The 144,179-nt window shown below is 42.8% G+C and overlaps 3 protein-coding genes, 2 long non-coding RNA genes, 2 other non-coding genes and 1 pseudogene across 15 annotated transcripts in view; 4 read left to right on the top strand and 4 right to left on the bottom strand.

Annotated features, from left to right (window-relative positions):
- Positions 1-2,524, top strand: part of LOC129472195 (uncharacterized) — a 9,419-nt gene extending 6,895 nt beyond the window's left edge. Inside the window, exons 2-3 of the long non-coding RNA XR_008653849.2 lie at positions 1,814-1,951; positions 2,249-2,524. This is a non-coding gene — a long non-coding RNA (uncharacterized lncRNA). The remainder of the gene's footprint in view (positions 1-1,813; positions 1,952-2,248) is intronic.
- A 4,618-nt stretch (positions 2,525-7,142) lies between these two features.
- On the top strand, positions 7,143-7,867 carry LOC129472139 (glutathione S-transferase Mu 2-like; annotated as a pseudogene).
- Positions 7,868-33,429: 25,562 nt separating this feature from the next.
- Positions 33,430-76,463, bottom strand: RPF2 (ribosome production factor 2 homolog). 2 transcript variants are annotated; one of them, XM_055261504.2, is made up of 10 exons: positions 76,349-76,463; positions 73,328-73,460; positions 69,135-69,172; positions 66,431-66,470; positions 60,700-60,781; positions 58,090-58,166; positions 49,873-49,972; positions 42,094-42,196; positions 35,202-35,346; positions 33,430-34,136 (listed from the first exon to the last, which is right to left on the bottom strand). In XM_055261504.2, the coding sequence occupies exons 1-10, from the start codon at positions 76,369-76,371 to the stop codon at positions 33,957-33,959; spliced, it is 921 nt and encodes a 306-aa protein (XP_055117479.1). In that variant the 5' UTR covers positions 76,372-76,463; the 3' UTR covers positions 33,430-33,956. The 2 variants fall into 2 exon arrangements, with proteins under 2 accessions (XP_055117479.1, XP_055117498.1); XM_055261523.2 differs by lacking the exon at positions 76,349-76,463 and adding an exon at positions 75,414-75,432.
- Positions 49,636-49,742, top strand: LOC129477539 (U6 spliceosomal RNA). Its single transcript, XR_008655745.1, has one exon. It is a non-coding gene; the product is annotated as a U6 spliceosomal RNA (small nuclear RNA).
- Positions 76,464-76,484: 21 nt separating the features above from the next.
- On the top strand, positions 76,485-97,461 carry LOC129472182 (uncharacterized). 6 transcript variants are annotated; one of them, XR_010118794.1, is made up of 4 exons: positions 88,005-89,051; positions 91,822-91,941; positions 92,471-92,635; positions 97,258-97,461. It is a non-coding gene; the product is annotated as an uncharacterized lncRNA (long non-coding RNA). The 6 variants fall into 6 exon arrangements; XR_010118798.1 differs by lacking the exons at positions 91,822-91,941; positions 92,471-92,635 and adding an exon at positions 76,485-76,586 and having other exon boundaries at positions 88,831-89,051; XR_008653847.2 differs by lacking the exons at positions 91,822-91,941; positions 92,471-92,635 and adding an exon at positions 76,491-76,593 and having other exon boundaries at positions 88,831-89,051.
- Positions 89,946-99,448, bottom strand: GTF3C6 (general transcription factor IIIC subunit 6). The gene is made up of 6 exons (XM_055261550.2): positions 99,039-99,448; positions 98,613-98,693; positions 97,365-97,428; positions 97,226-97,270; positions 95,317-95,430; positions 89,946-90,308 (listed from the first exon to the last, which is right to left on the bottom strand). The coding sequence occupies exons 1-6, from the start codon at positions 99,090-99,092 to the stop codon at positions 90,028-90,030; spliced, it is 639 nt and encodes a 212-aa protein (XP_055117525.1). The 5' UTR covers positions 99,093-99,448; the 3' UTR covers positions 89,946-90,027.
- On the bottom strand, positions 94,250-94,353 carry LOC129478186 (small nucleolar RNA U13). Its single transcript, XR_008656340.1, has one exon. It is a non-coding gene; the product is annotated as a small nucleolar RNA U13 (small nucleolar RNA).
- A 33,279-nt stretch (positions 99,449-132,727) lies between the features above and the next one.
- AMD1 (adenosylmethionine decarboxylase 1) overlaps positions 132,728-144,179 on the bottom strand; it is a 21,269-nt gene continuing 9,817 nt past the window's right edge. The window contains exons 2-9 of one of the 3 annotated variants that reach the window (XM_055261474.2): positions 140,785-140,871; positions 139,366-139,492; positions 137,993-138,095; positions 136,142-136,184; positions 135,902-136,046; positions 135,584-135,676; positions 135,345-135,500; positions 132,728-134,941 (exon numbers count right to left, since the gene is read on the bottom strand). In XM_055261474.2, coding sequence (XP_055117449.1) covers positions 134,801-134,941; positions 135,345-135,500; positions 135,584-135,676; positions 135,902-136,046; positions 136,142-136,184; positions 137,993-138,095; positions 139,366-139,492; positions 140,785-140,871 — 895 coding nt within the window. In that variant the 3' untranslated portion in view covers positions 132,728-134,800. The remainder of the gene's footprint in view (positions 134,942-135,344; positions 135,501-135,583; positions 135,677-135,901; positions 136,047-136,141; positions 136,185-137,992; positions 138,096-139,365; positions 139,493-140,784; positions 140,872-144,179) is intronic. The other 2 variants (XM_055261482.2, XM_055261489.2) reach the window with 2 other exon arrangements.

Below are 144,179 nucleotides of genomic sequence, written 5' to 3'. Positions count from 1 at the left end.
GGTTGCAAGATGGCTACTGCACCTCTAGGCATTGTATGCTTTTCCCAGGCAGGAAAAATGAGAAAGGGTATAGGACAAAGGCACATACCTTTTATCAGTAAAACAATAGCCATCACTGAGACTACTAAAGTCCTCTCAGTAGATTTCCAATTATATCTCATTAGCCACTTGTACTATCACTTGGCCACCCCTGTGGCAAGGAAATAATTCAATTTGCATTTTTGGCTGAACACATTGCTGCCTTCAACAAAATCAGAGTTTTGTTAGTAAAGAATTGATATCTGTGCAGGGCATGGTGGCTCACACCTGTAATCCCAGCACTTTGGGAGGCCAAGGCAGATGGATTACCTGAGGTCAAGAGTTCAAGACCAGCCTGGGCAACATGCTGAAACTCCATCTCTGCTAAAAATACAAAAATTAGCTACGCGTGGTGGTGCAGCCCTGTAGTCCCAGCTATTCAGGAAGCTGAGGCAGGAGAATCACTTGAATTCAGGAGGCGGAGGTTGCATTGAGCTGAGATCATACCACTGACTCCAGCCTGGGCAACAGAGTGAGACTCAGTCTCAAAAAATTAAAAATTAAAATAAAATTTAAAAAAACAATTGATATCTGGAAGTGTCTGCCACATCCCCTTCAATACAGTCTCTGCTTCAAACCCTTCAATGGTTTTCCACTGCTTTTAAGAGTAAATCTGAAATATTTAAAGTTATCCTAAGTGAAATAACTCAGAAAAACGTTTTTTAAGTAAAAATAAAAATGTAAAAATAAAAAAAATAGACCAGGTGTAGTCGCTCATGCCTGTAATCCCAGCACTTTGGGAAGCTGAGATGGGAGGATCACTTGAGGCCAGGAGTTCAAGACCAGCCTGGGCAACATAGTGAGACTCTGTCTTTATTATAATAATAATAATAATAATGAAACCCTTAAAGTTACTCTATGGACTGAATTGTGTCCCCCAACCACACACAAAAAAATTCATATGTTGAAACCTTAACTCTTGGTACCTCAGAATGTGACTGTTATTGCATATAGGGCCTTCAATGAAGTAATTAAGCTAAATGGGAGTCTTTATGGTGGGCCCTAATCCAATCTGACTGGACCCCTATAAAAAGAGGAGATTAGGACATACAGAGAGATACTAGGAATGTGCAGGCACAGGGAAAAGACCATGTGGATGAGGCAGGAGAATAGGGTCTGGAGGCAGGGAAGCTAAGGCCAATTCACGCTGACTTTCTAGAACTAAATCAAAAGGAAGACCTCAACTTTCCACACCTAAGTAACAAACGGACTGGAAGCTACTCCCTTTGCAAACTGCCCCCCACTTTTTATGCGTGGCAGATGGAATATTGAAAGCACCTCTGATTGGTTGCTTTCTGCAACCAATCAGATGTTTGCATAGGAGTGTAACTTGTAACTTCACTTCAGCTTCTGATTGGTTGCTTACGGCAACCATTCAGATGGATTGCAGGCCTTGTCTTCCTTTGCATAGAAGCGTAACTTTGTAACTTCATTTTAGTCTCTGAATGGTTGCTTTCCACAACCAATCAGACATTTGCAAAGAGTGTAACCTTTGTAACTTCACTTCACTGATTGTGGGCCACTACTTCATTTGCATGGGGTATACACCAAGAGGCCAATGGAAAACCTCTAGAGGATATTTAAACCCCAGAAAATTCTGTAGCTGGGCTCTTGAGTCCCTGTGCTTGGCCTGCTCCCACTCTGTGGAGTGTACTTTTGTTTGCAATAAATCTCTGTTTTTATTGCTCATTCTTTCCTGGCTTTGTTTGTCCATTTTGTCCAATTCTTTGTTCAGAATGCCAAGAACCTGGACACCCTCTGACGGTTAACATGCAGACACTGAGAGAAGGTGGCCACCTGTAAGCCAAGGAGAGAGACCTTAGAAGAAACCAAACCTGCCAATACCTTGATCTTGGACCTCCAGCCTCCAGCCGTGAGAAAATAAATAAAATAAATTTCTATTGTTTAAGCCACCCAGCCTGTGGTATTTTGTTATGGTAGCCCCAGCCGACTAACACAGTTGCTTAAGAGAGCTGGGTGTGATCTGGATCCCTGCTAACCTAGGGTTCACCCTTTCACCATTCTCCTTTGCTCATGGCCCTCCAGCCACACTGGTCTTTTCTAGTTTCTAGAAGGTCAGCCCCGTTCCAGGCTCTGGAGCTTTGAATGCACTGTTCCTTCTAACTGTGCCCCCTGCTTTTTAAGTGACTGGCTCCTTCTTGTCTCACAGGTCTCAGCTGACATATCATTTCTTCAAAAGTGCCTTCCTGACCACCCCGTGGAACAGAAGTGTCTCCCTATCCCTGATATTCTGTATCCCTGGCCATGGTTTGTTCTTTATAAATTTTTATCGTATTTTGTGATAATTTTGTTTGTTTACTTTTGTCAAGTCTTTTGTTTGTCTTTCCAATAGTAGACCTTAAACTCCCATGAAGGCAGAAACGTGCCTGTCTTACTCATTGTTATATCCCAGTGGCCTAGCACATTCTAGACCTTCAATAAATAATTTCTGAGTGAATGCAATGTGTGTCATCTGGTATTTTCTGTTGCTTAAATGTATTATTTATTTATGTATTGAGACAGGGTCTCACTCTGTTGCCCAGGCTGAGTGTGGTGGTATACTCATGACTCACTGCAGCCTCGACCACCTAGGCTCAAGTGATCCTCCCAACTCAGCCCCCTGAGTAGGTGGGAGGGACTACAGGTGCACACCACCATGCCTGGCTAATTTTTTTTTTTTTTTGAGACTGAGTCTCGCTCTGTTGCTCAGGCTGGAGTGCAGTGGCACAATCTCGGCTCACTGCAGCCTCTACCTCCTGGGTTCAAGCAATTCTCCTGTCTCAGCCTCCCAAGTAGCTGGGATTACAGGTGCACACTACCACGCTCATCTAATTTTTGTATTTTTAGTAGAGATGGGGTTTCACCATGTTGGCAAGGCTGGTCTTGAACTCCTGACCTAGTGATCCACCCACCTCGGCCTCCCAAAGTGCTGGGATTACAGGCATGAGCCGCCGCACCCAGCCAATTTTTTTATTTTTCTGTAGACATGGAGTTTTACCATGTTGCCCAGGCTGCTCTCAAACTCCTGGACTCAAGGGATCCGCTTGCCTCAGCCTCTCAAAGTGCTGGTACTACAGGCATGAGCCTGGCCAAACCACACCTGGCCACTTAAACTTATTTTATTTTTATTTATTTATTTATTGAAACAGAATCTCACTCTGTCACCCAGGCTGTAGTGCAGTGGCACCATCTTGGCTCACTGCAACCTCTGCCTCCTGGGTTCAAGCCACTCTCCTGCCTCAGCCTCCTGAGTAGCTGGGATTATAGGCGCATGCCACCACACATGGCTAATTTTTGTATTTTTAGTAGAGACTGGGTTTTACCATGTTGGCCAGGCTGGTCTTGAATTCCTGACCTCAGTGATCTGCCTGCCTTGGCCTCCCAAAGCACTGGGATTATAGGCATAAGCCACTGCGCCCGGCCTAAAATCCACTTTAAAAGTTTTTTGTGGTTTCTTCCCCGAAAGTTTCTAGGCCTCTGAACATATTTAAGGGGAGCAAAAACACTATGTTTGCATGTTTCAAAGAAATGAATAAAATATAGACAGAATTGACTAACTGTCTCAAGAATTAGATCAGGACTTTTGCCTCTAAAATAAATCCAAATATTAGTTTTCCTGTTTTTCTCACTTTATTATCATAAATGGGCCTGATTTTATTTATTTATTTTTTTCTGCGTCTGCTTGCTAGGGAAATGTGTGCCTTATTTTAAAAGTCCATTGTGTTCCTCGAAGGCTGTCTGCAAACTATTTTTGGAAAGTGAATCATCTAATATCTAAAGATATCAACTATTTTAGAGATCCTTATACTGAATTTTGTTTGCAATAGTAGGAAATATGTTTGTAATGTAAATATTCACTTTCTAGTTTTTCTATCTTTGAAAATTCAGATTTGAAAGGCTCAGATTTATGTGTCTCATAGATTCTGAAAGTTTATCACTATTAAAATAGTAAATAGCTGACAAAATACAAATGGCGTGATATAAAGCACAGAAAGGAATTAAATCGGTGGGTGGAAATGTCTTAACTTTGTGCTGATCAAGAAGTAATATGTGAGAAAAACTGTTCTTTTCCTTTTTCAGCTTCCTCATCTCCCCTCTTATGTTTTCCTTCCCTCTCCCAATCCCCTACTTCAGCAAGTTCCCAAATTTTAAACATATCAGTCTCCTGTTTGGCAACTTTTCCTGACCATTCAGCAGTCAGAAAACAGGAAAGTTACTCTTCCCTTTGCCCTGTTTTTAAAACTTCTATTTCTACTAGGCAGCTTTTACCTATCACACTGGGCTTTAACAAAGTATCTGAGGAATTAACTCACACTAATGTAGAAAACACCGGTGGCAATTTTCCATGTCTTTTTTTTTTTTTCTTTGAGACGGAGTTTCACTCTTGTTGCCCAGGCTGGAGTACAATGGTGCAATCTCAGCTCACTGCAACCTCCGCCTCCCGGGTTCAAGCGATTCTTCTGCCTCAGCCTCCCAAGTAGCTGGGATTACTGGCGTGTGCCACCCTGCCTGGCTAATTTTTGTATTTTTACTAGAGATGGGGTTTCACCATATTGGCTAGGCTGGTCTTGAACTCCTGACCTCAGGTGATCCACCCGCCTCAGCCTCCCAAAGTGCTGGGATTACAGGTGTGAGCCACCGTGCCAGGCCTCCATATCATTTTTTTAAAGGTTACCCAGAGGCAACAATGTTTTGACTCAAAGGAACAGTTCATTAGTGAATGGATTCTCTAGAGGACTTGTTTTACATGCATTTATCTCTGCTCTCTGTCTAGTCCATCCTAACAAGAGTAAAGAAAAGAAGGCACACAGCCGAAAGGACAAAGAGACAAAGAAGAACAATCTAACCAAAGCAAGCAGAAGGAAGGAAACAATAAGGATTAGTGCAGATATTAATGAATAGAGAATAGAAAAACAGTAGAGAAAATCAATGAAAGCAAAAGTTGATTCTTTAAAAATACCAACAAAATGGACAAAACCTTAGCAAGACTGACCAAGAAAAAAAGTCTCAAATCCAGAATTGAAAGTGGGCTCATTACTACTAATCTCACAGAAATAAAAATTGTAAGGCAGCCAGGCATGGTGGCTCATGCCCGTAATCCCAGCACTTTGGGAGGCCGAGGTGGGTGGATGACCTGAGGTCAGTAGTTCAAAACCAGCCTGACCATCATGGTGAAACCCCGTCTCTACTAAAAATACAAAATCAGCCAGGCGTGGTGGTGCACACCTGTAATCCCAGCTGTTCGAGAGGCTGTTGGCAGGAGAATCACTTGAACCTGGGAGGCAGAAGTGGCAGTTAGCCAAGATTGCACCACTGCACTCCGGCCTGGGCAACAGAGAAAGACCCTGTCTCAATAATAATAATAATAATAATAATAATAATAATAAATTATAAGGGAATACTATGAACAACTGTATACCAACATAGTACATAATATAATTTAGATGAAATGAACGCATTCTTGGAAAGACACAAACAATCAAACCTGATTCAAGAAAGAACGGAAAATCTGAGTATACCTATAACAACTAAACAGGCTGAATTAATACTAAAATAAAAGAAAAGTCTGAGCTTCACTGGTGAATTATACCAAGCATTTAAAAAAGAAATAATACCACTATGGTGTTATTCTATGATAGTATTATGGCACGGCGATTCCTCAAAATTAAAAATAGAATTACCATATAATCTGGAAAATCTACTTCTGGATATGTATCCAAAAGAATGGAAAGCATGGTCTCAAAGATATATTATATTTCTTGTTCATAGCAGCAATATTCACAATAGTCAAAAGATGGAAGCAGCCAAAGTGTCCATCAAAAGATGAATGGATATACAAAATGTGACGTATACCTACAATGGAATATTACTCAGCCTTAAAAAGGAGGAAAATTCTGATGCATGGTATAACATGAATGATCCTTGAGGACATTATTATGCTAATGTGAAATAAACCAATCACACAAAGATAAATACTGTATGATTCCACTTATACGAGGTACGTAAGAGCAGTCAGAATCATAGGAACAAAGCCAGGTATGCATCTAAAGTCTCAGGTACTTGGGAGGCTAAGGCAGAAGGATTGCTTGAGCCCATGAATTTGAGGCTGTGGTGCACTATGATTGTGCCTGAGAATAACCACTGCACTCTAGATTGGCAACATAGTGAGATCTTGTCTCAAAAATTTTTTTAAATTATAGAAACAGAAAATAGAACATTGGTTACTAGGAGCTGGGAAAAGGGGAAATGGGAGGCTGTTTAATAGGTATAGAGTTTCCATTTTGCAAGATAAAAAAATTCTGAGCTGGGTGTGGTGGCTCATACTTGTAATCCCAGCACTTAGGGAGGCCGAGGCAGATGGACACCTGAGGTCAGGAGTTCAAGACCAGCCTGGCCAACATGGTGAAACCCCGTCTCTACTAAAAATACAAAATTAGCTGGGCGTGGTGGAGCATGCCTATAATCCCAGCTACTCTGGAGGCTGAGGCAGGAGAACTGCTAGAACCCGGGAGGCGGAGGTTGCAGTGAGCCAAGATTGTGCCATTGCACTCCAGCCTGGGTGACAACAGTGAGACTCCGCCTCAAAAAAAAAAAAAAGTTCTGAAAGCTGGTTGCACAACAATGTGAATATACTTATCACTACTTATCACTACTAAATTGTAAACTTAAAAATGGTTAAGATAGAAATTTTTATATTAGTGTATTTTACCACAATTTTTAAAAGATAAATGATATAAATTCTTCACAAACTCTTTCAAAATACAGAAGAGAAGGAAACATTTCCCACCTCATTCTATGAGGCTGGTATTACTCTGATACCCAAACCAAAGACACCACAAGAAAGCTACAGACTAATATCTCTTACACATAAGATGCAAAATCCTAAAAAAAAATTAGGAAGTAGAATTTGGCAATATGTAAAATGGATCATGGTGTATACCATGATCAAGTGGAATTTATCCCAGAAATGCAAGATTGTTTTAACATCCAAAAGTCAATTGACGTAACACACCACATCGATAGAGTAAATGGGCCTTTCTGCAGAGTCTGCACCGACCAGCACCATGCCCATGACACTGGGGTACTAAGACATATGAGGGCTGGCCCACGCCATCTGCCTGCTCTTGCAATACACAGACTCAAGCCATGAGGAAAAGAAGTACACGATGGGGGACGCTCCTGACTATGACAGAAGCCAGTGGCTGAATGAAAAATTCAAGCTGGTCCTGGACTTTCCCAATCTGCCCTACTTGATTGATGGGGCTCACAAGAGCACCTAGAGCAAGGCCATCCTGGGCTGCAATGCCTACAAGCACAACCTGTGTGGGGAGACAGAAGGGGAGAAGATTTGGGAAGACATTTTGGAGAACCAGCTTGTGGACAACCATGTGCAGCTGGCCAGACTCTACTACAACCCAGATTTTGAGAAACTGAAGCCAGGATACCTGGAGGCACTCCCTGCAATGCTGAAGCTCTACTCACAGTTTCTGGAGAAGCAGCCATGGTTTCCTGGGGACAAGATCACACTTGTGGATTTCATTGCTTATGGTGTCCTTGAGAAAAACCAAGTATTTGAGCCCAAGTGATTGGACACCTCCCCATACCTGAAGGACTTCATCTCCTGATTCGAGGGCTTGGAGATCTCTGCCTACATGAAATCCAGCTGCTTCCTCCCAAGACCTGTGTTCACAAAGATGGCTGTCTGGGCCAACAAGTAGTACCTTGAAGGCCAGGAGGTGGGAGTGAGTTGCCTATACTGAGCCTGTTGCCCAGGCTGTGGAGAGCAGCTGGACTCTACACCCCAGCACCTGCCTTCTTGTTCCTTTCTCCTGTTTATTCCCTTCTTTACCCCCAAGACTTTATTGGCCCTCTTCACTTCCCCTAAACCCCTGTCCCATCCAAGCCCTTTAAAGCCTCAGCTACCCATTTTCCTTCAGGAATGTCTCCCTCCCAACATTACCCTTCCCTGCACTAAAGCCAGCCTGACCTTCCTTCCTGTTAGTCATTGTGTCTGCTTTGAGGGGCCTAACTGGCCCCTCGCCTGTGGAGCTCAGCCCTGAGGTCCCAGGGCTGCATGAAAGAGCAGCATTGACTGGTTTACAGGCCCTTCTCCTGCAGCATGGCCTGCCTTAAGCCTACCTGATCCAAGTAAAGCCCAACACAAACACACACACACACACACACACACACACACACACACACACACAGAACAAATGTCAAAATCCACAGGATCATTTCAATAGATGGCAGAAAAAGCATTTGACAAAATTTAACACCCTTTCATGATGAAAAAAACACTCAACAAAGTAGGAATAGATGAGAATTTCTTCAACCTAATATAGGGCTTCTACAAAAAAAACCCACAGGTAACAGTATATTTAATGGTAAAAGAACTGATTCTTTTTCAGATGAAGCATCAAGACAAAATGAAGAACAGGACAAAGACGTCTGCTCTCGCGGCTTCTATTCAACATTGTGAAGGAGGTTCCAGCCAAGGCAATTAGGTAAGAATAAGAAATAAAAGGCACCCAGCTTGGAAAGGAAGAAATAAAAATATCCTATTAGTTGATGATGTGATTTTGCATATAGAAAATTCTAGGCCGGGCGCGGTGGCTCACACTTGTAATCCCAGCACTTTGGGAGGCCGAGGCGGGCAGATCACGAGGTCAGCAGATCGAGACCGCTGTGAAACCCCGTCTCTACTACAAATACAAAAAATTAGCCGGGCGTGGTGGCGGGCGCCTGTAGTCCCAGCTACTCGGAGAGGCTGAGGCAGGAGAATGGCGTGAACCCAGGAGGCGGAGCTTGCAGTGAGCCGAGATTGTGCCACTGCACTCCAGCCTGGGCGACAGAGCGAGACTCTGTCTCAAAAAAAAAAAAAAAAAAAAGAAAATTCTAATGAATCCACTAAGAAACTATTCGAACTAATAAACCAGTTCAGCAAGGTTTCAGAATACAAGATCAATATACAAACAGAAACTGTATTTCTTTATAGTAGCAATAAGCAAACAGAAAATGAAATAAAGAAAATTCTGTTTACAATAGCATCAAAAAGAAAAAACACACAGGAATAACTTTAACAAAAGAGGTACAAAGCTTGTACGCTGAAACCTACAAAACATCATTGAAAGAAATTGAAGATTTTAATAAATGGAAAGATATCCTATGTTCATAGATCGGAACAATTAACATTGTTAAGATGGAAAAACTCTTCAAATTGAACTAAGATTCAATACAATCCCCAACAAAAATCTCGGCTGATTTCTTTGCAAAAATTGGCAAGCTAATCCTAAAACTCATAGAAATTTAAGAAACTCAGAATGGTCAAAACAGTTTTTAAAAAGAACAAAGCCGTAGAATTTACATTTCCCAATTCTAAAACTCACTACAAACATATAGTAATCAAGATAGAGTGGTACTGGCATAAGGACAGACATATCAATCAACAGAACAGAATTGAAAGTCCAGAAATAAAGCCTCACATTTACTGTCAATCGATTTTTGACAAGAGCACACAACCATGCAATGAGGAAAGAACAGTCTTTTCAAAAAATGGTGCCAAGACACTGGATATCCACATGCAAGGGATGAAGATGGACCCTCTAACTCACACCAGATACAAAAATGAACTCAAAATGGATCAAAGAGTTAAATCTAAGAGCTAAAACTCTAAAACTCTTCAAAGAAAAGACAGAAGTAAGTCTTTATGACCTTGGACTAGGCAATAGTTTCTTAGATATGACACCAAAAGCACAAGCAAAAAAAAGAAAAAAATGCGTAAATTAGACTTTATTAAAACTAAAACTTTAGTCCTTCAAAGTACATCATCAAGAAAGTGAAAAGATTCCAATGCTCAACACCATTAATCATCTGATAAATGCAAATCAAAACCACAATGAGATACCACTTTACATCCATTAGGATAACTATAATAAAAATGGAAAATATGCGTAAGTGGACTTGTGTTATATGGGGAAAAAAATGGAAAACAGCAAGCATTGGTGATGATGTGGAGAAATTAGAACACTCAGCCAGGCATGGTGGCTCATGCCTATAATCCCAGCACTTTGGGAGGCCAAGGCCTGAGAATCGCTAGAACCCGGGAGGCGGAGGTTGCGGTGAACCAAGATCACGCCACTGTACTCCAGCCTGGGCGACAAAGCAAGACTCCATCTCAAAAACAAAAACAAAAACAAAAAAAAAAAAAGGAAAGAAAAGAAAAGAAATTGGTAATTAAAGATGTGGTTTGTTGAGTTAGTATGCCACAAAGGGGTGGGGGGAGGAGGGAGGGACAGCATTAGGAGATATACCTAATGCTAAATGACGAGTTAATGGGTGCAGCACAGCAACATGGCACATGGATACATATGTAACAAACCTGCACATTGTGCACATGTACCCTAAAACTTAAAGTATAATAATAATTTTTTAAAAAGTTACTAAAACCTCAAAAAAAATAAAAATAAAAATAAAAATATGCCTGTACTCTTACCTGGCAACTCCAGAACTGAGGGAGATCATGGGAGGATGAAAGCAACAGGTTTCTCATGGCAGTGAATATGATTTTCTCCTTCCATTTTTCCTTCTCCTTCTTGTTAAATAAAATTCTCCTGGTTGCAACTCTCTGGTGAGAGGATTGATGACAATTGAGTTCTTCTGGAAGATCCATCTTTAGGCAGATTCTGGTTGTATCACTGAAGCTGTGACTGGGATGTCATATATGAGAAGATATATAGAATGAATCTATAAGTACTGCAGGCTAAGTCTAAAGTATGCCTTGATTTGGCTTCCTAGCCTAAAGAAGTTTTAAAATGTCCATTCTTAGAGTTCTTATCAAAATTCCAGCAAAGCTTTGCAGCAGTTAATGCTATAGAAAAAGAGAAAAAAAATTCCAGCAGGCTGGGCACAGTGACTGCTCACGCCTGTAATCCCAGCACTTTGGGAGGCCAAGGCAGGAGGATCCCCTGAGGTCAGGAGTTCAACACAAGCCTGACCAACATGGACAAACCCCGTTTCTACTAAAAATACAAAATTAGCCGGGTGTGGTGGCGCACGCCTGAAATCCCAGCTACTTGGGAGACTGAGGCAGGAGAATTGCTTGAACCTGGGAGGCAGAGGTTGTGGTGAGCTGAGATTACACCATTGCACTCCAGCCTGGGCAGCAAGAGTGAAATTTCGTCTCAAGAAAAAAAGTTCCAGCAAAGCAAACTTAAAAACAGTCTGTGTGGTCATTCACTATTCCTGCTGCTCTTATGTAAATAATCAGGCCAAGTTTGATGAGACTAACCTTATTTTGTAAACACATTTGTCTTATTCTGATTATTTTTGGTAGAAATGGGAGTAACTGTAGAGAGAAAAACTGTTTCTGAAGAAAAGCTATAGTACACCTGCTATTAGGTTGCGGCTTTGCTCATCATTTTCAAGTTTTTCTTATCTTCTTGTAGACTGGACTAGATTCTAGAATTCTCTTTTCCTCCAATATCTGGCTACAATTCTCCAACTAAGAACGAGAACTGCTCTGTTCCCAAAGCCCTCTAAGCTGAAACTGGACAACTCGATTAAATTTCAAGGGACAAGTGTCATTCCTGATGTGTTGGCCACACAGAGTTCACCAAAACGCCTGATGCCATAACCAGAGACATTCAAACTGCAAGCCAGGGAAAGAGGTTGACAACTTCATGCTGTAAACAGCTTTTCCCAAGGTGTCAGCACAAAACTGCCTATCACAATAAGACTCTTGCCCCTCTGAACTATATATATATATAATTTTTTTGCCCATCTTTTTCGCTTGGCACAGTCAGAAGCTCCTGCGGGCAATTTGATGAACTGTTGGATCTGTCCTGTGAAACCCAAATCTTTACATAACCTAAGAGCTTCTTTAGTCCATCTAGTGGGCAATTTAGAACATCCCTAATGTAACTTGTTCAAATTGTACTAGTGTTCCGTTTTATAGGGTTACACTTCTAGATCCACTTGTTCTCACTCCCTGCTTTAGTATAACCCAGTCATAGGATACCAGATTTCCTACTAGCTGTATAGGAGGAGTCTGTGCCGTTGATAACACTTCTTGTTCTACATGGGTAGATACATTGGGTATTGCAGAGACTCGGTTGCAAAAAATGAACAGTCTGCTTGGTTAAAACAAGTGGACTCCTCATCTGGCTTATTCTTTGATCTATTCAATTTTAGTTGGTTTGGCTCATGGGGACCCTGGCTAAGGAGCTTACGCCAAACTGCTGGTATTATCCTGCTGATAGTCATAATAGTAGTCTTGCTGGTGTGCTATATTCTCTCAAAGGTTTTAAATACTTACATGTAGCCATCTATCGAACATTGAATGATCTCTCTTCAGCTAGAATAACAAAAACTCAAAGAAATATGTGATCAGACCGGGCATGGTGGCTCACGCCTGTAATCCCAGCACTTTGGGAGGCCAAGGCGGGCGGATCATGAGGTCAGGAGATGAAGACCATCCTGGCTAACACGGTGAAACCTTGTCACTACTAAAATACAAAAAAAAAAAAAATTAGCCGGACGTGGTAGCGGGCACCTGTAGTCCCAGCTACTCGGGAGGCTGAGGCAGGAGAGTGGCATGAACCCAGGAGGTGGAGCTTGCAGTGAGCCCAGATCGTGCCACTGCACTCCAGCCTGGGCGACAGAGAGAGACTCTGTTTAAAAAAAAAACAAAAAAACAAAAAAAAAAAAAACAAAGAAAGAAAGAAATATGTGATCATGAGGCCACCACAATCTAAGAATGGTACATCGAGACCAGAAACCCAGAATGATGATAACTGAGAACAGTGTGAACAGCCTAAGTTTTGGTCACACTCTCACCTAGGTGACAGCCTGACCCAAATGGTGACATTGTTTAAAAAAAAAAAATTATAGGAGGCCATTGGTTTGGACTGAGCTCCTGCTCTAGGTCCAACAGATCAACCCAAAATGGAGTCAGTCATGCTAAAGTTTCACATCACCAAACTGAAACTAAGTTGTTTATCTAACATTCTGAGAAATCAGGCGAGAGATAATAGCTAAATCCCCAAACAAGCAATTTCAGCCAGTATGATAAAGAAGTCCCCTCTCCCTTAGCGTTTACAAGGAAAGTAACTTCTTAACAATCAATTGACTTTTTGTTTTCTGTTTTGGCTCTTCTCAGCCTTTTTCTGTCTATAAAGCCAACCTCCTCTGATTAGAACACTCATTGTACTTTTTTTTTTTTTTGAGACCGAGTCTCGCTCTGTCGCCCAGGCTGTAGTGCAGTGGTGCGATCTCGGCTCACTGCAACCTCCGCCTCCTGGGCTCAAGCAATTCTCGTGCCTCATCCTCCCAAGTAGCTGGGATTACACGTGCGTGCCACCATGCCCGGCTAATTTTTGTATTTTTAGTAGACACGGGGTTTCACCATATTGGCCAGGCTGGTCTTGAACTCCTGACCTCAGGTGATCTGCCCGCCTTGGCCTCCCAAAGTTCTGGGATTACAGGCATGAGCCACCTCACCCGGCCTCGTTGTATTTTATAGTATGAGGTGTTGCTCAGTTCTAGAATTACGAAAAGCCAATTAAGTTTTTAAGCTAAATTTGTTATAATTTTGTCTTTTGCAACTCTTCTTTTCTTTCTTCTCCTCCTCTTCTTCCCCTAACCTTTTCTTTTCTTTTCTTTTTTTTTTTTTTTTTGAGATAAGTCTTGCTCTTGTACCCCAGGCTGGAGTGCAATGGAACGATCTTGGCTCACTGCAACCTCTGCCTCCCGGGTTCAAATGATTCTTTTTCCTCAGCCTCCCACCATTCACCTTACGGGCACCTGCCACCAGGCCTGGCTAATTTTTGTGTTTTTAGTAGAGACGTGGTTTCACCATGTTGGACAGGCCAGTCTTGAACTCCTGACCTCAGGTGATCCGCCTGCCTCGGCCTCCCAGAGTGTTGGGATTACAGGCATGAGCCACCGTGCCCGGCCTTTTCCCCTTTCTTTTCTTCCATTATTGTTCTTAAGTTTGCACAATAATTAGGATAAATAAGCATTTATAAAATCAGATATAATTTAGTCTTCTAATATTCCAATTGTGTTGTCACATCTTTTTATCCAGATTAATACCTTGGTACATATCATTTAATTTTATTAATAAAAGTTAATTATTATTTTAATTACTTTATTTATTTATTAGAGAAGGGGTCTCACTAGGTTGCCAAGGCTAGTCTTGAACTCCTGGGCTCATGCAATCCTCCCACCTCTCAAGTAGCTGGGATTATAGGCATGAGCCACCATGCCCGGCTTGTCTGCATGCCTTTCTTCCTTCTTTCCTCCCTTGCTTCCCTTCCTTCCTTCTTCTTTTTTCATTTTCTCTCTTTCTTATTTATTTACTTATTTATTGGTAGAAATAGGTTCTCACTGTGTTGTCCAGGCTGGTGTTATTATTTGTAAATGGGTTGATTTAGGTAAATGATGGATTATCACCACTTCTTTTTTTTAGAGATGAAGTTCTGCTATGTTGCCCAGGCTGGGCTCAAACTCCTGGGCTCAAGTGATCCTTCTGTCTCAGTTTCTCAAGTAGATGAGACTACCAGGCTCGCACCACTGTGCTCAGCTTCCCCCATTTTTATTATTAACATTTCCTCAGCCAGGCGTGGTGCCTCATGCCTGTAATCCTAGCACTTTACAATGTCGAGGTGGGCAGAGCACTTGAGCCCACGAATTTGAGACCAGCCTGAGCAACATAGCTGGGTGTGGTGACGCGTGCCTGTAGTCCCAGCTATTTGAGAGACTGAGATGGGAGGATTGACTGAGCCCAGGAGGTCGAGTCTGTGGTAATCATGCCACCGCACTCCAGCCTGGACAACAGAGTAAGAGCCCATCTCAAAATAAACAAACAAAACAAATTTTCTCACACTTTCTTATACACTAACTGTAGACTATGTCATTTGACTGAAAGATAACAGTACATTCTTCTTTTCTTTTTCTTCTTTTGTTGAGATGGAGTCTCACTCTATCACCCAGGCTGGAGTGGTGCAGTGGCGTAATCTCGGTTCACTGCAACCCCTGCCTCCCAGGTTCAAGTGATTCTTCTGCCTCAGCCTTCTGAGTAGCTGGGATTATGGGCGTGCGCCACCACGACCGGCTAATTTTTGTATTTTTAATAGAGATGGGGGTTTCACCATGTTGGCCAGGCTGGTCTTGAACTCCGGACCTTGTGATCCACCCGCCTCAGCCTCCTAAAGTGCTGGGATTACAGGCATGAGCCACCTCATCTGGCCTCACATTCTTCTTTTCTCAGCCTTTTAATAAACACTTGAATGTTTTCTTTTTTTTTTTCTTTTTCTCCCCCTCGAGACAGAATCTCACCCTGTCACCCAGGCTGGAGTGCAGTGGCATGATCTCGGCTCACTGCAACCTCTGCCTCTCGGGTTCAAGTGGTTCTCCTGCCTCAGCCTTCCGAGTAGTTGGGATTACAGGTGTGTGCCACCATACCTAGTTAATTTTTGCATTTTTAGTAGAGACAGGGTTTCACCATGTTGGTCAGGCTGGTCTTGAACTCCTGACCTAGGTGATCCGCCCACCTCAGCCTCCCAAAGTGCTGGGATTACAGGCATGAGGCACCGTGCCTGGACAAAAATCTTGAACATGTTCCAAGTGCTTATTGTTAAAAATAGATAGTAGAAAAAATATATTTTGTTTTTTAATCAGTTGCCTTATAACTTCATTCAAAATTACAACAGTTGGTTTCTAGGCTAGATTTATATTTGCTCAGTAATTCATTTTGAGAGCTCAAAATCACAAGTTTGGTTCCAGGTCCATCTAGCTGTAGTTCTTATTTATATTAGTAGAAAACATCTTTTTTTTTATAAAAAGAAAAAAAAAGAAAATGAAACCTCAACAACCAAAAGGTAACTTAAAACTTGGTCATTTTCCTATCCCAAGATGTCCCCAGATCACAGAGTCTCAGCTGCACAGTGCATCTGGTCTCGTCTCCTGCCTTCAGCCATAATCCTCTCTCTAGTATCTCTCTTGTCTATGTCCAATCGCGGAAGCCTCACTGCCTCCCCAGGCAACTCATTTCAGTCATGAGTAGCTCTACCCACAAAAAGGTTAGACTGAATAATAAGAGCTATCTACGACAAACCCATAGCCAATATCATACTGAATGGGCAAAAACTGGAAGCATTCCCTCTGAAAACTGGCACAAGACAGGGATGCCCTCTCTCACCGCTCCTATTCAACATAGTGCTGGAAGTTCTGGCCAGAGCAATCAGGCAGGAGAAGGAAATAAAGGGTATTCAATTAGGAAAAGAGGAAGTCAAATTGTCCCTGTTTGCAGATGACATGATTGTATATCTAGAAAACTCCAGTGTCTCAGCCCAAAATCTCCTTAAGCTGATTAGCAACTTCAGCAAAGTCTCAAGATACAAAATCAATGTACAAAAATGACAAGCATTCTTGTACACCAATCACAGACAAACAGAGAGCCAAATCATGAGTGAACTCCCATTCACAATTGCTTCAAAGAGAATAAAATACCTAGGAAACCAACTTACAAGGGATGTGAAGGAACTCTTCAAGGAGAACTACAAACCACTGCTCAATGAAATAAAAGAGGATATAAACAAATGGAAGAACATTCCATGCTCATGGGTTGGAAGAATCAATATCGTGAAAATGGCCATACTGCCCAAGGTAATTTATAGATTCAATGCCATCCCCATCAAGCTACCAATGACTTTCTTCACAGAATTGGAAAAAACTACCTTAAAGTTCGTATGGAACCAAAAAAGAGCCCGCATCGCCAAGTCAATCCTAAGCCAAAAGAACAAAGCTGGAGGCATCACGCTACCTGACTTCAAACTATGCTACAAGGCTACAGTAACCAAAACAGCATGGTACTGGTACCACAACAGAGACACAGATCAATGGAACAGAGCAGAGCCCTCAGAAATGATGCCGCATATCTACAACTATCTGATCTTTGACAAACCTGACAAAAACAAGAAATGGGGAAAGGATTCCCTATTTAATAAATGGTGCTGGGAAAACTGGCTAGCCATATGTAGAAAGCTGAAACTGGATCCCTTCCTTACACCTTATACAAAAATTAATTCAAGATGGATTAAAGACTTAAATGTTAGACCTAAAACCATTAAAATCCTACAAGAAAGCCTAGGCAATACCATTGAGGACATAGGCGTGGGCAAGGACTTCATGTCTAAAACACCAAAAGCAATGGTAACAAAAGCCAAAATTGACAAATGGGATCTCATTAAACTAAAGAGCTTCTGCACAGCAAAAGAAACTACCATCAGAGTGAACAGGCAACCAACAGAATGGGAGAAAATTTTTGCAACCTACTCATCTGACAAAGGGCTAATATCCAGAATCTACAATGAACTCAAACAAATTTACAAGAAAATAACAAACAACCCCATCAAAAAGTGGGCAAAGGACATGAACAGACACTTCTCAAAAGAAGACATTTATGCAGCCAAAAAACACATGAAGAAATGCTCATCATCACTGGCCATCAGAGAAATGCAAATCAAAACCACAGTGAGATACCATCTCACACCAGTTAGAATGGCCATCATTAAAAAATCAGGAAACAACAGGTGCTGGAGAGGATGTGGAGAAATAGGAACACTTTTACACTGTTGGTGGGACTGTAAACTAGTTCAACCATTGTGGAAGTCAGTGTGGCGATTCCTCAGGGATCTAGAACTGGAAATACCATTTGACCCAGCCATCCCATTACTGGGTATATACCCAAAGGACTATAAATCATGCTGCTATAAAGACACATGCACACGTATGTTTATTGTGGCACTATTCACAATAGCAAAGAGTTGGAACCAACCCAAATGTCCAACAACGATAGACTGGATTAAGAAAATGTGGCACATATACACCATGGAATACTATGCAGCCATAAAAAATGATGAGTTCGTGTCCTTTGTAGGGACATGGATGAAACTGGAAAACATCATTCTCAGTAAACTATCGCAAGGACAAAAAACTAAGCACCACATGTTCTCACTCATAGGTGGGAATTGAACAATGAGAACTCATGGACACAGGAAGGGGAACATCATATTCCGGGGACTGTTGTGGGGTTGGGGGAGGGGGGAGGGACAGCATTAGGAGATATACCTAATGCTAAATGACGAGTTAATGGGTGCAGGAAATCAACATGGCACATGGATACATATATAACAAACCTGCACATTGTGCACATGTACCCTAAAACCTGAAGTATAATAAAAAAAAAATTAAATTAAATTAAATTTAAAAAAAGGTTAGACTGAACTGAAAACTTTCTCCATCTCACTTTCACTCGTGAGTCATAAATATGCCTCTAAATTTCTTAGAATAAGTGTAATTCCTTTTCCACTTGGTTTTCCTTCAAATGTCTGGTGACAACTATTACATTCTTAAGTCAAATACTTTCCTTCCTCAAGGACTTGACATTGGCAGTTCTGAAATGTGCTCTCCCAAATTTTCACATACTAACAACTTCTTGATATTCAGGACTCAGTTCAGCCCATATATTGCCTTTCAAAGAGCTCTTACCTTGCCATTCTTGTTAAAGTAGCCCCTCTTGAGTCACTCTCTGTCTACCGTTTTATTGTTCTTTTTTTGAGATGGAGTGTTGCTCTTGTCGCCCAGGCTGGAGTGCAGTGGCATGGCCTCAGCTCACTGCAACCTCTGCCTCACGGGTTCAAGTGATCCTCCTGCCTCAGCCTCCTGAGTAGCTGGGATTACAGGCGCCCGCCACCATGCCCAGCTAATTTTTGGACTTTCAGTAGAGATGGGGTTTCGCCATGTTGGCCAGGCTGGTCTTGAACTCCTGACCTCAGGTGATCCACCCACCTAGGCCTCCCAATGTGCTGGGATTACAGGCATGAGCCACTGTGCCCGGCCTCTTATATTGTTCTTATATCACTTATCGCTTTCTGAATGTATTCTATCTTTGTATGTTTTACCACCTTTTTCCCTCCACTAGAAAGTGAGCCTTCTGGGGACTGGGAATCTGTCTCTTGTTCATTCAGTTCCTAATGTGACCCAGGCATTCTATTCCTAGGTACTACCCCAAAGCAATGAAATCACTTGACCATAAGACTTGTAGCACGAATATTCATAGCATCTTTTTTTGTAACAGCCAAAAAGTAAAAGCAACCCAAGTGTCTATAAACAGATGAATATATTAAAAATCTATAAGAAATCCATATTATGGACTACTACCTATAGCAACCAACTACAGATACATATAGCAACACGTATGAACTTCAAAATATTCATGCTGAGTGAAAGAAGCGAGTCACAAGAGTTCTTCTCTTTCGTTCCGTTTATACAAAATTCCATTAAACATAAATTAATTTCTAGAGACAAAAAGCAAATCAGTGGTTGCCCAGGACATGGGATGGAGGGAAATAAACAGGTATGAATTTTTTGGGTGAGATGAAAATATTCTGCCTCTTGATTGTGGCAGTGTTTTCATAGGTAGTCACAAATGTCAAAACTCACCAAAAATCGTATGCTTTAAACAGGTGCATTTAATTGTACATAAATTAGGCCAGGCACAGTGGCTCACATCTGTAATCTCAGCATTTTGGGAGGCTGAGGTAGGAGGATTACTTGAGCCCAGCAGTTCGAGACCAGCATGGGCAACATAGTAAGACTTTGTCTCTATTTTAAAAATAAATAATTTTAATAATTTTATGTAAATTATACTCCAATTAAGTTGATGGAATCAAATTTTGTTCAGTAAATACTTTTTTTCTCCAGGTAAATGATCGCTGCCTAATCTGACAGGGTTTCAAGATTTTTCATTACCTTCACCATTAGCAGGTAGCTCAATTTCTCCAAGGGTGGTGCCCAGAAATGGAACCAATACTATAGATATGAACAGGTTAGAGTATATTGGGTCCCTGTTACTCCCATTTTTTTATTACTGTACATTTGAATCAGGATTTCTTGTTTTTAGACTTCAAAAAATCTCATATAAATGATTTTAATCAGCCTGAATGTTCTACTTCTGTCAGTGCAGCTTAAATTTAGGGGGAACTTTCAGAAGCTGGCTTACATGGATGTCTGACATTGGGTTTGCCTACGGGGCATTTCCCAACTGTAGAACAGTCTCCTTTACCCTAACTACTGTATATTTTTCCCCCAGGTTCTGAACTTCTCTTTGTGTCTTTTTTTGTCTTCATGAAAGTGGAAGATAACACCGTTTAAAGAGACAAAGGTCAACAGCAGCCCTGAGGCTTGTCAGTAAGGATCTGCTTTCTGGATGCCATGGATGTATTCATCATTCATCAATACCCTTTGGGTGTAGTTGTTTAAATTGCTATGAATTGGCCTGGGTGCTGATTAGTTACATCATTTCTCCATGTGATTCACATGAATACTGTGAGACACTTAAGACATCTTGCTGAGAATCCACTAGATTAGGAATTAGAAGACTTGAGTTCTAGGCCCAGATTTACCTCTTTAAGTTGCGTAACGTTGGACAAGATTACTTAATCCAAGCCTCTGCTTTCTCGACTGGAAATTGTATAAAATACCACCTGCACTATTCAGTTTATGGAATATTTTAAATATCAACTGAAAATACCACGTGAAAATACTTTCAAAAAAAGACTGCGCTTATCAGCCGGGTGCGGCGGCTCATGCCTATAATCCCAGCACTTTGGGAGGCCAAGGTGGGCGGATCACGAGGTCAGGAGTTCGAGACCAGCCTGGCCAACATGGCGAAATCCTGCCTCTACTAAAAATACAAAAATTACCCGAGTGTGGTGACGGGCGCCTGTAATCCCAGCTACTTGGGAGGCTGAGGCAGGAGAATTGCTTGAACCCGGGAGGTGGAGGTTGCAGTGAGCCGAAATCATGCCACTGCACTCTAGCCTGGGTGACACAGCAAGACTCCATCTCAAAAAAAAAAAAAGAAAAAAAGACTGTGCTTATCATGTTATTTATAATAATATCAACGGGAAATGCCATTAATGCCCAACAATAGAATGACTAAAATAAATAACATATGCACATAATCAAATATTACAGAGCTATCAAAAATAGTGTTTAAAAAATAACTAATGACACAAGAAACTGCTTACATATAACATTGATTTTAAAGAGCAGGGCAGGCCAGACACATTGGCTCACACCTGTAATCCCAGCACTTTGGGAAGCTGAGGCAGGAGGATTGCTTGAGCCCAGGAGTTCAAGATCAGCCTGGGCAACACGGCAAGACCGCTGTTGTAAAAAATTAGCTGGGCGGTGGCACGTGTCTGCAGTCCCAGCTACTAGGAATGCGGAGGTGGGAGGATCACCTAAGCCTGGGAGGTTGAGGCTGCAGTGTACTGTGATCATGCCACTGTACTCCAGCCAGGGCGAGAGTGAGAATCTGTCTTAAAAAAAATAAAGGGCAGAGCACCTAGTGAACCCTTGGGCAAGGGCTAATGATGGGAGCAGGTGCAAGGGAACTTCTGTGGGTCTTTACGATATTTCTATTTCTTTTTCTTTTCCAACTTAGATAAAGGGGGTACATGTACAGGTTTGTTACCTGGGTATGTTGCGTGATGCTGAAGTTTGGGGTATGATTGATCCCATCACCTAGGTATTGAGCACAGTACCCAACAGTTTTTGAACCCTTGGCCTCCTTGCTCCCTCCCCGCTAATAGTTGGTCCCCAGTATCTACTGTTGCCATCTTATGTCCATGCGTACCAATTGTTTAGCTCCTACTTACAAGTGTGGTATTTGGTTTTCTGTTCCTTTACGTTAATTCACTTAGGATATTTCTATTTCTTGATCTGGATAATTATGCAAGTGTGTTCACTTGGTAAAAATTCGTCATGTTTTGCTCTTATGAACACTTCCATACATGTAGGTTTTAGCTATATATGTATTTAAAAATAAAAAATCAGAACTCAAAATAAGACCACAGTTTTATTTTATGTATTTTATTGATTGATTTATTGATTGATTGTGGCAGAGTTTCATTCTCTGTTGCCCAGGCTAGAGTGCAGTGGCATGATCTAGACTCACTGCAACTTTTGCCTCCAGGGTTCAAGCTATTCTCCTGGCTCAGCCTCCTGAGTAGCTGGGACTACAGGTGCATGTCACCATTCCTGGCTAATTTTTGTATTTTTAGTAGAGATGGGGTTTTGCCATGTTGGCCAGGCTGGTCTCAAACTCCTGACCTCAAGTGATCCGCCTGCCTTGGCCTCCCAAAGCGCTGGGATTACAGGTGAGCCACCGTGCCCGACCCCATAGTTTTATTTTTAAATTTGGGGCTTTTTAAAGATATATATTTTCAATATTTTTTAGAGACAGTGTCTTACTCTATCACCTAGGCTGGAGTGCAGTGGCAAAACCATAGCTCACTGCAGACTCAGACTCCTGGGCTGAAATGATCCTCCTGCCTCAGTCTCCAGAGTAGCTAGGACTATAGGCATGCACCACTATGCCTGGCTAAGTTTTTAAATTTTTTATAGAGACAGGATCTTGATATGTTGCCCAGGCTAGTCTTGAACTTCTGGCCACAAGCAATACTCCTGAAATTACATGTGTGAGCCACCGTGCCTGGTCCTATTTTTATTTTTTTAGAGACAGGGTCTTGCTATGTTACTCAGGCTGGAGTACAGTGGCTATTCACAGGCATGATTATAGCATACTAAGGCCACCTGGGCTTAAGGGACTCTCCTGCTTCAGTCTCCTGAGTAGCTGGCGAAACCCCCTTTGCAAAAATTATAACTGAGGAAGTTATGACAGTGAAAGAAATCAGACCTAAACAACTCCATTTGCTTCTAACCTTTAAGCTGTCCTTGTTCATCCCTGGGCATAGGCCGAACTAACTTTGGGAAGGAATTCAGTTCATGGTTTGACTCTAAAACAAAATTGATAATAGCTCTTTCCTGAAACCACCCTTTTCTTGTCTGGGGACCAGTTTGCCTTTGAAGGACTAACAAATTAGCTACAAGACTAGAAATGACAGTTTAGGGGTCACGCAGCCTCTGGCTCCAAGAGTCTGAACCTTCCCAAATTGCTCCTGGGGATAACATCACCATTGTAAAACCTACGATCAGAGCTATTGTGCAGACCCTGAACTCAGTGGATCAGCTGACACCACCCAGCCGGTAACCTGGCTCAACCAGTTCTGCCATCCCACCCAGGAAGAGAAGAGAGCAAGAAAAATTCACTTCCGCCCCCTATGAGTCCATCTCCAACCTGACCAATCAGCACTCCCCACTTCCCAAGCCCCTACCCACAAAATTGTCTTTGAAAACTCTGACCCCCAAATGCTCAGGGAGACTGATTTAGGTAATAATAAAACTCCAGTCTCCCACATAGCTGGCTCTGCGTGAATTACTCTTTGTCCATTGCAATTCCCCTGTCTTGGTAAATCGACTCTGTCTAGGCAGCCGGTAAAGTGAACCCTTTGGGCAGTTACACTAGGACTACATGCGCACCACCACACCCAGCTTAAAACTATGCATTTTTTTCAGTCGTAAGAAATACAGCAAAATGTTAATGATGGTATCTCTGGTATCACCTGAGATTACAGGTGACTTTTATTTTCATCTTTGCAACTTTCCCTTTGATTATCAGAAAAAAATGTTCGTTTTTTTTAAATCAGAAAAATATTCCTTGTATTTGAAAGAAAATGCTTGGCCTGGTGTGGTGGCTCACCCCTGTAATCCCAGCACTTTGTGAGACCGAGTCGGGCAGATCAACTGAGGTCAGGAGCTCCAGACCAGCCTGGCCAACATGGCGAAACCCTGTCTCTACTAAAAATATAAAAATTAGTCGGGCATGGCGGTGGGCGCCTGTAATCCCAGCTGTAATCTCAGCTCAGAAGGCTGAGGCAGGAGAATCACTTGAACCTGGGAGGCGGAGGTTTCAGTGAGCCAAGATCCGTGCCACTGCACTCTAGCCTGGGGGAACAGAGCAGGACTTGTCTCGAAAAAAAAAAAAGAAAAAAACAAAAAAGAAAGAAAGAAAATGCTTTCTAAATTGTAAACATATACAGTGTCAGGTGTTATTCCCAATGCCTGAAACATAATAATGCTTGATAAATGTGGAGTGAATGGTTATTGCCCTGTGAAAGTTGATCCATAAGAATCGGGTCATTCTTGTCAGATCCAACTAAAACAGAGTCGGGAAGCTAGGAGGAAAAAGCGTTCAGGGTACAAAGCATTGCTCCAAGGACAGAGTTTCTTTGCAAGCCTGGCTGCTGAAACTGCTTGTTGTAAGCTGAAACCAGTTTTGTCTATAGCTTCTGAGATAACGTGCTACAATTCTAGGACTAATTTTGCCCTCTGCTGTTGCTCACTGATCAGAGCTCCCAGCTCCCCAAACCCATAGTGCCAACGAACTTTCTCAAAGAGCAATACATAACATTTCTCCTTTTAAATAAAACCTCTGGCCTTTTCTTTGTTCTTCAGACATTCCGAAGACCACCCAGTCTGCATGTATGCCTCAACTTACAATTCTGAAACCACCCCCACAGGGTTGACAAGAATCGCATGCTAGGTTCTGGCCAGAAATGTAGTTATAATTTATCATTTTTTTAAATTATTATTATACTTTAGGTTTTAGGGCACATGTGCACAATGTGCAGGTTTGTTATATATGTATCCATGTGCCATGTTGATTTCCTGCACCCATTAACTCATCATTTAGCATTAGGTATATCTCCTAATGCTATCCCTCCCCCCTCCCCCAACCCCACAACAGTCCCCGGAGTGTGATGTTCCCCTTCCTGTGTCCATGAGTTCTCATTGTTCAATTCCTACCTATGAGTGAGAACATGCGGTGTTTGGTTTTTTGTCCTTGCGATAGTTTACTGAGAATGATGTTTTCCAGTTTCATCCATGTCCCTACAAAGGACATGAACTCATCATTTTTTATGGCTGCATAGTATTCCATGGTGTATATGTGCCACATTTTCTTAATCCAGTCTATCATTGATGGACATTTGGGTTGGTTCCAACTCTTTGCTACTGTGAATAGTGCCGCAATAAACATACGTGTGCATGTGTCTTTACAGCAGCATGATTTATAGTCCTTTGGGTATATACCCAGTAATGGGATGGCTGGGTCAAATGGTATTTCCAGTTCTAGATCCCTGAGGAATCGCCACACTGACTTCCACAATGGTTGAACTAGTTTACAGTCCCACCAACAGTGTAAAAGTGTTCCTATTTCTCCACATCCTCTCCAGCACCTGTTGTTTCCTGATTTTTTTAATGATGGCCATTCTAACTGGTGTGAGATGGTATCTCATTGTGGTTTTGATTTGCATTTCTCTGATGGCCAGTGATGATGAGCATTTCTTCATGTGTTTTTTGGCTGCATAAATGTCTTCTTTTGAGAAGTGTCTGTTCATGTCCTTTGCCCACTTTTTGATGGGGTTGTTTGTTTTTTTCTTGTAAATTTGTTTGAGTTCATTGTAGATTCTGGATATTAGCCCTTTGTCAGATGAGTAGGTTGCAAAAATTTTCTCCCATTCTGTTGGTTGCCTGTTCACTCTGATGGTAGTTTCTTTTGCTGTGCAGAAGCTCTTTAGTTTAATGAGATCCCATTTGTCAATTTTGGCTTTTGTTGCCATTGCTTTTGGTGTTTTAGACATGAAGTCCTTGCCCATGCCTATGTCCTGAATGGTATTGCCTAGGCTTTCCTGTAGGATTTTAATGGTTTTAGGTCTAACATTTAAGTCTTTAATCCATCTTGAATTAATTTTTGTATAAGGTGTAAGGAAGGGATCCAGTTTCAGCTTTCTACATATGGCTAGCCAGTTTTCCCAGCACCATTTATTAAATAGGGAATCCTTTCCCCATTTCTTGTTTTTGTCAGGTTTGTCAAAGATCAGATAGTTGTAGATATGCGGCATCATTTCTGAGGGCTCTGTTCTGTTCCATTGATCTATGTCTCTGTTGTGGTACCAGTACCATGCTGTTTTGGTTACTGTAGCCTTGTAGTATAGTTTGAAGTCAGGTAGCGTGATGCCTCCAGCTTTGTTCTTTTGGCTTAGGATTGACTTGGCGATGCAGGCTCTTTTTTGGTTCCATATGAAGTTTAAAGTAGTTTTTTCCAATTCTGTGAAGAACGTCATTGGTAGCTTGATGGGGATGGCATTGAATCTATAAATTACCTTGGGCAGTATGGCCATTTTCACGATACTGATTCTTCCAATCCATGAGCCATGGAATGTTCTTCCATTTGTTTGTATCCTCTTTTATTTCATTGAGCAGTAGTTTGTAGTTCTCCTTGAAAAGGTCCTTCACATCCCTTGTAAGTTGGATTCCTAGGTATTTTATTCTCTTTGAAGCAATTGTGAATGGGAGTTCACTCATGATTTGGCTCTCTGTTTGTCTGTGATTGGTGTACACGAATGCTTGTGATTTTTGTACATTGATTTTGTATCCTGAGACTTTGCTGAAGTTGCTAATCAGCTTAAGGAGATTTTGGGTATAATTTATCATTAATCGAGCTGCCCTTTGGCCCACTTCCTTGTTGCTAAATCACATAGCACTAGATACTGACCATCTGCCTCCCCACTGTATGATGGACAGGATTTCTGACATCAGGGTCATAAGACTAAGAATTGACTTGCATCCCCATTGTTCCTACAGGGTCTCTGAACATTAGATCATAACACTTTCATTTAAGGATCACTTAAAATGTTTTTCAGGGCCGGGTGTGGTGGTGAGAGCCTGAAATCCCAGCACTTTGGGAGGCCAAGATGGGAGGACTGCTTGAGGCAGAGTTCAACCAGCTTGGGGAACATAGCGAGACCCCGTACCTTCCTACAAAAATATTAAAAAATTAGCTGGCCCTGGTAGTGCGTGCCTGTAGTTCTATTTGGGAGGCTGAGTTTGGAGGACTGCTTGAGCCCAAAGAGTTCGAGGTTGCAGTGAGCTATAATCACACTGGGTGACAGAGCAAGTCCCTATCTCAAAAAACAAAAACAAACAGAAGATGTTTTTCAGACCCCAAATTCCAGCAAAACAGCTGATGTCAACCAGCTTGAAGATCCCACCAGAGGAAGGGAATCAGTATGAGAATAGTTTCTTCATCTTCCTGTCCTATGACTTCACTTTGCACTCTTTGATCAATTAACAATCTCTAAAACCCTAAAAAATCCTAACCTCAAATTCCTTAGAGTCGTATCTGAGGTTTCTTCCCATCTCCTCATTCAAATTTTTCTTTTTTTTTTCTTGAGACAGGGTCTCACTCTGTCACGCAGGCTGGAGTGCAGTGGGATGATCTCAGCTCACTGCAACTTCCGCCTCCTGAGTTTGAGCGATTCTCCTGCCTCAGCCTCCTGAATAGCTGCAATAAAAAGCGTGTACTACCATGCCTGCTTTATTTTTTGTATTTTTAGTAGAGATGGGATTTCGCCATGTTAGTCAGGCTGTTCTCGAACTCCTGAGCTTAAGTGATCTGTCCGCCTTGGCCTCCCAAACTGCTGGGATTATAGGTGTGAGCCACCATGCCCGACCTCCTGGTTCAAATTTTTATGATTCTTCTTTCTCTGCTGCAACCTGGTGTCTCAGTGTATTGACTTACTGTGTGCCTCAGGCAACAAATTTATTATGGTTACAATTCTTTCTCCCAAGTAAAACAAATTTAGAGATTCGTCTCTACAATTTTGACTTCAACGCTCTACCGGGAAAGTAACTGTTTTAAAAAAGGAAATGGGTTAACAGTCTTAACTCTCAGGGAACCCAGGCTGGCTCCCAGCGATGACTATTTCCAATTCTAAGTAAGAGCTCATGAGGCATCTACATGATTCTTCTTATAATTGTGCTAGAGTCAGAACTAGAAGATATCTGTCACCAGTTCTCTGCCTCATTCTATGTCCCCATAGTTCCTTCAAGATTAACTGAATGTGCATGTTTGGAAGGGAGACTCAGTTATTTCAAGCGGCCAGGTGCTTTGCATGCCATATTTCACCCACCTTGAGGTTAGGATAGAATTACTTTCGGGAGCCCTATTTCTCAATCATGATGGCTACTCCTCTCATTTTCTAAGAATGGAGATAACATGGGAATTTCATCAGCCAATATTATACCAGTTGCCTTAACAAGTCCCCTTTTAAAATTCCTGGTCATACTGCTACTACTACTACCACAAAACAAAGCCACATTGATTGCCCTTTGCATTTGAGTCTGCAGACATTTTCACTTTTCTTAGAGAACCATATTACTAATTGGTGTTGCCCATGGTTTTATGAACTGTATCTTTCAATTGTCTTTTTATATCTCAGCTGAGCTCTCAGAGTAGCAGACGAGGGTTATGTCGGTTTCATCTAATGCCACACTCCTTCCCACAACACTGCCCTGTCTGCCACTCCCACATACTGTCCTGCCCGTATGGTGACGCTGCTTTTGAGGAGCTCTCATGCCACTTGAGCTTTGATTGATCTTTCAATATTCTGTCTAATCCTTCCCCAAGGTCGCCCTTAATGGAGGAAGGTGCTGGGAGTAAAATTCAAAACATATCTGTGGCATTCACTAGCTTTGACTGGGGAGCCAGATGGATGAAATGGGGCCTCATGGGGACAGTAAAGAATTCTCACGCTCTCCCAGTGCCATAAACCCCGAGCGGCCTCCAAAAGGCTGAGCCGGAGGTGCTGTTGCAGATGGTGTCATCTAAACTGATGTCTCTAATCAGTCAAGTCACTATGCTATTTGCTTTGTCAGATAAGTGACTCTGGGGAAATCAGGTAGGAGAGTGGGAAAATAAATTGCTCAAGCTGATAAATGTGAATCTTCAAAATCTATTGCAAATGCAGAAATTAAATAAGCTTGCCTTTCAGGAACCTCTTTCGTAACTCATCCACAGTGTGTGAGAGGGACAGAGGGAGTTACCAGAACACAAGCTCAACTTTAGCTTGGCTCTAACTCTGATTGCAGGTTCTCCCTCCTACTCGGTGATCTAGTGTCCACAGATGGTGCCTGTGCAGCCCCGGGTTCCAGCTGGGTGAGAGGGCAACGCCTCACGGAGCCAACATCTGCCACTCTGCATCTGTCTGAGCCCTCAGAAGCCTGGTTTTCAGTTTGAGGAATCAATCCCAATCCAGTAAAGCACTTACAGCTCTGGGGCTTTGATCTTTGCTTGGCAAATGCCCTAACTGCTGAGTTCTACATACTTTGCCATTTCTCCCTTATCTGCCTTCTTTCATACAAGCCCCAGCTTGTATGAAACCAGAGCCAGAGTTTTCTCCCTGTTTGGAACCCACTTCCTGATTCCTTGAACATGTATGAGAGGAATGGGGGTGGGGGTGAGATGGGTTGGGGAAGGAAGCACAGAAGTTTATTTTATTATTTTATTTTTGCGACAGAGTCTCTTTCTGTCACCCAGGCTGGAGTGCAGTGGCGCCATCTCAGCTCACTGCAAGCTCCGCCTCCCAGGTTCACGCCATTCTCCAGTCTCAGCCTCCCAAGTAGCTGGGACTACAGGCGCCTGCCACCATGCCCAGCTAATTTTTTCTATTTTTTTAGTAGAGACGGGGTTTCACCGTGTTAGCCAGGATGGTCTCAATCTCCTGACCTCATGATCCGCCCGCCTCGGCCTCCCAAAGTGCTGGGGTTACAGGTGTGAGCCAACACGCCCGGCCGAGAAAGGACAGAAGTTTAATGGAAAAACAAGAACAGAATTAAAATGCATTTATGGACTGGCCACTGTGGCTCACGCCTGTGATTTCAATGCTCTGGAAAGCTGAGGTGGGAGTATTGCACGAGGCCAGGAGTTCAAGACCAGCCTGGGCAACATAGTGAAACATCGTCTCTACAAAACAAACAAACAAACAAAAACAAAAACTAGCCCAGCTGTAGTGGCACCTGCCTGTGGTCCCAACTACTTGGGAGGTTGAAGCCAGAGGATGGCTTGAGCCCAGAGTCTGATGCTGGAGTGAGCTATGACTGCACCACTGCACCCCAGCCTGTGCAACAGAGTGACACCTGATTTCTAATACATAAAATGTATTCATGCTATATTTAAAAACTTTCTCAGCCGGGCGTGGTGGCACACGCCTGTAATCCCAGCACTTTGGGAGGCTGAGGCAGGTGGATCACTTGAGATCAGGACTTCAATACCAGCCCGGCCAACATGGCGAGACCCTGTCTCTACTAAAAATTAGCTGGGCACGGTGCGCATGCCTGTAATCCCAGCTACTCGGGAGGCTGAGGCACGAGAATCGCTTGAACTCAGGAGGTGGCAGTTGCAGTGAGCTGAGATCGCATCACTGCATTCCAGCCCGGGCGACAGAGCAAGACTCTGTCTCCAAAAAAATAATAATAAAAACTTTTTCCCAAAGAGCTCTGAAATGGAAAAAGAGTGCAGAATAGCTTCAATTCAATGATGGCAAAGTTAAAATTCCTAACATGGTCTAACTGGCACACTCTGAATGATAGGAGAAACACAATGATATCCTTGCTGTTTTTAAACTTGAGCAACTCGAGTTGTTGATACGAGAGACAATTAACATCTAAATGCAAGCTGACTTCTCACAGCTAGCATATACCTCAAGTAAGCCAGCCCATTTCATCTTCTTTTTCAGAATAGCTTCTTTCAATGAATCAGTATTCTCTACAATTTCATAACGTATATATGCTAGGATGCATTTGTCTTAAATGCAGTTATGTTTTGACTATTTGTAAGTAAAAGTGCATTAAAAACATAATGAAGCCCGTATTTTTTGCACTGTCTCTTAATTTTATGGTGGACAAAGCACCAATTTCTGAAATTCAATAAAAGCAAACCTTCCTTTGTTGTTCAGATCTTAGCAATGGGTTTAGTAGTTTTAACTTCTTCCATTTTGAAGCCTTCCATTTTTAGCCTTAAGTAGCTAAACATATAAAGGAAAAGAAGGAGAGATCATGTAAGTAGCTAATCAGATAAATGAAAACTGACTTGAAGTTTTTTTTTTTTTTTTAGATGGAATCTCGCGCTGTCGCCCAGGTTGGAGTGCAGTGGCGCGATCTCGGCTCACTGCAAGCTCCGCCTCCCGGGTTCACGCCATTCTCCTGCCTCAGCCTCTCCGAGTAGCTGGGACTACAGGCGCCCACCAACACGCCCGGCTAATTTTTTGTATTTTTAGTAGAGACGGGGTTTCACCGTGGTCTCGATCTCCTGACCTCGTGATCCGCCCGCCTCGGCCTCCCAAAGTGCTGGGATTACAAGCGTGAGCCACAGCGCCCAGCCGAAGTTAAGTTTTATTCTCCCTTTCTTTTCTTGAATTGAGTAATAACATCTCTACTTTGGATTATGTTCAATAACCAAGAAAACAAACAGCACTTAGGTTTAAAATAAAACAAAAAAAGAAACCCAAATTCCATGAAATAATAGCTTGGTAATAGTATTAATATTCCAGAAAAAATATAAGAAGTTTGGTATTTAAAAGAAAACAAATAACCAAACTGCTTTCCTCATCTACCAAAATCCAACATTAACTAAAACTTAAAACAGGCAATTTACCATCTCCATTGAAAGGAATACATAGTCTCCAATTTATATATGTTGTATTCTAAAGTAAGGACAGCTGAAAATCAAGATGTGCTCTCCACAAAAAGTGATATAAATGGCAGCTCAAGAGTTCCAGATGGTACAACACTACAAGGTGTTCTCCACAAAAAGTCTTTGTTAGACTTCAATAATACTATTTGGTACTTCTATCAGCAAATAGGAAGCATTCCAATACTTATTAGATCCTCTACCATCAGACACAGAAATTACCTAGAAAATAGAAATGTACTGCCAAATCTCAAACAAGAGGGCTACTGATTAAAACAAACAAAAACACCCTTAAGACATCTCACATACATACAGAAAACATGTCCGTCTTTGGGTTAAGATTGGCTGATTTTCCAGTAGTGCTGGGGTAGGTCTTCCTGATAGAGGGGTCCAGGCATGGCAGGGTCCCATAAGCGGCTGGTGAGGAGGACCCACTGCTTTGCCTCCTACCAGTGAGGAGCGAGGCTTTGGGGAAGGACTATGCATCCATCACTCCTGATGTTCTTTTCATGGCTCCCCTTCTCAGCTATTGTCCATCTACCTCCAGATGGCAGCAAATGACTTATTTTAGCCCCTTCTTCTCATTTAGATAAAAAGTGCAAATGTCTGATTCAGATACAAGACTGTATGGTCTTTGGTTAAATGTATAATCAAACAAGTATAAATGATACCAGCTCCTTCATTTTTCTGGCAAGAGGAGAGTAACAGCTATCTGGAGAGGACTAGGGAAAGCTAAGGAATGGATTCACAAGAGAAGGGAAAGGGGAGAAGGTAAAGCTGAGGCTCGAACTTTTGCTTAGTGCCAGCATTGTTGATCTGTAGCTGAGCAAGCTTACATAAATGCATGTATACACAGGCATGGAGCTCTCTAACATGGAACTGAAGTGAAACCCTGTCTCTACAAAAAATTAGCCAGGCATGGTGGCATGTGCATGTAATCCCAGCTACTCAGGAGGCTGAGGCAGAAGAATCGCTTGAACCTGGGAGGTGGAGGTTGCAGTGAACTGAAATCGCGCCTGAGCAACAGAGCGAGACTCTGTCTCAAAAAACAACAACAAAAACAAAAGCACTGGTACTTCATGTAACAAATTATGATTTGCATATGTCTGTACTTTTACAACATAACTGCCACTTGTATAAAGGAGATTCTTTGTCAAGGACTGAATCAAGGAACTTAACACCCTATTCTGGAAAAACCAGTATGCAATACTAGTAGGAGGAAGTAGAAAGCTTCTGTTTTCCTAGGCACAAGGCCTGTCTTCAAGAAACTTTCAAAACAATTAGTTAGGCTTTGGCTGGCTTCCACACCATCTGCAAACCCCCAGGGCCTTCATGCAACCTTTAGCTACCTAGTGCTACCCAATACCCTAAAGTGCTCTGCACCTTAAAACTCACCTGTTTTCTCCTTTTCCATTTCTGCCCCTATCAAAACTTCCTTTCTGCCAGGTGCAGTGGACTAACATCTGTAGTTCCAGCTGCTCAGGAAGGTGAGGTGGGAGGATCACTTGAGCCCAGGAATTTGAGTCCAGCCTGGGCAACACAGCAAGACCTCATTGCTTTAAAAAAAAAAAAAAAAAAAAAAGTAGGGCTCAGTGGCTCATGCCTGTAATCCCAGCTACGTAGGAGGCTCAGGCGGGAGGATTACTTGAGCCCAGGAGTTCAGGGCTGCAGTTAGCTGTGATTGTGCCACTGCACTCCACCCTAGGTGACAGAACAAGACCCCATGTCTTAAAAACCAACCAACCAAAAAACACAGGCTTCCTCTCAGAGAAGCGGGGTGGGCTCTACTTAGTAGCAATGTCTCTTAAAACAATCAACAGTAGCGTAATGTATCAATAATCAGATAGCAGACATCCCTCTCAGAGATCTATATATTTTCAGCCACAAAGCTTAAAATCTCAAATGTCAACTAGTAGGATTTCAGGCAAAATAAAAGAAAAGTAGAAAATAAAAATCAGAATGTAGATCCATGTTGGGAGAGGAGATTAACTTTCCAGGTAATTCATATGGAGAGTGTCTACACAGCTCCTGCAGGTCATTTCTGCTTCCTGTGGCTTTCTTTAGCTAAGGCCAGAAATTCAAAAAAATCCCAATGGTTATGGAGATCCCTCCTCACCCACCCATCCACCCAATGAAAAAGAAGAATTTGTGGAGGGCAGTGGATATCACAAGAGAAAATGGCACACCAGGGTGTAATGTCTCAAATAAAAGGCTTATTTTACACTTAATACTAGTATATTACTGTTCATAATAATATATCGTAAAATTATCATGTTATAAAAATATATAATAAGATCTTATAAGAAACTCTGAATGGATTGACGCTTGATAATTCTTTTAAGTAGAACACAATGAAACAGTAGTGGCTGGCTAAGTTCCATCAATTTTTTTTAATTCTTTTTGACTTTTTCTCCTGGTCTTCTGTTATCCTTTCTGCAGGTCGCTTCTTCAACCCCTTCATTTTCCTCGTTTGTAGTTTGCTTAGGTCTTGCTTTTGCATATGAATCCTTCCATAAGTTGCACCAAAAGTATCATGGGAAATATTTTTCTTCTTCTTTGGCTACGACAAAATAATACGTATATATTTAATGGCCTTCTACTATAACGAGCCAGTAAAAACCTAGTCTGTAACAACTATCTTAGTAGCAATTTCCATTAGTGCCTGCCCCTTCGTGAGAGTATATAGCCCTATACACTTTTCTTCTCAAACTTAAGTGTGCATACAAATCACTTGGGATCTTGATAAAATACAGATCCTAATTCAGTATGTCTAGGGTAGGGCCTGATATTCTGCACAATTCCCAGGTAAACTGTCAGGCCGCACTTTGAAAAACAAAACTATAAACTACACTAACCACTGTCACACATCAAGAAAATATCCTGTGTTTAGCTTAAGGAGTTGTGACTATCGTTTCAATTTCTATTGGCATTTTAGAGATTACATTCCTTCTTGTCTTTTAAAACTACTTAAAAAGTCAAAACACATTTTATGCACATATGGTTTACATACCCTGTACTCTAAATCCTCAGTCTTTACAGTGTACCAAACAACTCTTTCTTTTGCTGAAAACAGCAGTCTTGACTATCAGAAGGCACTTAGCCAAACCTCATGTCTGGGTTTTGCAACTCTTTTTTTTATTATCCCTTATTGTTGGCTTATTTGGTTCTGTCTCCTTTTCCTGGCTCTGTGAGTCCTAGTTTAATCTATTGTATTGATCTCTTTATGTATGTCGTTGTCTTTTTTTTTGTCTGGCTCTGTCACCCAGGCTGGAGTGCAGTGGCGTGATCTCTGCTCACTGCAAGCTCCGCCTCTCTGGTTCACGCCATTCTCCTGCCTCAGCCTCCCAAGTAGCTGGGACTACAGGCGCCCGCCACCACGCCCAGCTGATTTTTTGTATTTTTCATAGAGACAGGGTTTCACCGTGTTAGCCAGGATGGTCTTGATCTCCTGACCTTGTGATCCACCTACCTCGGCCTCCCAAAGTGCTGGGATTACAGGCATTGAGCCACCGCGTCTGGCCTATCCTTGTCTTTTAATATAATATGCCACAAATTCTTTTTGGAAAGAAAAAGGATTAAAGTAGAAAATACAAATAAATATGGCACCAAGCTCTAACTCATATACCTTGAGAGCTTTTGGCATTTTCATAGATAATTTATAAAGGTCATCTGATGCCAGGTGTGTCCTCCTCAGAACCAGATTCAATGAGGGTCCCATCTCTTCCAATTCAATCCGTGGTGTTCTGCAACCAGATTTCTTCAACAGCAATCTTTAGGAAATAGGTAAAAAGAAATGTTGCTTTGACTTTCATAAAAGTCCTCTCCAAATATTTTTTGTTCAGGGGATTTACAATTCCATTAAATGATATAAAATGTTCAGAAAGACTTACTTAAATACTTCATACTATTCAAGCCAAGTGTATCCTTTGGTTCACTTTTTCTTTTATAAATTTTTTTTTTTTTTTTTGAGACAGAGTCTCGCTCTGTCACCCAGGCTGTAGTGCAGTGGTGCGATCTTGGCTCACTGCAAGCTCTGCCTCCCAGGTTCACGCCATTCTCCTGCCTCAGCCTCCCGAGTAGCTGGGACTACAGGCGCCTGCCACCACACCTGGCTAATTTTTTGTATTTTTAGTAGAGATGGGGTTTCACCGTGTTAGCCTGGATGGTCTCGATCTCCTGATCTCATGATCCATCCACCTCGGCCTCCCAAAGTGCTGGGATTACAGGCATGAGCCACCATGCCCAGCTTTTTTTTATAAGTCTTTTATCCCTTTTTGAGCTAAAGGGTCACACGAATATCAAATTAAAAAAATTTTTTTCCCTTTGAGGTCAAGGGCAGTTTGCTTATTTTTAAAAATCAGAAATAAAATTATACAATATTACTGAGAAACAGCCAAGTGAGATACAAAATTATTCTCAGAAATGAAATAAAATCCTTTGATTTGACTTCTTCATCTTACTCATAGATTTATGTATGTATAAAAGTAATTTTAATTGGCTTTTTCTTTGAAACAGTATGTTTATACAATTAACAAGTTCTTATCTAAGACTGTAGGAGCTAAACCAACCCATTCAGAATCACCTTTTCCTCATAGCACACACATTTACTAACTTCCTTACATTGAAGTGAATTTTAAAATCTTAAAATAACAAAACCACAACTTTCTGAATACCCTACGTCTAAACAGCTCTGGATCTGGAAACACTGGTGGAGGGGAACTGGGGAATACAGGCAGGATAAAGTGATGGTGGAGCAGCCAGGCGCGGTGGCTCACCATGTAGTCCCAGCACTTTGGGAGGCTAAGGCAGGCAGATCACCTGAGGTCAGGAGCTCCAGACCAGCTGGCCAACATGGTGAAACCTCATTTCTACTAAAGACACAAAAAATTAGCCGGGTATGGTGGCGCATGCCTGTAGTCCCAGCTACTCGGGAGGCTGAGGCAGGATAATCGCTTAAACCCGCAAAGCGGAGGTTGCAGTGAGCCGAGATGGCCCCACTGCACTCCAGTCTGGGAGACAGGGTGAGACTCCGTCTCAAAAACAAACAAAAAAAGAAATCAGGGACATGTATTTTAATTTTCAACTAAAATTTTTTCTTCCACTTAAAAGTGCTAATTTTCAGCTAGTTAGAAAACTTGTCAATTCAAAACAGCACATGGCATATCTGATAGATTCAAATCACCCAAGTACTACTATACACTGCCAAAAGCACCTTTTAATTAACTGAAGTACCTTTTAATTAACTAAAAATAATTTTTAAAATTGATTTATAATAGATGTACATAGTTTCAGGGTGCATATAATAATTTAATATTGTGCCTTTTTATTCACACAAGTGTCCTAATGAATTAATTTTTTGAGTGGTACATAAAATTAAGATTTCCAAATAACTATGTATAATTACCTATGTTGCTATTTCATTAAAGAATTAAGTACAATGTCATACTTATCTGTGTAGATGATCTGATCTTAATCATTTCAGTGAGTATGTTTACTGGAAGATCAAACTGATTTAAGGAAATACTCTCTAGCTTTTAGTTATCTGCAAACAGAACCCAGTTCTTTCTCTCTCAGATGGGCTCAAGCTGGTAGATATGCTAACTGGTAATTTCTACTATTTTTAAATATTATTTGCCTATTTCTTGAGGAAGAGTGACATTACTACTAATGTTCAAATTGTAATTTCCTCATTTTTCTCCCTCTCGTACACTTCTGTGGCTGAAAGTCTGTTTTCATTAAGTAAACTCCTCTATTAGAATGTTGTGTTTGCTTTTTAAAGTATGCTAACACTTTGTTTTGCATATTTTCCCCCCATAAGGCCTAACCATTGTGCAAAGGCACATGTGGCATTACTAACGATTTTGTTTCATATTAATGGCTCTGACCCTATAGTGAATAAAATTTCCCGAGGGATGTAAATAGTCACTCACATATAAGAATAATTACTATAGGATGTATAGGAACAGTGGTCAATAACACTATGATTTATTCACCCAAAAGATCATGTTAAAGGTTATATTAATATAATTTCCTGTTTAGAGTTCCTTTCATCCAAAACGCTCAAAACCATTTTATAAGCCTCATTAATCTTCACAAATAAAGTGTGTGAATATTAAATATTACCATTTTCAAATTGCATAAGGGCTAATTTGCAGTGAGAGAGAGGGAAAGGGTTCCACAGTATAGCTAGCCCAAAGAATGCCTGGGGAGCTGAGTTAAGTCAGACATACTTTCTGGTATATGCCCATTTATGAGTACCTCTTTACTCTTATAAAGCAGTACTGTCAATCTTAGGGGGACCTCAGAATTATCTAAATGGTATTGCTATAGTTTGCAGAGGAAGAAACAAAGACCCTGAGAAGTGGTGACCTGCCCATGTCACGTGGCTGAGCCCAGCTCAGAGCCAGGTTAGTAGGCTCAGAGGTGATGCTGAATCTCTGGACCACCCCCTTCCTCCCATCCTCAATGCTCCCCAAGTGTGGCACAGCCTCTGGAAGCTAAGCTGATCCACATGTTTAGTGATTCTTTCAAGTAGCAGCTCACTCTCAATCACTGTCCATTTTCTATTTCAAATTAATAGCTAACAAGTATTACAAGGCACATATGGAACATCTAGTGATCAAAATTACATACTAGGGTCTCTGATTTTAAAAATTTAAACTTTTTTTTCATTATGAAAGATGTCATGCTAGTGTAAAGGTGATTCTAGCAATCAGATTTTTGGTGGATCTATGTATTATAGTTACACTGCTAGTTTTTTATTTTTGTTTTTATTTTTATTTTTTGAGACAGAGTCTTGCTCTGTCACCAGGCTGGAGTGCTATGGCACAATCTAGGCTTGCTGCAATCTCCGACTCCATGGTTCAAGCAATTCTCCTGCCTTGGCCTCCTGAATAGCTGGGATTACAGGCATGCGCCACCATGTCCAGCTAATTTTTTGTATTTTTAGTATAGATGATGTTTCACCGTGTTGGCCAGGATGGTCTTCATCTCCTGGCCTCGTGATCTGCCCACCTCGGTCTCCCAAAGTGCTGCTGGGATTACAGGGATGAGCCACTGCGCCCGGCCTTACTGCTAGTTTATTCTTTTTTTTTTTTTTTTTTTTGAGATGGAGTCTCACTGTCAGCTAGGCTGGAGTGCAGTGGTGCGATCTTGGCTCACTGCAACCTCTACCTCCCAGGCTCTCCTGCATCAGCTTCCTGAGTAGCTGGGATTACAGGTGCACACCATGTTGCCCGGCTAATTTTTGTGTTTTTAGTAGAGACGGGGTTTCACCATGTTGGCCACGCTGGTCTCAAACTCCTGACCTCAGGTGATCCACCCATCTTGGCCTCCCAAAGAACTGGATTACAGGCATGAGCCACCACGCTGAGCCAGTTTATTCCTGTTCTAAAGTCTGACTTGATAATTCTCTATTTTATTTTATTTTCTCTGTATCTTTCTTTACAAATAAATCCTTTTCACTAAATACAAGTGAATACTTTCTGTGAAACCGTTCAACACAGAAGAGTTTTAGGCTACTGTTATTCATTTCTTACTCTCAACGATTTTTTATCGTTATATTTTTATCTCCCTTGTATCCCAGAGGGCATACATACCCACCTGAGGCAGGAGAATCGCTTGAATGAGGGAGGCAGAGGTTGCAGTGAGCTGAGATTATGCCACTGCACTCCAGCCTGGGCAACAGCAAGATCCTGTCTCAAAAAAAGAAGTGTTCCAGGTCGGGCATGGTGGCTTATGCCTGTAATCTCAGCACTTTGGGAGGCCAAGGCGGGTGGATCACAAGGTCAGGAGATCGAGACCATCCTGACTAACATGATGAAACCCCCGTCTCTACTAAAAATACAAAAACAAAATTAGCCAGGCGTGGTCGCGGGTGCCAGTAGTTCCAGCTACTTGGGAGGCTGAGGCAGGAAAATGGCGTGAACCCGGGAGGCTGTAGTGAGCTGAGATTGCATCACCGCACTCCAGCCTGGGCAACAGAGCAAGACTCTGTCTAAAACAAAAAAAAAAAAAAAAAAAAAAAAGAAAAGAAAGGTGTTCCAGATTTCTGTTTTTTTCAGAGTTTGAAATACTTGCATACGTATAATGAGATATCTTGGGGATGAGACCCAAGTCTAAACACAAAATTCATTTATGTTTCATATACAGTTTATACACATAGCCTGAAGGTAATTTTATACAATTTTTATTTTATTATTTTATGTCTGAGATGGAGTTTCACTCTTGTTGCCCACGCTGGAGTGCAATGGCATGATCTCGGCTCACTGCAACCTCTGTCTCCCCGGTTCAAGCAATTCTCCAGCCTCAGCCTCCCAAGTAGCTAGGATTATAGGTGCCCACCACCATGCCTGACTAATTTTTGTATTTTTAGTAGAGACGGTGTTATGCCACGTTGGCCAGGCTGGTCTGGAACTCCTGACCTCAGGTGATCCACCCGCCTCAACCTCCCATGTGCTAGGATTACAGGTGTCTAGCCAACATAAGTTGTTTTTTTTTTTTTTTCCAGACAGTCTCACTCTGTCGCCTAGGCTGGAGTGCAGTGGCACGATCTCAGCTCATTGCAACCTCTGCCTCCCAAGCTGAAGCAATTCTTGTGCCACAGCTGCCCAAGTAGCTGGGATTATAGGCGTGTGGCCCAGGCTCAAGTAATTCTCATGCCACAGCCTCCCAAGTAGCTGGGATTACAGGCGTGCGCCGCCATACCCAGCTAATTTTTGTATTTTTTAATAGAGACAGGGTTTCTCCATGTTGGCCAGGGTGGTCTTGAACTCCTCACCTCAAGTGATCCGCCCACTCTCTGCAACCTCTGCGCCCTGGGCTCAATTGTCCTGCCTCAGCCTCCTAAGTAGCTAGGAGGACAGGCCTGTGCCACCATGTCCAGCTAATTTTTGTATTTTTAGTAGAGATGGGTTTTGCTGTGTTGGCCAGGCTGCTCTTGAACTCCTGGCCTTGAGCAATCCACCCACCTCGGCCTCCCAAAGTTCTGGGATTACAGGCGTGAGCCACCATGTCCATCCTGAATACTTTTTTATATTAGTGATTTTTCATCTTTTATTTCTTGTTCTCTAAATAACAGTCATCTACTGTATAGTGTAATACATACTTAGAAGCCCCCAAATCACATATGGAAACTCAAACAGGAGACTTAAGGGGCTTTCGATCTTAACCAGCTAAAAATTACTATAAAGTCTCTAATTACACCTTATGATCACTGGGTATTTTACTGCATTTTGCCTTATTATTTTATTTTTAGTGAGAGGAAAATAGAAAAACAGAAGCGGTGGTATTAATCATATGGAGAAAAAGAACTAAGTGTCTCTGATTGAATACAGTTGAGCCCAAGATGGAAATTATTAGCTAAGAGGTGAATATTTAAGTTTCATTTGGACATTCATAGGACATAAAGCTGGTCAGTCATGTATTTTCATTGTGAAGGAAAACAAAATAAAAACCATGTACGAAATGCTAGATACAAATGGTTGGACAAACAACACCACTGTACAGAAGACACTGTCAACACCAAGCTGTCAGCTCTCAGGCTGCAATGCCAGCCACACCATAGCTCAAAATGTACAGCAAAGTCTAAATTCAATGTACAGAGAAAGGCAATTTGTGGGAGTCAGTGTATTCTTTAGGAAACTGTGGGCTCTGTCAGCCAGTACCAACGCCTTAAAAAGAGAAGTCACACACTTATCTCAAGAACCACAATTACAGCATGTCATTAACTCTTTAATAAACATAGAATCTGCTTAAGAGTTTTTTTTTTTTTTCTGAGACAGGGCTCTCACTTTGTTGCCCAGGCTGGAGTGCAGTGGCACAATCATGGCTCACTGCAACTTCCACCTCCCAGGTTCAAGCGATTTTTGTGCCTCAGCCTTCTGAGCAGCTGGAACTACAGGCATGTGCCACCATGCTGGGCTAATTTTTCTGTTTTTTTTTTAGTAGAGATGGGGTTTCATCATGTTGGCCAGGCTGGTCTTGAACTCCCGGCCTCAAGTGATCTGCCTGCCTCAGCCTCCCAAAGTGCTGGGATTACAAGTGTGAGCCACCATGCTCGGCCTGCTTAAGATTTATATTTATATTGTGGTAGGGGTAGAAGGCCTAGGCTAGAGAGACAGAGTGAAATGAATCTAGCCACTGAATCTTCTTATTCCTTTTAGACTCAATTATTTAGACTTAGGGTTTTGAGATTTGCTTTGGCTGGCCAAGGATTTGTGGCTTAGTGCTGTAAATCCAACCAAGAACAATAAAGAGATGCTGCATAAAGCTAGGAAGGGTTGGTGCACCTGGCTCAGTGACAGTGCAGCATCAGATGCTTTGGGGCACTAGAAAAGCAGGGTTTCAGAGGCAAAGGACTGAGGATCAGCACAGAGCTGCTGCCACTGCTATCCTGCCAACTCTCCAAAAAACCTTTTGGCCAGATACCAATTCTAAGTTTGGGCTCTATAAAACAGTCACACAGTTTTAAACACTAACCCTGAGGATTAAGAAAATATGTGAAGAAATGCACTTACTTATAGCTTCGAAAGTAAATCTTCCCATTCAGTGCAGTGAAGTGCAGAACATACTCTAATCCAGCCAGGCGGATATTTGATACTGTGGGGCCTCTGAAGAAATCTAAAAGCACATATTAAATTATTAACAAAACAAAACAAATACTTGCAAAATTCAGTTACAAAGAACTGCACTCTAAACAGTTTTGCTCCAATACTTATCTAAAAAGGCACAAAAAATGATTCCTGAAAAAGGTCTGAAGGTCCCACCCCTTAAAGCATTTAATCTCATGACTTTATTTTGGTATTCAGTTCACTGAGACATTTAATGTTTCAGTTTTGAAGTTCTTCCTCTGAGTCAGCTCAGCATCAAAAAATCATATCCATTGAAAATATTAACTTTTAAAAACTGTAAATCAAAGCATAAAATTTTAATCTACTGGTAGATGAAGATAGCAAATTTCTATAAAAATGGCTGTTCAAACTGACTATTAAAATCAAATTAGCCTTAATTTTTTTTTTTTCTATGAGGGAGGCCAACAAGAAAAAAATTCTAATAAGAAATCTTGATTATATGAGTAAAGGATAAGAAACTTTATAAACTGTTAATGCCAGAAAAGAACCTTGGATATCAGTGATAGGCGTTTTTCTCACAAAGTGGTAATCATATCACCGGCGGCACATGAGAGCATTTTAATGATACAAAGCCAGATATAATTTACTACATATTTATTTTATCCTGTACCATTCTCCATTTACAATAGGGACATAAAGTTTTCTTTTAAAAAGAGTAGTCAGCCAGGCACAGTGGCTCATGCCTGTAATCCCAGCAATTTGGGAGACTGAGCTGGGCGAATTGCTTAAGCTCAGGAGTTTGAGGCCAGCCTGGTGAAACCTCATCTCCACTAAAAGTATAAAAAATTAGCCAGGTGGTAGTCCCAGCTACTGAAGAGGCTAAGGTGGGAGGATCGCTGATCACACCACTGGACTCCAGTGAGAATGACAGAGCAAAACTCTGTCTCAAACAATAACATAAGAAGAGGAGTCAATTAAAAGAAAATCTCCAGTGAACTGCACGTTAAGGATACTACACGGACTTGGCTATGAAAGAAGTTTGGAAAACAAGTGTGATACCTTAATTTTGCAGCTGAGAAAATGGAACCTCAAGGAGGCTAAATGGAAATTCATGAATAACATTTGGCTAAGATAAAAGTTCTATATAAAAGTTTATCCAAGTTTGCTTAGGAAGAACTGCCCAAGGCAGGTGATGTAGTAACTAGGAAATTCTATTCTAGTCCCATTCTGTAGCCACCTAGTATTTTCCTTCCTGCTTCCCATTAGCCCATAAGATGCAGATTATCTCCATGTGCACAGATGTACACATCTTTTGTTGTCTGCTTTTCCTTTCTTGTGCTTAACCAAAAGAAAATCACAGGCCAGGCGCAGTGGCTCATGCCTGTAATCCCAGCACTTTGGGAGGCCGAGGCGAGCAGATCACGAGGTCAGGAGATCGAGACCATCCTGGCTAACACGGTGAAACCCCGTCTCTACTAAAACTACAAAAAATTAGCCGGGTGTAGTGGCACGTGCCTGTAGTCCTAGCTACTTGGGAGGCTGAGGCAGGAGAATCACTTGAACCTGGGAGGCGGAGATTGCAGTGAGCCGAGATCGCGCCACTGTACTCCAGCCTGGGCGACAGTGCGAGACTCAGTCTCGAAAAAAAAAAAAAACCCAAAAAAACAAAAAACACAGCATTAATGTGTATAAAACAAACACAAGTGGGCAGGCACATTTATACACCACCCTTCTCTACTCCCCCAAACAAGAAAAAAAAAAAAACCTAATGAACATTTTTAATTTAAAACAAGTACATATATTACATATATTTATACGTATATTACCTAGAGATGGGGGTCTCACTATGTTGCCCAGGCTAGTTTCGAACTAGACTTAAGCACTCCTCCTGCCTTGGTCTCTCAAAAGTGCTAGGATTACAGGCATGAGCCACCGCGCCTGGCCTGGGACATTTTTATAAAACAAGTTTGTACTTTTCAAGATATTTTAATCCAAATATCATAATAAAGAGCTTTCCCATGATTTTGCCAAAGCCTGACTCTCCTTCAGTGGCCAAGTTAATAAAGCCCGCTCATTGGTGTGGCATTACCGAAGTCAGAGTAGTTCTGGGGAACGAAATATGTACATTCCAGTCTGCTCTGAAACAACTTCCATAATGCAAAATTTTCAAGACATCTGTGCTTTGGGAGAAAACTTTAGGAACACAATAAGCACACGGAAAAGTACTCTTTATTAAGTCAAAATTTCTAAGACTATGCATATAAAAGGATTTTCAGTCTGTATCCAATAGTTCTAAGTAGTCATCCTTTTATTACAACATTTTATCTTAACTGCCAAACTGAAATTTCACTGAAGTTTGCAAATCATCAAGGTAACACAAACAAGTAATGAATGAAAATGGGAGGGCATTAACGGTAGTACTTAGTAACCGAAAAGCAAATAAGTCTAACAGCATGGTATTTTTCTGGCTAGAACACAACAGAGTATTGTTTACACATGAATACCATTGGCAAGAATCCATTCACTTAATAAATTGTACCAGAGCACCTATTATGCAAAATGATAAATGACATATAGCATCTTTCTATCAGGGGCCCTGCATTCTAGGTAGATATGAATACATACAAACAACTGCAACTTAAAGTAGCACATTAAAAGGAGAGCAGTATAAACCATGCTGGAAGTTCTGAGGAGAGATCTAGTTGGGAAAGATCTCATGCAAGTGGTATATACACTGTTAGGATTTTGACCAAGAAGTATGATAAATAACTTTATGAACCTGATAAGCTAAAGTATAATAATACTGTACAAATAAAAGCATGGCCGGGCTCAGTGGCTCATGCCTGTAATCCCAGCACTTTGGGAGGCCAAGATGAGTGGATCACCTGAGGCCAGGAGCTCGAGACCAGCCTAGCGAACATGCCGAAACCCCGTCTCTACAAAAAATACAAAAATTATCCAGGCGTGGTGGCGAATGCCTGTAATCCCAGCTACTCAGGAGGCTGGGGCAGAAGAATCGCTTGAACAGCTGATGTGGAGGTTGCAGTGAGCTGAGATTGCACCATTGCACTCCAGCCTGGGTGACAGAGTGAGACTCCATCTCAAAAAATAAACAAATAAGAAATAAAAGCATGTACTTTGGAGAGACCTAAGTTCAAAACTTTAATATGCCACTTGGTAAATGCATGAGCTTAGAAAAGCTACTCACCTGTCCAGGCCTCAGTTTTCTCAATTGTATAATGAAAATCAGAATTAAAAATTCCTCTACTCCAAATTGTTTGAAAAACCACGTATATAATATGCCACCATTTAAGAAGGGAAGAATAGGCCAGGCACATTGGCTCACACCTCCAACTTTGGGAGGCTGAGGCTGGAGGGCTGCTTGAGCCTAGGACTCTGAGACCAGCCCAAGCAATGTAGCAAGACCTCATGTCTACAAGAAATAAAAAAAATTAGCTGGGCGTGGTGACGTGTACCTGTGGTCCCAGCTACTGAGGGGAATGAGGTAGGAGGATCGCTTGAGACCAGAAAGTCGAGGCTACAATGAGCCATGATCACGCCACTGCACTCCAGCCTGGGCAACAGAGTGAGACCCTGTCTCAAAAAAAAAAAAAAAAAAAAAGATGTAAACAAATTCAGAATGAACAAAATGGGTATCTTGCATGAAAAAAAGTTAACTTTTCTTTTTGGTCAATTAAGGAAAAAAAAAAAAGGAACTTCCTAAACGAAAGCCCTTCGTACATTTCTTGCTCCCTACTGATATTTCCTTTGAACACACAACATAAACCAAAGAGCAGTTGTTTTACTTCATATTTATACTGAAAACTCAACTTCCCTTGGTGCCCTACAGTCTAAATCTGCTCCTCTTCTACCTTTCTGCTTCTGTCCAGATTGCTTTTTGGTTTTCACTCGCTTCCCCTCATCACTGCATTAAGTGATCATTCCTGCCATCTAGTGGAAGCACAAAATAATGAGAAGGTGGGGCTTATTAAAATACAAAAAACATTTAAACAAATGCAAACAAAAGCTCTCTGTGTTGCAACAAATTGTAAGTATCTGCCTCACTGACAATAAACAATTATATGGGAGACCTAGGGGAAAGAGAAAAAGGCAGAAAATCTAGGTCAATGGAGTACAAGTAATGGAAATCTTAGCTGAAAATCTGGCTGATATTTTGGCTGGAAAAATAACCTTGACCAGACACAGTGGATCACGCCTATAATCTCAGCACTTTGGGGATGCCAGGGCAGGCAGATCACTGGAAGTCAAGAGTTCAAGACCAGCCTGGCCAACATGGTGAAACCCAGTCTTTACAAAAAATATAAAAAATTAGCCGGGTGTGGTGGCATGCACCTGTGGTCCCAGGTACTAAGGAGGCTAAGGCAAGAGAATTGCTTGACCCTCGGAGGTGGAGGTTGCAGTGAGCTGATTGTGCCAGGGTGACAGAGTGAGACTATGTCTCAAAAAAAAGAAAGCAAAGAAAGAAAGAAAAATACCCTTGATAATTTGGGATATATAATATTGAGAGAAGGAAATATTAGTCATTGTCTTTCATGTATGAATTTAATTCATGGAAAATATGGATAAGAACCTATAAAGATTCTAGAAGGGATCATGGGAATGTTTACCACAGGCAAGATGGACAGTAGGGGAAGAAAAGCTCAGGCTTTGGAAGCATTGGGTTTCAACTTGGCCTTACCTACTTAATAGCTCTCATTTAACTTCTCAGAGCCCCTGTTTGTTTTCCCATCTGTGAAATGGGAATGTCATCGAACTCAAGAACTTTTGTAAAGATTAAACAGATAATACTGGTTCTTGGTTTCTTTTTTAAAAAGTAGCTATTACTAATAAGGGAAATAAATTCTAAAAATTATAATCCCAAGAATGGGTGACAGGTTTTTTTCCCCTAAAAATTATAATCCTGACAATAAAGACCATAAATAATCCCAAAAAGGAAAAATGAAAGCAATGTGTTTGTCACAGTTTTTTTGGTGGGTTCAGATTTGTAAAGCATGTGCATACAACTTAATTTTATATGCCATCAATTTTTCAAAAGTGATCTAGGGCAAAGTATATAAAAATTTAAAACAAGGGTAACAAAAAGTATAGCATAAGCTTGTAAGCATGGTGCAAGAAAAGCTCAAATGGAATAAAGTAGACAATGCCACTGAGCATCAGATGGAGGCCTCGCAGCTGTCAACACTAAGGTGAAATAGGACCATAAAGGACTGCTGCTTTGAGAGTAACACTGTCCTGTGCAGGAAAAGCTGAATCTCTCAATCCCCATGAGGGAAAAGAAGCAAAAAATTCAGTAAGAAGATTTTCTTAAATTAGAGAGAGCTAGGTGTAGTGGTTCATGCCTGTAATCTCACCACTTTGGAAAGCTGAGGCAGGTGGATTGCTTGAGCTCAGGAGTTTGAGACCAGCCTGGGCAATATAGGGAGACCCCCATCTCTACAAAAAATTAAAATAAAAATTAGCTGGGCATGGTGTGAACCTGTAGTCCCAACTGCTCAGGAGGTAGAGGACTGCTTGAGCCCAAGAGGTCGAGGCTGCAGTAAGACGTGATCACACCAGTACACTCCAGCCTGGGTGACAGAGCAAGATGCTGTCTCAAAAAAAAAAAAAAAAAAAAAAAAAAAAAAAAAATTGAGAGACAGACCCAAGACCCTTTAAATTAGTACCAATCTCTTGGAATATTACTTTCCAGAGTTATAAAAGAGCTGGCAAATATAATTGCAGAATGCTAAGTATTAATAACCTTTTAAAAATCATGGAGGCTGGGTGTGGGGGCTCACACCTGTAATCCCAGCACTCTGAGGGGCTGAAATGGGAGGATTGCTTAAGCCCTGAAATTCAAGACCAGCCTGGGTAACACAGTGAGACCCCATCTTACAAAAAATTTTAAAAATTAGTCAGGCATAGTGGCATGTGCCTATGGTCCCCGCTACTTGAGCCCGGGAGGTTGAAGCTGCAGTGAGCCATGATTGAGCTACTGCACTCCAGCCCGGGCATCAGAGCACGACTTGCCTCATAAAGGAGAAAAAAATAGAAAAGGATGTAGTCCTTACATTCATTACACAAATCATTAAGAACTAGCATAGTTCGCTAGGTGTGGGTTATCTGTAGAACAACCTCACAAGGTTCTTGTTAGAAGGAAGCAGTGTATATGAACTGTCTACTATATGCCTGACACTTACCATGATAATGGTAATGAAGTAAAAATGAGCCTGTCGCAGTGGCTCATGCCTGTAATCCCAGCATTTTGGGAGGCCAAGGAGGGTGGATCGCCTGAAGTCAGGAGTTCAAGAACAGCCTGGCCAACATGGCAAAACCCCGTCTCTATTAAAAATAAAAAAAAAAAAAATTAGGCCGGGAGCGGTGGCTCACGCTTGTAATCCCAGCACTTTGCGAGGCCGAGGCGGGCGGATCACGAGGTCAGGAGATCAAGACCATCCTGGCTAACACAGTGAAACTCCATCTCTACTAAAAATATAAAAATTAGGCTGGGCGCTGTGGCTCACGCCTGTAATCCCAGCACTCTGGGAGGCTGAGGCGGGTGGATCACGAGGTCAGGAGATCGAGACCATCCTGGCTAACATAGTGAAACCCCGTCTCTACTAAAAATTACAAAAAATTAGCCGGGTGCAGTGGCGGGCGCCTGTAGTCCCAGCTACTCGGGAGGCTGAGGCAGGAGAATAGTGTGAACCAGGGAGGCGGAGTTTGCAGTGAGCTGAGATCACGCCACTGCACTCCAGCCTGGGTGACAGAGTGAGACTCCGTCTCAAAAAAAAAAAAAAAAATTAGCCAGCATGGTGGTGGGCACCTATAATCCCAGCTACTTGGGAGGCTGAGGCAGGAGAATCGCTTGAACTCGGGAGGTGGAGGTTGCAGTGAGGCGAGATCACACCATTGCACTCCAGCCTGGGCAAAAGAGCAAGACTCCACCTTTAAAAAAAAAAAAAAAAGCAGCCAAGAAGGTCACTGAGGGCTTCCTGGAAAAGAAACTTGATGATCTGACACTTAAATGAATAGTAGAAACTGGATAAATAAGAGTAATACCAGAATAGACAATAGAAATGTGAATAATAGATTGGCAATAAACCCTTTCTAATGGAAAAAAGAAGGAAATAGGAGATCAAGAAGGCCAAGTTACATTGGCTATATATTGTGAAAGGCCTTGTATATTCAACTCAGAAAACTAATTAAGGTTTTTGAGTTGGAAGTCGGTGATACATACAATCTTGAAATTTTAATCCCTCAACTTTCTAAATTCAATTTTAAATGACGCTAGGAATGACAGGAGATGGGTGCAGGAATTTTATGAAACACTATACAAATAATACCTAAGTTACTAACACATCCAGAAATAATCATCTACACAGTACATCAGCCGCTTTAACTCTCCCGAGATGCTTAGGTGCTTTCCTACTGCTGGTAAGGGTAAAAAAAAAGAGAAAGGTCCAAAAAAAGGAGGAAAACGAAGTTGTGCTCACTTTGGCAGCGCATATACTAAAACTGGAACCATACAGAGAAGATTAGCATGGTCCCTGCGCAAGGATGGCATGCAAATTTGTGAAGCACTCCATTATTTTAAGTATATAAATATTATTTTTAAAATAAGAGAAAAAAGAAGTTACAAACCTAAAGTAGCAAAGTGCCACCAATGAGTCTGAGACTGCCTTCCTGAGCTACCCTGAAGATAATAAATACTAAAATACTTACCAATAAGAAGACTTTTTAGTCTTCTATAATCTTCTGTTACATCAAAATCATCACCAGCAAATATTAGCATGGGTTTTGTTCCCTCAGGACATTTACCGTTCTAAAAAAAAAATGCAATTATATAATTACCAAAGTCTAAACTGTTTATATATTGATTTTATTTTTTATTTTTATTTTTATTTTTTTTGAGATGGAGTCTCACTCTGCCATCCAGGCTGGAGTGCAGTGGCACAATCTCAGCTCACTGCAACCTCCACCTCCCAGGTTCAAGCGATTCTCCTGCCTCAGCCTCCCAAGTAGCTGGGACTACAGGTGCACGCCACCATGCCCGGCTAATTTTTTTGTATTTTTCGTACAGACTGGGTTTCATCATGCTGGTTAGGCTGGTCTCAAACTCCTCACCTCAAATGATCCACCCGCCTCGGCCTCCCAAAGTTCTGGGATTACAGGTGAGAGCCACTGTGCCTGGCCTATACTGATTTTAAAGTAGTCAATACTTTACACTAATTTGTTTTCACATTTTATTAAATGTTCTAAAACTATGTCTGTGAATACTGATATTAGAGGTAAAAACAGAAGTGGGATTTTTTTTTTTTTTTTTTTTTTTTTAAAGAGACAGGGTCTCACTGTGTTGCCTAGGCTGGACTCAAACTCTTGGGCTCAAGGCATCCTCCAAGTAGCTGGGACTACAGGTGCGGGTCTGGCTAAGATGACATTTTTAAGCTTCTAGACTTCTATACTAAAAAAAAAAAAAAAAAAAAAAAAAAAAAAAAAAAAAAAAATTCTTTGTCCCATTCATTTACATTACCAAATAAAAGATGGCAAAAGAATGATGTAAAGGGCTTAACATTAGTCTATGCAAAGAATAAAATTAAAAGTTACTCTTGCAAAAGGAAAACAAAACATAACACAACACAACCAACCAAGCAACCAAAATAGACTTCTGATGGCCAGCATCCCTGAATCAAAATAAATTTAAGGCCAGGTGTGATGGCTCACTTTGGGTGATAGAGCGAGATGCCATCTCAATTTAAAAAAAAAATGAAGGCTATAGGCTAGGTGTGGCGGCTTACACTTGCACTCCCAGCACTTTAGGAGGCCAAGATGGGCAGATCGCTTGAGCCCAGGAGTTTGAGACCAGCCTGGGAAACATGGTCTCTATAATCCCAGCACTTTGGGAGGCCAAAGCAGGAAGACGGCTTGAAGCCAGGAGTGAGTTCAACACCAGCCTGGGCAACACAGTGAGACCTCATCTCTAGAAAAACCTTTTTTTTTTTTTTTGAGACGGACTTTCACTCTTGCTGCCCAGGCTGGAGTGCAATGGCGCTATCTCGGCTCACCGCAACCTCCACCTCTCAAGTAGCTGGGACTACAGGCATGTGCCATCACACCTGGCTAATTTTGTATTTTTAGTAGAGATGGGGTTTCTCCATGTTGGTCAGGCTGGTCTTGAACTCCCGACCTCAGGTGATCTGCCTGCCTTGGGCTCCCAAAGTGGTGGGATTACGGGCATGAGCCACCGCACCTGGCCAAAAAAAACTTTCAAAAATTAGCTGGGCATGCTGGTGAGTGCCCATGGTCCCAGCCACTCGGAATGTGAGGTAGGAGGATCGCTTGAGCCCAGAAGGTGGAGGCTGCAGTGAGCCATGATCGTGCCACCATACTCCAGCCTGGGTGACAGAGTGAGACCTTGTCTCATGAATAAATAAGTTTAATTATAATTTATTTGTACCACTGTGCCTTTCCTACTATATCCTATAAAAAGTATTTTAAAATGAAGGCTATGGGCTGGGCACAGTGGTTCACACCTGTAATCCCAGCACTTTCAGAGGCAGAGACGGGCTGATCACTTGAGGTCAGGAGTTTGAGACCAGCCTGGCCAACATGGTGAAACCCTGTCTCTACTAAAAATGTAAAAAATCAGCTGGGCGTGGTGGTACACGCCTATAGTCCCAGCTACTCCAGAGGCTGAGGCAGGAGAATCGCTTGAACCCAAGAGACAGAGGTTGTAGTGAGCCGAGACTGTACACCATTGCACTCTAGCTTGGGTGATAGAGCAAGAAGCCATCTCAATTAAAAAAAAAAAACGAAGGCTATAGGCTAGGTGTGGTGGCTTACACTTGTAATCCTAGCACTTAGGAGGCCAAGATGGGCAGATCGCTTGAGCCCAGGAGTTTGAGACCAGCCTGGGAAACACGGTCTCTACAAAAAAAATACAAAACAGGCTGGGCACCGTGACTCACCCTTATAATCCCAGCACTTTGGGAGGCCAAGGCAGGCGCATCACTTGAGGTCAGGAGTTTGAGACCAGTCTGGCCAACATGGCGAAACCCTGTCTCTACTGAAAACCATGAAAAGTAGCCAGCTGCAGTGGCGTGTGCCTGTAGTCCCAGCTACTTGAGGCTGAAACAGGAAAATCGCTTGAACCTGGGAGGTGGAGGTTGCAGTGAGCTGAGCTAGCGCCACAGCACTCCAGCCTGGGCGACAGAGACCCCGTCTCAAAAAAACAACAACAAACAAACAAAATACAAAACAATTAGCCAGGCGTGGTGGTGCACATCTATGGTCCCAGCTACTTGGGAGGCTGGGGTGGAAGGATCACCTGAGCCCGGGGAAATTCAGGCTGCCATGAGCCGTGCTCATGCCACTATACTCCAGCCTGGGATACAGAGTAAGACCCTCAAAAAAATAAATAAATAAAAATAAAATGAAGGCTAAATTAAACTACCAACTGGACATTCACATGAGAAGCAATATAATTTTACATAAGCTATAGAAAGTACAGGCCAATTCTCATCAGCAGTGTTGAAACTCTTACTATAAAAAATATTTTCACCAGTTGTAGATTTTCTATACCAAATAGAATGTGATGTGATTAAAAAGAGGATTTAGAAGCCACCAAAGAGGAAAAAATGAAATAGTAAAAATTCTTTAACTGGATGAGTAATTTACAGAGGAAGGTGAATGACTGTTGGTCTGAGCTTCCTATAAATTCTCTGTTCTGACCAAACATCAAGAACTATCCAAAATCCAGCAACAAAACAAAACAAACAAACAAAAAAACAGTACAAAAACAAAACACCTTCTGCTCTAGGACCAGAGGTCACCTGTTGCTTTGCTGCTCACCATGACCACTCTTGTTGACATTCTCTACTTCCAAACCCAGAACCTTAATGGTCTATACTTAGGAGATGGAGATGTGCCTAACATCTGTCTGTCTGATAGAGAAACTGAAAGGATGTTCCAGATCTAACAAGTCTTCCATGCTCCAGCCATGCCAGTCTGACCCTAGGTCTATAGGGTCTATTTAGGTGTACAGAAGGGAACAAAAAGCACAGCATCATCAACAACAACTTTTGGTTTTCAAACCATCCTGACCACAATGCATAGTAATAAAAAAAAAATAACTTGAAGTTGTCACCCAGTGTACACGTCATACAAATACAAATAAAAGTTATGTGAAACAATACTTGGCCGGGCGTGGTGGCTCACACCTGTAATCCCAGCACTTTGGGAGGCTGATGTGGGTAGATCACTTGAGGTGAGGAGTTTGAGACCAACCTGGCCAACATGGTGAAACCCTGACTCTACTAAAACTACAAAAATTAGCCAGGCGTGGTGGCTCATGCCTGTAATCCCAGCTACTTGGGAGGCTGAGGCAAGACAATCGCTTGAACCTTGGGGTGGAGGTTTCAGTGAGCTGAGATAGCACCACTGCACTCCAGACTGGGCAACAAAGCAAGACCCTGTCTCCAAAAAAAAAACCCCAATACTTAATACATACAACACCGATATTTTTTACTCTATTCCATTTTTTAAAAATACTAGTCACAGCTGGGCACAGTGGCTAACACCTCTAATCCTAGCACTCTGGGAGGCCGAGGTGGGTGGCTCACAAGGTCAGGAGTTTGAGACCAGCCTGGCCAACATAGTGAAACTCCGTCTCTACTAAAAATACAAAAAATTAGCTGGGTATGGTGGTGTGCGCCTGTAATCACAGCTACTTAGGAGGCTGAGGCAGGAGAATCTCATGAACCCGGGAGGCGGAGGTTGCAGTGAGCCGAGATCACACCATTGCACTCCAGCCTGGGCAACAAGAGCGAAACTCTGTCGGTGGGGGAGACATGAGGCCTCACTCTGTTATCCAGGCTAGAGTGCAGTGGAGCAATCATAGCTCACAGCAACCTTAAACTCCTGGGCTCAAGCAATCCTCTCACCTCAGCCTCTCAAGTAGATAAGACTACAGGCACATGCCACCAAGCAAGGCTAATTTTAAAAAAATTTTTGTAGAGATGGGGTCTCACTATATTGTCCAGGCTAGTCTGACTTCATTGAATATAATCATCCTTTGACGTATGGCCATCTTGAGGAAACAGGCTCCTAGAACACTCACTCAATTTCCTGGTAGAGTCTAATATTAAATATTCTCATTGAGCTTGTTTAAAGAGTTAAATATTCTCATTGTCTCTACTAAAAATACAAAACAATTAGCCGGGCGTGGTGGCGGGCACCTGTAATCCCAACTACTTGGGAGGCTGAGGCAGGAGAATTGCTTGAACCAGGTAGGTAGATGTTGCAGTGAGACGAAATTGCGCCACTGCACTCCAGCCTGGGTGACAGAGCAAGACTCTGTCTGGTGAGGGTGGTGGAGGGGACGGACAAGTTAATGGAGGAATGAGGATTGGCAACAAAAAGTAGGTAGGTGAGGTAAGAAATACCTAGAAAACGTCTTAAAAACAAGGGAGAAGTAAAGGGAAAATAAGGGAAAGTGTACCAAAACAAATTAAAAATATAAAACTGTAACCAAATAATGGTGTGTTGGTGACACGTGTTAGAAAATTAAAAAAAAAAAAACATGGGGTAAAAAATGAAAGACTAGGGCTGGATATGGTGGATCATGCCTGTAATCCCAGCACTCTGGGAGGCCGAGGCAGGGGGATCACCTGAGGTCAGGGTTCAAGACTAGCCTGGCCAACATGGTGAAACTCCATCTCTACTAAAAATACAAAAATTAGCCTAGCGTGGTGGTGGGCGCCTGTAATCCCAGCTACTCAGGAGGCTGAGGCAGGAAAATCACTTGTACTCAGGAGGCGGAGGTTGCAGTGAGCCAAGATCATGCAACTGCACTCCTGCCTAGGCGACAAGAGCAAAACTCCGTCTCAAAAAAAGGACTGCCTAATAAGTCTGAGTACATGTACATGTAAGAATTGCCAATGTAAGCACATTCTCAATTAATAAAATTTATAGTTATATATACACTCCATGAGTGAAAATGTAGTGTTCAATTTAAATGGTTCTTGTTAAGAATGAGACCTGGGCTGGGTGCTGTGATTCATGCCTGTAATCCCAGTGGTTGGGGAGGCCAAGACGGGAGGATCACTTGAACTCAGGAGTTTGTGACTAGCCAGGGCAACATAGTGAGACCCCATTTCTTTAAAAAAAAAAAAAGTTGACTTGGCATGGTGGCACACACCTGTAGTCCTAGCTACTCAGGAGACTGAGGCAGGATAGCCCGAGCCCAGGAATTCAAGGCTGCAGTGAGTGGTGATCCCACCACTGTACTCCAACCTGGGCAACAGAGTGAGACCTTGTCTCTAAAACACAAAAAAAGAAATGAGACCTGACAAACAATAATGGTTTTGTAGTCCAGTTTACTTTTTTATTTTTTTAGACAAAGTCTTGCTCTGTCGCCCAGGCTGGAGTGCAGCAGCATGATCTCGGCTCACTGCAACCTCCACCTTCTGGGTTCAAGAGATTCTCATGCTTCAGCCTCCCAGGTAGCTGGGATTATAGGCGTGCACCACCATGGCTGGCTAATTTTTGTATTTTTGGTAGAGATGAGGCTTCAGCATGTTGGCCAGGCTGGTCTCAAACTCCTGAGCTCAGGTAATCTGCCTGCCTTGGCCTCCCAAACTACTGGGATTACAAGCGTGAGCCACCACGCCTAACCAGTTTACTTTATACATATATGAGACAATGTCTCACCACGTTGCCCAGGCTTGTCTCAAATTCCTGGCCTCAAGCAATCCTCCCGCCAGGGCCTCCCAAAGTGATGGGCTTACAGGCGTGAGAGCCTGGACTGCAGTCCAGTTTAGAAGCTGCACAATGACTGAAGTATCTCATTGCTTTGGAAGTGAAATGGAAAGAGTAGAGGGGCTGACATGTGCTCATCAGCCAGCGCTCCCTCCCACTAAGCTGGTGATAAGCTAGTGGCAGTGGTAAAGGTGAAATGGGGTTATACTGGTCATCTCCAGAGATTTGTGCCTGGTCCCAAAGAGGCACTATAATAATATGACAGCTGGGCACCCCAGCACTTTGGGAGGCTGAGGAGGAGGATCTCCTGAGCCCAGGAGTTTGAGACCAGTCTGGGCAACACTGTGAGAGCTTGTCTTTACAAAAAAAAAAAAAAAATTAGCCAGGTGAGGTGGCACACACCTATAGTCCCAGCTACCTGGGAGGCTGAGGTGGGACAACTGATTGAGCCCAGGAGGTCAAGGCTGCAGTGAGCTGAGATCACGCCACTGCACCCCAGCCTGGGTGAGAGAGCAAGACCCTGTCTCCAAAGAAAAAAAAACAGAAAGAAAAATAATATGAGGGTTTCCACCGTAATCAAACATCACAGTTTATGTACTTTACAAAATACTTTACAGAATATTATCTTTACTGATAAGCATTTTCACATATATTATCTCATTTGATATTGTTATACTTATTTTATATGTGATTGCAACTGAAGGTCAAGGAAGCCATTGACTTGTCAGGTCACAAATTCATCTAAATAGCCAAGACAGGCCTCAAATCCAAGTGTTCTGCCTCTAAATCCAATTTCAGACCACTGTTCCACCTGTACCTGAGGAAACTGGGGTGACTAAGTAGAGATCTGGTAAGAACCTTTTTTTCCAAACTCACAGGATAAAGTTGCTTAGTACAGGAATTCTGCCAAACCTGGAAAGCATGTCCTCTTCTTAAAGTCAGGTAGGGAAAAGAGTAATTATACATTTTTGCTACAATTCTTCCAACTAGACCATGAGCCTCAAAAACCCATAAACTGAGAGCAGTTATATAACTTTCTATTACCAACAATATCACTTCTCTCAAAGCCCTAAGAGTCCTAATCTCCATATACTGACCATATGTGTGATTCTAGTTCACCAATGAAACCCCTATGGGCCTCGATCTCCAAATCTATACAAAAAAGAAAATTACTTAGGCCTTACCCAGATTACTATGAGGTCTAGGTGAAATTACTGTATTTGATAAGATAGTTTAAGCCTGAAGCAGAGTTCTGAGGGAACAGAAGCCCAATTTGTACCCAGGAGCTGAGTTAGAACACTCTTCCTGCCTTTCTAAGAGTATTTTTACTACTATTTACTACTTTCTATTTCATAATATCATTAAAACAAAGATGACACAAAGATGCAACTCCCCAAGGGTGAACTGAGCTGCCATTTGGTGGTTAGTAACCAAAATACTATAGAATCAGCCAGAGCTTCCTGGGTTTAGAACAGGGCTCAATTTGAAAATTCTACAGGTTTTTCTAAAGTTCCATAAAATAGGTGCTGTGATAATTCAGAGGAAGAGGACAGTATTTAAACTATAGACCTACAGGTGCTTTGGCTCACACCATGGCAGGGGGAGCCCTTGAGTTCAGGAATTTGAGACCAGCCTGGGCAACATGGGAAACATGACAAAACCTTGTCTCTACAAAAAAAGTACAAAACAATTAGCTGGGCGTGCTGGCATGTGCCTGTAGTCCCAGCCACTTGGGGGCTGAAGTAGAAGAATTGCTTGAGCCCAGGAGGTCGAGGCTGAAGTAAGCCATGTTCATGCCACTGATCTCCAGCCTGAGTGACAGAGTGAGACCCTGTCTCAAAAAAATAAAATAAAATAAAATAATAAAAAATAAATTCAAACTATGAAAAAAGCAAAAATAAAATAAAATAAAATAAAAAAATAAACTATGGCCTAGACAAGAATTAGTAACCATAGTCTAAAGTCTAACAGCCACAAGGTCCACATATGTTGCTATTCACTACAAATACATTCCTCTTTTTAAAAGAAAGGTAAAATAAAATTGTATTTTTATCCTAGAGCATGTCAAAATAAAAACACAAAGTTCTTGATCTACAAAACTCTATCAGTACTCTTCACCACAAGATGTCACTACTGGCCAAGAGAAGCATTACAAAATACTTTTCATTGCTATGAGAATCTTACCTTAATGTCTTTTAGAGAGACAAAATTCTCAATACCTAATTCAATCATATCCAGCACATGGTAGTCATACATGCGACCTGGAAGGAAAATGTATTTTTAAGCATGTATTTTTCACAAACAGCCACCTTACATATACCCACAAGAGCTGTGTATTCAAAATGTCCTAATACCTGCCTCTTTTTTCTCCCTATATCCCCGCAAACATATCCCACTTTCTTACATTTTCAACTCTACTTATTGTTATGATATTAGTCATGGAAATGATCTTAGATATTACTTAGCCCAACTCCTTTATTTTATAGAAGAATAAATGACAGCCCACAGAAGGTAAAGGGCTTGCCTAAGCCAGTGAGTATGCCAGGCTCAATCTCAATACACTGAGGCAAAGGCTCTTTTTCAAATCTATTTATTCAACAGATATTAGAGAAGGGTTAATTTATGTGGGTCGATATACTTTTTTTTCTAATATTGATTTAGTACATATATATATTTCATGTGAAAAAAATACCTACAACTTAGGATAATTTTTCCCCCCAATTCCAATGGATCCATGCTATTTGGGAGCTCAGAGACACTCAATGCAAGTATAAAGTAATTGTGTTGCATCTACAACTAACTAGGCAGGGATGCTGAGAGCCCGAAGAGACCACGCTTCCCGTTTAAACCAGAATTTGATTCCGACAGAGACAGAAGGCAATAGCATTCTAAGAAACTTGAATTACCAGGGAATCTTTTCATATTCTTTCTTACTTGTGGCACTTCACTGTATTGTTAGGGTCATATTTATATGTCCCATTCTTTACTTGCAGACCGACATAAATTTTTTTTTTTTTTTGAGATGAAGTCTCGCTCTGTCACCCAGGCTGGAGTGCAATAGCATGATCTTGGCTCAGTGCAACCTCTGCCTCCCTGGTTCAAACAATTCTTCTGTCTTAGCCTCCCATGTAACTAGGATTACAGGTGTGTGCTACCACGCCCAGCTAATTTTTTGTATTTTTAGTAGAGACAGGGTTTCACCATGTTGGCCAGGCTTGTCTCAAAATCCTGACCTCAAGTGATCCACCACCTTGGCCACCCAAAGGGCTGGAATTACAGGCATGAGCCACTGTGCCCGGCCTGATCTAAAAATTTTTTATTCAGTGTCACAAGGTGAAAACAAAACCAAAAAACCCCACCAAACTAGTTTACAGCTTATTGATTACTCCTGATTCCTCAATACCATCAGTTAATCTGAGTCACAGAGCTTGTTACAGTAGATAGGCAGACACACACAGGACAGGAGAGGCTGCCCACTCACCCCACCCCAACCAGGAATGTCAGGCGACCATCAGGTGACGGTCAGGCAGCTGTTTAACTGTCTCGCTAAAATAATAATTGGTTGCAGCTAGTGCCAAGGAGAGGCAGGCTCCCAAGAAATAGATAACACCTGAAGCTAGTAATCAGCAGCTTCCCAATAAGATCTCAGGAGTTGGGTGGGTGGGCTCAAGCATGCACACTAGGAGGCAAAGTGGCTGACTTTTAACTGGTATATGAATTTGCTCTATGCTTCAAATGAGCATACGTACAACTCCAATAAACACACTGTGCATTTGGCCCCTCCCAAGTGCTGGCAGGCCACTGCACAGGCAGACAGCTCATCCCAAGGAAAAATCAAGGTAGGATGCTAGGCATGCTGGCTCATGCCTGTAATCCCAGCACTTCAGGAGGCCAAGGCGGGTGGATCACTTGAGGTCAGGAGTTCAAGACCAGCCTGGCCAACACGGTGAAACCCCGTCTCTACCAAAATTACAAAAATTAGCTGGGCGTGGTGGCGGGCACCTGTAGTCCCAGCTACTCGGGAGGCTGAGGCAGGAGAATTGCTTGAACTCGGGAGGCGGAGGTTGTAGTGAGCCGAGATTGAGCCATTGCACTCCAGTCTGGGCAATGGAGCAGACCAAGACTCTCTCTCAGGAAAAAAAAAAAAAAAAAAAAGAAGAAGAAAAGAAAAATCAAGGGAGAAAGGACACCAAACCCCTAAAGCATACCAACACATATAAAGCCCCCAAGTCAAAGGTCAAACAGCACACTTGAATCTCTCAAGTTGCCTGCTTGGCGCTCCAAGGGTACTTCACTTCCTTTTACTTCCTTCTGTTCCTGCTCTATAACTTTTTTTTTCCTTGAGACAAGGTCTCACTCTGTCACCCAGGCTGGAGTACAGTGGCCCCATCTTGGCTCACTGCTACCTCCATGCCTCAGCCTTCTGAGTAGCTGGGACTACAGGCATGCGCCACTACACGTGGCTAATCTTTGTATTTTTAGTAGAGACAGGGTTTCGCCATGTTGGCCAGGCTGGTCTCGAACTCCTGGCCTCAAATGATCCACCCACCTCGCCACCCAAAGTGCTGGGATTACAGGCATGAACCACCATGCCAGGCCCCTGCTCTTAAACTTTTTAATAAACTTTCACTCCTGTTCAAATACTTCCCTCAGTCTCTTACTCTGCCTATGCCCCTTGGATGAATTATTTCCTCTGAAGAGGCAAGAACCAAGTTGCTGCAGACCAGTATGAATTTTCTGCTGCTAACAAATTGACTCTATCAGTGAAAACATTAAAAAGTAAATTATACTTACCGATTACTAGATTATTTGGTCGCTTCTTATTATGGGAGCCAAACATGAATAAAGAACAATCTGACTTCTTTGAAAAGAATTCCTATAAAACCAAATAAATCCCATTTAGTCAACACATAAATTTAAGAACTTTAAGAATCTTACCTTTAAAAATCTTACCTTCAGGCCAAGCACGGTAGCTCACACCTGTAATCCCAGCACTTGGGAGGCAGAGGCGAGTTGATTACTCGAGATCAGGAGTTTGAGACCAGCTTGGCCAACAAGGTAAGACCCTGTCTCTACTAAAAATACAAAAGACAGCCAGGTGTGAAGGCACATGCCTGTAATCCCAGCTACCTTAGTGGCTGAGGCACGAGAATCGCTTGAACCCAGAAGGCAGAGGTTGCAGTGAGCTGAGAATGCGACACTGCACTCCAACCTGGGGAACAGAGTAAGACTCTGTCTAAACAAAACAAAACAAAACACTATACCAGTTTTATTTTTTTCCAGTGGAAGTTAATGAAGACTTAATGAACCAGAAAGAAAAATACAGAGGAAAAGTATTTCCAGCTTTTTACTTCAAGTTTTCTGATTTGGGGTACTTAGGGAAAAGATGTACATTTCAAGACTAAGAATAAGTGAAAGCTATTCAGTTAATAAATAAAATGAAACCATTTATTTTGTTATGCTGTCATTTTGGAATAGCACACCAAGTGTTTCATTTGCTGAACAAATCCCTTTTACTCACAGGATATCACTACTATCATTGCATACATTCAAAACACACGAGGCCTAGTAAGGTGGCTCATGCCTGTAATCCCAGCACTTTGGGAGGCTGATGCAGACGGATCACCTGAGGTCACTTGATGTCAGGAGTTTGAGACCAGCCTGGCCAACATGGTGAAACTCTGTCTCTACTAAAAATAAAAAAATTAGCCAGGCGTGGTAGTGCATGCCTGTAATCCTAGCTACTCAGGAGGCTTAGGCAGGAGAAGTTGCAGTGAGCCAAGATCACACCATTGCACTCCAGCCTGGGCGACAAGAACATTGCATACCAGCCTGGGCGACAAGAGCACTGCACTCCAGTTTGGGCAATAAGAGAGAGACTGTCTTAAATTTAAAAAAAAAAAAAAAAAGGTATCTGGCTGGGTGCAGTGGCTCATGTCTGTAATCCCAACACTTTGGAAGGCTGAGATAGGTGGATGGCTTAAGATCAGGAGTTTGGGCCGGGCGCGGTGGCTCATGCTTGTAATCCCAGCACTTTGGGAGGCCGAGGTGGGCGGATCACGAGGTCAGGAGATCGAGACCACGGTGAAACCCCATCTCTACTAAAAATACAAAAAATTAGCCGGGCGTGGTGGCGGGCGCCTGTAGTCCCAGCTACTCGGAGAGGCTGAGGCAGGAGAATGGCGTGAACCCGGGAGGCAGAGCTTGCGGTGGGCTGAGATCGCGCCACCGCACTCCAGCCTGGGTGACAGAGACTCCGTCTCAAAAAAAAAAAAAAAAAAAAAGATCAGGAGTTTGAAACCAGCCTGAGCAACATAGTGAAACCCTGTCTCTACGAAAAATACAAAAAATCAGCTGGGTATGGTGGTGAGCATCTATAGTCCCACCTACTTGGGAGGCTGAGGTGGGAGGAAGGATCACTTGAGCCCAGGATATCAAGGCTACATGCAGTGAGCCGTGATGACACCACTGCACTCCAGCCTGGGTGACAGAGTGACACCATCCTGGAAAAAAGAGATCTTATCCATTTGGTTCTCAGAAGTACAGACTTCCATTACAGATTTCAGAGTAGTAAAAATATCTAGGTTTGGGGTTCTAATCCTAGACAGCTCTTTTTACATTATGCCTATAGTCTCCACATCCCACATGCTTTGATTCAGTTTACTGAGATCACCACTTTTAGCATGAAAATTAGAATCAACATGTTTTAGTCCAGAAATCAATTGGAAAGCCTCTTAAGTTAATATTAAAAAAAAAAAAAAACAGATGTAAGAGTCATAACCCTCCATTTTTCTTTACTCCTTACAAGACTCTTCAAGGTATGGGCTCCTAGTTTGGTTATCATTCATTCTAGTCTCTAAACAGAAGCATAAAGGGCAAACAACTACCCATCTGGCCTGTCCACAACCAGAGTGGGGGATGCAGAGTCAGAAAGTCCAAGAATTCAGGCTCTGCCACTAAATATCTGGACAAATAATCTTTTCTGAGAATTAACTTTATCAATAGGGATAATACCACCTCCTGCAAAAACTTGCAAAGGCCACATGAGATGTCATATGCGAACACACCTTGTACAATGTTATACAATGTCCAGAACAAAGTAGGTGTCCAAAAAATATTTTTTTATGGCCAGGTGTGGTGGCTCTTGCCTGTCACCCCAGCACTTTGGGAGGCTGAGGTGGGTGGATCGCATGAGCTTAGAAGTTGGAGACCAGCCCAGGCAACGTGGCAAAATCCCGTCTCTAGTAAAAATACAAAAAAATCCGGGTATGCTGGTATGCACCTGTGGTCCCAGCTACTCAGGAGACTGAGGTGGGAGGATCACTTGAACCTGGGAGGCGGAGGTTGCAGTGAGCTGAGATGGCGCCATAGCACTCAAGCCTGGGTGACAGAGTGAGACCCCGTCTCAATTAAAATATACATTTTGTATGTCTAAATCAATGGAATTACTTTCTTAAAATTTTAAAAACATTCTCATGGTACGACTAACATCTCAAAGCTTTCCATAAAACACCCTTCATATATACTTGAGTGTTTTATATACATACCTACTCGTGTGTGTGTGTGTGTGTGTGTGTGTGTGTGTGTGTGTATATAAACTCATCCCATTCTCCACAAAGTCTGCTTTTTATTTCTTAAAATTCTAGAACGGGGTAGTCAAATTACCTGCAAAAAGCCATATAATAAATATTTTAGGCTCATCCTTTTGTTTTGTTTTTATCCCACTCTTCTTTTTTTTGTGAGACAGGGTCTCACTCTGTTGCCCAGGCTAAAAGTGCTGTGGTGCAATCGTGGCTCACTATAACCTCAAACTGCTGCACTTAGCTGATCCTCCACCCTCAGTCTCCCAGATAGTTAGTACTTGGGCTCCCACCACCATTTCCTGCCAATTTTTTAATTTTTTTAAGAGATGGGCTCTCAGTATGTTGCCTAGGCTGGTCTAGAAATCCTGGCCTCATGCAATCCTCCCACTTCATCCTACCAAAACAATGGGATGAGAGGTATGAACCACAGTGTCCAGCCTAACCAACTCTTTTTTTTTTTAATTGAGACGGAGTTTCACTCTTGTTGCCCAGGCTGCAGTGCAATGCTGCAATCTCAGCTCACCGCAACCTCCGCCTCCCGGGTTCAAGCGATTCTCCTGCCTCGCCTCCCGAGTAGCTGGGATTACAGGCATGTGCCACCACGCCTGACTAATTTTGTATTTTTAATAGAGACTGGGTTTATCCATGTTGGTCAGGCTGGTCTCGAACTCCTGACCTTAGATGATCCACACGCCTTGGCCTCCCAAAGCGCTGGGATTACAGGCATGAGCCACCACGCCCAGCCTAACCAACTCTTTAAAAATGTAAAAACCATTCTTAGCTCATGAGCCTCACACAAAGAGGGATTTGGTCTGCAAGTAGTATATTTTTGCCAACCCCTGTTCTAAAGCAGCAAAACTCATTTCTCCAAGATTGTAGTGAAAAAAAAGTGTGGAGAGGGTCAGGAGGAGAAAATTGACCATTATTTCCAACATAACCACTCCTTCCATAGCCATTTTGAGCTCTGTAGGTCTGGGATTCAGATAGCTAATAAATATATCCTATATCTGGAGGTGGGAGATCAAAGAGAGGGAATGTCACAACCTCAAGTGTAAGAAAAGCTGTTATATCAACACTAGACTAAAAAAGCTCAAGTGCTACAGCTTTCACTATGTAACACTGCCACAAAGTGGTCATGCAACTAAAAGCATTACGGTATCACAAAAACAAAACCAGGCCTTGATTAAGTGGTATATGAAAGAGAGAATTCTGAGATAAATCTTATATTTTTACTTTCATGAGCTCTTCAACAAATGACTGTAAAAAACATGAGACAAATAAAAGTAATTTGAAAAAAACTGAGTAAAATGCATTTTACCAATACTATCTTAATATAATCTTCACTGCAGTTAGTTACAATAAGATTATTAGATTTTAATCTAATTAATCATTGAGATTAATTTCTTTCTCTTAAATTCACTAACTAAAAGAAAAAAACATCAAAAAGGTCAAGTGAGCTTAAGAAAAAACCAACAACAAATAATGGGTTCCTGGTTGGGTGTGATGGCTCACACCCATAATCCCAGCACTTTAGGAGGCCAAGGCGGGCAGATCATTTGAGCTCAGGAGTTTAAAACCAGATTGGGCAACATGGCAAAGCCCTGTCTCTACAAAAATTAGCCAGGCATCGTGTCGTGCACCTGTAGTCCCTGCTTCTGACATGGGAGAATGGCTTGAGTCTGGGAGGTGGAGACTGCAGTGAGCAGAGATCATTCCAATGCACTCCAGCTTAGGCAACAGAGCCAGACCCTATTTCAAAATAAACAATGGGTTCCTATCAAGAAAACATAATCATATTAAGTTATTTTTATTTTGATTTTTAAAATAGAGACAGGGTCTTGCTACATTTTCCAAGCCAGTCTCGAACTCCTAGGCTCAAGCGATCCTCCTGCCTTGGCCTCCCAAAGTGCTGGGATTACAGGTGTGAGCTACTATGTCTGGCCCCGATGATTTTCTTAAGGAAGAAACCAATATCATCACATACTGAAAGTCCATTCAGCATTCTCCATTTACTATAAAAAATCTTTGATTTCACTTACCAGTTTTTTCATTTAGTTTTGGTTAACTATACACTCAAATAAGAATCTGATTAACTCTAGGAAAGCAACTGACATCTGTTAGCAATAATTCAGGTAGTGTTCCTTGTTTTAGAAGTATCCAAGCTGGGTGTGATGGTGTACACCTGTAGTCCCATCTACTTGGGAGACTGAGGCAGGAGGATTGCTTGAGCTCAGGAGCTTGAGATCAGCCTGGGCAATACAGCAAGACCCAATCTTCAAAAAAAAAAAAGTAAAGACATCTGAAGGAAGAGTCATATTTTTAAAACTCAAACTTGCTTTATAAAAATAGATCTATAACAAACTTCCTTTTGAAAACTCATTATGTCTTTTAAATGCAACTCAAGTTTTAAATATTTTTTTTTTGAGCCAGAGTTTCACTCTTGTTGCCCAGGCTGGAGTGCAATGGTGCAATCTCGGCTCACCGAAACCTCTGCCTCCCAGGTTCAAGTGATTATCCTGCCTCAGGCACCTTAGTAGCTGGGATTACAGGCATGTGCCACCACGCTCGGCTAATTTTTTTTGTATTTTTCGTAGAGATGGTTTTCCATGTTGGTCAGGCTGGTCTTGAACTCCCAATCTTAGGTGATCCACCTGCCTTGGCCTCCCAAAGTGCTGGGATTACAGGTGTGAGCCACCGTGCCTGGCCAAGTTTTAAAAATTTTATCAATATATTTGCAGGCAATGAATAACACATTTCCCAGCCATAGTGAAATGAAAGATCCATAGATATTTTTTAAAGTATTTCCTCTCCATTTTACACCAAAATTCCCTCACACAGGATGACTTCTAATGTTTGAAAAATCACAAATTCAGAGTACAAATGAATTAGTGAATAATTACTACTTATATGCTTTCTTAAATCATAAAGATTATTGTACTTACCAGTGATGTCTGATCCTCAAAAGGTCTTGTAATATTTTTCCTAATATCAAAAAAGTGACAATTTTAATAATCTAAATAAGTATATACAACATATTAAGGTAATTTTATATTCAGATGATAAAAAAATTGAAAGGATATTCATTCATTCAAATATTTATTCAGTGCCTGTTATATGCCAGGCTACCATTCTAGGAGCTAGTGATGCTATACTACTACATCAAAGAAGATGCTTGCTTTCATGGAGTTTATAGGCTCGTGGAAAATAAATAGTCCTCTGTACCTATGGATTCTGCATCCTTCTGCATCCATGGATTGATTTGACCAACCACAGATTGACAGTATTCAACAGACAAAGAAAGTGTGTTAAAAAAAAAGGGGGGGGGGCCGCTGAGCACAGTGGCTCACAACAGTGAAATATGATCATGCCACTGCACTCCAGCCTAGGTGACAGTGAGACCCCATCTCTAAAAAAAAGTTAAGAAATTAAGAGAAAAAAGAATAATAAAAAGCAGGATAAACCAGAAAATACAGCATTATAACTATTTACACAGCATTTACATTATATTAGATATTATAAGTAATCGAGAGATGATTTAAAGTATATGCAACTTACTTTTATGGGAAGCATTTTTTAAAAAAAGTATACAGGAGGATATGTGTGGGTTACATGCAAATACTAGGCCATTTTATGTAAGAGATGAGCATACCCAGATTTTAATAAGGGGAGGTTTCTGGAACCCATCGCCCACAGATACTGAGGGATGACTGTAGCTTATTCCAGGGCTGTGGTAAGGAAAAAGACAAGATGAACCCAGAGAATTTTGTGATGTTAGAAAGTAAGGAAGTGCTCAAAAACAGGAGGCATGTTGAAAGGTCATAGGAACCAACGTAAAAGAGTTCCCAGCTGGGAGCAGTGGCTTACGCCTGTAATCCCAGCACTTTGGGAGGCTGAAGCTGGTGGATCACCTGAGGTCAGGAGTTTGAGACCAGCCTGGCCAACATGGTGAAACCCTGTCTCTACTAAAAATACAAAAATTAGCCGGGCACCTGTAATCCCAGCTACTCAGGTGGCTGAGGCAGGAGAATCGCTTGAACTCAGGAGCCAGAGGTTGTGGTGAGCTGAGGTCGCACCACTGCACTCCAGCCTGGGTGAAAGAGACTCCGTCTCATATTAAAAAAACAAACAAACAAACAAAAGGGGGGGTTCCCAATTGCCAAACAGAACAATTTAAGCAACAAAATTAGGAACACTGGATTATAATCCAGAAGAATATATGAGGAAAGCACAACATTTTTGTAGCGTTCTTGACAAACATGCATAACCTCAATCAATTCATGAGAAAATTTAAACCCAAATTGAGGGACAATTTACAAAATAACTGACAAGTACTTGTCAAAAATGTCAAGGTCATCAAAGGAAAGACTATGGAACTGTCACAAATTGGAGAAGACTAAGGAGGCATGAAAACTAAATGCAGCATGGGATCCTGGAAGAGAAAAAGAGTATTAAAAGGAAAACTAGGGCCGGGCACGGTGGCTCACGCCTGTAATCCTAGCACTTTGGGAGGCCGAGGTGGGCGGATCACCCGAGGTCGGGAGTTCAAGACCAGCCTGACCAACATGGAGAAATCCCATCTCTACTAAAAATACAAAATTAGCCGGGCATAGTGGCGCATGCCCGTAATCCCAGTTACTCCGGAGGTTGAGGCAAGAGAATTGCTTGAACCCAGGAGGCGGGGGTTGCAGTGACCTTAGATCACGCCACTGCAGTCCAGCCTGGGCAACAAGAGTGAAACTTTGTTTTAAAAAAAAAAAAAAGAAAAGAAAGAAAAAAAAAAACTGGGCCAGGCGCGGTGGCTCACGCCTGTAATCCCAGCACTTCGGGAGGCCGAGGCAAGCAGATCACCTAAAGTCAGAAGTTTGAGACCAGCCTGGCCAACATGGTGAAACCCCATCTCTATTAAAAATACAAAAATGAGCTGGGCATGGAGGTGCATGCCTGTGATGCCAACTCGGGAGGCTGAGGCAGGAGAATCACTTGAACCAGGGAGTCAGAGGTTGAAGTGAGGTGAGATCATGCCACTGCACTCCAGCTTGGCAACAGAGCTAGACTCCGTCTCAAAAAAAAAAAAAAAAAAAAAAACACACACACAGAAATTAGCCAGGCGTGGTGGCACGTGCCTATAATCCTAGCTACATGGGAGGCCAAGGCAGATGAATTGCTTGAACCCAGAGTTGGAGGTTGTAGTGAGCAGAGATCATGCCACTGCACTCCAGCTGGGCGACAACAGGACTCGGTCTCAAAAGAAGGAAAAAAAAACTGGTGCTAATCAAATATGTCTGTCATTTGATTAACATGAGTGAATTGGTGTTAATTTATTAGCACCATCATTGCATTATGGTTATGCAAGATGTAACATTAGGGGAAGCCAGGCGAAGGGTATATGGGAATTCTGCATTATTTTTGCACTTTTCTGTAAATCTGTATTTCAAAATAAAATATATATGCTATGGTTACAACTATGCAAGGACATTCAATACAAATGAAAAAAACAGACCAAAAGAAAGAAATTACAATATTAATAACTGTAAGGAATTTTAATATCTTTAAAAAAAGTTTTTGTTTTCCAAATCTTCCATAAAGTGGTTACTTTTATAATGAAACAAAATCATTTAAAATACAGTAAAAGAAATCATGACTTACTTTTTATATAGCACACCATATGGTTTTTTCAGTGCATACTGTAAAACAAAATTTATAGCTTTCAAAACACATTCTGAAAAGCAGAAATAAAAATAAGGCATCATAACAGTCACTCTCCAAGATTGCTCTGGGGCCTCAATCTTATTCTGAGGACTTCTGCCTGGCTCCCTTTTCATCACTTACAGTAACTTGAAACATAAGCTTAATATTCTTGGACTAGACTTTCCTATTTAAAAGTTTCTATGCCCTGTAAATAGTCTATCAAACTTAAACAATTTCCTTCATTTCTTTAAACTCGACTTAGTCCAGTCTCTCTCTAGGGAAACAATGCCAGGTGCAGTGGCTCACGCCTGTAATCCCAACACTTTGGGAGGACAAGGCAGATCACTCAAACCCAGGAGTTCGAGACCAGCCTGGGCAATATGGCAAAACCCTGTCTCTACAAAAAACTGCAAAATTAGCCGGGCATAGTGGTGCATGTCTGCAGTCCCAGCTACTTGGGAGACTGAGGCGGAAGGATCACCGGAGCTCAGGAATTCGAGGCTGTGGTGAACCGTGATTGCACCACTGCACTCCAGCTCTGGTGATAGAGTGAGACCCTGTCTCAGAAAAAAAAGTAGTAAACAAAAACAGAAAAAATAAATTCTATCACGAAAGGCTTATAGATTGAAATAATGTTGTGTGGAGATCAGAAAACTTAGAAACAGTCACAATAATGACAACCAGAACACTAGCCAGGGGTTAAACACAGCTCTTTAAAAAATGCCTATTATTCAATGTTCATTTTTTTCCTAGTTCTACCTATCCACAAATAATCATTCATTTTATTTTATTTATTTATTTTTGAGACAGGGTCTCACTCTGTTGCCCAGCCTGGAGTGCAATGGCGTGATTAAAGCTTACTATAGCCTGAAACTCCAGGGCTCAGGTGATCCTCCCATCTCAGCCTCCCAAGTAAAGACACATGCACCACACCCAGCTAATTTTTGTATTTTGAGTGGAGATGGGATTTCACCATGTTGTCCAGGCTGTATTTTATTATTTTTTAAAATTTAATTTATAGAGATGGGGTCTTACTTTGTTGTCCAGGCTGTTGTCCTGGGCTTAAGTGATCCTCCCACCTCAGCCTCTCAAAGTGCTGGGATTACAGGTGTGGGCCACCACACCTGGCCTATAATCATTTATTACTTGTATGGCCAGTACTGCTCTATCATAGAGAAAACAAAGATGTCATCAGGTACTGTACTACCTTGCATTAGAGAAATGGGTAAATGAGGGAAACAATGAAAAATAAGGTATAATAATCATTCATCAACTATCAGAGTTGGTGAACAAAGAAAATGCAACAGTAAAATCTACGTTTTTAAGTACTAAAACTTTTGATGATTCTTGGCCAACTATTTCCCTGTTTCCGTATAATAAACATTGCCACCTCTTCTTGATGACTCAGAGTCATCATGATGAATTTTAATTATTGTAGTAATCTGTAATATTGTGCTGCTTTTAAAGCTTACTTAAACATGCAGGGTCATTGTGCTGATAGATACTAGAAGGAAAGGGACAGTGTCCCGTTAGCACAATGACATTCAAACATTTCAAAAAAGGGATGGGCCTACATAAGGCATTCAGACATCTGAATTGACTATGCTTATCACACATAGAGTTTGGTCAAGTTTAAAATGTATTCAACGCCAGCCATGGTGGCTCACTCCTGTAATCTCAGCACTTTGGGAGGCCGAGGCGGACAGATCACGTCAGGTCAGGAGTTTGTGACCAGCCTGGCCAACATGGTGAAACCCTGTCTCTACTAAAAGAACACAGAAAGGCCGGGCGCGGTGGCTCACGCTTGTAATCCCAGCACTTTGGGAGGCCGAGGCGGGCGGATCACGAGGTCAGGAGATCGAGACCACGGTGAAACCCCGTCTCTACTAAAAATACAAAAAATTAGCCGGGCGTGGTGGCGGGCGCCTGTAGTCCCAGCTACTCGGAGAGGCTGAGGCAGGAGAATGGCGTGAACCTGGGAGGCGGAGCTTGCAGTGAGCCAAGATTGCACCACTGCACTCCAGCCTGGGCGACAGAGCGAGACTCCGTCTCAAAAAAAAAAAAAGAACACAGAAATTAGCTGGGTGTGGTGGCTCCCAGCTACTCGGGAGGCTAGAGGCAGGAGAGTCGCCTGAACCCGGGAGTCAGAGGTTGCAGTAAGCCAAGATGGCACCACTGCACTTCAGCCTGGGCAACAGTGTGAGACTCCACCTCAATAACAACAACAAAAATGTATTCAATTATTTAATTGATTTAATTCAAAGATCTATTGGCTGTACTCAAGGCCTAATTAGTCAAATAACCTACTAGATATCTCCACATACTATGCTTTTTTTTTTTTTTTGAGATGGAGTCTTGCTGTTGCCCAGGCTGGAGTAAGTGCGATGGCATGGTCTCAGCTCACTCCAACCTCCATCTCCCAGGTCCAAGCAGATTCTCCTGCCTCAGCCTCCCAAGTAGCTGGGATTACAGGCGCCCACCACCATGCCTGGCTAATTTTTGCATTTTTAGTAGAGATGGGATTTCACTGTGTTAGCCAGGCTGGTCTCGAACTCCTGACCCCGGATCAGCCCACCTTGGCCTCCCAAAGTGCTGGGATTACAGGTGTGAGCCACTGCGCCTGGCCCATACTATGCCTTTCTTTCATTGATTACATATATATTGAGTACCTACTATGTCCAGACACTGGGCTCTACACTAGGCTACAGAGATAGAAAAAACAAAGCTTTTATTTTCATTACTTAAATTACATGTCCCAAACTGAAACTTTCACCTTTCCCTCCAAACCTGCTCCACTTGATACATTTTCTAATTGGCATTACTGCCCATCAGGCACTTAAGCCAAAAACCTGGGAAGTCATACTTTTCACTAGTTCCCAACTCTTCTATCCTCAACATCTATTCTTTCTGGTCATTTCTCATTTTCATTGCCACCACTGGACTCCAGATACTCTTCACCTAGCTGGCAGCAATGGCTTAGTTTCCTACATTTGCTCTCAACCCTCTCTAATCAAGCCAATTAAAAGGACTGATGGTATCTCTTGCTTAATATCTTTCAATGACTACACGGAGCTTTCAGATTAGAATTCAAACTTCATGTTACTATATGACCCATGCCTCCTCTTCTGGCCTCATCTAGCCCACTCTCCTTTGGCCATGCCCAATTATTTATAGTTCTCCAAATGCATCAATGCTCCTTCATACTCCCTTTTGCACAAACTTCTTTCTCAGCCTCAGAGGGTCTTCTCTTTCTCTCCCACTTCTTGCACCAACTTCTCCTTCAAAATGAAGCTGAAGTGTTATCTCTGGGGGAACCTACCCTGTGTGGGGGTCCCCCTATGTGATTTTTTTTTTTTGAAATGGAGTCTCTGTCACTCAGGCTGGAGTGCAGTGGCACGATCTCGGCTGACTGTGACCTCCACCTCCCAGGTTCAGGTGATTCTCCTGCCTCAGCCTCCCGAGCAGCTGGGACTACAGGTGCCTGCCACCACATCCAGCTAATTTTTGTATTTTTAGTAGAGATGGGGTTTCACCATGTTGGCCAGGCTGGTCTCGAACTTCTGACTTCATGATCCTCCTGCCTCGGCCTCCCAAAGTGCTGGGATTACAGGCGTGAACCATTGTGCCTGGCCTCCCCTATGTGATTTTAACTGTTTCCCATGCTACCCTGTCCATGCCTCCAGCACAGCACAATGTGAGAACTTTTTACATGTCTATTTCTCTAAGTTCAGTGAAAGAACTGTGTCTCACCTATTAATTCCCAGCAAAGGCACAGTAACTGGTGTTGTTGAATGACTAAATATACAGCAATATGCAGTTACTTCTCTTTACAAATTAGATTTTTTCCTAAAATGTAAGAAAGCCAAATTCTAGTAATTGAAAACAGTTTAAATTTACTAAGGGAGACCTTCACTCTACCAGACCTACCTGTGCTCCTAAAAAATAATAATAAAATTTACTAAGAAAACTAGTTGCTTCAAGAAAAGGTGCCACGCAAGGTAAATAAACCCCCGACTTTAGCTCTTCTCTAAGACTAGTAGTTCTTATGGTAAGGCAAGCTTATCTATGTATTTCTCCGGCAGCCCAACCTAGCATGCTGAAAATTCTAAAATGACTTCAATACCTTTTAAAGATTAAGTATATATACTTACCACATCTTTAAGTACTTGTGTCACTGTTGCATTTGCATTTCCCCCTTTAATCAGCATGGCATTTTTAATATTTTCATTGAGTTTCGGTTCTCTCTTCTCAAGGAATCTCTTGGCTCTTTTCGTTTTGGGCTTTCTGTTCAGAAAAGCACAATTCATAACTATTTAAACATTTTCCTCACATTGCAAAGCCATGACTTAACTAACATGAAAATTCTTTAAAACATATTTGTCACTTAGGATTCCACCCTTAAAAAAAATCTCACTTTCTGTTTTTTTTTGTTTGTTTGTTTTGTTTTTTGAGATGATGTCTCACTCTGTCACCCAGGCTGGAGAGTGATGGCACAATCTTGGCTCACTGCAACCTCCACTTCCTGGGTTCAAGCAATTCTCCTGCCTCAGCCTCCCGAGTAGCTAGGATTACAGGCACACACCACCACGCCCAGGTAATTTTTGTATTTTTAGCAGAGGCAGGGTTTCGCCATGTTGGTCAGGCTATTCTTGAACTACTGACCTCAGGTGATCCGCTCGCCTCGGCCTCCCAAAGTGCTGGGGTTACAGGTGCGAGCCACAAGGCCCGGCCAAAATCTCACTTTTTTGGGAGATATTAGTAAAAGATATTTCCTTATTATTGTTAAATAAGTGTTTTGATAGCTTTTAAAAAAAAAGCTTTCATTTTTATATTCCCACCATTCTTTTATTACTGCTCTTTCAAATCTTTTTTTTAAGTAAAAAATAAAAGGCTCAAGTAAATACTGTCACTGTTTTTTTCTTACTCTTACTTTTTCTTACTCTTCTTTTTTCTTCAAACTTTTTTCTTCCAACTTTAAGTAGTCAAACTGTATCCTGTACCCTAATACAAAGAACTGAGCATCAACTGCTGATCAACCTGTGGACATTTACTAAACATAAGACTAATGACTGCTTATCTTCCTTTAGGTTTAAGACCACAATGCCTGCCAGGAAGTATACACTGTTGCACTCCAACATCATTGCTGAGAATGCCAACATTATTGCCAACAATGGGGAATAATAAGGCTGATGTTTACATGGAGTCACTCTGTTAAGGCTTAATCTTCACCACAATCCTGAGAGTTACAGTTCTTTTTTATTTATTTATTTATTTTTTTTTTTGAGACAGAGTCTTGCTCTGTCGCCCAGGCTGGAGTGCAGTGGAGCAATCTAGGCTCACTGCAAGCTCCGCCTCCCGGGTTCACGCCATTCTCCTGCCTCAGCCTCCTGAGTAGCTGGGACTACAGGCGCCCTCCACCACCCCTGGCTAATTTTTTGTATTTTTAGTACAGACAGGGTTTCACCGTGTTAGCCAGGATGGTCTCGATCTCCTGACCTCGTGATCCACCCGCCTCAGCCTCCCAAAGTGCTGGGATTACAGGCGTGAGCCTCCACGTGCGAGTTACAATTCTCTTCTTCACTTTACAGATGAGGCAATTGAACAGACAGGTAATGTGCCCAAGATCACACAGCAAGTAAACAAGCCAATTTTTAAAATGAGCTAGGGCTGGGCGGTGGCTCACAGCCTGTAATAAAAACACTCTAGGAGGCCAAGGTGGACGGATCACTGAGCCCAGAAGTTCGAGACCAGCCTGGGCAACATTGCAAAACCCTGTCTCTACAAAAAATACAAAAGTTAGCTGTGGTGGTGCGCGCCTATAGTCCCAGCTACTCGGCAGGCTGAGGTAGGACTGCTTGATCCCGGGGAGGTCGAGGCTGCAGTGAGCTGTGATCGGGCTACTGCACTCCAGCCTGGGGTGACAGAGTGATACCCTGACTCAAAAACAAAAATTTTTTTTAAAGCTAGATTTAAAAATTCGTCTAGACCAATTACCCTGTAAAATATGAAGGGAAAATAATTCATTATTCTGACTTTATGAAGTGACAGTAGGAGTGACATGTTTTTATACATTTCTGTTCAAAAGAGGGGCTTCACCTCTGCTTCCTCTACAATGAGCACCTTGCTTTTCAGACAGTTCTCTGCCATCTACTGAAAGAATTCATCCTCCCAAATAATTATGACCCTCCCTCGTCCAGTCCCATGGACACTTTGGTAAGAAAAAGAGACTATACATACACTTTAGTTTCCCATGTCGATTTTTAAAATACTGCTCCAGATATAATGTCACATATAAAGCTTCTAATCATTTACTGGTTGATAAAGATACAAATTATTCTATCTTTTGTATCTCATTAAACAGCAACAAATGCAAATAGCAATTAACATGTTTTATTAGCTGCTGCTCCCAATTAAGGTGTGAACTAGTCCCAATACCTAGTAAACTACTCTTTGTAGTCCAAACAGCTAGAGGCATAGCAGGTGTGCAAAATCTCTGAATGACTAAAACTGTCGTTTTGGATACATGTTAACCTAGGTAAATAGCAAGAAAACCACAGCAAGTAACAGCAGGGCTGTTTAGCACAATAAATATTCTTGAACAAATTTAAAACAGGTATCATTCAAGGATAACTCAGAGGAGTGTACAAAGTTGGAAGGAAAAGAAAAAACTAATGAACATTTCTACGTGCTGCAGCAAAGGCTCTACATACATTCTCGAAACTAACCCTCACAGCTCTATGAAGTATGACTATGGTGAATGCTATTTTACAGAGTAAACTGAGATTTAGAGATATTTAATGACCCAAAGTCACAAAGCTTTAAGTGGGCGCGCCAGACTGTCACTCAGATCTGTCGGATTCCGAGGGCTGTGTTCTTAACCCCACTCTATCATCTGTCTCATACTTCGGAAGTCAGACGTTTTTCAACTGGCTAGGATAAAAGCGGCCAACGCTTCAATCCCACATCCCATCCCACGGCTCTCACTTGAGAGCTTCCCCAGTGTCTCCTGGCAAGCAGCTCGCGCTGAGGAAGACCTGGGCTGGTGATCGATCGGCCCCCACCCACGCAAGAAGAGGGGTAACCAGGAAGAGTGAGAGGCCGAGACAGTACCACCCCCATCACGGGACCCTTTCACCCCAACCTTCCCCGGGACTGAGACCCAGCGCACTTACACAACTCGATCCAGAGTGTCCATCGCTACCGCTACCTGCAACTCTTAACCAGGGGGGATGCACGTGCACCCGGAGATTACGTGCGCCAGAACAGGCGGAACCGGAAGCTGCGCGTAACGCCACTTCCGGGGACGGCCTCGCAGAGGGCATCTAGAGGCGCTGGCGGCCATCTTGATTGGAATCGCGCCCTGTTCCCTTGGTTACGGATTTTTGCCCCGGCTCTTTCCCGGAATTACAGGTGCGAGGTAATACTTTTAAGTAACACTGGCCGGTCGTGGTGGCTCACGCCTGTAATCCCAGGATTTTGGGAGGCCGAGGCGGGCGGATTACCTGATATCAGGAGTTCGAGACCAGCCTGGCCAACATGGCGAACCCTCGTCTCTACTGAAAATACAAAAATTAGCCGGGCGTGGTGGCGGGCGCCTCTAACCCCAGCTGCTCGGGAGGCTGAGGCAGGGAGAACTGCTTGAACCCGGGAGGCGGAGGTTGCAGTGAGCCGAGATCGCGCAACTGCACTCCAGCCTGGGCGACAGAGCGAGACTCCGTCCCAAAAATAAAATAAAATAAAAATAAAATAAAATAACATAGACCCTCGCAGTTTGATGTACACGCTAGTGTGTATACCTGGAGTCAGGTATTCAGAAACCAGATTTTATTCTTCAAGGAATCCCAGGATGCTGGAAAGGTTGATTGATTGCACGGTAGGTACTCACATAAGCACTAAAAACATTAATGTGAAAGGGGCACTGTTGACAACTGTGCGATCAGTGTGACAGAGTTTATGACTACCACAGTTGCCTAGTATATAAAAGATGCGCAGAAAATGTACTTCTGATCATGATTTTTCCCCAGTTTTTAAGTTACCATATAATTCAGATACCATAAAATTTACCCCTTTACAGTGTACAATTCAGTGATTTTTGGTGTATTCACAAAGATGTGCAAACATCACCACTAATTCCAGAATATTTAATCACCTCAAAAAGAACCCGCTCTACACACACACCCAGTAGCAGTCCACTCGCCACTTCCCCCTCCTGCCAGCCCTTGGCAGCCAATAATCTACTTTATGTTCAATGGATTTGCCTATTCTGAACATATATAAATGGATTCGTGCAACGTATGGCTTTTTGTGTTTGACTTCTTTCACTATCTGTTTCTGAGGTTCATACGTGTAGCGTGGATCAGTACTTCCATTTTATTAGGACTGAATAATATTCCTTTGTATGGATATACCACATTTTGTTTATCCATTTATCAGCCTAGGTACTTTTTTTTTTTTTTAGACATAGTCTTGCTCTGTCACCTGGGCTGAAGTGCAGTAGTGCGATCTCGGCTTACTGCGCCGTCCGCCTCAGCCTCCCAAGTAGCTGGGATTACATGCACGCACCACCACACCTTGCTAATTTTTGTATTTTTTAGTAGAGACAGGGTTTCACCATGTTGGCCAGGCTGGTCTTGAACTTCTGAGCTCAAGTAATCCACCCGCTTCGGCCTCTCAGAAGTGCTAGGAATACAGGCGTGAGCTACTGTACCCAGCCAGCTTATGTACATTTGAGTGGTTCCCATTTTTTGGCTATTATGGATTATGCTGCTTTGTGTTTTTTTGTTTTGTTTTGTTTTGCTTTGCTTTGTTTTGTTTCTGAGACAGAGTCTTGCTCTGTCACACAGGCTGGAGTGCAGTGGTGCAATCTCAGCTTACTGCAACCTCCGTCTCCTGGGTTCAAGCGATTCTAGTGCCTCAGCCTCTCGAGTAGCTGGAACCACAAGCGTGTGCCACCATGCCCTGCTGCTTTGAATATTAGTGTACAAATTTTTGTGTGGACATATATTTTCAATTCTCTAGGAGAAAAATTGCTGGGTCATATGCTAACTCTTAAGTGTAACATTTTGAGGCACTGGTAAACTGTTTTCCAAAGCACCTGCACCACTTAAATTCCCATGAGCAATGTAAGAGAGTTTGGTATTAGTTTCCTATTTCTGTTGTAACAAATTATCACACATTTATTATTTTATACTTCAGGAAGTCAGAAGTCTGAAATCAGTTTTGCAGGTCTAAAATGAAGGCCGGGGGTGGTGGGCTCACACCTGTACCCAGCACTTTGGGAGGCCGAGGTGGGTGGATCACGAGGTCAGGAGATCAAGACCATCCTGGCTAACACGGTGAAACCCCATTTTACTAAAAATACAAAAAATTAACCAGGCATGTTGGCACACGTCTAGTCCCAGCTACTTGGGAAGCTGGGGCAGGAGAATCACTGGAACCTGGGAGGTGGAGGTTGCGGTAAGCCGAGATCACACCACTGCACTCCAGCCTGGGCAACAGAGTAAGACTCCGTCTCATAAATAAATAAATAAAATGAAGAAGTCAGTAGGACTACATTCCACCTGGAGGCTTCAGGGGAGAATCGGTTTCTTGGCTTTTTCCAGCTTCTATAGACTGTCTGCATACTTTGGCATTTCTCCATCTTCAAAGATCATCAGTTGAACTTCTCCTTCCATTGTCATATCTTTTTCTCTGATGCTCTGACACTGCTAACTCCCTCTTAATAGAACCCTTGTGATTACATGGGCATCACCTGGATAATCCATGATACTCTCAAGATCCTTAATCATATAGCAAATTCCTTCTGGGCATATAAAGTAACATATTCACAGATACCTGGGGGTTCTCAACATCTTTGGGCTGGGAGTTGAAGGAAGCATTGTTCTATCTACCAAAGGTTCCAATTTCTCCACTCCTCACCAAAACTTAGCATTGTCCATCTGTTTTATTAGGCCATCCTAATGGATATGAGTGATTTTCATTTCATATCTCATTGTGATTTTCATTTCCCCGATGGCAAATGATGGTGAGCATATTTTCATGTGCTGATTGATTGCCCATTTTTATATCTTCTTTGGGAAAATGCCTATCCAAATCCTTTGCCCAGTTTTTAAATTGGATTGTCCTTTTATTGTTGAGTTCTAATATTTTCTCATGTATTCTAGATATAAGTCCCTTACCTGATATATAATTTGCAAATATTTTATCCCATTTAGTTGGCGTTATCTTGTTAATGTTCTTTTCAGCACAGATCTTTTGAACTTTGTTGAAGCCCAGTTTACCTATTTTTTTCCTTTTGTTGCCTGTGCTTTTGGTATCATATCTAAGAAGCCATTCCCTATTCCACCATCACAAAGATTTACCCTATGTCTTCTTTCAAACATTTTTAATTGTAGCTCTTATATTTAAGCCTTTGGTCCATTTTTATTTTGATACATGGTGTGAGATAGGTTTATTCTTTTGTATATGGATATCCAGTTGTCCCAGCATCATTTGTTGAAAAGATTATTCTTTCTCCATTGAATTGTCTTAGCATCCTTTTGCGATATCAATCGACCATAATTGTAAGGATTTATTCCTGGACCCACAATTCTATTTAATTGATCTGTCTGGTTTTCATTATGCTAGTTCCACACCTTTGATTACCATATAGCATTGTAGTAAGTTTTGAAACTAAGAAATGTGACTTTTATGATTTTGCTCTTTTGCAAGATTGAATTTCCATATGAATTTTAGGGTCAATTTCTCAATTTCTGCAACAAAGGCAGCTTGGATTTTTATTTATTTTATTTTATTTATTTTATTTTATTTATTTTTTGAGATAGGTTCTCCCTTTGTTGCCCAGACTGGAGTGCGGTGGTGTGAACACAGCTCACTGCAGCCTTGACCTGGGCTCAAGCAGTCTTCTCACCTCAGCCTCCCGAGTAGCTGAGATCACAGGCATGCACCACCATGTCTCGCTAATTTTTAAATTTTTTTATAGGGATGGGGTCTCATGTTGCCCAGGCTAATCCCAAACTGCTAGGCTCAAGCAATCCCCTTGCCTCAGCCTCCCAAAGTGTTCAGATTATAGAAGTGAGCTACAGCACCCAGCCTGACTTCTTTTCCTAGTTTGTTGAATGCTTTTTATCATGCAAGTGTGTTGGATTTTGTGTGTGCTTTTTCTGCATCTATTCAGATGATCATGTGGTTTTGTCCTTTATTCTATTAACATTTTGTATTACACTGATTTTCATATGTCCAACCAACCTTATATTCCTGGAATCAATCCTATTTGGTCATGGTGTATGATCCTTTTTATATGTTACTGGGTTCAGTTTGTTGATATTTTGCTGAAGATTTTTGTGTCTATATTCATCATATTGGCCTGTAGTTTTCTAGTGGAATCTTTGTTTGGCTTTGGTATTGGATTAATACTGGCCTAATAGATTGAGATGGGATGTATTCCCTCCTCTTTAGTTTTTTGGAAAAGTTTGTGATGTCTGCTGTTAAGTGGCAGGAATGGTAGTGATGTTAGTGAGATTTTGCAGCAGTTATTAAGGATTTTTTTTTTTTTTTGAGATGGAGTCTCACTCTGTCACCCAGGCTGGAGTGCAGTGGTGCGATCTCAGCTCACTGCAACCTCCACCTCCCAGATTCAAGCAATTCTCCTGCCTTGGCCTCCCTAGTAGCTGAGACTATAGGCGCCCACCAAAACACCTGGCTAATTTTTGTATTTTTAGTAGAGACGGGGTTTCATCATATTGGCCAGGCTGGTCTTGAACTTCTGACCTTGTGATCCACCTGCCTCGGCCTCCCAAAGTGCTGGGATAACAGGTGTGAGCCACTGCACCTGGCTAAGAATTTTTTTTTCAGTAAAACTTTATTAACCCACTCATTATTATCAGAATACAAATAGAAGTACACTGCACAGTGAAGAATTTGCATAGCAAATGAATGACATGAACAAAATATTCAGAAGTGTCACACACTTAAATTGATTAATTCAAGTATTTATTTTCGTGAAAATAATTTGTGAATGGCATGGTCCCTATCATTCTCCCCTTAATAACTTTTCAGTAACATGTTGTACTGACATGTTCAGTAATTGTTGTAAGTTAATACAATTGTATTTCATTTATCTTTAAATTGTAGTTGTTTTGCTATATACATGTATTTTGAACTGGCCTCTCATGAAAAAGTTCCAAATTAGTATTTAACAGTACAAAGTTACTAATCACCATTTAAAAAAATGTACGATACAGCTGAGTAAAAGTATAGAAAATATTGTTATATTTTATAAATCTAAATATAGGTCAAGTTATTCTTGACAAATTCTTTGGAAGGAAGCTAATGCAAACAAATACTAGAGCAGCACCCCCTATAAGAAAGTACATGGTCCTTAGCACTTTGGGAGGCCGAGGCAGGCAGATCTCCTGACGTCAGGAGTCCAAGACCAGTCTGGTCAACATGGTGAAACCCAGCCTCCACCAAAAACACAAAAATCAGCCAGGCATGCTGGCAGGAGCCTGTAATCCCAGCCACCCAGGAGGCTGCGGCAGGACTGGCTAAGAATCTTTAAATAGGGAGATTATCTTGGATTTTCCAGATGAGCACCAATCTAATGACAATGGACTTAGGGAGGCAGAAGTTTAAGAGTCAGAGAAGGAAATGTGATAATGGAAGCAGAGGTCAGAGTGAGAGAGATAAGATGTAATGCAGCTGGCTTTGAATATGGAGGAAGGAGCTACAAACCAAGGAATTCAGGCAGCCTCTAGAACCTGGAAAAAGCAAGGAAAGAGATCTTGATTTTAGCCCCATAAGACTGGAACTTACAATTGTTTTTTGTCTTTTTTTTTTTTTTTTTTTTTGAGATGGAGTCTTACTCTGTTGCCTAGGCCGGAGATCATGATCTCAGCTCACTGCAACCTCTGCCTCCCGGGTTCAAGCAATCCTCCTACCTTAGCCTCCCGAGTAGCTAGGATTACAGGCGTGGACCATCATGCCCAGCGAATTTTTTTTGTATTTTCAGTAGAGGCGGGGTTTCACCATGTTGGCCAGGCCTGTCTCAAACTCCTGACCTCAAGTGATCCGCCTGCCTTGGCCTCCCAAAGTGCTGGGATTACAGGCGTTAGCCACCACGCCCAGCCTTGAACTAAGAATTTGACCTCCAGAACTGTAAGATAATAAATTGATGTTGTTTTAAGCCACTAAGTTTGTGGTGATTTGTTACAGCAATAGTGGAAAATAATACAGTTGCCAAATGGGAGCATGAAATATGAGTACAAAATAAAATTTTCCAGACATGATAGTAAAAGAGATCTTATTTTGCATCTGAGAAAACTAGAACCTCTACTATTTTGACCTTCTTATTAATAATACACAAGTATGGCCGGGCTCCGTGGATCACACCTGTAATCCCAGCACTTTGGAAGGCTGAGGGAGGTGGATCTCCTAAGCTCAGGAGTTCAAAACCAGCCTGAGCAACATGGTGCAACCCCGTCTCCACCAAAAAATACAAAAAATTAGCTGGGCGTCATGGCATGCGCCTGTGGTCCCAGCTACTTGGGAGGCTGTGGTAGGAGGATCACTTGACCCTAGGAGGCAGAGGTTGCAGTGAGCAGAGATCGTGCCACTGCACTCCAACCTTGGTGACAGTGTGAGACTCTGTTTCAAAAAAAAAAAAAAGAAAAGATGCATGTGTATGGCTGCCTTGAACCCATATACCAACTATCAGTAACTACCAGCTACAAATTGACATTAACAAAGGTGTATATTTACTTTGTACTGTATTAATAAAGTAAAATGTGCTTGTAGACAATTTTATAAACAGCATTTTCTCATTCCACAGGGAAATAATGGTCAAAGTCATAAAATATAGCAAATTCATCTCCAAAATCAATACAAACATTTCTGGAAGATAATTCCATGTAAACCTTAGACATATTAGGAAAGTTGAATATTTTCACATAAGCTATTGGAACAAGAGGAAATAAGAACAGATTCTAAAAAATTAAAAACTGCTGCTATACGAATAGAAAAGTATATATCGTCAGTAGTTTCACTGAGCCGGCTGTCTATCCATAAATTTATGATAAGCTGTGCAGTACATGATGAATAAATGAGTGGAGTTGCAAACATTTTTTTTTTTTGAGGCAGAGTCTCGCTCTGTCACCCAGGTTGGAGTGCAGTGGCGTAATCTCGGCTCACTGCAACCTCCGCCTCCTGGGTTCAAGCGATTCTCTTGCCCCAGCCTCCCGAGTAGCTGGGACTACAGGCGCATACCACCACGCCCGGCTAATTTTTTTGTATTTTTAGTAGAGACAGGGTTTCACTGTGTTAGCCAGGATGGTCTCGATCTCCTGACCTCATGATCCGCCTGCCCTGACCTCCCAAAGTGCCGGGATTACAGGCGTGAGCCACCATGCCCAGCTGCAAACATTTTTTATAATGGGCTTAAGGAATAATTCTCCATGATGCACCTTAACAATACAATCTTTTTTTTTTTTTTTTTTTTTTGAGACAGGTTTTGCTCTATTGCCCAGGCTGGAACGTAGGGGCATGATCACAGCTCATTGCAGCCTTGACCTCCCTGGGCTCAGGTGATCCTCCTACCTCAGCCTCCTGAGTAGCTGCAACTACAGGTGTGCAACACTACGCCCAGCTAATTTTTATATTTTTTGTAGAGATGGGGTTTCGCCATGTTGTCCAGGCTGGTCTCGAACTCCTGGGCTCAAGCAATCTGCCTACCTTGACTTCGGCCTCCCAAAGTGCTGGGATTACAGGTGTGAGCCACCATGCCCAGGCAACGATATGATCCTTTTAAATTGAAAAGTATTATTTGTCAACAAAAGCAATCCACTGCATTCATTGTCAAAAGTAATACTTAGTGGGAGGCTGAGGCAGGCAGATGGCTTGAGCCCGGGAGCTCAAGACCAGGCTGGGCAACTGGCCAAACCCCTTCTCTGTTTTTTAAAAATAATATTACTTAATTTTTTTAAAAAGTAGTACTTAGTGTGATAGCTATACAGGGACTCTGGTTCTAACATTAGCTTTTAAGTAATCCTAGTGAGTTACTAAGGCAATTAAATGGCAAAGAAATTCATAAATGAAATTCTAGTCTCACAAAATATTATATTGTTAAAAAATAAGACTTTATTTTACTAAATTTGAAACACTTATAAATAGGTAAGGAGCTTAACATGTATAATGTTTTCATCAGAATTTAAGATTTTTATTTTCCTTTTCAATTTAAGGTAGAACTACACTATAGTGTAGATCAGTTTCTTTTGCAAGATTACAAATCTCAAGAATATTCCACTTCTTTATACTTTTAATAGAGATGAGGTCTTGCTATCTTGCCCAGGCTGGTCTTGAACTCCTAGTTTAGGCAGTCCTCCTGCTTTGGCCTCCCAAAGTCTGGGATTACAGGCATAAGCCACCACGCCTGGCCTACTTTTTAATATTTTTCATGTTTTCTAAAATACATATGTATCAGGTTGGGTGCGGTGGCTTACTTACGCCTGTAATCCCAGCACTTTGGGAGGCCAAGGCGGGTGGATCACTTGAGGTCAGGAGTTTGAGAGCAGCCTGGCCAACATGGTGAAACCCCGTCTCTACTAAAAATACAAAAAATTAGCCAGGCATGATTGTGCACGCCTGTAATTCCAGCTACACGGGAGGCTGAGGCAGGAGAATTGCTTGAATCCCGGAGGCAGAGGTTGCACTGAGACAAGATTGCGCCATTGCACTTCAGCTTGGGCGACAGAGCGAAGACTCCGTCTCAAAAAATAAAAATAAATAAATAAAATACATATGTATCAATTAGTATTATGTTTGGCTATTACAGAGTGACCTAACAAAGAGAGTAGCTTATTTCTCTCTTAGGTAGAAAGTGGCAAAGCCTCAATGCCTTCTCTACCTAAACAGCAGCAATAGCTACAGGTTTGGAATGACATTCACAATCACAGGACCCCAATAAGCCTTGTGGAACCCAATCTGGCACCCAGCTCACTTAGTATTCCAGGATACAGAACAAGGAACAGCACAGCAACACAGCAGCATGAGACTTATTTCTGCAGGAGTCTTTACTCCAGCCTCCCAAGTGTCAGCTGAGGGGTAAAGAAACAAGATCATTTTGGGTGGGTGCAGAAGCCACCTGGCTTAGAAGCTTTATGCTCCAGAAAAACCAATTCCTGTTGAAACAGTACATGAGTATTGCTTCCAGAAATATTTGCAATAAGGAACACCACACTTAAGGAATCCCAAAGCCCATGTTGTGAATGGGCATTTGTAGTACGTGTTTGTCTTCCTGGTCCAGATAGTTTACCAATAAGGTGTCTTTTTTTTTTGAGACACGGTCCTGCCCTGTAGTACAGTGGCATGGTGTGATCTCAGGTCACTGCAACCTCCACCTCCTAGGCTCAAGCAATCCTCTTGCCTCAGCCTCCTAAGTAACTGGGACTACAGGCGCGCACCACCATGCCCAGCTACTTTTTTGTGTGTTTTTTAGAGAGACAGGATTTTGCCATGCCACTCAGGCTGGTCTCGAACTCCTGGATTCAAGTGATCCACCCATCTTGGCCTCCCAAAGTGCTGGGATTACAAGTGTGAGCCACCGTGCCCAGCTAAGGGCTCATTTTTAATCATAAACAATATTGCCTAATATTACAGCTGACATTCCATTATTACCTTGCCTAGTAGGTTTCTGGAGAAACAGTGCTGAAAGCCAAATTCGAGGTCATTTCACCAGGGAGAAAGAAAGGATTTTATTAACCCTTTACTCATTGCAGTCCTGGGTAATCTCACAGTATCAGGACCCAGTCTTCTATATTGCTGCTCTGCCATTCATGGCTTCTATTTCCAAAGTTACTTTGAAGTCCAAGAATGCTGCTGGATGGAGCTCTAGCTACCAAATCCATGTTCCAGCAGGAACAGATGAGCCCTCCTGCTTCCTCTTAAGCCTTTAAGTTTAAGGAAACTTCCCAGAAGCACCACTCAGCACTTGTTTTTTTCTTGTTTGTTTTTTTTTTTCCATCAATCAGCACTTCTTATTCCATGTCAATGCCAGAACTTAGTCATATGACCACATATATATGCAAGGAAAGCTAGGCACATTGCTAACCTGAATACATTCTGGGATTCTGATACAAAGCAAAAAAGGGAGAATAGATAATTGGGTCAGGCATTTAGCATTCTCTCCTATACATACATATAGAGGGAACAATAAGCTGTTCATTAAAAGCTGAGACTAAAAAAAAGTCATATAAATTATTAGCTGGGCATGGTGGCATGTGCCTGTAATCCCAGCTACTTGGGAGGCTGAGGCATGAGAATCGCTTGAACCTCCGAGGTTGCAGTGAGCCAAGATCGTGCCACTGCACTCCAGCCTGGGCAACGAAAGTGACAGACTGTCTCAAAAGTAAAAAAATTAAAGTCATACAGACATTGGGAAGATTATGCTTATAATCATCTGCTTATGATTTGAAAATGGTTTTTATTAAGGTAAGTCATTTTCCAATTAAAGACAAAACTTTTTGAAGAAAAAATTATTTGGGCCAGGCATGATGGCTCACACCTGTAATTATAGTACTTTGTCAAGGCAGGAGGATCACTTGAGCTCACGAGTTTGAGACCAGCCTGGGCAACATGGCAAAACCCCATCTCTACAAAAAGTACAAAAATAAGCTGGGTGTGGTCACACACCCCTGTAGTCCCAGCTACTAGGGAGGCTGAGGTGGGAGGATGGCTTAAGCCCCACGAGGTGGAGGTTGCAGTGAGCCCAGATTGTGCCACTGCACTACAGCCTGGGTGATAGAGCCAGAACTTGATTTAAAAAAAAAAATTCTTCATCCTAGAACATTAGCTCTTTAATCTGTTAAAATAGCTATATCTCCATCAATTGTGAGATGTAATTAACATGAGGTATGTTTTAACTTACTGGTACTAGGTTAAACTATAGGAAATTGCTGTTTTTTTGTAGTTGGAAACAATCAAATATTGGCAATTTTACACAGCTCAACCTGTAACAAAGTATCAAAGAGTGAATAATTTACTTAAAAAATATAAACTAGCACAAATTTAGTTTACTGCCATAATAAAATGACTAATACAGCTGAATTCCAATAATCTTTCTCAAGTGGGAATTATTTTTCTCGATAAAATACTTTGTTGTAGACTAAAAATAGGCCCCAAAGATTTCCATGCTCTAATCCCTAGTATTAATGCCTGTGTATGTTAAATGCCTAGCAAAAGAGACTTTGCAGATGGAATTAATGTTTTTTGGTTTTTGGTTTTTTTTTGAGATGGAGTCTCACTCTGTCACCCAGGCTGGAGTGCAGTGGGGCAATCTCAGCTCACTGCAACCTCCGCCTCCCGGGTTCAAGCAACTCTCCTGCCTCAGCCTCCTGAGTAGCTGGGATTACAGGTGTGCACCACCACACCTGGCTGATTTTTGTATTTTTAGTAGAGACGGGGTTTCACCATGTTGGCCGGGCTGGTCTCAAACTCCTGACCTCTTGATCTGCCCGCCTTGGCCTCCCAAAGTGCTGGGATTACAGGTGTGAGCCACTTCACCTGGCCAGAATTAATGTTACACACCTTTGGCTGGGTGCAGTGGTTCATGCCTGTAATCCCAGCACACTGAGAGGCTAAGACAGAAGGATCACTAGAGCCCAGGAGTACAAGACCAGCCTGGGCAACATAATGAGACCCCATCTCTTAAAAAATAGAAGTAAAAAAAAAAAACAGCCAAGCATGGTGGTACGTGCCTGTAGTCTCACCTACTCAGGAGGCTGAGGTGGGAGGACTGCTTGAGCCTGGGAGTTCAAGGCTGCAGTAAGCTGTGGTCACACCACTGCACTCCAGCCTGGGTGACAGAGCGAGACCCTGTCTCAAAAGAAAAAAAAAAGTTGGCCGGGCGCAGTGGCTCACGCTTGTAATCCCAGCGCTTTGGAAGGCCCAGGCGGGTGGATCACGAGATCAGGAGATCGAGACCATTCTGGCTAACACTGTGAAACCCTGTCTCTACTAAAAACATAAAAAATTAGCCGGGCGTGGTGGCGGGCGCCTGTAGTCCCAGCTACTCGGGAGGCTGAGGCAGGAGAATGGCATGAACCCGTGAGGCAGAGCTTGCAGTGAGTCAAGATCGAGCCACTGCACCTCAGCCTGGGCAACAGAGCGAGACTCTGTCTCAAAAAAAAAAAGTTATCTACTTAAAATAGGGAGATTATCAGGCCCGGCGCCGTGGCTTACGCCTGTAATCCCAGCACTTTGGGAGGCAGAAGTGGGTGGATCATGAGGTCAGGAGGTCGAGACCATCCTGGCTAACACGGTGAAACCCCGTCTCTACTAAAAATACAAAAAAATTAGACGGGCGTGGTGGCGGGCGTCTGTAGTCCCAGCTACTCGGGAGGCTGAGGCAGGAGAATGGCGTGAACTCGGGAGGCGGAGCTTGCAGTGAGCAGAGATCTCACCACTGCACTCCAGCCTGGGCAACAGCGTGAGACTCTGTCTCAAAAAAAAAAAAAAAAAAAGGGAGATTATCCAAGTGGGCCCAGAGTAATCAAATAGACATTTAACAGTGGAAATGGAAGACAGAAGGGTAGGTCAGAGAGAGGGATGATAGAAGTAACAGGAATGATTCAAAATGGGAGAGGGGCTTCACCCACTGTTGCAGGCTCTGAAGAAAAGGGGATCATGAGCCAAGGAATGAAGGCAGCCTTCAGAAGCTAGAAATGACCCTCAGCTAACAGACAACCAGGAAAGGAGACTTTGATCCTTTAACTGCAAAGAACTGAATTCTGCCAACAACTAAATAAACAAGGAAATGGATTTGCCCCCCACCCCAAAACCTCCATAAAGGAATGCATTCCTGCCAGCACCTTGAATTTAGCCCAGGTAAGACCTGTCACGCTTCTCACCTACAAAACTGTAAGACAGTACATTTGTGTTAAGTCACTGAGTTTGTAGTAATTTGTAACAGCCTCAAAGGAAAACTTATATACTTACCTTAATACAACCTTGAATTTAAAGGACTCTGAAGGGTCCCTAAAGTCATTTAAAAATATTTCATTTTGCTTTTTTTTTTTTTGAGACAGTCTTGCTCTGTCACCCAGGCTGGAGTGCAGTGGGGTGGCTCACTGCAAGCTCCGCCTGCTGGGTTCACGCCATTCTCCTGCCTCGGCCTCCCAAGTAGCTGGGACTACAGGCGCCGCCACCACGCCTGGCTAATTTTGTGTATTTTTAGTAGAGACGAGTTTTCACGTGTTAGCCAGGATAGTCTTGATCTCCTGACTTCATGATCCGCCCACCTCAGCCTCCCAAAGTGCTGGGATTACAGGTGTGAGCCACTGCGCCCGGCCTCATTTTGTTTATTTTTTTGAGACAGGGTCTCACTGTGTTACCCAGGCGAGAGTACAGAGGCGCAAACACAGCTCACTGCAGCCTCAACTTCCCAGTCCCAGGCCATCCTCCCAGGTCAGCTGCCCAGTAGCTGGTACCATAGGCACACGACACTATGTCCAGCTAATTCTAAAAAATTTTTTGTAGAGGCAGGGCCTCCCTATGTTACCCAGACTGGTCTCAAACTCCTAGGCTGCTCAAGTGATCCTCCCACCTCAGCTTCCCAAAGTGCTGAGATTACAGGTGTGAGCCACTGCACCCAGCCTAAACTGTATTTTAAAAATCCAACTCATGTCTGGTCCCAAATGATTCTGGTAAAATAAGTTGTGTTATGAGTGGATATGTGTGTATAGCCAATAAAATGCAATAAAATATTAAAAGACTGAAAGCTACACAGCAATTATTTTTATGTAACAACTCTAAAAAGTTCTTGACAAGTTATTATGAGAAACATTTCATCTAGGAGTGATTTCTAAGGCAGCATTTGAGTTTCCATAAAAACAGAACCTTCTGTCTCAGAAGGTATATCAATAAGAGGACCAGAATCTTCTATTTCCAAGTGCATTGGTTTCTCCTGTTCACAACTCAGGTTTGAACTGTCGTTCATTTGAATCTCTTCCTCTTCCAATTCCAAAGATTTATCTGGGGCTGATGCTACCACTTCTTCATCTTCATTTTCATGTAGAAAGTTACAAATCATGTTGGGTCGATAGGAGAAATCATTATCTTTTATTTGCAGCCATTCCACCCCACCTAATTTGGAGGGGATGAGGAATAAACAAAAAAAGAAACAAAAAATGAATTTTAGTATATTTTTCTTTAATTTAAATTTCTATCCTATGAATACATGTCAAACTGAAAGCCTAACAGAAACCAAGGAATATGGTGTCTAACTACTGATAAAATATAATTTGCATCTTCTCTGGAGACCTTGGAATGCCTATTAGGTAGGTACCATCAAAATCACTACAAGTTACCAACTTCGATTACTATTCCATGCCTTTTTCCAGAGTTCAGTTCTCAGCTCATTCTGAGAAATAATTTGAGCACTCTCTGCCATCTCATGCCTTCAAGGAAACTTAACGACTTCCCTACAATTTTTTTAAGACGAAGTCTCGCTCTGTCACCCAGGCTGGAGTGAAGTGGGTACGAGCTTGGCTCACTGCAACCTCCGCCTCCCCAGTTCAAGCGATTCTTGTGCCTCAGCCCCCTGAGTAGGTGGGATTACAGGTGTGCGTTACCATGCCCGGCTAACTTTTGTATTTCAATAGAGACGGAATTTCACCATGTTGGCCAGGGTGGGCTCAAACTCCTGACTTCAAGCCATCCACCTGCCTCGCCTCCCAAAGTGCTGGGATCACAGACATGACCCACTGTGCCTGGTTATTAGTCCTTTTTCTTCCAATTCAGCTTCAGCTATAGATGTTCGTATTTTTTTCCTGCAATAACATTGTTCTCTTAGCTAGGCTCAAAATCTTGAAACTATCCTTTATTTTGTTATTTAGCATAGTACTTAAAATAGAATGAATCTGATGTTCACTCATATTCATTCGTGTCTGTTTCAATGTAATTTACTTTAGAATGCAAGTTCCTAGAAGGTAAGGGTCACACTTCCTTTGTCCTGTTTTGCCTCCAGCACGTAGCCGTGTTTGGTAGCCAGACTGCAAGATGGTCCCCAATGATCTTCACCTTCCTGGTATTCATGCCCCTGTGTAGTTCTGTCCCACACTGAATAGGATATTGTGGAAATGACAAGACTGTGACTTTTTTTCTTTGAGACGGAGTCTCGCTTTGTCACCCAGGCTGGAGTGCAGCAGTGTGATCTCGGCTCACTGCAACCTCCGCCTCCTGGGTTCAAGCAATTCACCCACCTCAGCCTCCCGAGTAGCTGGGATTACAGGTGCGTGCCACCATACCTGGCTAATTTTTTGTATCTTTAGTAGAAATGGGGGTCTCACCATGTTGGCCAGTGGTCTTGAACTCTTGACCTCAAGTGATCCGCCTGCCTTGGCCTCCCAAAGTGCTGGGATTACAGGCGTGAGCCACCACGCCCAGCCAAGACTGTGACTTCTAAGGCTAGTTCATAAAAGACACTGTGGCTTCTACCTTGTTTTCATGGAATACTTTATCTGAGAGAAGCCAGCTGCCATATCAGGAGGACATTCAAACAGTCTTGTGAGGAGGACAACATGGCAAGGAACTGAGGCCTCCTGCTAACAACCAAAACAAATTTACAAGCCATATGAATAAGCCATTTTACTTCCAGCATTAGTGAAGCCTTCAGATGACTGCAGCCCAGATAACATTTTGACTGCAACCTTATCGGAGACCTGGAGCCAGAACCACCTTTCCTAAACTGCTCCCAAGTTCCTGATTCACGGAAACTGTAAGATACTGGTTTTTTGTTGTTGTTTTAAGCTGTTAAGTTTAGGGGTAATTTGTTATGCAGCAGTAGGTAACTAATGCAGACTGGAATTGTTGGTTGCTCATTTATTTGACTAAACAAAACACCCAAAGATTCCCAAAGATCTGTCAGATTATTAAAGACTAGGAAGAGGAAACTCACTCTGATAAGAATATCCCAGTGATAGCTAAGCTTATGATACAAGTCAGCCTTTCAAGTTTATTCTAGAACCTAGTATCTCTTTCTTCCTATAATTATTACAAGATGCCTAAAAAAGGGGATAGTTCAGGGATATACATAGTAAGAACAAGGGTTTATTATATAGTTGTATATAGGTGATACAATTAATTTTATAAGATCAATGTACCTTCAAATGTTTATTCCTTGTTAAGCTATAAATACTCATCATGAGAACCTTATTTACTAGAGTTTCAAATATGTTGTTGAGCAGTGAACTTTTAAACCATCAAATTATTATTTGTTCAACTCCACAAACATGAGTCTGCTTCAGGTGAAAGAAGCAACAGTCTAAAAGTCTCTAGTATATGGTGACCAGCAAGTGAAGAAGAATAAGTGGATGCAAATTAAGAACTCATCACTGTAATCCCAACACTTTGGGAGGCTGAGGCAGGAGGATAACTTGAGCCCAGGAGTTTGAGACCAGCTGGGTAACATAGTAAGACCCTGTCTCTATTTAAAAAAAAAAAAAAAAAAAAAAGGTTGGGTGCGGTGGTGCACACCTGTAATCCCAACACTTTGGGAGGCTGAGGTGGGCGGATCACCTGAGGTCGGGAGTTCGAGACCAGCCTGACCAACGTGGAGAAACCCCATCTCTCTACTAAAAATACAAAATTAGCTGGGTGTGGTGGTGCGTGCCTGTAATCCCAGCTACTCAGGAGGCTGAGGCAGGAGAATTACTTGAACCCAGGAGGCAGAGGTTGCAGTGAGCTGAGATCGCACTACTGTACTCCAGCCTGGGCAACAAGAGCGAAACTCGTGTCCAAAAAAAAAAAAAAAAAGAAAAGAAACCCCGTCTCTACTAAAAATTAGCCAGGCATGGTGGTGGGCACCTGTAATCCCAGCTACTCAGGAGGCTAAGGAATGAGAATCACTTGAACCTGGGAGGCAGAGGTTGCAGTGAGCTGAGATCATGCCACTGCACTCCAGCCTGGGGGACAGAGTAAGACTCTGTCTCCAGAAAAGAAAAAAAGAAAAACATCAAAAGAAAAAGAAAGGCTGGGCACAGTGGTCTCTTCAGGAGTTCTAGCCAAGCCTGGGCAACAGGGCGAGACTCCATCTCTACTAAAAATACAAAGGCCGGGTGCGGCAGCTCACGCCTGTAATCCCAGCACTTTGGGAGGCTGAGGCAGGCAGATCACGAAGTCAGTTCCAGACCAGCCTGACCAACATGGTGAAACCCTGTCTCTACTAAAAATACAAAAATTAGCTGGGCATGGTGGCATGCGCCTGTAGTCTCAGCTACTCAGGAGGGTGAGGCAGGAGAATCGCTTGAATCTGGGAGGTGGAGGTTGCAGTAAGCAGAGATCGCGCCACTGCACTCCAGCCTGGGCGACGGAGTGCAACTTCATCTCAAAAAAAAAAGAAAAAAAAACAAAAAAAGAAATAGCCAGGCATGGTGGAACACGCCTGTGGTCCCAACTACTGGGGAGGCTGAGGTAGGGGGATGGGGGGCAGAGGTCACAGTGAGCCGACATCGCACCACTGCATTCCAGCCTGGGTGACAGGGTGAGACCGTCTCAAATAAAATAATTAAGTAATAATAATAATAATGATAATAAAAACTAGACTGAGGACTAACAACTGTGGTCCTAGAGTCTCCCCGACATTTAAAGCCAGCTTTTGGCCAGGGGCGGTTTATCATGCCTGTAATCCCAGCACTTTGGGAGGCCGAGGTGGGTGGATCATCTGAGGTCAGGAGTTCAAGACCAGCCTGACCAACATGGCGAAGCCCTGTCTCTAATAAAAATACAAAAATTATCCAGGCCTAGTGGTGCATGCCTGTAATCCCAGCTACTCGGGAGGCTGAGGCAGGAGAATTGCTTGCACCCAGGAGGCAGAGGTTGCAGTGAGCCAAGATGGCTCCACTGTACTCCAGCCTGAGTGACAGAGCGAGACTGTCTCCAAAAAAAAAAAAAAGCCAGCTTTTTCCAGCTGTGAGCCTGTTGAAGGCTGCTGCAGCTGCCAAAAGTTTCCAGGGGATTTCACCTCGGGAATTCAGAACTATTGTGATCATATCCACTTCGCTCACAAGGAAGTTTTTTCCCCCACACATCAGACAGGTAATATGCTGATACCATAACAAGGTTTGAGGGAGGCACATCTTACACATGAATGTAAAAACATAATCATCATGCTTATGAACTACAAAAAGATACAAGGAAGTTTTTAATTAAAGAAGGGAGAGGGGGAAGGAGAAGAGACAGAGAAGCACTACTGAATTCCCTAGGGCTTAGATATCAAGTTTCTTCAAAAACTCCTCAGTCATTTCCAATGCCAAGCAGATAAAAGATTTCTATGTCCCCAGTGCCCTCAGCTATATGAGAGTTCAACTGAATTTTAACTCTACGCTTGGTAGTTTACATGGAGTACCCTCAATTTTAATATATTAAACATATTATGAGGCCAGGCACAGTGGCTCACACCTGTAATTGCAGCACTTTGTAGGCCAAGGTAGGTGGATCACTTGAGGTCAGGAGTTTGAGACCAGCCTGGCCAACATGGTAAAATCCGGTCTCTACTAAAAAAATTAGCCGGGCGTGGCTGGGCACCAGTGGCTTACGCCTATAATCCCAGCACTTTGGGAAGCCAAGGCTGGCAGATCATGAGGTCAAGAGATCGAGACCATCCTGGCCAACACTGTAAAACCCCGTCTATACTAAAAATACAAAAATTAGCTGGCCCTGGTGGTGCATGCCTGTAGTCCCAGCTACTCCGGAGGCTGAGGCAGCAGAATCGCTTGAACCTGGGAGGCGGAGGTTGCAGTCAGCCCAGATCGTGACACTGCACTCCGGCCCGGGCAACAGTGCGAGACTCCGTCTCGATAAAAAAAAAAGAAAAAAAAAAATTTAGCTGGGCGTGGTGGTGGGTGCCTGTAATCCCTGTTGCTCAGGAGCCTGGGGCAAGAGAATTGCTTGAGCCCAGGAGGCAGAGGTGGCAGTGAGCCGAGATTGTGCCAATGCACTCCAGCCTGGGTGACAGAGCAAGACTCTGTCTGAAAAAACAAAAAAAAATCATGTATAGTTATTACTAAAAAGTACAAGGACTGTCCTGGCATCAATGTATCATTGTCAAAGCCAGTACTGGATCACCTATTTTCAGAGAATAAAGGGAACTAACCTATGTTTTCTTCTCCTTCCTTCTTCTCTGTCAGAAGAGTTCTTGTCATGCTGAGCTTCTTCATTGTATGGCATTTATATTTTAGCACTGTTCTATTATTGCCTTCTGTATCAGCTAGAACAGAAATGAACAACATTATTATACTTCTTATGCTATCAAATAAAACAAAGATGAAGCCTTAATAATTCCAGTGTAGGGAGTAAGATTCAACTACTTCCTGTCAAGATAGTGTAGTAAATTCAAAGTATAACTCATCCCTCCTGCTCCAAGCATAGAAAAATGATAGATAAAATACATTAACAGGCCGGGCACGGTGGCTCACGCCTGTAATCCCTGCACTTGGGAGGTCGAGGCGAGTGGTTCACCTGAGGTCGGGCGTTCAAGACCAGCCTGGACAACATGATGAAATCCTATCTCTACTAAAAATACAAAAAATTAGCTGGGCATGGTGGCACACGCCTGTAATCCCAGCTACTCAGAAGGCTGAGACAGGAGAAATGCTTGAACCCGGGAGGTGGAGGTTGCAGTGAGCAGAGATTATGCCACTGCACTCCAGCCTGGGCAACAAAAGCAAAAATCTGTCTCAAGAAAAAAAAAAAAAATACATTAACAGTTGAAAGCACAACTGGATTCAAAATAACAAAGATCTTCAAGGGACAGAAACACAGAGTTATGAGTGAGATTAAACCCATAGGTCTAACAGGCTTCATCCTTGAAATGGAAATTGGGGCCAGGAATTTTACCCTACAGTGTATTGGGATCTAAAATTCTACCAATCAAATTAAGGACCAAAGTCAGACTTACTACCTGAAGCCAAAGTATGGAGTAGGGACATTCTCAATCATGAAAGCCTGAGAAAAAAAATTGCTGCCAACCTGCTGCCTGGAGTTGAAACTTTCAGAAAACTGTATGCCTAGGCAGGAGGGAGGATGAGGCCCTTAAGCCAAGGAAATGAAGCACAGACACTTCCATACATTGCTACTGTGAGTGTAAATTGATACCATACTTAAGAAAGTAGGCTGCTCTGCCTATGAAGTAGCCCTTCTTTTATTCCTTGGCCAGGAGTGGTGGCTCACACCTGTAATCCCAGCACTTTGAGAGGCCGAGGCAGGCAGATCACTTGAGGTCAGGAGTTTGAGATCAGCCTGGCCAACATGGTGAAACCCCGTCTCTACCAAAAATACAAAAGTTACCTGGGCATGGTGGCAGGCGCCTGTAATCCCAGCTACTCAGGAGGCTGAGGCAGGAGAATTGCTTGAACCTGGGAGGCGGAGGTTGCAGTGAGCCGAGATCGCACCACTGCACTCCAGCCTGGTGACAGAGTGAGACTCCGTCTCAAAAAAAAAAAAAAAAAAGAATTCAGGAGAGTGATCATCTCTGAAGACAGAGGGAAAGAAGTAAGTTTGGAAAGGGGGATAGAAGGACTTCAAATGTATCTGGAATGGCTGTTTTTGTTTGTTTTTGAGACACAGTCTATCTAGCTCTGTTGCCCAGGCTAGAGTGCACTGGTGCGATCTCGGCTCACTGCAACCTCCAACTCCCGGGTTCAAGCAATTCTTGTGCCTCAGTCTCCCGAGTAGCTGGGAGGCACATGCCACCATACCCAGCTAATTTTTGTATTTTTAGTAGAAATGAGGTTTTGCCATGTTGGCCAGGCTGGTCTCGAACTCCTGGCCTCAAGTGATCTGCCTACCTTGGCCTCCCAAAGTGCTGGGATTACAGGACTGAGCCACCTGGCCCAGCCTGGCATGTTTTTTTTTTTTTTTTAACTATAATCTGAATCACGTTTGGGAAAATGGTAGGACATGATACAGCTAGACAATGGATACATGAGCTATTTAATATTTATTATGCTTAATTATGATTGAAATAGTTCATATTAAAAAGGGCTGGACTAGCAATCACTTACCATGTTCAACATTTTCTTCAAATATAACACAGGTCCCAAGAGTGTCTGCAGAAAAATACCAAGGCAAATTGTTGAGAAGAGCTACCATCTCTGAAAAGCCCATATCAGAAAGAGTTCCATCTATCTGACATCCTCCTACCTTCATACTCCCCAGCAAAGACACAGCTGTCCACTTGCAGAATGGGCCTCTCAGTGTCAATGCCCTACAACAGAATAAAGGATCATAAAAAAAAAAATCATTAGAAAAAGGCTTCAACATTGTAACCTTGCTACCAAGGAAACTAATCTCCAAAACTGGGGAACCTCTAGAGCATCTTGTCCTACCAAGTACAGGATAAACTACAACTGCTCTGATCACAGCAGTTACAACCTGAAGACTACTTAATTCATACTCAAATAACAAGGTTTATTTCAATCAACATCCTCTTCAAGAGTAAGCTAAAAACAGAGGAAGTTTTGTCAACAGTAGTGCAAAGAGTCTATCTAATCTATCTGTCATCTATCTATTTATTTTTTGAGACAGTGTCTAGCTCTGTCACCAGGCTGGAATGCAGTGGCATGATCATGGCTCACTGCAGCCTTGACCATGAGGGTTCAGGCAATCCTCCCACCTCAGCCTCCTGAGCAGCAGCATGCCACCATCCCCAGCTAATTTATTATTTTTTTTTATTTTTTATTTATTGAGATGGAGTTTTGCCCTTTGTTGCCCAGGCTGGAGTACAGTGGCGAGATCTCAGCTCACTGCAACCTCCGCCTCCAGGGATCATGCGATTCTCCTGTCTCAGCCTCCGGAGTAGCTGGGGTTACAGGCGCCCACCATCATGCCTGGCTAATTTTTGTATTTTAGTAGAGACGGGGTTTCACCATGTTGGCCAGGCTGGTTTCGAACTCCTGACCTCGTGATCTACCCGCCTCGGCCTCCCAGTATTGGGATTACAGGCGTGAGCCACCACGCCCGGCCATTTTTTTTTTTTATTATTATTGTAGAAAGGGGGTCTCGTTATGTTACCCAGGATGGTCTCCAATTCCTGGGCTCAAGTGATCCTCCCAACTCTGCCTCCCAAAGTGCTGAGATTACAGGAATGTATGTACTGTTCCATATCACAATGTTACTTTCTCCAAATCTGTAACTTTCTCTTCAGCCACACAAACAGGCAAGCAAAGTTAGCCATTTTCTCCTATCTGCTCCCATAGTCCCCCCTGTACTTCCACATTATACTTAATTATATATTAATTAATTATACTTAGTATACTTCTTATCCTTAGAGTTCACTACTTTGTAAGGTGAAATAAATATATCAATACTTGCGGATAAGTATTTCACCATTCATTCTTGTTTTACATTTAAGAAACTCTAGAACAATCCCCCCAAGTCTAGAAAACTCACCAAAACCTTGCATTTATTTTCACATTTTGAGAGGAAGTCTGAATCAATAATTCCTGATAATTCCACCAGAACCAACTGCTCCTGGTGAAAGAAAGAGGGGTTAACATGCTAGCACGCGAGCGGGCAAGAGGAAGCAATTAGCAAAAGAAGCCAAATTTCCCACATTTGTGAAAACCGGACCCTGTTTTCAGCAAGAGGAAACTACGCTACCTAAAGTAACTTCCCAGCACTTCCCATCCTAAGTACGGGGTGACGATTAGGGCTAAGGTCCCAAACTGCCCGGCTCCTCGCGCCCAGAAGCAAGAAGCCGGTGAGGAGCGGCGGGGCCTCCCTCCCGCCTGCAGCTCCCCGACTCCCTTCCCCACACACAGCCAGCACAGGCATCACCGCCACTGCGGTGCAGGCTTTCGGCGTAGCGCTTACTACCTCCTCTTCCTCCTCTTCTCCGTCCTCCGGACCCCGCTCGTCCGCCGCCGCCATGGTCCCGCGGCGCCTCGCCTCCTAGTCACTGGCCACGCCCGCCCGGAGCCACCATTTTGAGCACGGGCAGCAGCTCCGACGCGCAGCAGCTTATTGGGTTCCTGCCGCTCCGTTCCTCGCCGCGCAAATCGCTTCTGCCAGAACTCGAGATGTCGGCTTCCGGCGGGCGGGTGGCTACGGGCACCGAGAGCGCCGGCACCCACGTGGAGACTCGCCACGGGCCCCCTCCTTGCTGGGTGCCTGAGAGCAGGGGCGGGGGGTGGGCTGCTGTAGGCAGCGGAGCCCGCTCGGTCACGCAAGAGAGGCCCTGCGACCTAGGGAGTCGCCGGGCTCCCGGCCCCGCTGGCGGGGAGGACTGGCAAGGCAGAGGAGATAAAGGTGAAAGCAAGGAAACCATGGTTTCAGGCGGATCATGGACAGAAAGGCCTTGTGTTTGACCCGAGCACATTTCTTGGAAAGAAATTCTTAATATTGTGTGAGCGCTCATTGTTAATTCAACGTACCCCAAGCCAAGTTAAAGGCACATTCAGTTTAACACTAATGAGCGCCTACACAGTAAAAAGCACTGCACCAGGAGCTATGAAAAATAGAAAGTGAGCTTAAGTTTCAGGCCTGCAGGAGCATAAGATCTGTGAGAGGTACATAAATGGATCCAAGCAAGTGCTGTAAGAGATACACATTGTTATAGGAACACAGAGACCTGGGCAAGAGAAGTTTGAACAGAATTTTCAGAAGTATCCCATAGATGTTTCTGATTATGAAAGAAACGGTCTTCGTACTTGCGATAGCGTGATCTAGTGGTTAAGATCATGAGCTTTGGATTTTTATTTATTTATTTATTTAGAGATGGAGTTTTGCTCTTGTTACCCAGGCTGGAGTGCAATGGCGCCATCTCGGCTCACTGCAGCCTCCACCTCCCGGGTTCAAGCGATTCTCCTGCCTCAGCCTCCCGAGTAACTGGAATTATAGGCATGCGCCACCACGCCCGGCGAATTCTGTTATTTTTAGTAGAGACAGGGTTTCTCCATGCTGGTCAGGCTGGTTTCAAACTCCCGACCTCAGGTGATCGGCCCTCCTGGGCCTCCCAAAATGCTGGGATTATAGGTGTGAGCCACCGTCCCCGGCCTGAGCTTTGGATTTTAATACCAGTCAAGTTCTGCTGCATTATTAACAGCAAAGCTTTGGGCAGATTGGTTATTGTGAGGATTAAATGAGACAATACATATAAAATAAATTTAGCCCAGTATTCAGCACATAGTAAGCATTTAAAGTGCATTTAATTTATTATTAGTAGTAATATATAAATTTTTTAGTATGATGCTCTTTGTCTCTTTTTATTTTATTCTTTGTTTCTTTCTTTCTCTCTTTCTTTCCTTTCTTTTTTGTGACAGGGTCTGGCTCTGTCGCCCAGCTTGGAGTGCAGTGGCGCCATCGTAGCTCCCTGTACCCTCAAACTCCTGGGCTCAATGGGAGCCTCCTACCTCTGCTTCCTGAGTAACTGGGACTACAGGTGTACGCCACAGTGCCTGTCTTTACATAATGGTTGTATGAGTGTGCCATAACTTGATCCTCTATTTTTTAACACATAGGTTATTTACAATTTGTGGATATTGTAAATAACACTGTAGTAAACACTCTTTTGTGTATATTTTTGTCCAGTTGCCTAATTAAATGTATAGGATTTCATAGCTTAAAAAAGTAGAAGGAACACTGGACCTGTTAGAAGTACATTTCAATTCTAGCTCTGAAGCTTAATAATTGTGAAGTTTTCCAACCTCAGTTTTCTTATTTATTGTATGAGGATGAAAATAATTATACTTACGCCAGGTGCGGTGTCTCAAGCCTGTAATCCCAGCATTTTGGGAGGCTGAGGCGGGCGGATCACGAGGTCAGGAGATCGAGACTATCCTGGCTAACACGGTGAAACCCTGTCCCTACTAAAAACACAAAAAAATTAGCTGGGCGTGGTGGTGCGCGCCTGTAGTCCCAGCTACTCGGGAGGCTGAGGCAGGAGAATGGCGTGAACCCAGGAGGCAGAGCTTGCAGTGAGCCGAGATTGCGCCACTGCACTCCAGCCTGGCCAACAGAGCAAGACTCCGTCTCAAAAAATAATAATAATAATACTTACTGTGTCTTTTTTGCTTGGAAAGCAAAAATTCAATTGTATATCTAAAAATACTTAGTAAATTGAAAAATTACATAAATTGTTAGATTTTGAGGAAGATGTGGGGAGAATAAGGAGGAGTGGATAATCCAAGCTGAGGGAACAGCAGAAACACAGGCTTGAGGAATGAAAATACGTGCGTTTTGAAAGGTTAGTGTGTTATAACTCAAGATGTCCCTTTAAAATAAACAAGCCTGATACTTCTAGCAAAAGTTATTATTGTCTGGTATTTATGAAGTAATTATTTTTATTTACGTTTAATGATTTACAAAAGAATACACAGTTTTTTTTTTGTTTTTTTTTTTGAGACGGAGTCTCGCTCTGTCGCCCAGGCTGGAGTGCAGTGGCGCAATCTCGGCTCGCTGCAAGCTCCGCCTCCTGGGTTTATGCCATTCTCCTGCCTCAGCCTCTCTGAGTAGCTGGGACTACAGGCGCCCGCCACCACGCCCGGCTAATTTTTTGTATTTTTAGTAGACACGGGGTTTCACCGTGGTCTCGATCTCCTGACCTCGTGATCCGCCCGCCTCGGCCTCCCAAAGTGCTGGGATTACAAGCGTGAGCCACCGCCCCTGGCCATAAGAATACACAGTTAAAAGTGAGCTTTTTTTTTTTTTTTTTTTGAGGCGGAGTCTGGCTCTGTTGCCCAGGCTGGAGTGCAGTGGTGTGATCTTGGCCCACTGCAATCTCTGCCCCCTGGATTCAAGCAATTCTTGTGTCTGAGCCTCCCTAGTAGCTGGGATTACAGGTGTACAATACCACACCAGGCTAATTTTTGTATTTTTAGTAGAGACAGGTTTCACCATGTTGGCCAGGCTGGCCTCGAACTCCTGACCTCAAGTGATCCACCTGCCTTGGCCTCCCAAAGTGCTGGGATTACAGTGCTGGTGAGCCACCACGACCAGCCAGAAAGGCTTCTACCCCGTCCCCTAACCATTTGTATTAGTTTATTTTATATCCTTTCAAAGATATTCTGTGTGTTTACAAAAACACGTGTATATAAAATCTGTGAAATAATTTTCATTTTTTAATTTTAATTTTTATTTTTTTGAGACAGTCTCATTCTGTTGCCCAGGCTGGAGTGCAGTGGCACCATCTCGGCTCCTTGCAACCTCTGCCTCCTGGGTTCAAGCATTGAACCACCTTCGCCTCCCGAGTAGCTGGGATTACAGGCATGCACCACCAGGCCTGGCTAATTTTGTATTTTTTTAGTAGAGATAGGGTTTCTCCATGTTGGTCAGGCTGGTCTCGAACTCCCGACCTCAGGTGATCTGCCCGCCTCAGCCTCCCAAAGTGCTGGGATTACAGGTGTGAGCCACTGGGCCCGGCTGATTTATTTATTTTTAAAAAATAGAGACGAGGTCTCATTATATTGCCCAGGCTGGTCTTAAACTCCTGGGCTCAATGATCCTCCTGCCTTGGCCTCCCATTGCAAGCATAAGCCACCGCACCTGGCCCAAGTGATTTTAATGGTAGTTAATAAGAATCGGCTGGGTGAGGTGGCTGATGCCTGTAATCCCAGCATTTTGGGAGGCGAAGGCGGGCAGATCATGAGGTCAAGAGATCGAGACCACCTTCGCCAACATGGTGAAACCCCGTCTCTACTGAAAATACAAAAATTAGCTGGGCATTGTGGCGTGTACCTGTAGTCCCAGCTACTAGGGAGGCTGAGGCAGGAGAATCGCCTCAACCAGGGAGTTGGAGGTGGCAGTGAGCTGAGATTGTAGCCTGGCGACAAAGTGAGATTCCGTCTCAAAAAAAAAAAAAAAAAAAGAATCATAAAAAATTTCAGAAATATAATTTCTGAGAAATCAAGTGTTGTGCTCTATATTTAAAAGCCTGCCACTAGGAGGAGACAAATGAATTAAAAATTGTTTAACCTGTTCTTTTAGAACACATTTTCTTTTTGTTTGTTTGTTTTTTAATTTTTTTTTGTTTTTAGAGACAGGATGTTGCCTTGTCCCCCAGGCTAGAGTGCAGAAACGCGATCATAGTTCACTGCAGCCTTGATATCCGGGGCTCAAGCGATCTTCCCACCTCAGCCTCCACAGTAGCTGGGACTACAGGCTCATGCCACCATGCCTGGCTAATTTTAAAAATTTTTTTGTAGAGATGGAGTCTCACTATGCTGCCCAGGCTGGTCTTGAGCTCCTGAGATCCAGCAATCCTCCTGCCTCAGCCTCCCAAAGCACTGAGATTACAAGCGTGTGCCACCTCACTTTGTCTTAAAAATCAACATTTTACACTTACGTAGTAGTTTATATTCCATTTAAGGACAATACGAGCTTTTAAAAATATATCTTATTCTGTTTTAGATTGAAAACTAAATGTTAATCCACTGGTTCTCAAACTTCAGCTGTATCAGAATCAGCTGGAGAGCTAATTAAAATGCAGACTGCTCAAGCCCCAGCCCCAGTTTCTTTTTTTTTTTTTTGAGACGGAGTCTTTCTCTGTCCCCCAGGCTGGAGTGCAGTGGCGCGATCTCGGCTCACTGCAAGCTCCGCCTCCCGGGTTCACGCCATTCTCCTGCCTCAGCCTCCCAAGTAGCTGGGACTACAGGCGCCCGCCAACACGCCCGGCTAATTTTTTTTTTTGTATTTTTAGTAGAGACGGGGTTTCACCGTGTTAGCCAGGATGGTCTTGATCTCCTGACCTTGTGATCCGCCCACCTCGGCCTCCCAAAGTGCTGGGATTACAGGCTTGAGCCACCGCGCCCGGCGCCAGCCCCAGTTTCTGATTCAGCAGGTTTGATATAGGAGAGGACAGAAAATATGCCTTTTTTTTTTTTTTTTTTTTTTTTTTGAGACAGGGTCTCACTCTGTCACCCGGGCCGGAGTGCAGTGGTGCGATCTCTACTCACTGCAACTTCCATTCCCTGGGTTCAGGTGATCCTCCCACCTCAGCCTCCTGAGTAGCCATGCATCACCATGCCTGGCTATTTTTTTTTTGTATTTTTAGTAGAGACATGTTGCCCAGGCTTGTCTCCTGAGCCCAAGCAATCCGCCGGCCTCAACCTCCCAAAGTGCTGGGATTACAGGCATGAGCTACTGCACTCGGCGGAACATATACCGTTCTAACAAGTTCTCAGGTGATTCTGATGCCCTGGTCTAAGGAACACGCTTTGAGAACCACTGTGCTAGAGGACAGTAGACGTCAACACCACCTGCCAACAATCAGATTCAATTAAATATTGAGAACAAACTAAGTATTCCAGTTTGCTAGAAAGTAACGTAGTGTTAGAAATAAGACTGGAATTACCGTCTTTGAAGGCCTGAATTCAAAAGAAAGCACTTGGCTGGCATGGTGGTTCACGTCTGTAATCCCGGCACTTTGGGAGGTTGTGGCAGCGGATCACCTGAGGTCAGGAGTTCTAGACCAGCCTTGACCAGCATGGTGAAACCCTGTCTCTACTAAAAATACAAAATTCGCTGGGCAGGGTGGTGCATACCTGTAATCCCAGCTACTTGGGAGGCTGAGGCAGGAGAATTGCTTGAATCTGGGAGGCGGAGGTTGCAGTGACTGCAGGTTGTTTTTTTTTTTTTTCTGAGATAGAGTTTTGCTCTGTCACCCAGGCTGGAGTGCAATGGCATGATCTCAGCTCACTGCAACCTCCTCCACCTCCCGGGTTCAAGCAATTCTCCTGCCTCAGCCTCCCGAGTAGCTGGGAGTACAGGCCCTGCCACCATTCCCGGCTGATTTTTGTATTTTTAGTAGAGATGGGGTTTCACCATGTTGGTCAGGCTGGTCTTGAACTCCTGACCTCAAGTGATCCACCCGCCTCAGTCTCCCAAAGTGCTGGGATAACAGGTGTGAGCCACTGCACCCATCGCATTCCTTTTATGTTAAAGCAAAAATAGATGGAGAAGATTGCAAAATCTGCATAATTTTTTTTTTTTTCTTGAGACAGTGTCTCACTCTGTCGCCCAGGCTGGAGGGCAGTGGCACTATCTAGGCTCACTACAACCTCTGCCTCCCGGGTTCAAGTGATTCTCCTGCCTCAGCCTATCAAGTAGCTGGGACTACAGGTGCTCACCACCACACCCAGCTATTTTTAGTGGAGATGGGCTTTCACCATGTTGGCCAGACTGGTCTCGAACTCCTGACCTCAGGTTATCCACTCACCTCAGCCTCCTAAAGTGCTGGGATTATAGGTGTGAGCCACTGCACCTGGCCAAATATAATTTTTTTTCTTAAAGTTCCAGTTCCAGAGTCATCTTTATTTAAAAAAAAAAAAAAAAAAAAAAAAGAAAAGTTGAAGCTTTTTCCTAAAGCATGTTCCTAAGGTTCAGATAGGTGGGTTCCTTAAGGGAAGGGGTAGGAGGTCCTGGTAGAAAGGAAATATAAGGCTAGGCATGGTGGCCCATGCCTGCAATCACAGCCCTTTGGGAGGCCAAAGTGGAAGAATCACTTGAGCCCAGGAGTTCAAAACCAGCCTGGGTAGCATAGCGAGACCCCCCCGATCTCTACAAAAAATTAAAAAAATAGCTGGATGTGGTGTTGCACACCTGTGGTCCCATCTACTTGGAAGGGTGAAGCAGGAGGATCGTTAGAGCCTGGGACATTGAGGCTGCAGTGAGCTGTGATGGCACCCATGCACTCCAGCCTGGGTCACAGAGCAAGACACTGTCTCCAAAAAAAGAGAAAAAGGAAAAAAACATATATCAATATGGAAAAACAAATTCAGACATTTAAATATTGACTTAAGGCCGGGCGCAGTGGCGCATGCCTGTAATCCCAGCACTTTGGGAGGCCCAGTCAGGCAGATCACCTGAGGTCAGGAGTTCGAGACCAGGCTGGCCAACATGGTGAAACCCCGACTCTACTAAAAATACAAAAATTAGCTGGGTGTGGTGGCGAGCGCCTGTAATCCCAGCTACTTGGGAGGCTGAGACAGGCGAATGGCTTGAACCTGGGAGACAGAGTTTGCAGTGAGCCGAGATTTGCGCCTCTGTACTCCAGCCTGGGCAACAGAGCAAGACTCTGTCTCCAAATACATAAATAAATAAATAAAAGTAAATAAATATTATTGACCTAAAAGCAAAAGTTTAGAGGTGTTCCAAAATTTAACTTAATGTGATAACCAAAGGTGGCCGATCGATGGCCTTGAGGGAAACCATAAGCATTTGAGGACTGTCAGTGGAAAGGTAATTTGGCAGCTGTGGGTCTAGGGCAGCTTGAAACAGGAAGCTTTTCTGTGATCCAGGTATGGGGAGATGAGACCCTGGATGAGGGCAGTGACTGAGGAAGATAAAGGAAGAGGTCAGAGACATTCCAATTATAAATCGTAAGACTTGGGTGACTGCCTAAATGAGGAGGAAAAAAATCTCCAGTTATGGGCCTGAGAGTCAGTTCAGAAATATGGTACTGGCAACATGAGGTAGCTTGCCCCAGTTGCTCTGTCCAAACAGATAAAAGGATGATTAACCAGACAAGTGGTTCTCAAGTGTGGTCCCCAGATCAGTGTAGTCAGCATTACCTGGGATTTTGTTAGAAGTACAAATTCGGAGGCTGTACCCCAGATAACTAAATCAGAAATGCTGCGAAGGGGTCCTACAACTTGTGGTTTAAGCTCTCCAGATGATTCTGATGCACATTATTATTATTATTATTATTATATTGAGACAGGGTCTTGCTCTGTCACCAAGGCTGGTGTGCATTGGTGTGATCACAGCTTACTGCAGCCTTGACCTCCTGTGTTCAAGTGATCCTCCCACCTCAGCCTCTTGAGTAGCTAGAACTACAAGCACACATCACCATGCCCAGCTAGTTTTTGTATTTTTAGTAGAGATGGGTTTCTCCATGTTGGCCAGGTTCTGATGCACATTTAATTTTGAAAACTGAACTAAGCCAGTCAAATTTTTTTCTTTTTTTTTTTGAGATGGAGTCTCACTCTGTCATCCAGGTTGGAGTGCACTGGTATGATCTTGGCTCACTGCAACCTCCACCTCCCAGATTCAAGTGATTCTCCTGCCTCAGCCTCTCAAGTAGTTGGGATTACAGGCACGCACCACTACGCCTGGCTAATTTTTTTTTTTTTTTGTAATTTTAGTAGTGACGGGGTTTCACCATGTTGGCCAGGCTGGTCTCAAACAGCTGACCTTAAGTGATTTGCCCACCTTGGCCTCCCAAAGTGCTGGGATTACAGGCGTGAGCCTCCAAGCCCAGTCATATATATATATATTTTTTTTTTCAGACAGAGTTTCGCTCTGTTTGCCCAGGCTGGAGTGCAATGGTGCGATCTCGGCTCACTGCAACCTCCACCTCCCGGGTTCAAGCAATTCTCCTGCCTCAGCCACTTGAGTAGCTGGGATTACAGGCATGCACCACCACTCCCGGCTCATTTTGTATTTTTAGTAGAAATGGGGTTTCTCCATGTTGGCCAGGCTGGTCTCAAACTCCTGACCTCAGGTGACCCGCCCGCCTCGGCCTCCCAAAGTGCTGGGATTACAGGCATGAGCCGCCGCGCCCGGCGTTTTTTTTCTTTCCAGAATTTGGGCTGGGCGTGGTGGCTCATGCCTGTGATCCCAGCACTTTGGGAAGCCAAGGTAAGAGGACTGCTTGAGCCCACCAGTTCAAGACCAGCCTGGGCAACATAGTGAGACACTGTATCTACAAAAAGTTTAAAAAATTAGCCAGGCAGCCGGACATGGTGGCTCACGCCTGTAATTCCAGCACTTTGGGAGGCTGAGGTGGGCGGATCACCTGAGGTCAGGAGTTCAAGACCAGCCTGACCAAAATGGAGAAACCCCGTCTCTACTAAAAATACAAAATTAGCTGGGCATGGTGGCGCATGCTTGTAACCCCAGCTAGTCGGGAGGCTGAGGCAGGAGAATCACTTGAACCTGGGATGTGGAGGTTGCAGTGAGCCAAGATCATGCCCTTGCACTCCAGCCTGGGTAACAAGAGTGAAAGTCCGTCTCAAAAAAAAAAAAAAAAAAAATTAGCCAGGCATGGTGGTACAGCTATAGTCCCAGCTACTCAGTAGGCTGAAGTGGGAGGATTGCTTAAGCCTGGGGTGCCAAGGATGCAGTGAGCTGTGATCACGCCACTGCACTCCAACCTGGGTGACAGAGTGAGACTGTCTGGAAAAAAAAAAAGAAAGAAAGAAAGAAAGAAAGAAAAGAAAGAAAAGAAAAGAAAAGAAAAGAAAAGAAAAGAAAGAGGGAGGGAGGGAGGGAGGGAAAGAAAGAGAGTATGAAATTGATTATACAGAGAATAAGTCTGTTGAATGTGGGGAGAAAAGCTGAAAGTGGTTATAAGTGGTTATAGAGAGACACGATATGAGTAAACTGGAATTATGACTAAGCAGAAGCTATGACTAAATGAGGTAGTTGGCTGGTAGTCATAGAGACAGAGAGAAATGGTGATACACACCCTCGGGGTTGGGGAGTACTGCATGACTCCTGCCACTGAGAGTGACACTTAACTCCATCCGTAGGTGTGCATAGAATTTGTTGTCCACTTCCACATTCATTTTAGTTCCCAACTGCAGTCTAACCACTTTGCTGTTCTTAAGTTCCTATGATATTCTCATCTTTCTTGTCGTGTGTATCCTCAAAATAGACTTCCTCCCAGCTACTCAGAAGGCTGAGACGGGAGGATCACTTGAGCTCAGGAGTTTGAGACCGGCCTGGGCAAGATAGCAAGACCCCCATCTCTTTATAAAATATGTGTATAGAGAGACTTCCTACTACTTGAGATGGCAGGAGTAAATCTGCGTTCCTAAAACTTGAAAAGCTGATACAGGTTAAGCAACCCTAATCCAAAAATCTAAAATCCAGAATTCTCCAAAGTCCAAAGCTTTTTTTTTTTTTTTTGAGATGGAGTTTCGTTCTTGTTGCCCAAGCTGGAGTGCAATGGCATGATCTCGGCTCACCGCAACCTCCGCCTCTCTGGTTCAAGTGATTCTCCTGCTTCAGCCTCCCAAGTAGCTGGGAGTATAGGCATGTGCCACCACACCCAGCTAATTTTGTATTTTTAGTAAAGATGAGATTTCTCCATGTTGGTCAGGCTGGTCTCAAACTCCTGACCTCAGGTGATCTGCCCATCTTGGCCTCCCAAAGTGCTTGGATTACAGGTGTGAGCCACCATGCCTGGCCCAAAATCCAAAACTTTTTGAGTGCCAATGTGATGCCTCAAGGGAAAACTCCACACCTGACCTCATGTGATGGGTCAAAGTCAAAACTTTGTTTCAGGCTGGGCACAGTGGCTCATGCCTGTAATTGCAGCACTTTGGAAGGCGAAGGCAGGTGGATCACTTGAGGCCAGGAGTTCCAGACCAGCCTGGCGAACATGGCGAAAACCCATCTCTACTAAAAATACAAAAATTAGCTGGGCATAGTGGCACACACCTGTAATCCCAGCTACTTGGGAGGGTGAGGCATGAGAATTACCTGAACCTGGGAAGCAGAGGTTGCAGTGAGCCAAGACTGCCCTGCTGCACTCCAGCCTGGGTAACAGAGTGAGACTCTGTCTCAAAAAACAAGAACAAAAAGAACTAAATAAATGGGAAAGCATCCCATGTTCCTAGATTGGAATGCTTAAAAATTTTTTTGTTTGTTTCAGAGGAGGGGAAGGAGAAAAAAAAAAGAAAGAAAAAAACTTTACTTCAACCAGCACATGGTTTGTGCTTGTTATCCCAGTGCTTTGGGAGTCTGTTGCAGGAGGATCACTTCAGCCCAGGAGTTCAAGACCAGCCTGGGCAACACAGCAAGATCCCATCTCAATTTAAAAAAAAAGAGAAAACTTTATTTCATGCACAGTTATTTAAAATATTATATAAAATTACCTTCAAGCTATGTGTATAAACTGTATATGAAACATAAATGAATATTGTGTTTAGACTTGGATCTCATCCCCAAGATATCTCATTATACATATGCAAGTATTTCAAACTCTGAAAAAAACAGAAATCTAGAACACTTCTTTTTTTGAGACAGGATCTTGCTCTGTCACCCAGGCTGGAGTGCAGTGGCATAATCTCAGCTCATCGCAACCTCCACCTCCCGCATTCAAGCAATTCTCCTGCCTCAGCCTCCCGAGTAGTTGGGACCACAGGTGCACACTACCACCCCCAGCTAATTTTTGTATTTTTAGTAGAGATGGGGTTTCACCATGTTGGCCAGGCTGGTCTCGAATTCCTGAGCTCAAGGGATCCACCCCCTTGGCCTCCCAAAATGTTGGGATTAGAGGCATGAGCTACTGCACCCGGCCAGAAATCTGAAACACTTCTGATCCCAAGCATTTCATATAAGGGATACTTAACCTGTATAGCTTCAAAGTAGATTGAGCAAAAGTTTAAATTAATAAAAATAATTACTTTAAAAATTATGGGTTTAGGCCTGGAGTGGTGGGTCACGCCTGTAATCCCAGTACTTTGGGAGGCCGAGGTGGGTGGATCACGAGGTCAGGAATTCGAGACCAGCCTGACTGACAGGGTGAAACCCCATCTCTACTAAAAATACAAAAATTAGCTGGGCGTAGTGGTGCGCCTGTAATCCCAGCTACTCGGGAGGCTGAGACAGGAGAATCGCTTGAACCCGGGCAGAAGAGGTTGCAGTGAGCCGAGATCGCGCCATTGTACTCCAGCCTGGGCGATAAAGCAAGACTCCATCTCAAAAAAGAAAAAAAAGAAATCATGGGATTGGCTGGGTATGATGGCTCATGTCTATAATCCCAGCACTATGGGAGCGAGGTGGGTGGATCACTTGAGGACAGAAGTTTGAGACCAGGATGGCCAACATGGTGAAATCCCATCTGTACTAAAAATACAAAAATTAGCGGTCGGGCGTGGTGGCTCACGCCTGTAATCCCAGCACTTTGGGAGGCCTAGGCGGGCGGATCACGAGGTCAGGAGATCGAGACCATCCTGGTTAACACGGTGAAACCCCGTCTCTACTAAAAATACAAAAAATTAGCCGGGCGCAGTGGCAGGCGCCTGTAGTCCCAGCCACTCGGGGGGCTGAGGCAGGAGAATGGCATGAACCCAGGAGGCGGAGCTTGCAGTGAGCCGAGATTGCGCCACTGCACTCCGGGCTGGGCGAAAGAGCGAGACCTCGTCTCAAAAAAAAAAAAAAAAAAAATTAGCCAGGTGTGGTGGTGCGCACCTGTAGTCCCAGCTACTGAAGAGCCTGAGGCAGGAGAATTGCTTGAACCCAGGAGGTGGAGGTTGCAGTGAGCTGAGACCACACCACTGCACTGCAACCTGGGCAAAAGAGTGAGACTCCATCTCAAGGAAAAATAAATAAATAAATGAATATATATATATATATAGAGAGAGAGAGAGAGAGAGAGAGACAGAGCTGGCCAGGCAAGGTGGCTCACACCTGTAATCCCAGTACTTTGAGAGGCAGAAGTGAGCAGATTGCTTGAGCTCAGGAGTTTAAGACCAGCCTGGTCAACATGGTGAAACCCTGTCTCTACAAAAAAAATATAAGAATTAGCTGGGCATGGTGGTGTAGGCTTGTAGTCCCAGCTACTCAGGAGGCTGAAGCAGGAGGATCACTTAAGCCTGGGAGGTGGGAGGCTGCAGTGAGCCAAGATGGTGCCACTGCACTCCAGCCTAGGTGACAGAGTGAGATCCTGTCTTTAAAAAAAAAATCACAGGCACTTTTTAGTTCTTTTTTTAAAATAAAGTTTACAATCTTTTTTTTTTTTTTTTTTTTTTTGAGACGGAGTCTTGCTCTGTCCCCCAGGCTGGAGTGCAATGGCGCGATCTCGGCTCACTGCAAGCTCCGCCTCCCGGGTTCACGCCATTCTCCTGCCTCAGCCTCCCGAGTAGCTGGGACTACAGGCGCCCGCCAACACGCCCGGCTAATTTTTTGTATTTTTTTTAGTAGGGACGGGGTTTCACCATGTTAGCCAGGATGGTCTCGATCTCCTGACCTCGTGATCCGCCCGCCTCGGCCTCCCAAAGTGCTGGGATTACAGGCGTGAGCCACCGCGCCCAGCTAAGTTTACAATCTTAACCAACTTTAAGTGCACAGTTCATTAATGTTACATGTATCCACGTTGTGCAACTGGTCTCCAGAACTACTTCATCTTGCAAATGCTTTTTTTTTTTTATTTTTGAGATGGAGTCTCGCTCAGTTGCCAGGCTGGAGTGCAGTGGCGTGATCTTGGCTCACTGCAACCTCCACCTCCTGGGTTCAAGCTATTCTCCTGCCTCACCTTCTGAGTAGCTGGGACCACAGGTGCACACTACCACCCCCAGCTAATTTTTGTATTTTTACTAGATGGGGTTTCACCATGTTGGCCAGGCTGGTCTTGAATTCCTGAGCTCAAGGGATCCACCCCCTTTGACTTCCCAAAATGTTGGGATTACAGGCGTGAGCCACTGCACCCAGCCAGAAATCTGAAAACCTGCTGATCCCAAGCATTTCATACGAGGGATAACTCAATCTGTGTAGCTTCAAACCTATATAGTACAGACAGAGTTTCACCATGTTGGCCAGGATGGTCTCCATCTCTTGACCTCATGATCCGCCAGCCTTGGCCTCCCAAAGTGCTGGGATTATAGGCATGAGCCACCTCACCTGGCCTCAAATAATTACCTTTGTTTTTTTTTGTTTTTTTTTTTTGAGACAGAGTCTTGCTCTGTCACTCAGGCTGGAGTACAGTGGCACGATCTCAGCTCACTGCAAGCTCCATTTCCCAGGTTCACACCATTCTCCTGCCTCAGCCTCCCGAGTAGCTGGGACTACAGGCGCCCACCACCATGCCCAGCTAATTTTTTTGTATTTTTAGTAGAGACAGGGTTTCACCGTGTTAGTCCGGATGGTCTTGATCTTCTGACCTCATGATCCGCCTGCCTTGGCCTCCCAAAGTGCTGGGATTACTCTTCTTTTTTTTTTTTTTTTTTAGAAATGGGTTCTCACTATGTTGCCTAGGCTAGTCTGGAACTCCTCGACTCAAGTGATCCTCCTGCCTCAGCCTGCCCAAAGTGCTGGGATTACAAGTATGAACCACTGTGCCTGGCCAAGAATTACTTTTAGATGAAATGTGTTCTGTCACCTTTCCCCTTGAACAACCACCACTTCTGAATTAACCTTCACTTCTGACACTGGGGTCACAGTTGGAAATCTTTATTTTTCTCTTCTCTTATGGCCTCCTTATTCAGGCAGTCACCCTGAAAATGTAGTACAGGTAATACTTTCTCAACTGGAGTGTCTCTTGATCTCTCCTCTATTTCTCTCGACCACTGCCCCAATCCAAATCTGTCGCTCAGGCTAGAGTGCAGTGGCACGATCTCGGCTCACTGCAAGCTCTGCCTCTCCAGTTCACGCCATTCTCCTGCCTCAGCCTCCCGAGTAGCTGGGACTACAGGCCCCCGCCACCAAGCCCGGCTAATTTTTTTGTACTTTTAGTAGAGATGGGGTTTTACCATGTTAGCCAGGATGGTCTCGATCTCCTGACCTCGTGATCCACCCACCTTGGCCTCCCAAAGTGCTGGGATTACAGGCCTGAGCCACCGTGCCCGGCTCCCATCCTTAATTTCAACATCTTCTGTGTATAGTGTCTTTGTCTTTTATTTAATTTTTTATATGTTTCATATTTTTCATATAGATCTTCAAAGAATAACAGTCGTGTAATTCGGGTAGTGTTGTGAACACAAAGATTCCATCAACTGTTAGTAAATGAGGCAGCAGTTTGTCTGGCATTGTCAAAACTTTAGACAGGACCCTACATTGCCAGGACTCTAAACTTCTTATCTGGTAAAAGAGAGGTTTAATTAAAAGAGATATCTCTAAATTCCTTTTCATCCCTGACATTGCCTTTACCATTTTGTTTGCTCTATCATCTTGATGGCATTGCTCTTTAGTCTGTTTACAAAATATTACTTATTTAAACAGCTTGGTCTAGGGCTGGGTGTGGAAACTCACGACTATAATCCCAGCCCTTTGGGAGGCCCAGGGGAGTTCGAGCCCAGGCGTTTGAGACCAGCCTGGGCAACATGGCAAAACCCCATCTCTACAAAAAATTAAAAATTAGCTGAGCATGGTGGCACATGCCTGTGGTCTCAGCTATTCAAGAGGCTGAGGCAGGAGGATCACTTGAGCCCAGGCTGCAGTGAGCTGTGTTTGCACCACTGCACTGCAGCCTGGGTGGCAGAGCAAGACCTTGTCTCAAAAATAAAAATAAAAAAAATAAATAGCTTGGTCTTATAGAATGTTTTATTACCAACACATTTCAAGAAAGGAAGTAAAAGTTATAAGAGCAAAACTGTCGTACTTAGGGTGTTACGAATGTTTTCATTTGTTATGACAGTTTGACTTGTATCAGAACCCAGCACACCTTATCAAACCTCACACTCTTCCTTTTCAGCCACCAACTGGCCCTTTTGTTCCAACCAAGATGATCTATTGAAACTCTACATCCTGCCTTATATTCTTTTTGCCACTGGGCCTTTGCTAATGCTGTTTTCTTTGCCAGGCTGACTTTGCTTCTCAGTCTTTGAGGATTATGTCTCTCTTTTCTGTTTTTTTTCACCACATGGGTTTAATCTTTTCACATAGGTAATTAGAGTAGGTAGTCTTGAGCGGCAGTGTCTCCATCATGTCACCAGTGTCTCTTCTTCTTGTATCTTGTTTTTTGTCTTCTATTCTGCTCATTGTCTCTTCTGATCAAAAGACGGCCTTTGCACCCCAGCCCCACGTGTCTGTGCCAGGGAAGTAGAAGAAAGCTGTAAGGAGAAAATAAAATAGAAAGTCCATGCCTGGCATGGTGGCTCACGCCTGTAATCCCAGAACTTTGGGAGGCTGAGGCAGGCGGATCACCTGAGGTCAGGAGTTTGAGACCAGCCTGGCCAACATGGCAAAACCCTGTCTCTACTAAAAATAGAAAAATTAGCTGGGTGTGGTGGCATGCGCCTGTAATCCCAGCTACTCGGGAGGCTGAAGTAAGAGAATCTGGGAGGCGGAGGTTGCAGTGAGCTGAGACTGCGCCACTGCACTCTAGCCTGGGAGACAGAGTGAGACTCCATCTCAAAAAAAAAAAAAAAGAGAAAGTCCAGTAGAGGCTGGGCGTGGTGGCTCATGCCTGTAATCCCAGCACTTTGGGAGGCTAAGGCAGGTGGATCATTTGAGGTCAGGAGTTAGAGACCAGCCTGGCCAACATGGTGAAACCCTGTCTCTACTAAAAAATACAAAAATTAGCTGAGTGTGGTGGTGCATGCCTATACTCCCAGCCACTCGGAAGGCTAAAACACAAGAATCCCTTGAACCCCAGGGGGCGGAGGTTGCAGTGAGACAAGATGGCACCACTGCACTCGAGCCTGGGCAACAAAGTGAGACTGTCTCAAAAAAAAAAAAATTACAAAAAGAAAATCCAGTAGACTTTCATGTAAGTCCCATTGACCAACACTGTGGAATATGGCCACCCTTGGGCTGTGAAGGAGGTTGGAAAATGTAGTTCTGTGGTTAGCAATATTCCTGCTCTCTCAGAAAGAAAAAAATAAATAAATAAAAGGACAATGAATCGAGGGAAGGCAGCTAGTAGTGTCTGCTCCAGTCTCTAAAAATAGAAAATTTTCAGGCTGGGCACAGTGACTCACACCTGTAATTCAGTATGTTGGGAGGCTGAGGTGGGAGGAATGCTCAAGCGAGTTTGAGACCATCCTGGGCAACATGGCACTACCTCATCTCTACAAAAAATTTTTTTTTTAAATTAGCCAAGCACGGTGGCATGCGCTTGTAGTCCTGGCTACTCGGGAGGCTGAGGTGGGAGGATCACATGCACCCACGAGGTCGAGGTTGCAGTGAGCTGTGTTCATACCACTCCAGCTGGGCAACAGAGCAAAATCCTGTCTCAAAACAAACAAACAAACAAAAAAACATTTTTTTCATACAGAAGCATTGTCACTGTGTTACCCATGCTGGTCTCGATCCCAGCACTTTGGGAGGCCACAAGTGATCCTCCCACCTCAGCCTGCCAAAGTTCTGGGATTGCAGGGGTGAGCCATCTTGCCTGGCCTTCCAGTCTGTTCTTGTTCATCTTGTGGGGTGGGGTTACCTCATTATTTTCCCAATAGGACACCTAATAATAATGACCACCAGTTAAGTAACTATCATAAACCAGGAAGTTTGTCAAATCCTTGATGTTCATTTTTTTCTTCAGTTCTTACAAGAAGCCTGAGGGTAGATTATTACCATCCTCAGTTTACAGATGGAGGAATGGAGACTGACAAATGTGTCTTGTCCAAGGCTTCACATAGGCAATAGGTGACAAAGTCTAATTTTTCTTTTTTTTTTATATATAGGGTCTTGCTCTGTTGCCTGGGCTGGAGTGCAGTGGCACGATCTGAGCTCACTGCAGCCTTGACCTCCTGGGCTCAAGCAATCCTCCCACCTCAGCCTCCCAAATAACTGGAATTACAGGTGTGTGCTTCCATGCCTGGCTATTTTTTTTTTTATTTTTTGTAGATACAGGGGTCTCGCTCTGTTGCCCAGGCTGGTCTTAAACTCCTGACCTCAAACAATCCTCCTGCCTTGACCTTCCAAAGTGTTGGAATTACAGGCATGAGCCACCGCACCCAGCCATAAGGTCTAAATTTTAATCCTGATCTCTCTGACCCTAAAATCTAACTTTCTGCTATAACTCAATATACATCTTGATTATTGCCTCAGAGAAAGGGCTGGTGCTAAGAGATTTTCATGCTGAAGTTTCTTCTTCCAAATCCAGCATCTTTTGTTATGCTCCTCTGATGCTTTTTCTCATTAGCTTTGTCTACTCACTGATGTGAACAATCTGGTATCCAGGCTCAGCTGGCCGTCTGCTTTATTTACTTATTTATTATTTTTATTTTTGAGATGGAGTCTCACTCTGTCACCCAGACTGGAGTACAGTGGCGCGATCTCAGCTCACTGCAACCTCTGCCTCCTGGGTTCAAGTGATTTTCGAGCCTCAGCCTCCCGGGTAGCTGGGACTACAGACACACACCACCACGCCTGACTAATTTTTGTATTTTTAGTAGGAACAGGGTCTCATCAGCCAGGCTGGTCTCGAACTCCTGACCTCAGGTGATTCACCCATCTTGGCCTCCCAAAGTGCTGGGATTACAGGCGTGAGCTACCGCGCCCGGCCCATCTGCTTTATTTTGTATTTTGCAAACAGTTTTGTACCCAAAGTCCTTTTCAGTCTACACATACCAACTTTACAATTAATACAATTGTAAGTTTACAGTGGGTACTTAATAAATCTTGAGTGAGTGAGTAAATTACAAAGAAAAATTTTTTTCCCTTACAAGAAAGAACCCTCTTTGGCTAAGTCAGTATTTCTCAATGTGGTACTAGACCCTCTGTAATATAAACACTGAAATGCTTGTTAAAAATATAGATCCCAGGCAGGGCATGGTGGCTCACGCCTGTAATCCTAGCACTTTAGGAGGCCAAGGCGAGCAGATCACCTGAGTTCAGGACTTTGAGACCAGCCTGACCAACATGGAGAAACCCCGTCTCTACTAAAAATACAGAATGAGCCGGGCGTGGTGGTGCATGCCTGTAATCCCAGCTATTCATGAGGCCGAGGCAGGAGAATCGCTTCAACCCAGGAGGCCGAGGTTGCAGTGAGCCGAGATGGCGCCATTGCACTCCAGTCTGGGCAACGAGCAACAAAACTCTCTCTGAAAAAAAAAAAAAAAAAAAGAAAATATAGATGATTGATTGATAGATAGATAGATGATAGATAGATAGATAGATAGATAGATAGATAGATAGATAGATAGATAGGTGATAGATAGATAGATCTCAGCCCTGTAATCCTAGCACTTTGGGAGGCCAAAATGAGGCTTGAGCTCAGGAGTTCAAAACCAGCCCGGGGAACATGGTGAAACTCCGTCTCTACAAAAAATACAAAAATTAAGCCGGGCGCGGTGGCTCACGCTTGTAATCCCAGCACTTTGGGAGGCTGAGGCGGGTGGATCACGAGGTCAGGAGATCGAGACCACGGTGAAACCCCGTCTCTACTAAAAATACAAAAAAATTAGCCGGGCGTGGTGGCGGGCGCCTGTAGTCCCAGCTACTCGGAGAGGCTGAGGCAGGAGAATGGCGTGAACCCGGGAGGCGGAGCTTGCAGTGAGCCGAGATTGCGCCACTGCACTCCAGCCTGGGTGACAGAGCAAGACTCCGTCTCAAAAAAAAAAAAAAAAAAAATACAAAAATTAGCCAAGTGTGTTGGTGTATACCTGTAGTCTCAGCTACTTGGGAGCTGAGGTGGGAGGATCACTTGAACCCAGGAGGTTGAGGCTGCAGTGAACCAAGATCATACCACTGCACTCCAGCCTGGGAGACAAAGTGAGACCCTGTCTCAAAACAATATAAAATATTAAATATGGATCCTTCAGTTAAACCACAGACCTACTAGAATCAGAATGGGGGGGAGGGAGGGTTGGTGTGTGGACCAGAAATATGCACTTTTAACAAATGCTTCAAGTAATTATGATGCTTTTTAAAGTTTGAGCACCATTGCCCTAAGTATAAGGTAAGACTAATAAATAAGGCTCAGAGGTGGCCAGGTGCAGTGGCTCATGCCTGTAATCCCAGCACTTTGGGAGGCCGAGGTGGGCAGATCACCTGAGGTCGGGAGCTCGAGACCAGCCTGACCAACATGGAGAAACCCCGTCTCTACTAAAAATACAAAATTAGCTGGGCGTGGTGGTGCATGCCTGTAATCCCAGCTACTTGGGAGGCCGAGGCAGGAGAATTGCTTGAACCCGGGAGGCGGAGGTTGCGGTGAGCTGAGATCATGCCATTGCACTCCAGGCTGGGCAACAAGAGCAAAACTCCGTCTCAAAAAGATAAATAAATAAATAAATAAGGCTTAGGAAGGTAGCTGCTCAGCAGTTAAGAGGATGGGCACTGGAGCTAGACTTCCTGGATTCATCTAATTAAGGATTTACTAAATGTACAATCTGATCACACTAACCTCCCTGTCCCTCAGTTTTCTCATCGGCAAAATGGGCAAAACAGCCTAATTACCTCATATGGTTGTTATGAACATTAAGTGAGTCAATGTATGTAAGGTGCTTGGAACAGAGCCTGACACAGTGTAAGCTCTATGTACATATTTGTCACTATCAGAGTTTTAATTATCCACTTTCCATCAAAATAGTACATTTCTTAGGCTGAGCATGGTGGCTAACGCCTGTAATCCCAGTACTTTGGGAGGCTAAGGCAGGCGGATCATTTGAGGTCAGGAGTTCAAGACCAGCCTGGCCAAAATGGTGAAACCCTATCTCTGCTAAAAAATACCAAAATTAGCTGGGCGTGGTGGCAGACGCCTGTAATCCCAGCTACTCGGGAGGCTGAGGCAGGAGAATCACTTGGACCAGGAGGTGGAGGTTGCAGTGAGCAAAGATTGTGCCACTGCACTCCAGCCTGGGCGACAGAGAGAGACTCCATCTCAGGAAAAGAAAAGTACATTTCTTTATAAAGCCTATCTTACTGTAGAAAACCTAACCTATAGATTTTGTCCTTTCTTCTTTTCTCCTTTTCTGTTTTAGAGAAGTGGACACTTCAAACCAGGATATTTCCTTATTGTGAGGTCAAACTACACAAAGAAATCTAAGATGATTACCATATGCTGATGAGCCAGAGGATCAGAGGTCTGTCTTTGTACCGCTTCCCCATAATTAAGATCACATAAAAAGGGCAGGGATTCAAAATGAGGCTAACATGTTTTCTCACTTACCAGAAAGTGTTGGGTAGTTATAAAGGATAACAAAACACAAAGCCCATTGTAGCAACAATCCTTTGGCCAAGTCATCTCCTGTCCCAAGTCTCTGTGGAGACTGTGTTGACTCCAGGGCCTCTTCTTCCTTCCTACTCCTGTCTCCAGGAGGTTTGTGAGCCTCTGATAGATGGAAAACATTCCCAAGAGCAAACTAGAAGGTTTAGCACTTCCATTCCTCACCCCTTATAGAATGAGATGAGCTTTGGCAACTGATCACTCGAGGATGATCCTTGAGAGCAGGTGTGCCTGGGAAGTTTAAGACAGTTTTTCTACAATGGGCTTCTTGTTGGTGTATGAATCCAGACTGGATATGATTAATTGACTCTTTTATCTTTTTTTTTTCACTTGTCACTGACTTGTAGCTAATAATTGACTTTCAAAATTAGGCTTTCCTCTTATCATGTGACTTCTTCAAAGTTACTTAAAATTAGAAATTTCTATTTCCCTATTTGTAAAAAGGAACTTACAATAGAATGTTAGTGCTAAAGGGAATTTCTAAGACAACTTAATATGACTCCCTGCATTTTATAGAGGCTAGATTCAGAGAGGTTGAGGGACTTATTCAAGGTCCAAAGAGCTTGTAAGTGGTAGGGCCAAGAATAAAACTTGGAGATTTAGTTAATTTTGCAATTGACATAATTGAGGCTGAAATTGGAGAATTACTGAAATTTTTGCTTGAAGTCCAAAAATTTAAGTGCCATTGATATTCTATTTTTGATATTAATTATTTCTCTGACAATCTAGCTAGTGAATAAAAAACACAAAGTGGTCAGGCACAGTGGCTCATGCCTGTAATCCCAGCACTTTTAGAGGCTGAGGCAGGTAGATAGCTTGAGCTCAGGAGTTCGAGACCAGCCTGGGCAACATGGTGAAACCCCAACTTTACCAAAAATACAAAAAATTAGCTGGACATGGTGGTGTATGCCTGTGGTCCCAGCTACTTGGGAGGCTGAGGTAGGAGGATTGTTTGAGCCTGGAAGGCAGAGGCTGCAGTGAGCCGAGATCACAGCACTGCACTCCAGCCTAGGTGACAGACCCAGACCCTGTCTCAAAAAACAAAACAAAACAAAACACAAAAACTCCACAAAGTATAATTCTCTAGTGTTTTATCTAATGAAAGTATAATAGAAGCTTTGCTGTTAAACATAAGATATAAAGTGCCTGTGAATACATATTTTTCTTTTTGTTCTTTTTTCCATACATATTCTGCTTATGTAATATTTTTCATAATTACTTTGGATCATAATAATTTTTTTGAGATTAAGTCTTACTATTTTGCCTAGGCTAGCCTCAAATTCTTGGGCTGAAGCGATCCTCCCTCAGCCTCCTGAGTACCTAGGACTGCAGATGGGCACACCAGGCCGTCAGGATCATAATAGTTTTAGTTGATGTTTTAATGAATCTTGATTCTTTTTAAAAAATAATGACGTGGTATATGAATTATCTATCAATTTAAAAATAATTCTAATTTTCTATCACTCATCAAATATATAATCCACTTGCATGAACCTTCATTCTAAGTTAAATATAATTTCAGATATACAGAAACAATGCAGGAACAGTACGATGAATTTCCAGATAGCCTTCACATTATAACATTATATACATTTCTTTATAAAGCCTAATTGTAGAAAACCTAACCTATAGATTTTACATAGGTTAGACTATACATATATATGTCTTTTTTTTTCCTGAGCAATTTAAGAGTAAGTTGCAGACATAATGCCCTTCTAACCTTAATTCTTAACTGGAAAAAATATACCACACCCAATTAACTATAGAGTAATCTAAGTATCGGTCTTTTCAGCAACACCCAATCAGATAATAATCATGTTGATAGCATCATCTTCAAATTGTAGCATCTTCTAACTTGAACAATGGTAGATAAAGTCTAGCTATAAGAGTAATTGATATAGTCAGCCAGGCGGTGTGGTGGCTCACGCCTGTAATCCCAGCACTTTGGGAGGCTGAGGTGGGTGGATCACGAGGTCGGGAGTTTGAGACCATCCTGGCCAACACGGTGAAACCCCATCTCCACTAAAGATGCAAAAAATTAGCCAGGCATGGTGACGTGCGCCTGTAATCTCAGCTACTAAGGCTGGAGAATCGCTTGAACCCAGGAGGCGGAGGTTGCAGTGAGCCGAGATCGCGCCACTGCACTCCAGCCTGGGCGACAGGGCGACACTCCATCTCAAAGAAACAAAAACGAAAAACAAAAAAACAAAACAAAACAAAAAGTAATTGATATACTCTTTTAGCTCAATAGATACTAAAGAGTAAGAACTTTAGCTGGGCACAGTGGATGTGCCTGTAATCCCAACTATTCAGAAGTTCGAGGTAAGAGGATCGTTTAAGCCCAGGAGTTTGAGACCATCCTGGGCAACATAGCGAGACCTCTGTCTCTACCAAAAAAATTTTTTTTAAATTAGGTGTGCATGGTGGTGCACGCTTGTGGTCCCAGCCACTTGGGAGGCTAAGGCAAGAGGATCACTTGAGCCCAGGAGGTTGAGGCTGCAACAGCACTCCAGTCTGGGCAACAGAGTAAGATCCTCGCTCTAAAAAAAAAGGACATCTTTACTATGAGCGGTGAACACCACTCTTTCATGTTCTGTTTTTCAGTTTATATTTGTTTTCTCAGGTTTTACACAGCTGTTTTTATTTTTTTCTTTAAAGGAAGTAGGTGCTTGCTTCAGTAACACAATATCCTATAGTAATTCATCACATAATTTTCTATATGGAAGTCATTCTGTCAACTTGGGAGCACAAACAGGCATCATTGGTGGCTTTTCATACGCCCCTGATAACTTTGTGTTGTTTTATTCCTTTTTTTTTTTTTTTTGACGGAGTCTTGGTCTGTCGCCCGGGCTGGAGTGCAGTGGCTCAGTCTCGGCTCGCTGCAAGCTCCGCCTCCTGCGTTCACACCATTCTCCTGCCTCAGCCTCCTGAGTAGCTGGGACTACAGGCCTCCGCCACTACGCCCGGTTAATTTTTTGTATTTTTAGTAGAGACAGGGTTTCACCGTGTTAGCCAGGATGGTCTCGATCTCCTGACCTCGTGATCCACCCACCTCTGCCTCCGAAAGTGCTGGGATTACAGGTGTGAACCACCACGCCCAGCCACGTGTTTAGTTTTTATAAATATTTGGCAATTTTATTTTGACTATATCAATATTCAAAATGGGGTATTTTTGATTTTTAAAAAATTCATTTGAATAGCAATTGACTTTTATTCCCATTTACAAAAGCATCAGTCTGTGGCAGATTGGAAATAAAAACTGGTCCTTCAACAACAAACATTTGAGAAACTCTTCTAAATTACAGCCTCAAATTCCTGGGCTCAAGTGATCCTCCCACCTATGCCTCCCAAGTAGCTGGTACTACAGGTGTCTGCCACATTAAATTAGAGATGGGGGTAGAGCTATGTTGCCTAGGCTGGAAGCCTTGTCTTTTTGAATGCCTCTATGCCATTGGCCTCTATCTCTAACTTTACCTGGTCTTACCTTAACCTTGGTCTCTATTCTTTTCCTGCAATCAGGGCAGCTACATACAGTGATATAATATGCACTGCCTAAAGGTCCATTTTCAGGCCAGGGCTGAAACCCAGCACACCCTCCGCTCCACTCTCCATGCTTCCCCACAGGTCTGTGGCTGCCCCGAAGGAGCTATCTATTTCACAAAATATAGTCCCTGCATGGGCTAGACTTATGGTAGGTGGCTCAGGGTGGAATGGATGAACAATAGGAGGAACACGTTTTTGTTAAGATATTCCTATTTGCTACTAAACAGTCCACATAGATTATAGAAATAGATAAGCAAAAGCACACCTACAATTCCATCACCAGGATACTTTTGATTTCCTGTATCTATTGTTCCACTATTTAAAACAAAAAAAGGTGATAATTTACTATTTGCCTGCCTCATACCTGCAGGAATACTTTTTTGTTTTTTTAATTTTCCAGATTGACAATGGATATTTTTCTATTTTTTTTAAGTTAGTTTTATTCAGAGTCTTTTTGTTGTTGAGACAGGGTCTTGCTCTGTTGCCCAGTGCTGGAGTGCAGTGGCGCAATCATGGCTCACTGCAACGTCCGCCTCCCGGATTCAAGCAATTCTTGTGCCTCAGCCTCCCATATGACTGAGATTACAGGCGTGCTCCACCATGCCCAGCTAATTTTTTTGTATTTTTTTTTTTTTTTTTTTTGAGACGGAGTCTCGCTCTGTCACCCAGGCTGGAGTGCAGTGGCTAATCTCGGCTCACTGCAAGCTCCGCCTCCCGGGTTCACGCCATTCTCCTGCCTCAGCCTCCCCGAGTAGCTGGGACTACAGGCGCCCGCCACCACGCCCGGCTAATTTTTTTGTATTTTTAGTAGAGACGGGGTTTCACCGTGGTCTCGATCTCCTGACTTCGTGATCCGCCCGCCTCGGCCTCCCAAAGTGCTGGGATTACAAGCGTGAGCCACCACGCCCGGCCAATTTTTTTGTATTTTTAGTAGAGATGGGGCATCTCGCTATGTTGGCCAGGCTGGTCTCAAACCCCTGTTCTCAAGTGATCTGTCCACCTCAGCCTCCCAAGTGCTGGGATTACAGGCATGAGCCACCATGCCCGGCCATTTTTCTATCTTGCTTTTCCTCACTTAATGTTATACAAAATTATGATGCCAATATAAATCTGTATGCAGTCTTGATAGCTTCATGTTTCAATGTATAATTATTTAACCAATCTCACTGTAAAATTTTAAAAAATTATTTAAAAATTACTTGTTGAGGCCAGGTGTGGTGGCTCACGCCTGTAATCCCAGCACTTTGGGAGGCCGAGGTGGGCAGATCACCTGAGGGTCAGGAGTTCAAAACCAGCCTGACCAACATGGTGAAACCCCATCTCTACTAAAATACAAAAATTAGCCCGGCATGATGGCGGGTGCTGTAATCCTAGCTACTCGGGAGGCTGAGACGGGAGAATCGCTTGAACCCGGGAGGTGGTGGTTGCAGTGAGCTGAGATTGTGCCACTGCACTCCAGCCTGGGCAGCTGAGTGAGACTCTGTCTCAAAACAACAACAACAAAAATTACTTGTTGAAAAGATTAAGCACTTTTTGAAAGTGCTCATAACCCCACGATTGTAGCATAACGAATTTAGGTTTCTTTATGCACATTTTGCCTCATTAAACTCAACATATCCAAAAGCAAATCTACCTCCTTCTATCCCCATCCTCCTCCCTCTCCTGAATTGTCAGTGGAATGAGGCCAGAAACTCTAGGTCTACCCTTTACTCCTTTTCTGTCCCTGCCACTTCCACATGCCAGCCCTAACATTTCTTACCTCTCTAGTCTAACTGGCCTCCTGGCTTCCAAACTAACTTTCTGCAATCCCATTGTAAGCTGCACCAGCACTACCTTTTTTGGTCTTTTAAATTTTAAATTTTCCCCAAGGCCGGGTGTAGTGGCTCACGCCTGTAATACCAGCACTTTGAGAGGCCGAGGTGGGCGGATCACGAGGTCAGGAGATCGAGACCATCCTTGCTGACACGGTGAAACCCCATCTTTTTTTTTTTTTTGAGACGGAGTCTTGCTCTGTCGCCCAGGCTGGAGTGCAGTGGCGCCATCTGGGCTCACTGCAAGCTCCGCCTCCCGGGTTCACGCCATTCTCCTGCCTCAGCCTCCCGAGTAGCTGGGACTACAGGCGCCCGCCAACACGCCCGACTAATTTTTTGTATTTTTAATAGAGACGGGGTTTCACCGTGTTAGCCAGGATGGTCTCGATCTCCTGACCTCGTGATCCGCCCGCCTCGGCCTCCCAAAGTGCTGGGATTACAGGCTTGAGCCACCACGCCCGGCCGGTGAAACCCCATCTCTACTAAAAATACAAAAAATTAGCTGGGCACAGTGGCGGGCGCCTGTAGTCCCAGCTACTCGGGAGGCTGAGGCAGGAGAATGGCGTGAACCCAGGAGGCGGAGCTTGCAGTGAGCCCAGATCGCGCCACTGCACTCCAGCCTGGGCGACAGAGCAAGACTCCGTCTCAAAAAAAAAAAAATTTTCCCCAAACTACTTCAAATACTTGAAATTTATTCTAGTATTTTTGTTCTTATACAGAAACTTTTTGCTGAGACGTTTCTAGAGAGGGACCTGGCTGTGAGCTGCTAGTAACCAATACTCCTGGTAAGTAAAAGAATAAAGACCTTAGTCTTTGGGGTGATCTTGGTGTGGCAGCATAGCATCTACCACAATACTATCTTATTTCTTGTCCCCACTCCCCACACCAATCACATGCGGTTTGTAGAGCACGGAATTCACTGGGTTTTTTTTTTGGTTTTTGGTTTGTTTTTTCCTGCCCCCAGATAAAAAGATCTGCGTTAGAATACCACGCCCTTGTCATCTCGTGGATTTTTTTCAGTCATGTCAAAGATGACCCCTCCTGTAAACCTTTTCTAAACTCCCTGGGCAGAGGCTCTCCTCTGTACATGCTTCTATAACTTCTCATGTTGTTAACACATCTATTTCCTCTACAAGTAGAGACTAGACCTCCTCTAAGGGTCAGAAAATTCAGCATCTACCAGTAACACCAGCATTTAATTCATACTCATCCAGTTATTTTTGACTAAACATTCATGTACTTTTTGTATTTTGAGACAGAGTCTCACTCTGTCACCCACACTGGAGTGCAGTGGTGCAATCTTGGCTCACCGAAACCTCCAACTCCTGGGTTCAAGCGATTCTCCTGCCTCAGCCTCCTGAGTAGCTGGGACTACAGGCAAGTGCCACCACGCCTGGCTAATTTTTGTATTTTTGTAGAAATGGGGTTTCACCATGTTGGCCAGACTGGCCTCAAACCCCTGACCTCAGGTGATCCTCCTGCCTTGGCCTCCCGAAGTACTGGGATTACACGTTTGAGCCACCGCGCCCAGCCCATGTAGTTTTATGTAGTTGTATATAATTGCATAGCACTTAAGACCACATTAACTAACCAGCATCTATTCTCCATGTTTTGCATGCTTCATCTCAGTATCTCTTACATCTAAAATGCTAAAGGTGGCTGGGCACGGTGGCTCACATCTGATATCCCAGCACTTTGGGAGTCTGAGGCAGGCAGATCACTTGAGGCCAGGAGCTCGAGACCAGCCAGGCCAACGTGGTGAAACCCCATCTCTACAAATTAACCAGGCATGGTGGCAGGGCCCTGTAATCCCAGCTATTCGGGAGGCTGAGGCAGGAGAATCACTTGAACCTGGGAGACGGAGGCTGCAGTGAGCCAAGATCGCACCACTGCATTCCAGCCTCAGTGACAGAGTGAGTCTGTCTTTAAATAAATAAATAAAATAAAATGCTAAAGGTGAGGCTGAAGTCAACAGAACCAAACAGGCTACCAAAGATGAGGAATTCTTAAACGGTAAATAAAATAGGAGATGAAATAATTGAATTCTGAAGCTTTAAGTAGATTAAAAGATTTAGCTGAGAGATAACAGTGACTGAAACAACAAACTCTAGCCTGCCAGAGTTTGAATCTGGGCTCTATCATTTCTAGTCTCTCTAACATTGGGCAGTTACTTTTATTTTTTAAGATGGAGTCTCCCTCTGTTGCCCAGGCTGGAGTGCAGTGGCATGATCTCGGCTAACTGCAACCTCCGCCTCCCGGGTTCAAGCGATCCTCCTGCCTCAGCCTCTTGAGTAGCTGGGATTATAGGCCTGTGCCACCACACCTGGCTAAATTTTGTATTTTTAGTAGAGATGGGGTTTCACCATGTTGGGCAGGCTGATCTTGAACTCCTGACCTCATGATCTGCCCACCTCGGCCTCCCAAAGAGCTGGGATTATAGGCGTGAGCCACCACACCTGGCCACAAAGTTACTTTAAACCAGAGAACTACCCAGGTGCCTTTACGCTTTCTTTTTTTTTTTTTTTTAAGTGAAAGCAAGTTTATTAAGAAAGTAAACCAATAAAAGAATGGCTACTCCATACACTTCCCTTCTTGTCTCCAATGGTAGAGGGCCTGTTTCAGTCATCAGGTTCCACTACCTAACTCCTTTCATTCCGAGGACAGAAACAGTATCTAAAAAAGCATACAAACCATGATCATCTCAATGGAGGGGAAAAAAGGGAGGTAGGGATGTGATATCTTCCATTCATAAGAACCCAGCAAACTAGAAGGGACTATCTCAATCTAATAAAAGGCATTGATCTAGACATCTACATAAAACCAGTAGAGGCCAGCTGAGGTGGCTCACTCCTGTAATCCCAGCATCTTAGGAGGCTAAGGCTTGAGCCCAGGAGGTGGGGACCAGCCTGGGCAATATGGCAAAACCCTGTCTCTACTAAAACACAAAAATTAGCCAGATGTGGTGGTGTGCACCTATAGTCCCAGCTACTCGGGATGGTTAGATGATATCACTTGAACTGGAGAGGTCGAGGCTGCAGTGAGCCGTGATTGCACCACTGCACTTGAGCCTGGGTGACACAGCAAGACCGTCTCCACAAAGCAAAACAAAAACACCTACTAGCAAACACTCTTGATGGAATATTCAATGCTTTCTTCCTAAAACTGGGAACAGGGCAAGGAGGTAAGCCCTTAATACATGAACAGCACATGAGACCAAGCAAGTAAGGTACAAGTGCAAGGGAGGGAGCAAGTGCAAGGATGTACTCCCACTCAGATGCCCACTCTACGCTTCCACTGCCCTGACGGTGCCTCCTTACATTTTATTACATACCTCACTTTAGTCACAATCTGCTCTTACCTCTTCTCACCATGGAAGTCCTAACCAGTGGAATAAGGGAGGAACCAACCAACCACCCACTATTGGCAAAGTCTCATAATGTAAGTCAACATTTTTAAAGTTGCCTTTCTATAAACTAGTACCAGTTGGAAAAAGAAACCAATTCCGTTTAGACTAGCAACCAGAAACCAAAAATGCTCAGGAATTAACAAACTAGCTGGGCACAGGGGCTGATGCTTGTAATCCCAGCACTTTGGGAGGCCGAGTTGGGTGGATCACCTGAGGTCAGTTCAAGACCAGCCTGGCCAACATGGTGAAGCCTTGTCTCTACTAAAAATAAAAAAATTTAGCCGGGCATGGCGGCAGACGCCTGTAATCCCAGCTATTCAGGTAGCTGAGGCAGGAGAATCGCTTGAACCCCGGGAGTTGGAGGTTGCAGTGAGCCGAGATTGTGCCTTTGTGCTCCAGCCTGGGCCACAAGAGCAAAACTGTATATAAAAAACAAAGCAAAACAATTCAACTTAATTATAATAATCCCATCAGGCTTTTAAAAAAATTGAAACTGACAGGTTTATTGTCGTATTTATATCACATCTAAAGGACAAAGTAATCTACAAACGGAACACAAGTAGACCACTTGACTTCAGGACTTCAAAGCTCAGCAATCAGTATTATATGGGCACATGGACAGACAAAAGTGGATCAATGAAAAAAGAAAACACTCCAGAAGGCCAGGTGCCTTCTGGACACATCCAAAGTGGCTCTCGCCTGTAATCCCAGCACTTTGAGAAGCTGAGGCTGGCGGATCACATGAGGCCAAAAGTTCAAGACCAGCCTGGCCATCATGGCCAAACTCTGTCTCTAATAAAAATACAAAAATTAGCCGGGGGTGGTGGCGTACGCCCGTAGCCCCAGCTACCTGGGAGGCTGAGGCGGAAGGATTGCTTGAACCTGGGAGGCGGAGGTTGCAGTGAGCCAAGATTGCATCACTGCACTCCAGGCTGGGCAACAGAGCAAGATTCTGTCTCCAAAAAAAAAAAAAAAAAAATGTGTGTGTTGGGGGGGAACACACTCCAGAAATAGATGGAGAAAAGAATCTTTCCCACAGTGTTAGAATAACTTGATGGGGGGAGAAAAATGAACCTCAAGCCCTACCCCACATCACTACAAAAGCTTACTTGAGATTGATAATAGACCTAAACATAAAAGCTTAAACATTTCATGAGAAAACAATACCACCATAACAATCTGGAGGTAGGCAGATTTATTTAGAAAAAGTCCATTTAAAAATTGAAATTAAGACTCCAGTGGAAACTTCTGCTCAAAACACTATATAAAAAAAATCAAGAGTCAAGACACACAATGGGGAAAATATTTGCAAAATAACTGACAAGGAATTTTATTCAAAATACATAGAGTTCCTATAACTTGGTAATAAAAACGAATCTAATTTAAAAATACACACTCAAAGACATATTAATGGCCAATAAACACATGAGAACATGTTCATTAGTCAGAGAAATGCAGACTGAAACCACAAGATACCACTACATGCCCAGAAGTCACAATATTTGTGTGCAAATGTTCATAGCAGCTTTACTCACACTTGTCAAAAACTAGAAACCAATAAAATGTTCACTAACAGGAAAACAGATTAACAAATTATAGTATATTCATACAATCGAGTCCTACTCAGCAATAAGGACTGTTGAACCTCAACAATGTTTATGCTGAAAGAATTACAAAGTTCCAGGGAAGGAAATAAAAATGAACCCCAGTCTATGATGAAAACATTTGAGCTTGGTGGTGGTGGGAGATTGCTTAATTGCCTGGGTAGAGTAAGTGAGCTCCTTTTGTCCTGGTCAGGTGTGGGCGAAGGAGAACCACTTACCAAAATTATAGCTTAGATGTGTACATATATATATATTTTTGAGATGAAGTCTCACTCTGACACCTAAGCTGGAGTGCAGTGGCAATCTCGATTCACTGCAACCTCAGCCTCCCAGGTTCAAGTGATTCTTCTGCCTCAGCCTTCTGAGTAGCTGGGACTACAGGCATGCGCCACCACTCCCGGCTAATTTTTTGTATTTTTGGCACAGACAGGGTTTCACCATGTTGGCCAGGCTGGTCTTGAACTCCTGACCTCAGGTAATCCACCCACCTTGGCCTTCCAAAGTGCTGGGATCACAGGCGTGAGCTACTGTGCCCAGCTGGATTTGTGTATTTCAATTTAAATAAATTTTATCTAAAAGGGTATGTAGTTAGTAGACACCAGCCTGGTGACAGAGTGAGACTCTGTCTCAAAACACACACACACACACAAACTCCTCCATATTAAGATGTTTACAAATCTAAAATCTATTGTCTGGGCCCCTAGGCCATATATCAAACAATTTATCAGACATCCCTTGACAAGTCTGTTTGATGGTTTTCTTACCATCTTGAAGTCACATACCTCTAGCTTTGTTTCGAATTTCACCATAGGGTTCTGTTGAGAATCCAGGAAAACGGTGGCTATTGCACGATTTTTGTTTTTGAGACAGGGTTTCACTTTTGCTCGGGACAGAGTACAGTGGTGCATTCACAGCTCATTACAGCCTCAACTTCCTTTTATTTATTGTAGAGACAGGGTCTCGCTATGTTGCTCAGGCTGGCCTCAAACTCCTGGGCTCAAGCAATCCTCCCACCTCAGCCTCCCAAACTTTTGGGATTACAGGTGTGAGCCATGGCACCCAGCCCAAAGTTCAGTTTTGGAGTTAAGAATTTGGACACTTGACCAGGTGCAGTGGCTCATGCCTGTAATTCCAACACGCTGGGAGGCAAAGGTGGGCATATTGCTTGAGGACAGGAGTTCAAGACCAGCCTGGCCAACATGGTGAAACTTTGTCTCTACTAAAAATACAAAAATTTGCCGGGTGTGGTGGCGCATCCCTGTAGTTCCAGTTACTTGAGTGACTGAAGCACGAGAATCACTTCAACCTGGGAGGTGGAGGTTGCAGTGAGCCGAGATCATGCCACTGCACTCCAGCCTGGGTGACAGAACAAAAATGTCTTAAAAAGAAAAAAAAAATTTTTTTGGACACTTGCCATCATTCAAGGCACTAGCACAGAGGCCTGTGGAGGGCCCTAAGGGACGAAAATCAGAAAATTCAAACAAACTAGTGGAAATATTTTAGGAAATCACAGGACAGTCTCTGAAAGCAGGAAAGGATGGAAACCAAATTAGCAGCACCTCTTCCATTATGACAAGAGGAAGGGCAGAGGATGAAATTGCAAAGCCTGAAGCCCGGAACCCAAAAAATCCATCACAATTGTCCATCCAGGAGAATAAAATAATACCACATTACCACTTGTGTCTATGATGGAAACTTGGTGACTGCTTACTAATGAACCCCCAAATTCACTCACCTGTTTTTGGCAAACGAATCTTGTGAATTACATATTGCACAGATATGTAATATTTTGCTTTTCTAGGAACACCATCTGTTTTTAATGAAAATTGAGGAAATATTTTCTAACTGAAGCATATTCTGAGAAAGATCAGAATATATATTTTCGTAAGATTTTCAGCTTATTACATATTTGACTGTAGAACTAAAATGTTGCCAAATAAAGAAAATGACAAAGCCAAGTGTGATGGCAGAAGCCTGCATTCCCAGCTACTTGGGAAGCTGCAGCAGGACTGCTTGAGCCTAGGAGTTCAAGGAAGCAGTATGCTATGATCGCACCTGTGAACAGCCACTGCACTCCAGCCTGGACAACAGAACAAGGCCCTAAGTTAAAAAAATAAAGAAAATGATCAAGGTTATAAATTTTTTTCTACTTAATAGAAATAACCATGAATGAAATAAGGAAACTTATAGTTTGATCATCCTCAACCAATGTTTTAAGAGTCTAGTCAATAATAAAGGTTGGGACCTAACACTTTTAAACTTCTCTCTAACTCCAAACTCATAAATACACATTGCTGTATTGATTTTAAACTTCAGATATATACTATTTGGTCAAGTAGGCTACTTTAAAAAACAGGGCAACAGAAAAGTTTCTGAATGTCACTAGACAATTAAACTTTTATTGAAGCGTAAATTGTGGTACAGAAATACATTTCAACTGATTTAAGTCCAACACCAGTGAAAGGAGAAATTATGGCACCAAAACTTTCCCTCTTCTATCATACCATGATTTAGATTATGATTCAATCTACATTTCTCTTTTCTAGGCTTTGTCCCATAAAAATTTGTGCAGTTTTTCAACATTAGAATTCTTAATTCTATTAGAAAAAAAAAAAAACAGACCTCAAGTCAACAAATCTATTGGGATATTGTTTACGAACAAAGTCCACCTTACGCATTGGTCCTCAAAACAGAGCTCCTCAAAATATTAGGTGCTGTGCTCATTACAGAATCGAACTGATCACACTGATTGAAAACTTCCTCAATGAAATTTTCAATCAACAACATGCTTCAAATAAAAGTCAAACAGTGTTCCAACCACTTGATTTCAAACCAAGTAGATTTTAGGTTTAGAAACACTAAAAAAAGGTGTTTCATTTATAAATACGGAAGGAACAAAAACATCACTGCATCAATCCAGAAATTATCAAAATATTTAGAGGACAAGAAATATAAAATTTAGTCAACTTTGCTGTTTTCTCAGTTCCTTAAAATCCCAGAGTATCTGCAAATATAGCTAAAAGGTAGCAACTCTTGAAAGCCTACATTACTAGTCATTTCCCATTGAGTATTTTGGAATTTTGTTATTCTACTTATTTATTCATGTTCTACTTATTCACGTATTCTGCTTTATGATGTTTATCTGAATAATCTGGACAAATTCTCATTCTGGACAGTCATTCATTTCATCCTATGAATGCCATGGTGAGGGAAACACCGTAGTTAAGAGGAACAGATGAAGTCAGAACACTCACATGCATCACACTCACAGAACTTTAAGTCACAAGATGGAAAAGACATTGATTCTGCTTTGGATCAAAGTTTATAGAACACTACTTAATGGAAACTAGTGGAAATGGCTGCTAAAGGAAAAGTTAAGGTGAATGATCCAAACTGACTTGATTTACTGAATCCAGGACAAAACTATGCTAAATCTCTCTGGTAATTAACTAAAAAAAAAAAAAATGATTTTATACTACTACTAAGTTAGTAAAGGCGTGCTACTCATTAGACGCTAATCTCATTTACTGAGGAACATAGAATTTTATGTTTTCCACAGTTCAGCCAGTACACCCTAATCTCAATCTACAACTCTGGGTCTTCCCTGCTAATCAACTATTTTCCAAAAGAGCACATTACAATAAAAGAGAGGCTAAATTCCCATGCCCTTTAAAGAATATTAAGCTCAGGGACCATCTCCCCCATTCCCCATCTGGGGTACAGAATTAGTATATAAACCCACAGTGTTAACAGTGTATTGCTTTATTTGGGGTCTTGGGGGAGACACCAGGGAGAGGGAAGAAATCAAAGGACTACAAATGCAGGGTCCAATAATGTTAAAATAGCAAATATGCAAAATGAGTAACTGGAATCATTTTCTTAAGGACTCAACTCATGGAAGAAAAACTTTAATTGCTGTTTCCAAAAACATCAGTATGAAGTAGAAATTGGTTTCAATAACATTAGTAAAGAATATGTTCTAGAAAGTGGAGGTAACTGGTAAAATTCTGGCAGCAATTTAATAGAACAGTCCTAGAGGGTTAGGCTGAGGCCAACACCTAATGAGGACGAAAGCCTTGTCTGTGGGGAATTTTGGATGATACTTGGAGAAAGATTACACTGTGCATAAACCAAATTGAGTTGCTTTCACAAGTGTTGTAAAGTTTCATATAGTAAAAGGTTTTTTCTACATGCACTTCAATTTCACAGCAAGAGTGGCAGAGAATACCTAAACACAGAAGAGAGCATTCATGCAAGATATCTAATTCCTTGATATAATAATGCATACAATTCAAAATGATTACACTATCATTACATCTAGGGCTTTCTGCAACTACACAGTGGTGGTTATGGAAAGCACTGCCCCCAGCATCGACATCTAGAAAGCATCCACCACCTTCTACATGTGTTCTCTTTTTGCGTTTTTTCTTCATTTTTCTTAATCAACTCTGCTGTTGTTGCTGCTTCTTAGCAAAACTGGTAAAAACAAAATTGTAATCATTGAACATAGCACTCTGGCAATCAAGACGCTTAAAACCTTCAATCTTCTGGGGCGAAGCAAGCACTGTGCGACATTTAGAACTCTGGGGGAAAAAATTAAATAACCATTAGTGTTTGCAATCCAGAAGTATTTTCATCCAAAACAGTTAAGTGACAGACTTTTATCTTAATGAAACTAAGACATCTGAGTTATTTTAGCTGCCTTATGTGCTGGAGGGACCAGGACATCTTATGGTTCCTCCCACCAGGCCTGTCAATAGCAAGACAGGAGGAACCCATCAATTTGGCTAGATAGAAAACAAGGACTGACAGAGGTCTAATGAAACAAAGCTTCTCAGCTACCAGTAACCTCAAACAGTATTACTTCTGGATATCTGAGTGGCTGGTATATGTGCTATCTTAGAATACATCTTAGGCCTCACTGTCTCATTTCCTTTAAGATTTTAAAAATCAAATAACCTGATTAATAATAAAATATAAAATTACCTGATTAACAAACAAGGTGGTCACAAATTTTCCTGGCTTGAAGACTTCTACAACTTTCCTGATCAGGTCATCATAGGAGGTCTGACTTAAGTTTGTTTCAAAGCTAACATAAGAAAATTCTGGTTCTGGAGTGATGTGAATAGTCCAATAAGTTCCCTGAGAGAAACAGTTCACAGTGTTAAGAATGGAAAGACTATTACACATTTAAATAATTATTGCAGCAATATATAACTACTCACATCCGATTTCATTCCATTCATCGAATACCCACAAGGATTGAACATTGTGGCATCAATGACAGAACCTGGTATCAGGTCACGAATTCCACTCTCCTGGGGGGAAAAAAGACCGAGTTTAACAAAGGTTTGACAAATAAACTTCAAATGAGTCCAAAATTTAGTCCCAGGGTGGGAGGAGGGAGAGGATCAGGAAAAGTAACTAATGGGTACTAGGCTTAACACTTGGGTGACGAAATACTCTGTACGACAAACCCCCATGACACAAGTTTACCTATGTAACAAACTTGCACTTGTTACCCTGAACTTAAAAATGCTTACACGAGTGACATCCTTTGCAGTAACACCATCTTTCATGTAGAACTGGTCCATAACTGCTGGGTCAAGCTCACTCATCAGAATTTCCAAGGTTTGATCCGGCTGACTGATTACCCGACTCTCTGGGAAATCCAGAGTATATAAGTACCTAAATAAAAGTTAAAAATAGTTCCTAAAAATGACAATTGGCAGTTTAAATCTTACATAGGACAACAAAAATCCACAAAATTCCATTAAACATACCAACAGTCAGAATTCATACGTCCCATACAATATGCTGCTCCATCTGTTGAGGGAAGAGAACGCAAAATAAATATAACACATCCATTTAATAGGATGGTTTGTTACTACCCTTCCACAATAAGCAGAATGATACTATTTGCCACTTATTAGAAATGTCATCCATCAGTGGACCGGGCATAGTAGCTCATGCCTGTAATCCCACCTCTTTTGGGGGAGGCAGAGGTGGGCAAATCACTTGAGGTCAGGAGTTCGGGACCAGCCTGGCCAACATGATGAAACCCCGTCGCTACTAAAAATACAAAAATTAGCTAGGCATGATCCCAGCTACTTGGGAGGCCGAGGCAGGAGAACTGCTTGAACCCAGGAGGCGGAGATTGCAGTGAGCCAAGATCATGCCACTCCACTCCAGCCTGGGTGACAGAGCGAGACGCCATCTCAAGAAAAAAGAAATGTCATCAGTGAAAAGAATGAAAACAGTAGGTGAATTCCCAGATAAGCAGGATCGACTGACTTGGTGGGTATTTGCACTAAACACCCAACACTCTGATTAGCCTGGTTTGGCTTCATATTAGTAGATGTGCTAAGTTCGATTTTCATGCTTATGAGCAACTTTGTGCAAAGTTACTAAATTATCTTAGGTTTTCAGCCTTACCTAGGAAGTAAGGATGTTATCAGATAACCTTTAGTTCCCTGACCTCTACAAATAAAAGCTTAGTAAAAGGATGAAAGAAACCCTTACCAATTTCATTCAAGAAACACTAATTTACACCGTGCAATTTTAAAAAGCCAGGTCAATTATTATATAAAATGCTGGAGCAGAGCACTAGGCATTTTTCTGAAGGGAATCATATCCTTCTTCATATTGTCAAAGGACATTATGATCTATATGTTAAGAACCACTGAGGCTGGAGGACTGCTAGAGGGCAGGAGTTCAAGACCAGCCTGGGCAACACAGCGAGACTCCGTCTCCACTAAAAATAAAATAAAAATTAGCTGGGTGCTTGAACTCAAAAGTTTGACAATGCAGTGAGCTATAGATGCCACTGCTCTGCAGCCTGGGAGACAAAGTGAAAGCTTGTCTCAAACAAAAACGCAAAAAGAACCACTGAGTGAGACACAAAGTAGAGTGACTGGGCAGATGAAGATGAACTCTCTCTATGCTATATGAAAAACCAGAGGAGGCAGGTGATCAATTCTACATTTTAAAATTCCATCATTTAAACAGCATTGATTTATGATACACAATTATTTTTACAAGTACATGTGTGTAATACATAATTTGCAATAAGCTATCAATCTTAACTAAAAATATTTTATCTGATATTTTAATGCTCTTTATAAATTCTGCATATTTTGAATTACAGGCTATATAAAGATCACTACTGTACTCCTAAAACATCCAAGTCAAAGTAAATATGAACCAGGTGCAGTAACTCACACTTGTAATCCTAGCACTTTGGGAGGCCAAGGCAGGTGGATCCCTTGAGCCCAGGCATTCAAGACCGGCCTGGGCAATATGGCAAAACCTCGTCTTTACTAAAAATTAAAAAAAAAATTAGCCAGGTGGGGTGGTGCGCATCTGTAGCCCCAGCTACCTGGGAGGCTGAGGCGGGAGGATCACTTGAACCTGGGATGTTGAGGCTGCAGTGAGCTGTGATCACACCACTGCACCAGCATGGGTGACAGAAGGAGACCCCTGTCTAAAACAAACCAAAAAACCCACAAGGAAAGCAAATATTAGTGTGTAGAATGCTATATCTGCATACGTATGCTCTCATATAGAAAGATCTCTGAGAGGTTGCACTTTCTATCTTTAAGAAGACAACAGTTTTATATTTTATTTAAACTTACTTGGGAAAATTGCATTAAGAAACTCTATTTCTTCCTGGAAATTCCGGTGTGGGTACCCTTGGTGAGAAGGCTTCATGAAATTCTTACGAGAATAAAAGAAGCTCTTTATTAAAAAAGAAAAAAAAGATAACTTTTAGATGTAGAATTCTATCACTTTTCAAAGCTAATCAACTATTTTCCACCTATCAAAACTCGGCAAAATCAAAACTCAAATATTTTAGCTGGGCATGGTAGCATATGCCTGTAGTCTCGCTATTAGGAGGCAGGAGGATCACTTGGCCCAGGAGTCCAGCCTGGGCAACATCCTGAAGCCCCATCTCTCTCTCTCTCTCTCTTTTTTTTAAAAAGCCCAGTCTAGTGATGATGGGTCATAACAACTATTAACACCAAGTATATTCCTTTCTAGAACTGTAGTTTCTAAACTGAGCTTATTAATAGTCATATAAGCAAAAATTTGGGGGGAATAACATTAGTTTTAAGCATCGGTTAAGCACACATTGCTTTAGATTTCTTACAAGGATCAATTCATAACAACAAAAACTGTATTGAGTACTAATGACAATCCATCCTTTCCTTATGAAGTTAAAGATTAAAATTCAGGCCGGGTGCAGTGGCTCACGCCTGCAATCCCAGCACTTTAGGAGGCTGAGGCGGGTGGATCACCTGAGGTCAGGAGTAAAGAGACCAGCCTGGCCAACATGGTGAAACACTGTCTCTACTAAAAATACAAAATAATTAGCCAGGCCTGGTGGTGGGCACCTGTAATCCCAGCTACTTGGGAGGCTGAGGCAGGAGAATCGCTTGAACCTGGGAGGCGCAGATTGCAGTGAGCTGAGATTGTGCTATTGCATTCCAGCCTGGGAAACAAGAGCGAAACTCCATCTCAAAAAAATAAAAAATAAAAAAAAATAAAATGTAACAACTGCTAATCAGAAAATTATACCCTAGGTAAAAACACCTTAGTTCTTGAAAAGTATGAGAATTTAACTCAATACTGACTGTTGCTCTTCAACCTGACTCTTCATTATAAAGACTGGACAATTTCGGTAATGACATTTTTCTTGCTTTTCCTTCTTTTCTTACCATTTCTCTATTATTATAAGTAACCATGTTAAGAAATTAACTACTGGAAGTGCCTGGCTTCTTCATTTCTTTCTCCCATTTGAATTTCATCCTAACTCATTCTCTGCTTCCTTCATATTTTCTGCTGTTCTTGAGAATCAGATCTCTTCCTAAGGTATGAATACCTTACCACGTGTTTGCAAGCATCGTAACAAAGGCAGTAAGTATATAAATTTATTTACTTTGCATATTACAGGATAAGAACCCTAACATTTATGCCTGAAAAAATATTTAAATGTTTGCTTACTTACTTGAATTGAGTCAAACCCACTGTAATCCCTAGCAAGCTTCAACAGGGGAACCAGTGCTTTCAGCAAGAGGGTGGTACCACATGTCTTCAAAATGAAACGTCTCTTGGAGACAAACATGCTACTCTCACTGCAGTTGAAAAAAGTCACAATATTATAACAATACTAATGTACTACTGAGGGTGCAATCAACCAATTTAATTATCATTTACAATTTTGGCTAGTACTTTTAAATATTAGGATCTCAAGGAAGCAAGTAACACATTATTCTTTTCTTTTTCTAGTATACAAAACATCCCCAGGGCTTGGCACATGGTAAGCATTTTGATAAACATTCGCATATTCATAATATAAGCTTAGTTTAAAAAAAAAAAAAAAAAAGAGGCCAGGCACGGTGGCTTATGCCTGTAATCCCAGCACTTTAGAAGGCCGAGGTGGATCACCAGGTCAGGAGTTCAAGACCAGCCTGGCCAAGACGATGAAACCCCATCTCTACTAAAAATACAAAAATTAGCCGGGCACAGTGGCAGGTGCCTGTAATACCAGCTACTTGGGAGGCTGAGGCAAGAAAATCGCTTGAACCTGGGTGGCAGAGGTTGCAGTGAGACAAGACTGCACCAGTGCACTCCAGCTTGGACAGACTGAGACTCCGCCTCAGAAAAAAAAAAAAAAAAAAAAAAAAAAAAAGGTGGGGGGGCTGTTTAGTCCAGTATCCCCCTGCAAGGCCCATCACAATATATACTATAAGCATTCGAAGTATTTATTGAATAAAATAACTCTGCAACTACAAAAAAGGTGATGAGCTTTTATATACCAATTAGACAACTGTATTTGTATAGAGAAGCTAACTTTCCCTTTGCCTGAACTTCTGATTAAGAGGTCCTTCTTTATCAATTGGGAGGAAAAGAAGGAAACCACCTTGAACTGTCCGGTGAGGCTTCAAAACCTATGTCCTAGAAACATTCACGTTACACTAAATGTTTCCTTTTATACCATATTTTTAAGAATAATGTAAAAAAAAAAAAGGCTGGGCGCAGTGGCTCACGTGTATAATCCCAACAATTTGGGAGGCTGAAGCGGATGGATCACCTGAGGTCAGGAGCTCAAGAACAGCCTGGCCAACATGGTGAAACCCCGTCTCTACTAAAAATACAAAAATTAGCCGGGCATGATGGAGGATGCCTGTAATCCCAGCTACTCAGGAGGCTTAGGTGGGAGAATTGCTTGAACCAGGGAGGTGGAGGTTGCAGTGAGCTGAGATCGCGCCACTGCACTCCAGCCTGGGTGACTGAGTGAAACTCCGTCTCAAAAAACAAAACAAAACAAAACAAACCCCAGAATTGCAACTGAGAGGAACTTAACTGTTTCACATTATGATTAGGACTGAAATTAGCTACCTAACACTTGTTTTACAGGACTTACCTGAGTACATAAGCTTCCTGCTTGTCAGTTTTTGTCACACTTATGATTGAACATTGCACATCCTTCAAAAGTATGTCCCACTCAGATCTATCATTTAACAAAAAAATTACGATTAATCCACAATAGTACCCACCTACTCATAAAAATCACAAAGCTCACACTTTTTCTTATGAAGACCACATTTTTAATTAATATTGTACACCAACTTTTAGTTTCTTTCAAAATAATCTGTATTAACATATCCAGATAAATGATAGGTATATTATGCTATATATGAAACAAAAATTGGTCATTATACTATGTATTTACAAATTACTAAAAGAAAAATAGGCAAAAAAATGTTCAAAGGTCCAAAAACCAAGGTAAACCATTAATTAATCAATGATTATAGAAATTCAATGGGATACTTTGACTAAAACATGTGCAGATTTTAAACTTAAGGAACACTTAAAAAAAGAGAAGAGCATAATTTTACCAATCTAATTGGCATAGAAATTTGAAAGCCTGTCTGTCTGGACAGAGTGAGTGATGTTACTCTTATAGCACTCACAAAAAACTGGAATGACTTTGCCAATTACAAGCACACCTAGAAGATTTTGGGAATACTAAGCAGCTCTCCAAATGCAATGAGAAAGCCCATTTAACAGGAAATGTGCAGTACAAGCAACCATAGCAATGAAGGTCATATGGACATGAACAAACTAGTCTTAATTTGCCTGAGAATAGAATTAGGAAAGTGTTCATTCTTTCACTAGTGTGCCCATTATAAAAAGACAATGTAATTCCATGGAACAGCTTAACATGACAGATATTATTATTTTTTGAGACAGGGTCTCACTCTGTCGCCCAGGTTGGAGTGCAGTGGTGCAATCACAGTTCACTTCGGCCTTGACCTCCCAGGCTCAAGCAATTCTCTTGCCTCCGTCTCTCAGGTAACTAGAACCACAGGCATGTGCCACCATGCCCAGCTGTTTGCCAGAAATATTTCTTAGGCCGGGCGTGGTGGCTCACGCCTGTAATCCCAGCACTTTGGGAGGCCAAGGCGGGTGGATCACTTGAGGTCAGGAGTTTGAGACCAGCCTGGCCAACATGGTGAAACCCTGTTTCTACTAAAAATACAAAAATTAACCAGGCGTGGTGGCGGGTGCTTATAATCTCAGCTACTCAGGAGGCTGAGGCAGGAGAATCGCCTGTAATCCTAGCACTTTGGGACTGGGATGGCTTAAGCTCAGGAGTTTGAGACCAGGCTGGGCGACAGAGCAATACCCTAGTCTTTAAAAAAAGAAGAAAAAATTTAAAGCCCTATGATATCTGACAAGGCCATTGCTCTATACTCACAAAAATGGCACATCTTTTTTTTTTTTTTGAGACTGAGTCTTGCTCTGTCACCCAGGCTGGAGTCCAGTGGCATGATCTCTGCTCACTGCAACCTCCACCTCCCAAGCAGCTGGGATTACAGGCACGTGCCACCACGCCTGGCTAATTTTTGTATTTTTAGTGGCGACAGGGTTTCACCATGTTAGCCAGGCTGGTCTCGTACTACTGACCTCAGATGATCCGCCTGCCTCGGCCTCCCAAAGTGCTGGGATTACAGGTGTGAGCCACCGTGTCCAGCTGACAAATCATTTGTTAACCAGAGAAGACCTTTTGAGCGAAATCCAACAGCAAAATGTTTTATTTGTTTGTATTAAAAAGGAAGCACAACACCAAACATACCTGGTAGAATTTTGTGCCTGCCTCACCATTTTGCTATAAGAAACTGTTACTGACCCATCTGCGTACCAATACCCACGCAAAAATCTTTAATGTGTTAGGCTTGCTAATGATTACAGAGCTGAGTTCCTGTATTTGACTATAACATGACTAAGCAACTTTTTAAAAAGAGCTATTAAAAAGTTTTAAGGTTCTTTAAAAAGGGTGCTAACAATTTGTTCATATATGGAAAGAATACATATGCAGGACATATACTGTGATAACCCTTGAAATTACCCCTGGCTTGTGTGGTGGCACACGCCTATAATCCCAGCTACTCAGGAGGCTGAGGCAGAAGAATCACTTGAACCCTGAAGGTGGAGGTTGCAGTGAGCTGAGGATCTCGCCACTGCATACCAGCCTGGGCAACAAAGGGAGACTCTGTCTCAAAACCAAACAAACAAACAAACAAACAAAAACCAAACAAACAAACAAAAAAAACTTGGCCAGGCACAGTGGCTCACACCTGTACCACTTTGGGCAGCCAAGGTGCATGGATCACCTGAGGTCAGGAGTTTGAGACCAGCCTGGCCAACATGGTGAAACCCCATCTCTACTAAAAATACAAAAATTAGCTGGGTGTAGTGGTGGGCGCCTGTAATCCCAGCTACTCTGGAGGCTGAGGCAGGAGACTGAACATGGGAGACGGAGGTTGCAGTGAGCCGAGATCACACCACTGCATTCCAGCCTGGGCAACAAAAGTGAAACTCCATCTCAAAAAAATAAACTTTACTCGTGGGAATGAAATCCTGCTTCACTTGACTAAGATAAATTTACAAAATCCTTTCAAAAATTATCTATTAAGACTCCCATTCCTGAATATGAAGGTAAATAAAAATACCCACTATGATTTAAGTATTACAAGCATTAAAATTTCAGATATTTTAAGAGCTTATCTAATTCAGGTCCATCAATAATGCTACCTGCTTAAGTCATCACCTACTGACTTCCCACTATAACTTATTCTTGCACATATTCTTTTTTACCCACTGGACGCACTAACAAATCCCACCCTCCCTTTCTCAGTTATATTCACCATTTCTATTAAGACTTTTAAACACGTTCCATGGCTGAACTAAACAGTATAATAGTCTTTTCCTTTCTTATTTTTGTTTTCTCTTTTTTTAAAGGCTGTTGTGGCCAGGCACTGTGGTTCAGAGAGGCCAAGAAGGATCACGAGGCCAGAAGTTCAAGACCAGCCTGGGCAACATAGCAATAACCAGTCTCTTAAAAAGAAAAAAGGCAGCTGGGAGTGGTGGTGCATGCCTGCAGTCCCAGCTACTCGGTAGGCTGATGTGGTAAGTTTGCTTGAGCCCAGGAGGTGGAGGGTGCAGTGAACCATGATCACACCACTACACTCCAGCCAGGGTAACAGAGCAAGACCCTCTCTTAAAACAAAAAGTATTCACCCTTACAACTTGTAGCACAGATGCTTTAAAGTCTTGGTCCATGTCACCTTGAGGTTGGTGTCTGCTGCCTTTTCCTTTGAGATGTTAAGATTTTCCTGGTTTTGGGTATGTTGACTAATTTAGGATGGCATCCTGGATATTTTGACATGTTACATCATTCTAGGTCTTGATTTTTAAAAACTTTCAGCAGACAATCTCGTTTGGTTCAGGCTTCAAGGTTTTACTCAACGTTTG

The sequence above is a fragment of the Symphalangus syndactylus genome, chromosome 2 (genome assembly GCF_028878055.3).
Source record: "Symphalangus syndactylus isolate Jambi chromosome 2, NHGRI_mSymSyn1-v2.1_pri, whole genome shotgun sequence".
NCBI classification, from domain to species: domain Eukaryota; kingdom Metazoa; phylum Chordata; class Mammalia; order Primates; family Hylobatidae; genus Symphalangus; species Symphalangus syndactylus.
Note: the sequence above shows the minus strand (reverse complement) of the source record. Positions and strands in the feature narration are given on the sequence as shown.

Coding starts and splice junctions, on each gene's coding strand:
- RPF2 (XM_055261504.2), bottom strand. CDS start 76,371: ATGGACACTCTGGATCGAGTTGT. Junction 73,461..76,348: donor GACACTCTGGATCGAGTTGT/GTAAGTGCGCTG, acceptor TTTTCTGAACAG/AAAGCCCAAAACGAAAAGAG. Junction 42,197..49,872: donor ACTAAAAAGTCTTCTTATTG/GTAAGTATTTTA, acceptor ATGTGCTTTTAG/ATTTCTTCAGAGGCCCCACA.
- GTF3C6 (XM_055261550.2), bottom strand. CDS start 99,092: ATGGCGGCGGCGGACGAGCGGGGTCCGGAGGACGGAGAAGAGGAGGAA. Junction 97,429..98,612: donor AAAATAAATGCAAGGTTTTG/GTGAGTTTTCTA, acceptor ATTCTGTTGTAG/GGCATTGACACTGAGAGGCC. Junction 95,431..97,225: donor TGAAGAAAATGTTGAACATG/GTAAGTGATTGC, acceptor TTTCTGTTCTAG/CTGATACAGAAGGCAATAAT.